We start from the raw sequence: 141,776 nt of genomic DNA on the forward strand, positions 1-141,776 counted from the left end.
ATGCTGTCGTGGCAGTCAAAGGGCCAGATCCCCCTCCTCAGCCACAGCCCCGATACCCGTCTGAGGCTGAGGACGGCTTGTGGGACACAGTCAAAACCTTGTTGGAGCAGGGGGTGCTGGTGGAGCAGCAGAGTACCAGCAACGCCCCGGTGTGGCCCCTGCGGAAAGCTGACGGAAAAACGTGGAGGCTGACGGTCGACTTCAGCGCCCTGAACTGTGTCACCCCACTGCGGACCTCCGCGGTGGCCAAGTACCCCAACATCATGGCAGCCATCTCCCGGGGGTCCGAGTGGTTCTCGGTGCTCAGCTTGACCAGCCCGTCCTTCGCCATCCCCTTGCACCCCGAGTCCTGGCACAAGTTTGCCTTCACCCTTCGAGGACGGCAATTTGCCTTTGCCAGGGTCCCCCCGGGCTTTCACAACGCCCCCGCCGTCTGCCACGTGCATGTGGCAAGGATGTGGGAGAAGCTCGGTCACCGGGACAGCGTGCTGTCCTGTGCCGGTGACGTCCTCATCCACACCCGGACGAAGGAGGAGAACCTGGAGGTGCTGGCGGAGGTGCTGGAGGCTGTCCAGAAGACAGGCTTCAGGATCAGCCCCATGAAGGCCCAGCTGTGCTGGAAGGAGGTAGCCTACATGGGGGTGACCCTGGGGGAGGAAGGGCTCTCTCTGGAGAAGCAGAGGGTCGAGCTAATACAGAAGGTGTCGGCGCCGGCCGATGCCACCACCCTGAGGTCCTTCCTGGCTCTCCTGAGGTTCTCCCGGGAGTTTGTTGAGGGCTATGCGGAGAAAGCTGCCCCCCTCTGCCACCTCCTGAAGAAGGACCTCCCCTGGCAATGGGGACCGGAGCAGGACGAGGCGGTGAAAGTCTTAAAGGAGAGCGTGGCACAAGCCCCCACGCTGGCGCATCCCCGGCGGGACAGACCCTACGTCCTGCAGCTGGTCAGCATGGGGAAGGGGCTGCGGGCCACCCTGAGCCAGCAGCACGGTGTCCACCTCCTTCCCATTGCCCACACCTCGCGCCTCCTGACACCGGCCGAGCAGCAGTTCACCGACTACGAGAGGGAGGTTTTAGCCTTGACCTGGGCCCTGCAGCACTGGGAGTACCTGGTGGGGTCGTCCCCGGTGCTGCTGAAGACCTCCCGTGCCCCGGCGAGGTACCTCTTGTCAGGCAAGGGGGACGAGGGTCCCCCGCGCTGCCCCAGGATGGCCAACTGGGTGTTGGCGTTGACCGACAAGGAGGTCCCCGGGGAGGTCGGGGAGCCCTCGTGTGGCGCCTTCAGGGTGGTAATTAGTGGAGAGAGGGACAGGGAGGAGCCGGGGGGTCCCCCAGCCGAGCCCAAGCCGCGGCGGGCACCCCTCTTTGAGAGCAGCCTCAGCCTGGAGGAGGCCAAGGAGAAAGGCTATGTTGTGTGGTTCGTAGATGGGTCCAACTACCACGAGGAAGGGGTGTCCTACACGGGCTACGCTGCCGTCAACCGGGGCACCGGGGAGGTGGTGAAGGGGAAGTGCCTGCCGCACTCCATCCAGGCTGCCGAGCTGGTGGCCGTGACGGCCGCCCTGGAAAACACGCCGGCAGACCGGCCGCTGGCCATATTTTCGGACTCGGGTTGGGTGGTGCGGGCGGTGCTGGAGTGGCTGCCGCTCTGGAGGGAGAGGGACATGCAGTCGGCCGACGGCAAGCCCATCACCTACGCCAAAAAGCTGCTGTACCTTGCGAGGCTGGCGGAGCAGAGGGTGCCCCCAGCTCAGATCATTAAGGTCAAGGCCCACAAGAAGGGAACGGAGGAAGCCAAGTGGAACAAGGAGGCGGACGCCAAAGCCAAGCAGGGCGCGAAGGAAGGGCTGATGTGGAAGGCCAGCAAGCTCGCGGAGAACGGCTCCGTGTCGGTGGCTCCCAGCAGACACTGGGAGAGCGTGGACCTGCTGGGCTTGCAGGCACAAGATCCCAGCATCCAGGAGTTAGCGCAGGGCAGGGAGTATAAAGGGTGCAAGGTGTGGAAGGATGTCTCGGGGTTAGTCCTGGCGCGGAGGGAGGGGACGGACTTCCCGGTCTGGGTGGTGCCTGAACTCGTCCGGACGGAGCTGGTGGCCCTGGCTCACGAGCAGGGGCATCTGGGGACAGACAAGACCATGGTGAGGCTGCAGGGTGCTGGGTGGTGGCCCAAAATGAGAGAGGACGTGGAGAGGTATGTCAGCAACTGCCTGACGTGCGCGGCCAACAATCCCGACGCCAAAACGCCAAAAGCCCTCCTGGGCCACCAGAGGATTTCTGGGCCGTGGAGCAAGTTGCAGATTGAGTTTATTGGCCCTTTGCCCCAGACAGCCCAAGGGAACAGGTATTGCCTAGTGATCAGCGATAACTTCACCAAGTGGGTGGAAGCGTTTTCGGCTCGAAACAACACGGCCGGCACAACCGCAAAGATCCTGGTAGAGCATGTCTTCTCACGGTGGGGCACCCCCAAGGAGATCTACTCGGACCTCGGCCAGCGCTTTGTTGGAGAAGTCACGAAAGGGGTGTGCCAAGCCCTGGGTATCAGGCAGAAACTTCACATCACGGGGCATTTCCAGAAGCCCAGCTCGGAGGAGGGGCCCAACCAACCACTGAAGACGGCGCTGAGGAAGCTCGTGAACCAGCAAAGGAAAGACTGGGATAGGAAGCTCCCACTGGTCCTGCTGGCGTTACGGGGGGCCATGGCATCTCAAGCGCCTTCTCCCCAAAAGCTGCCTCCTGCAAGAGACCTGAAGCTGCTGGGACACTGGTGGCAAAGAGGGGAGCCGCCGGATGAACTGCAGCCCCGCGTGCTGATGGACAGGTGGGTCCAGGACCTCCTGAGGACGGTGTCAGCCATGTACCACCAGCTCGCCTTGGTGCAGGAGACCAACATCCCCAAGATCGATAAGCAGCTGGGAGCACTGCTGCGCCCCGTGGAGTGGAACATGGGGGACCTGGTAACGTATCGGGGGGTTAGAGAGAAGAACCAGGTGCTGGAATCCCAATGGATGGGGCCCGTTAGGGTTGTGAACAAGGCCAGCCCCTCCATGTACCAGGTAGAAATCAGAAAGGGGGTGAAAAGGCAGGAAAAATGGCTCCATTCTTCGCAATTAAAAGCATGGAAGGGAAATTAACGGGGCTGGAAAGCCCGTCTTGCTTATGTTTTGCAGATAAAGGAAAATGGAAGGCAATTGTGACCGGCGGGAAGGGCGAACTTCGTGGCATCATCAGCCCTGTTTGCGCTGCGGGGAAAATGCTTTCAAATTTCTGGTTGCAGGATTTGCTTTGCTTTCTGGTATGTGCATAGCGCTGAGCACCCAACATGCCCAACCAATCCATCAGCATCTCAGACAAAGAGGAGTCAGTCGTTCCCACTTAGAAAGGCACCCCGAAACATGGGCCACAGCCCAGCGCAGGGTTAGGAGGTACACAAAAATTAAGACCGATTGGCCCTGGTCTCAAGCTCACATAAAATATACGGGAAGCATGGGTTTAAATTCTAACAAAGGCTTAAATTTGTCAACGGTGGTTATGCATGGGACAGAGGTGTACTTGGAAAATGAGTGGAACTGGGATAGCACAAACAGACTCCCGCAGCTGCTGGGGAAGGTGGGACAAGAAATAAAGGTAGGGTGCAGGGTAATTAATGGATCCACTCACCAACGGGTAACTCAAATCTCCGTAACTGAAGTAAAAACTAAAAAGAATCAGAGAAAAACCTGTGCCATAGAAAAATTGGACTGTTGGTGCAATTTTACCTTGGTCCAGCCAGTCTTTGTGGTCTGCCTCTGGGCCCACAACAGCATGGGGCTGTCCTTTAAATTCAAGATTAACACCGCGATGAGCTCCTTTGCTGCTGTTAAGATCGCGAAGTGCCATTTTTTGGCCTGGCATGCAGCCCAATATGCTGAAGTTGGCAACCAGGTAAAATTGGAAATTAAATACTCCCAGGAAAGTATAACTGATCCGACGCAAATCAATGGTACCACCGTGACTATTGCTGCCCCTAACGGCTGCAAGTGGGTCGTGCCAGTCAACTGCCTCCAGGAGAGCAAAACGTTTCATAGATCTGAATTAGGTGCAGAGGCTTCATGGTATAATCAGGGCTACGGAGACTGTCCACACCTGGTCATAAACCTCCAGGTATGGTGCCGAGGAAACCTGAGCGTCAAAATGTCCCCCGAGCTTGGAGGAAAGTGGTGGATAGGAGGGCCTGAAGGATTTAAAAAAGAGTTTACTATCACTTCTGTCTTGCACCCTTTTGTTTCCAAAATAGGCCCTTATGTAGTCAAGCAAAATCACATCCAAGAGCTGTTGACCGGGCCTGTCCGATCACTGAAGAAGGTGGTGTTGTCCCTGTCCACCGTTAACATCTCATCCGTCAGACCACACTGTACCCCCTTCCTATCCACCCTCAACACTGGCTGGCAGGCATGGCTCCACAGCCGCTCCATCCAGGGGACCCGGGCCAGAAGAGACCTGCTGGCCACGGCACTGGGAGGAGGAGGCGCCGGGCTGGGGGTCCTCAACAGCGTGAATGTTGAGGTCTTGGCCAACAAGTTGGAGGCTGTCACCTCAGGCGTGCAGGGCCTCCTCAACCCCCTAAATTCATCCCTGGCCAGCCTTGGGATGGGGCAGTGGCTCGTGTCAGAGGTGTTGCCCACCTGGGAACAAATAAGTGAGAAAGACCATCAGGTGCTGTTGCGAGCACTGGGCATCGAACAAAGTAACGTCTCTCTTGCTCTTAGTTGCATCCAGGCCCAGATGTGGGTGCAGAGTGTTGTTGCAGGTATCCTGAGAGATGGTGACAACGGCATCCTCCCCACTGAGATCCGAAAGATTGTGTGGGATGCGGCCACAGAGAAGGAGCGGCAGCTCCAAGCCTGGTGGAGGCTTGTCAACTTCACCCACGACCAGGTCCTCAACGCAGTCATCGCCCACGTCCTGACTGTGGCAGAGGCTCGCATCGAAAAGGTCTACCCCATCGTGGCCCTGGGCGTTAACACAAATGGGTCTGTGGTCTACCCCTTGGACCACCGCATGTGGGCGAGAGTGTCTCATGGGAAATGGCAATCGGTAGATTTGGAAGCCTGCATTTTGGAAAGGGGGCTGGGATTCATATGCGAAGATGATGCCCTTAAGGCAAGTGATGTTTGCTTTGACACCAAAGAAGGGGTGTGTCATTTTGAGATCAACCCCCAGAGCAGTGATAAAACCGTGTTAGTGTACGTAGGGAAAGGGTGCGTGTGTTTTAGAACGAGGTGTAAACACGTGCAAATTAATGAAGTTTATAATCAGACCGTGTTTAATGATTCAAATATGTGTGCTTGCAATGTAGCTATTATTAGAGGCTGTGATTTTGTGTATAAACCGCCCGTGTTTACTAGCCAGTTGCTAATCAGAAACTATACCTTGTATCGTAGCATAACCCCGACCCCCATTGGTATGGATTTGTCACTTGTAAAAGAAATGTTAGAGCATGCGAATTTACAGCAGCTGTTAGAAAATGCCAGGACAGAAGCTAAAAAGATCCTAATAACTGTACATCATGATGGCAATGTTATAAAACAGGTAATGGAACGAATTAAGAGGGTGGGAGAACACCACTGGTGGGAAATTTTCTTTGGCTGGTCCCCCACGGCCACCGGCATCTTCAACATGCTGCTGCACCCCATTGTAGTTATAGTGCTAATGCAAATCTGCGTGTGCTTTGCCATGGTAGTGACTTGTTACTGGATGAGGCAGGTAAAGCTCTACATTGACAAGCAGGTGAAAGGACTGCGGCTGGCCAAGAGACTCCTACCATAGTCAAGGGCAAGACTGGGTTGGCCTCTGTGTTTGCCACCAAGAAGAACTTTTAGCTCCGCTGTTGGCTGCAACCCAGTAGGCGTTGAGCGGTGGGGACACATGCCATACCAGACCTTGATGTGAGAGATGGCCTTCTCTGTTAGAAGAGGGCCATCCGGGAGGAGAGGGCAGGCCAAGCAGCCTGCGCTTGGCATGAATCACAGAATGGTTGAAGTTGGAAGGGACCTCTTGAGATCATCTAGTCCAACCCCACCTGCTTAAGCAGGGTCACCTAGAGCAGATTGCCCAGGACTGTCTCCAGTTGGGCTTTGACGATCTCCACAGATGGAGACTCCACAACCTCTCTGGGCAAACCTGTTCCAGTATTTGATCATCCTCATAGTAAAAAAGCAAGAGTTAGCATAAGTAAGTTTTCTTTGAACCTCCCATCCCCAAATGCTAATGTGAAGAAGTTGCTCCTGTGTGATTTAAGACTCCTTAAGCAGAGGTGAAGGGGCTAAGGAAAGCCAAGGACAATGTCTTTGGAAGGAAAGAGAAGGGAACGTTAACGCCTGAGCATGGAAAAGCACCCACTGAAGATGGCAGAGGTGTTACCAGTCTCAAAGACTTGGAAAGATGAGCAGAATGAAAAACGCTGTAATCACCTTGGACTTAAAGGAGCTGAATCCACATGGACCTTTGCACCAACTATCTCCGGGTTCCCAAGACTCCCAGGACGCCTGGCCAACGGACTGGTGAGATCTTGTTTTCAGAACTTGGACATCACCGCTTTGCTTTGCCTAGTTGTGCATGTACTCAATAAAATTTTTCTGTTAGAGGATGGACTGTCTATTCAATTGCCACCTGCTCAGCTGCTCACTACCCAGGCTTGTAACTTTGACTACACTGGTAAAGTGAAATTCTGGTAAAAAGAAAAGATGTGGGTTTTTTTCCCTTTTATAAGTCAAAAATCCCTCACTTGCTTTTTGTCTGCAGAATATTCACTGAAACACAAAGATTTCTGCCTTGGGATGAAGAGCGGGGGTCTGAGCTGGTGCACAAACCCGCTCTCCTCTTCCATTCTGCCTCTCCCCACCTGCCTCACCTCCCTGCCTCTGAATCCAGAAGGAATATACATAGGGGGTCTCAAACAATTTAAAAACATTGGCAATTGCAAAAACTAGATTACCGCCTCATTTGCAGCCCACGTGTCTGATCTCATCTCAGAGGTGCTGCTCTCTCTGAGAATGGGGGGGGGGGGGGGGGGGGGGGGATTATGCAGACAAAAGGCTCTTTGCAATCCAGGCTGAAATAAAAAGATTAAAGAACTGGCCTTTAACCCAGTAGGAACTGCTGGGCTAGCTCGAGAAATGAGTTTAAAACCCCACTTTTCACAATCACCAGGCTGAGAAGCACAAAGAAACGGCTTTGTGCCGGAATATTGCCACAGCATACTTTTTTTAAAGAAAAGTGAAACTTCAATATATGGGTTTGATAAAGACACTTCTCCTTAAGAAGCACACATTATAACTGAGCTCATGAAAATGTGAATAAATAAATCACTGTCTAAAACCACAGAAATCCTTTTTCCCCCTGCAAGCACCACGAAAACACCCCCTTCACCCTTGGGATGGAAGGTTGAACTCTCCCCCCAGCCCTCCCACCCACCTGGGAAAGGGCCGGTGCCTGGTGCCCTCTATGCTCTGCTGCTCCCTTCATATTACGCATAACAAAGCCTCACAGAAAAAACATGGTTATTTTGGTTAAAGCACCTTTCTTACTTGCTAACACCTTACATGTTTCATGAGAATTCATTTCCCTGTGAATAATTACCCTTTTATACAAAGCCTTTACCTCTCTAACCTGTTTTGGCAGCCTGGAGGGGGAAAAAGGAACCACAGAAAATTCACATTATCCACTCTGCAGTCCCAAACTTGCACTGGGACAGTATGGCACAGCAGGGGTTGGCCCCGGGATGGTGGTACAGCCATAGGGAAAGGAGTTCCTACATCTACATGCAGGTTTTAGCTGAATGCAGACCCCTGCATAGCTGCTGGATGCGGCAGCAGCATCCTCTGCAGCTGCAACGAGCTGCTGCCCTCTGCAGAGCCAGCACACGCATGCATGAAGGTTTGCAAAACTATGACATTTTTCCCCGCTTTTTTTGTGTCACTTGTTTATCACCACAAACCGAGGAGGGCTATTTTCACAGCAACAGCACTGTCGCTGTGGCTGCGAAGACTTTGGGTGCAGCTGGGGGCAGGACCTTGAGCCAGAGGTTTTGTCTGCTTTTCCAGTTGTTTCATAAAAGATTTTACCCAAACTTGCCTGCTTTTCTGAGCCAGCTGTGTAACACGATTGGATTTATTCCGTTTATATCCCTGTCCTCTGTGCTCTGGAGCGGCAGGGAGTCTGCCTGTGCAGAGCATGCAAGTTGTGGCCTGTGGAAACCCCCAACCCATCTGCAACGCACCAGCCTTCCTCGGTTCCAACTAGGTAGATCAAAGAGGTGGTTTTCAGAGCTAGCCCAGCCTGGCTGCCTCCGCTTTAGGCTGAGAAGATCAATGTGAGCAGGTCATTAGCCCCACTGGTCTAGTCCTGGTGGTAGTAATTCAGATTAACTTTTGAAAAACTAGGGGCTAACGTGTGGAATTTTGACTCAACTGGAAGAAGTGCTGTAAAAATAACCCTTGGTGGTGACAGTAGAAATGCTGGGGTCCTCTGGAGAGTCTGAGAAGAGCCCACAAGGGACAGGAAGGTACCAAACACATAATTTAACCCAAGGAGCCTGTCCTCCAGAGGATCTGCTTATCTCTGGATATGTCTCATGGAACTTCAGGGATACTCCATTATTTCTCTTTGGTACCTGCTGCAGAGAATCCTGCCAGTTTTGGGATGTGCTCTGCAGCCACGTGGAGGTGCCACAGCACGTCCTCACTCCATGTGAGCAGACACAGAGAGTCTCCAACTCCTCCGAAGCAAAGGTGAGGGGCTACATGGAGATATCTGGATTGTGGCTGCATGGGGCCACCTCCAGAGCCAGTCCTGGGGTAAAGACCTAACAGCTACCCTGAACCTATACATCCCACATTGGCTCAAATCAAATGCAGAAGGAATTTGAGCCTGGGTTTTCCCCTGGCTAGGCTTGTACTTGAGTGTGCTGCTCAGAAAAAGCTCAGACTTTGATTTCCCAGACCCAAACAGGTTAGCATCATTGTATTTTCATGAAAATGTTCAAAAAAGCTTGGAATTTTTTTCAGGGAGTTCTTCCTCTGAAGCCCTGAAGACTGTCAAGGTTAATTTCCTAACTCCTCAGGCAGGGCCAGGCTGGCAGATGCCTGTCTGTCTGTCTGAGCTCTCTGTCACAGCTGCCTCCCCAAGCCCATCATCAGCATTTGACCAATGTCACTCTCCAGCGTGAACTTTGCCTTTCAGACTCAAGGCTTGGCCACAGCTCTCCTTTTTCTACTCTTTCCCTCTCTATTCCCTCTTTCCCACCTCTAACTTTTATCCCCTTCCTCCACCAGGTGCTTTCCACCTTCCTTAACACCAGTATTCTTGCTTCTTGAGCACAACTGTCACTCAAAATCATCCTTCAGGACTCCTGGCTTTGAGCACAACATTGCAAAGCTCTCTTCCTTCACCCAGCACCTACAAGGTGCCTGCATATTCACAGAGAGGGGATCATCTGGCTTAAAACCTCTCGGTGCTGATGTCTTTCAAACCTCATGCATTTTGTAAGCCACTGCGCATCAAAGGAATTCTATAAAAGCAAACGTAGTAGCAGGCAGATTGATACCCTGGAGGGTTCGATCTCAATGCAGCACTGGACTGTCTGCTGCAGTGCTCAGGTTATGACCTCTCTGTAAGATATCTTTAATGGTTGAGAACAAACATTTTACTCCCATCAGCTCAGCACAGTGGTGAGGCAAGCTGTCCCCCAGTTCTTTTTGCTCCCAGGAGTGTCACTCCACCCCAGAGCACACCAGGCGATTCACAGAGAAGCTGGATACTAGCCCCAAGTATTTACACTCTGTAAATTTTCTGTAGACACGACCCAGTATAGCAGAGCAGTAAGAAGGGAAGAGCGAGAAAGCCCCAGAGACAGTGATACAATCAGACGGTGATGTACTGCAGCATAATATATCCTGGCTCATCACAATTTATTATGTATGGGCAGGATGGAAAAAATGAGTTTTAGGAGGCGGAATAAATAAGAGCATCAGGGCTCAGAGGCACAATGAGGAGAGTTGGTTTGAGAGCCAAAAAGCTGAGACGCTCATCTGGGATATGGGACAGATTCTGGCTTGTGTTGATTTTTCTTCGGCTTTGTAGAGTCCCAGAGAAATTCTGTGATGTGCCAGCACTCAAGCGTGAAGGGAGACGCTTGATTTATTCCTCACAGCAGGCTCAGGAAGCGATCAGATATACATCAGCCTAGCTGAGAAGGGGTCATGAATAACTCAGCAGGGAGTTAGTTTACTCTTAGGAGTGGTGAAATGACTGAAGTTACATCCCGCAGAGGGAAATGGAGGGAATTCTCATGGGTTCACTCATTTTCTTGAAAAATGAAACACAATAGAAACAATTTCCAATTTTGAGAGAGACCTAGCATTGGCACGACTCTTGAGTTTGGCAAAGCTTACACAAGACAGTGTAATTAAGAATTAGGCGGTCTACAGCATGGGGCAATCAAAATGTCCTTGTTCCTTCAGCTGTTCTCAGCATTTTCACCAGTGGATGAGAGTCACAGGTACCTGGAAAGAGAATGGAAAGACACAAGGTTACTTGGAATAGTGCAGGCTAGAAGGTATCGGGGAAAAAATAAACTTTCAACTACATTTCCCTTTCTTCCCAGCATCTCTAGAAGTAATGCAAGGCTTTATTCCATTGAGAGGAACAGGAAGTTGGTGATACCTGCACAAGTGAAGGTGGGAATGCCATTTGACCTGATCCGAGAGCAGGAAGCAGCTGTAGGGCACGGACCTACGAGGTGAGCGATGGTGTGAATCTACAGCACATCGGCTGCTCTGTGGAAACTGCTCTCTCCAGGCTTGTACCACAGGGTGTGCACAGAGTGACTTCTCCCTCAATCAAACTGAGGTATGTTACTCATATTGGTCCTCGGACAAGAGTACACAACTGGTCAGCAAACCCATGACCTATTTTGTCTCCTGATAACTTCTTTGTGCAGCTGGACACAGATTTACAGGCCCGGCTCTCCCACCTCATTTAGCCACATGGGCTCTGTCCCCTGCATGCCCATGGAGGCTGCACCGGTCCATGCACGGTCACCAACAGTGCAGGGATAAAAGTCATGGCTGGAGCCACCTGCATTGTACATATATCCCCCTTTCCACCCCTCAAACAGACGAAGGCTTGTCTGGTATGATAATGAAGGTCCTGGCTGATACCAGCACAGCAAGAAAGGAAAATGGGAGTAAAAATTCCCTATCTTTGGCAATATACAGTCAGTACTTTAATAGAAACCTTTATTTAGCTTATTCATGCAATTCCAGCAAATTATTCTAGTATCATCCTTCCAAATGCATTCAAAGGACACAGACAGGCTTGCATAGCAATATTCTCTGCACTTAGTGTATCTTCTATAAGACAAATGTGTTTTGGCTGTGTATACTGACACAAATATTTTCAGAAACCCATGTATCATCAGGCACTACTGGGGACAGAGGAAGGCAGCAAAGACAGACTCACCTCATTGTCAGAGCCAAGTGTCATTCAGTGGGGAGAGAGACAAATCCCCATGGCTTATGCAGCAAGCACTCCCAAGGGAGAGAGGGTAGACACTGAGCTTTACAGATTTCCTCAGGAAGTAAACAAACAGTAAGTACCATTAGATAGTTTAATGACTGCAGCATTTTCACAGCCACCCTTAAACTGATTAAAGACCAGAAGTTTCAAACCTGGAGGCCTAACACAATGCACCCAAATCTCTTCTTAGACAGTTCATTGGATCGTCTTTGATTTTTAGTGCTACTGAGCAGCAGGTAGTCAGCTATTCTCAAAACACCTTTTTGAGGTGCCTACAAGGGGATATAGATGCATATTTATTAAGTTTCAAGACTGCTTAGGCAACACTGGCTTAGGCTTCCATTTACTGATCTCCTCTGAAGTCTCTTGTATTCGTCAAATGCCACATGAGCATATTCTGAAGCATAAACACTACAAATCCATCTCACTGGGGGGCTCCCATTGCATTATCCTTGCTCTCCATTAGCAAACATTGCAGTAATGCTACAAAGATGCCTGCTTGCCTACGTTTGCCTAAACAAATAACATCAGAATATTCTATAAAACATTGCTAAAAAAAGAAAAAACCAAAGACTTATTTGCCTCAACAGCACCATCCACCAACAAACAAGTACTGCCACAACAGTGGTGGTATATCTGTCCTCGCTTCCTTCACGCTTGTTCATAAACCTGACTGATAATCTTAACCCAGTTAGTTGCCAGGAGTAACATGGAGCAGTAAGATCATAATGAAAGATGACGTAGCTATGAGATGAGCGTTGGAGAGCGGACAAGGCTACATGGTGGAGGTCGAGATGGACACCAGCTGGCAGATGTTGTCTCAATCTCCTTTTCTCCACCAACTTGTGCTTCTTGCTGTTTCGAGTGCAGAGCGGAAAGCTAAAGGCAAGCTGTGCACTGGTGTACGTACCCTGCACCCAGCGAGCCCCGTTTGCAGCTGCGCGGCAGGCAGCGCGCCGGCTCTGCTCAGGCTGGGCGGCACGCCACGTTCACCACAGGCACAGCGCTCGGGTCGGCACACCAGCACTCGTGAACTAGCGCAGCTGGTGTGTGCGGTCTGATTTCTTCGTTTGCCAAGCTAAAAAAAAGAAGGATAAAAAGAGATGTAAACAAACCAGAAGGCAGGCAGCAAAGCAGCTGGCATCACCTTCTCCCTCAGGTTTGAGAGAGGTTTTTCTTAAAACAAAGCCCCTTCCATACAACCCTCTAATTTTGAGGGCAATTGTAAGGAAACAAGTACGTAGCACCTGCTTGCTTAGCCTGTGAGTGCAGACAACCTCACGGAGTGACATAAAATAACTTAGCAGGGAACAGATGCTCATCCTGAGAGTTTTCAAAAACTATCACAGATCTGAAAGTGCTTAAACAGACACAAATGCCAGGAGCGCTAACGGCTGACCATTGCCAGAGGGTCCCAAACCCCAGACTTTATATAAACCTGAAGGGGTACGCTTTATGTCTGATGTTGCTTTGTAGGATGCAACCCCACTATCATGGTCTTGATTTCACATTGGCTTCCCAGGCATCCTCTTCCACCCTGAGCATGACAGCACGGAGCAGGGAAGGAGCTCACGTGTGAAAGAATTGCTGATGTACATTCAAATTTGACTGCTACATGCAATACATGTGCAACAGGTGCCTTCCCAAGGGGCCATGAGGCCTCTGCATCATGGGTACCACCAACATGAGCTATTTGGCCCAGGAACCTCAGTGCATGCACAGCTGTTGCTGCTGAAGGCACACCTAGTTGCTGTCTGAGAGAAACCCACGCGAGCCGAGTGCATCTTGCATGGTCCCTTGAGCTGGGCTTCCATGAAGCTACAGCACCAAAATTTCTATTGACCTCTAAGTGAGCAAAAGAGCCAAATCTTGCAAGCTGCTGGGAAGCCTCATTTCAGTGGTCACACACTACTTTGCCCTGGTGACTCATTTGACCAGACAGTGATGCAACTGGTCTCCTGGTGTTGCAGCAACATGGGGAGTGCAAAGGAAGAGAGGGAGCAAAACTGGGGTGAAGCTGAGCAAGGCAGAGTGATTTTTTCTTTTTTTAAAGCACAAGAGATGGATTTGAGGAAGGCTGAAGGCAGGGTAGGAAAGAACTGTGCTGATGCTGAAAGCCCTCACAGCTTCTCCCATGGTGCTCTTGAGGCACAGACTTCATTTGCGCATGAATGCGAGGATAGAGACTTCAGAGTTTTGATTAACACTCTGAGGAGAACCTGTATATATACCATGGTACTTCAATGTGTTGTTTACCATTGACTTATCACTGACATGGAAGAGTGAAGAGAAACAGAAATCATAATTTCTGCTGACTACAAAAGGGAAGGTTTTACCACTGTGGCTCAGAAATAGCATCAATAGACACTGATACAATGCAGTTCCAAAAGAAACATTTTGAAGGAAAAATCTTAGCTATGAGTAAGAGGTATCACAGTCAACATATTTCTCATACAGCATATTATCGATAACTGTGGCTGAGCCTGTGGAGCTTGAACTTATAATGAAGATGGTTTGTAAACAGCACTTAGCTCTGGGGAAGACAACTTTATTTCAACTGTTTCTTAGGTTAGTGCTCAGAACATTGCTGTGAACAGTTTCATTGTTAGTTCTAAGAAACCCTACTTCATTTTAAAAGTTTCTTTTAAAACTCCCCTCCCTCCCACACACAGAGATTTTCAGTTTTCTCCACAGCTCTCAGAGCAAAAAAAAAAAAAAAGTACCACTTCTTTCACATTCCCCCATTGAGATTGTGGTTTTATCTCAAACTTTCATGTCTCAAGTAGAGAAATAGCACGGACCTGAGCTTGTCAATGCAAGAAGAAAAGGTCTGTGACCTAAGGGTCTGTGTTTTTGCCTGGTGTTGTTGAGTATCAATCCTACAATGAAGCCCAACTGTGAGGCAAGTGGTATTCAGCACATTGTGCAAGGTAGGCTCCTGCAGGTGTTCAAGACTTGTGGGAATGTCAGTCACTTGTGGAAATTGAGATTTATGCCTGCACCCAGCCTTCCACCCTGGAGCAGGAGTGATTGCCAGTGCACACCTAGGAGCAAAGCTGGGCAGGCAGTTTGCTGTAGCTCTCTGAAATCAAAACAGAATTTTCTTAAAGTTCAACAGGAATCAATGCCTAAACTTTTGCTCTGCCAGAAATACCTGGTTGAAATAGCACTTCATTGCTTTCAACTGTAAATCAAGCTCTTTGAAATAAAGGACAGTAGCTTATTTAGAGATGAGGAACACTTGCTCTTTTTCCAAAGCTTTCCCACAGAAGGATTTATGGCACTGTACTTATTTATGGTTTCTTATTAATTTTTCGTGACCTGTTTTTGTGATACCTGCGTTCATCCCCAGTTCAAGGGTATAGTCAAGAACTGCTACAGCTGGTCAGGGTTAAAAAGATACTGTGCCTAGCTGCTCACCACGTCACTGAAAATATAAGCACGATAGGGAACAGGTACAGCTAGGAAGACATCAGCAGAGCTGACAGGGCTGTAACCTCCTCCCTCAGGTCATTTCTACCAGTGGATGTGAAGAAGAACCAGCAGCTATAACATGTTAGGGTTAAAAAAGCTGCAGCTGGAAGAGCTCATCTGGCACCACATTCCTGGCAAGCTGTAAATCACAGGAGAAGCTTGTGGAAAGGCTGGAAAGAGAATCCAAATCTTCCAGTCCTCAACCCTGGTGCTTTCATCTTGGTGTTCTGGCTGATAAATACAGCTGTTAAGCATACTGTCAGCTTCCATGTTGTTGGATGGCAGTGCTGGCCAAGAGCGATATGCTGAAAAAAATACCTTAATTTAATTAAGCTGTAATAGTCCTCTTAACTAGCTCAAACAACTGTTTTACACTGTAATCTGATTCCACAGATATGTGGTAAATTTGAGATGCAGCTCAAGGCGTTGCATTCAGGTGATTTACACTGATTTCAGTTGAATGCCTCTCAACCTTTATGGAAATATGCTTGGACAAGTTAGCAGGTTAGATATGACAAGGATATGTCTCATAGGCCAGCGGTGGGGTTAACTTCCCACGTGTTAGTGTTCCCAGTGTGCCCCACTGAAACCACAGCCTGAGTTCAGGGCATGCAAGGCGACTTTAGTGCTTCTCCCTTTTGTTGCAAGATTTCAAATGAGAACCTTCCACCATGAAAACAACTTTCTGCTCACTTCACAGGATGCAGAAAGAGATGTTCTGTTTCAGTTGTGGCCTTTTTCAGACAGACCTTGCACTAGGATCTCACTACAAATTTTTCACATACTGCAGCCAGTCATGAAACCAAAGTATAAAAAGTCACAAAAAGGAAAACAAACTATAAAAAAGTGACAGTATTTTGCATGCCCTTATGGAGAGTTTAAGCTGATCTGTTTGCCTGTGAATGACAATGGCAGATGCAGGGACACAATGGCGGATGTCCCAGGGACGGTATCCTTCAGGAGAAAGGAGGGGAAACTGGCAGCAGCAGTCTGCTTCAGGGGCAGAGCATGGGCAGGATGAATCTGCCACAGTACCCTTCTGCACCATTTACAGATGAAAAAAGAGGCCTTGGAAGAATTAAGTACTTGATCCAGGTGACCTGGTGAACCAGGGACAAAGCCAAAATTGAAATGCAGGAGTCTTCACTTAAGCTGAGTTTAAAACAGCATTTTTAACCTTGTTTTTCTGCTCTGCTACATGTACACAGTTTTAACTTGCCTTTTTGATATACAGCAGTTCTTTCATAAGGCCAAGCACCAATAAGTTTACTGAAAGAGGAGACAGGTCAAATTTAGTGCTGTTGGGCCTTCGCAGAGGAACCCTCATACGTGCATAAAACACCATTGACTCCAAGGGGTCTCCATGCAGATCTGCAAGTCTTTCTGCTCAGATGTGACAGAAAGATCTGTGACTTAATTTGTTTCTCAAATTAGAACTGTAATGCTTTAGTAGTTTTAATGAGGAACAGATGAGCAGAATTAGCTTCCACTACACACAGTGTGGATTCCTTTGCTACTAAGAAATGAAAAAAAGACATATTTACAGTAAAAGGTAAATAAAGTCATCGATCTCTGTGCCTAGCATTTCAAAGTGTCTAGCATGTAGATAACTATTGGCACAAATATTAAAGGCTAGGAACAAGGCAATCAGGAAACACATGAACAATAATCATGATTTATGACCTTAGAAAATTGGATATCACTTATCTGAATTAGAGCTGTAAGTCACTTCTGCCAGATGAGAACCTGCTGTCTCATTCACAGCATTTACATCACAGATTAATAATTTTTTCATCAACATGTGGCAAGAACACTCCTTTTGGGATCTTACCTTTCACGTTTGACATCAAGAAACTTTGTTTAGAGCTATTCTACGAAGTTTGTGCAACCACTTTCCAGTGGATGGGCGAGAAGAGCATGGAGTTCAAGTACAGATTTGGGAATGATCACTGAAAAAACCAAAAACATCTCCTTGTTCTGTCAACTCATGCTTTTACCATATTTTCAGAGCTATTAATCTCCTGACTTCCAAAAGTGCAACTCTTATTTCAAAAGCAAGTAAATTGGCACTTATTTCCCTTCAATTAGTCTGTTCCTTGTGTAGAAGTGGAGTACTACATTGTGGCCTTTCCATCTGCTGGAGGTCTAATTGTTTTCTTAGACTGACTCCCTAAGGAAAGGAGGCATACGTGACCATATGGAGCAAGGGTTCCCTACTAGTAACTGTGAAAGACACTGGCCATATTTGCACAGCCCCATTTGACAGTGGCACAAATATCAGAGATATCTTACAATGCCTAGTTTGCTGAACTAGGTGTCCTGAGAGAAGTCATTATTTGTCTTACATGGGAGAGAAGCTGCAGTGTTGCCCATGTTATTCTCACAGCAAAGAGTATATATAGGAAAGAGTGCTTGAAAACCTCCCTGGTTACACTGTAGGTCAATACAAGCAGTCTGCAGTTGGCAGCTTACAACAGCTCACAACTGTCATCAACAGTTAGCATAAGTAAATTATGATTGAACCCACTCTCTGCCCAAATAAATAATGAGAAAAGCAGTTATTAATGTGTGACTTTAGACTCCATCAGATGAGCAAGGGCTAAGGAAAGCCAGGAAAAGAGTCCTTGGAAACGTACAGAAAGGTATGTAACTCCTGAGTGACGAAAAAGAGCCACTGAAGAAAGCAGAGGCATTATCAGCCTCAGAGACCAGGAGAGATTAGGAAAGGGCACCAGAACGAGGACCCTATATACACTTTGAACTTAAAGCTGAATCCCCATGGACCTCTGAGTTCAGGTTCCTGAGACTCCTGACCAACAAATTGTTATTGGCATCTACATGCTCCTGCTCAACTTTTAGTTGTACATGCATCTAGTTAAGCTTGTCTGTTAGAAGATGGACTAAGTTATTTGACAGCTCAGATGCTAACTACTCAGATTTATAACTTTATCATCAGCAGGAAATTCTAAATCCAAGATTGCAGTCAACCACAAAACACCAATCCTTAAAAAAACAGAGCAGACTACATTATTTTCAGGGCTTTCTAACCTACTTCTTATACTCGCAAAACTAAAACTAAGACAAATCAGACACAATTCAAGGCTTGAAGGCCCTGGTCTCTACTCCATCCCACAACACAACAACCCACAACAGAAAGTTTCAGTTGGGCAGATTTACTGAGAGCAGCAGCTCAGCACAGGTGGCTCTACAAACAGACTAACCCAGTGAAAAGCACAGTCTGAGTGGTGTAAACCAACAGCGTGATGGCTTTCAGATCCCACATCAAGGCTCAGAAAAAGCTTTCTTGCAACCTGAAGGCAATAAGAGATACTAAATGGTGTCTTATGAAATTGCTTTTTAAATGATCACTTTTTAGAATTTAGCTGTATTTACTAAGTCCAGCAGCTTTCAGTAAAACATCACACAAGCTTCAAATCCTCCACACAACCCCAGCTCTGCACAGTGCAGGAGGCAGACAATGCAATTCCCCTCTTTCTCTTGGGCAGGCTGCCTGCCCCAGGCCCTGTAGAGACAGACACACTTCCAGTGTCCATGGCTTACTGAAGGTCTCATCTGAGGGTCCTGGGAGCAACACAAGAGCTTGAACCCCATCGTCTGAGTTTCTCAATTAATTGCACATATATAGGACATCAGTGCTCATGCCAAAATAATGTAAATCCATATTGTAAATGAATGTCTGGTGACACAACATTTAAAATGGAAATACAAAGCCGTCACTGATTTTTCAGGGTATTTTCTGGATCACAAATCTAGCTTCATTCTAACATTCCTTCTGTACCTTACTTTGAGTGAATGAAGCAGAACGTAGGCTCATGTTAGCAATTAATTTTGCATGTTGCACCTTTTCTGTGTTTCCTAAATTAAACTAAAAATCAGGATTACAATGAGAAAAATCTACTAGACAATGTGTATCTGACAACCAGTTACAATGTTTAATAGACTCATTTTCCACTCAGACCTGGGTGACAAAAAAACAAAACCAGAAAAAACCCCCAAAAAACTCCAATAGCAAATAAGATTTGGAATCAAAACCCTTTCACATTCTCCTTTTAAATCTCTCAGAGAAATGGTTACAGACGTGGCTGGGAACACTAAAGGGCCCTTATTTATCTTAAGAGTTTATGTCCTTTCCTAGAAGAATAATAGAAACCTCAATAGTAGGCACCATTAGTATTAGAAAGAAGCTATGCATTTTGGTGACATTCAAACAGTATTCTGTAAGCTACTGACCCTTATTTGTGTTATATTCCAAAAGAGATTACAAACTTTCGAAGTCGCATCACTGCAATGGCTGCTGTATGTGTAAGATGGTTAAGAACTGATGCCCACCTACTGCCCAAAAATTTAAGAAAACAGGCTTTTTCTTGATTCCAGATTGGAACAAAAACTTTGCTTAAAAAAAAGTCCTATTATAGTACAAAATGGTTAAGTGAGTCTACAAACAGAATCAACTTCTTAAAGCTAAGCAAAATCTTTATCAACATCCCAAGATAGATTCATCCCAAAGTAGCTCCTCTTCTTTTTTGTTATCTGTCTGTGGCTTCTTTTTACCCTTTTTGTGCTTTTTGCTCTCTTTCTCAGCAGGGTTTTCTTTAAGTCTTTCGTTTTTATAAGGTATTGATTTCTTCTCAATTACCAAGTCTACCTCAAATTTAATTCTCTTTTGCTTCTCATTTTCTTTTCCAAAACCTGGACCTTCACTATTTTTCTTTCTTTTCTGTTCTGTGGCTTCTTTCTCAAACTTCAGCTCTTCACTGATACATTTTTCCTCCTCAAAATGTTTTATCTGAAATTTCTGTTCTTTTCTGTAGGAGCTGGTAGAAGTTTCAGCAAGCATAAGTTTATCACAGTCTTTAGATTCTGCAACCAATAGGCTGAAGCTCCTCTGTCTAATGGTGGTTACCTCAGATGCTTGCTCTTCTTTACAGCATCCCTTGTTATAGTGACAATTAGGTGTCTTTTCTAGTGCATGCTCACAAGCTGATGGCCAGCTTGGTGATCTATTTTCCCCAGTATTTGTAGGTGACTGGCTGGAATGCTGGCCTTGTTCACACTGAAAGTTTGAAGATAGAACCTTACTAAGGTCACTTCCTCCTTCAATGTTTTTATCTTGAAACTCTTCCTCTTCTGCTTTTCCTAAATTCCTTCTTTGCTCTACGCCTCTAGCTTTCTGAACTTTACTGTAATCCATTAATTCATCTTGAAAGGAGTCATATGTTTTCTTTGATTTCTTCATGAGATTGACAAGCACTGTTTCTCTGCATAAATTGGAAAGAAAAAGTCTTAGTTATTAATACTGACAAATTTGCTTAGCATCTGTTGAGTTAAAAAAAAAAAAAAGGTTGTATTTCCACGGTTAGAAAAAGAACATATTCCAACTGTGTTGTTCTGTGTAACTACATGGACCTTGTTACACACGATCATATCTGTAAAGCTGAAGTTACAGGGAACATATCCTACTCTGTGAAAACTGAAAATCCAGAATAACTTCATGAAGATCAAATGAGTTTCTTGTGACTTAGGGTGCTGCAAGAATGAGATGCTTTTAAAATGACTGCATACATTTTTAAAACTACTTTTTAAAAAGAAAATTTAAGATTCTCTCTTTTGAGCTAGTCTCCAATTAGATGCAGATAAGATGTAATTACATTATATACTGACCATCAAGTAATAAAGTAACTAATTTCTTTATGAGATTCATTCTATTGAACAGATGCAGTACAGTAATTTCAGGCAAACCGTGTAACTCCACAGCAGAAACAAAACAGAACAAAACCAACCAACCTGGATTGCTAGAGCCCAAACAAGATAAAAGTGCTCCCAAGGCAAAACTACCTATCAGTTTATATTCTACTCTCCCTTTCCTCAGGCTGGAAGATAAAGTGGTTAGATGAAAAAGATATCCCCCTATGGGAAGAGCAGCTCTGAAGACCATTCCCTTAAATCTATCCTATTCTGCCTTAATTCACCAGCTTTTTATACATTCATTTTGTTAAACTATAGATAGACCCGTAGCAGCTCACTACACTCCTGTATTAGGGGACTAATTCTGTTGACTAAACAAACACTTAAAATCCAAGCAGCCAGGGATGAGGTTAGGAAAGCTAAAGCCCTGACAGAATTAAATCTGGCCAGGGGCGTCAAGGGCAACAAGAAAAGCTTCTATATACGTGCATCAGTGATAAAAGGAAGACTAGGGAAAATGTGGGCCCTCTCCAGAAGGAAACGGGAGACCTGGTTACCTGGGCCATGGAGAAGGCTGAGGTACTCAATGAGTTTTTTGCCTCAGTCCTCACCAGCAAGCGCTCCAGCCACACCACCCAAGTTGCAGAAGGCAAAGGCGGGGACTGGGAGAACGAAGAACCACCCGCTGCAGGAGAAGATCAGGTTTGAGACCATCTAAGGAACCTGAAGGTGCACAAGTCCATGGGACCTGATGAGGCGTGTCTGAGGGTCCTGAGGGAACTGCCCGATGAAGTGGCTAAGCCGCTATCCATCATACTTGAGAAGTCACGGCAGTCTGGTGACGCTCCCACTGACTGGAAAAGGGGAAACGTAACCCCCATTTTTAAAAAGGTAAAAAAGGAAGACCTGGGGAACTACAGGCCAGTCAGCCTGACCTCTGTGCCTGGCAAGATCATGGAGGGGATCCTCCTGGAAACTGTGCTAAGGCACATGGAAAATAAGGAGGTGACTGGTGACAGCCAACATGGCTTCACTACGGGCAAATCGTGCCTGACAAATTTGGTGGCTGCCTATGACGGGGTGACAGCGTTGGTGGATAAGGGAAGAGCAATGGACATCGGCTACCTGGACTTGTGCAAAGCTTTTGATACTGTCCCACACGACATCCTTGTCTCTAAATTAGAGAGACATGGATTTGATGGATGGACCACTCAGTGGGTAAGGAACTGGGCAGACGGTCGCGCTCAAAGAGTTGCAGTCAACGGCTCAATGTCCAAGTGGAGACTGGTGACGAGTGGTGTTCCTCAGGGGTTGGTATTGGGACTGGTGCTGTTTAACGTCTTTGTCGGTCACACGGACAGTGGGATTGAGTGCACCCTCAGCAAGTTTACTGATGACACCAAGCTGTGTGGTGCAGTCGACATGCTGGAGGGAAGGGATGCCATCCAGAAGGACCTGGGCAGGCTTGAGAGGTGGGCCCACAAAGATGATCAGGGGGCTGGAGCACTTCTCCTATGAAGACAGGCTGAGAGAGTTGTGGCTGTTCAGCCTGGAGAAGAGAATGCTCTGTGGAGACCTTATTGTGGCCTTCCAGTACCTGAAAGAGGCCTACAAGAAAGCCAGAGAGGGACTTTTTACAAGGGCATGTAGTGATAGGACAAGGGGTAATGGCTTTAAACTGGAAGAGGAGAGCTTTAGATTAGATGTAAGGAAGAAGATCTTCACTGTGAGGATGGTGAGACACTGGAACAGGTTGCCCAGAGAGGTTGTGGATGTCCCATCCCTCGAAGTGTTCAAGGCCAGGTTGGATGGGGCTTTGAGCAACCTGGTCTAGTGGAAGGTGTCCCTGCCCATGGCAAGGGGGGGTTGGAACTAGATGATCTTTAAGGTCCCTTCCAACCTAAACCATTCTGTGATTCTATGATTGTCTATCAGTTTTACATCAGTCTCTTGTGGTTATATTATTATTGCGCCTTCACTTACAATATGTCTTATAAAAATGCTTAACATGTAAGCAATTTTGATACTTAGCCTACTTGCACAGCAATCTCTGAAAAGTACATTTTAAATCACCACAATATCCATTCTGTAATTAATACAGTCTACAAGCCTCTTCTGGGTAAAAGGGTAAGTATAAGAGCCATCATCTATCCCATAAATCATCTTATGCCAAATGTAACATCCATGTTGATGAATTCTGAAAGCAACACAATTGATAGAGACTTGGCACTTTTTGGCATTAAGGTCTTTGCCCTGACAGTAGGAATCTTTAAGTTCAGACCACCTCCTTCTAGACTGAGCACTGAAGATGCAGTATCAAAACAGGTGCTGCTACCCCCAAACAGCAAAATAAGTGGGAAAACTGTACAGGTTTCAGAACCTTTACCCTGTGGGTTATCATTGAAGATGCAACTGTGGGAACAGTAAGACTGAATTTCAGTCACAAGCATGATGTTTAAATGGACAGTGCCCCTTTAAACCACTAAACCAAACAACAACAAAAAAACCCCAACCCAAACAACCCACAAACTAGTCAAAATCACTTAACAGTAGACAACAGCGCTAATGAAAAAGTTTGAAAGTACAAAATACAGAGGAATAGTAATGAAAGATTTATTGACTTACTTAATCCGGTGCTTATTCCCTTGCACATGGCATTGGTACGTCTCTATAGATGTAAGTGTGACGTTACATATGGGGCACATGTAATAACCAACCCCAACTGCTGAAAAGAAGGAACCTGTAGGTTAGAGAGACTACAAATGAAAGCAAAACTCAAAGCACATCATGATCCCATCCCATGCAAGAGTCCTAACATACTGTTCCCATAAACAATGTTTATAGACAGATATAAAGTCTCTGCTGCAATTTTACACTAGAATAATATTTATGAAGGGAGCTGGTGAGGTGTACAGTTGCAGTGTAACCATGGTTTAAACATTAACAAAGAGTATTTCTGATTACTGATGTGATCCAAGATAATTCCAGGAAACTGTTGTCAAGTGCTGATGAGAATGAACTGTACTGAAAAATTAAATACTATTTTAAATACCTGACCCAATGCAAGCACCAACAGATACCAATCCAGTCAGTCCAGATTTAATTAAAGTAAGATCAGTTTAAACATTACCCACTCAAATGTTCATGCAGTGTTGGTTCAACCCTGCAAAGATGCTGAGGGAATTGTCAATATCGTACATCATGAATACGGTACATGGAGCCTCAGGCAAATATAAGGTAAGGTCAGATGAGAAAAACGCTTTTGTTTTCTAGGTTGTCGTTTTTTCCTCTCCCACAAGGTGTGTCATCCATAGACCTAAGTATACTGAAACCGTGAGTACCCTTTTTCCCCATGCAAACCCAAGAGCTTAATCCATTAGCAAAATACAGCATTAATTCCAATAGGCTATTGCTTTGCATCAAAATGTATTATTTTGTTCAAATTATAGCATGACTTAATGAGAGCTGTTTTATACTAACAATGACTTTTGACTATCAGGTAGGGTTTTGAATTCCTTACTAAAGAAAGGATTGGCAGTTCTGTTGCACAGGACCAGATGATGTCCCCTCAAAATTAATGGAAGTTGCACAGCAAAAGGGCCTTGGCTTTGGACACAGTGCTTGAGCTGGAGACAGTCCCGATGGGAGGCTAGAGAACAATGACTGTTTAGGAAACAGATTTCCTTACGTGGAAAGATCGAAATAATTAAGACAACCAGTTTCCTGAATAAAGGATTAAGGGAAGACATGACACCAGTTTTCAATTATTTAAAGAAAGCAACAAAAAGGAAACAAATGATTCAATTCTTCTGTCTGCTTCTTGTTCTGTGCACAGTGAAGAAATACATTATGGTCCAAGAGAGCTGAGTTCAATGTCTGTAGAAGGTTTTAAGATTGAGAAGGTAAAGATCAAGAAGTCCTGGGAGATGTTCTTTATGGAGGTTGTAGAGTTTCCAGCACAGATGGTTTTTATGAACAAGGTGGATGAACATCTTAAGAATGACACAGATACAACTGATGCTGGCCTTGGATTTACGGGACTGGGCTATTTTCTATGATCCTTTGAATTTGACTGCAGAACTCGGTGAGGACTGGATTTGGGTCTCCAAGTCAATAAGAAATACTTTCCAATTTACAGCTGTCAGAGACAGAACTTTAGCAGTTCATAGACCAAACAGAAAGGAAGAAATGAACTTGTTCTGTAACACAGGACAAGACTATAACTTCCTTGCACACATCAGAGCAGTTCCTTGAACAAATCAGAACTGAGCACTAAAGCTACACTCAGAGATTGCAACACTTGCTCATGTTCTGCTTACCATTGGTGCTGGATTCTGCAGGGACAGCTTTGTCTCCTAGCTCCTCCAGTATCTTTTTCCGTGCTTCATTTCTTCTGTGTTTCTTACCATCATAATGCTGCTGGGCCACAAGTGGATTATTGAAGGGAGCACAGCAGAGCTTGCAGTACTTGTCTGGATCATTTAACTTCAACCTTGTGTTGGAGGATGATGAAGACTCTTCAGCTTTTGAAGGCAGCAAGGGCTTCTCAGCCGATGGCTTCTGTAAAGCTGGAGACATGGAAACAGAGGATAAATCTGCTGACAGCACAGCAAAGGAAAGGTTAAAACAATTCCATGGAGCAAAACAGGTGACTGCAGAACTACAGAGATGGAAAGGAGAACAGTCTGCTGGGTGCTGAACTACTTGCAAGTGCCTATAAAATATCTTAGCCCTTGCAAGGATATGAATGTACAGACTAGTAAGGAACACAACCCTGGAATATTCAGAAACCCCATCATTAGATACCTAAACATCAGCTGTGTTTGATGGCTGGTCACTCTAAGGTCCTTATACAGTCCAAGAAGAGAGATGTACCCTGCAGAAGGTGATTCAAAGTGCATACACTATGCTCCATCTTTAAATACAGTTCAGCAACTTGTACTGGACTAACACCAGTTAAGTGTTGCTCGTGCACTAATTCTTTTTTAATTTCTTAGTGTATTAATTTATCAGAGGAACATCTTGCTGGGACTGCAGTGAATTCTCAGAACAATAAACACCTTTCTTTAATAAAAAATCAGAAATATTTGCCTTTAGTTTTAGTCAATGAAAGACAGGGAATTTGAAAGCAAGGTTCCATGGCTTCAGAGTTGCACAGGGTAGTATCTTTGTTTATTCACCTAAGGAGTTACCACAAGACAGCTCCACAACTTTGGCAGAATGGAAAGGCATAGAGACATGGCAAGTGTAAGAAGATACTTCTCTATATTTGTTTCAGAGAGTGACAGGAAAACACACAAAGCAAACTATTTAGTTCTTACCAGAAACAGGCTGAATGCTCTGTGCTGGCATGTGGGCTTGGTCTACTGATAATTGCTTCAGCTTTTTAGCGTGTATCTTTCCCAAGTAGTGAGACAAAGCAACAACTGGGGAAGTAAAAAACATGTTGCAGAGATTGCAGTATTTGTTTTTGTCTACTACTCCACTCCCATCCATCTGAAACCAGACAAGGGCAAGCTCAGTTACAAGCACTCACTGAAGTATACAAGGCAACATTTATTTAGCAATGAAGAGGAATAGTCACCTGAAAATTGGTACAATCTGTTTTCTTCTGTTTGCCATCCTCCTGCCTTTCATCTTTCCTGCCACGCATTTGGATGTAAAAACGAACTTTCTGAGCATGTTTTTTGCCCTGGGAAGAGACCAGAATTATTTCTGTTTCAGTAACAAGGATCCAAGCAGTGAGACATCCAGTGACTGGGACTTCATCGAAAACTGCTTTCAACACTTGCCAAATTGTATTTGTATAAAGCAGTGCCATAAGCGGACTAACACCAGCTCATGTAACAATACTATACTTTAATCAATAATACAGTACTTCGCATTACTCATAACATTTTGCCTCAAGCAGCCCTCAGTCATCTACTCTCAACTCTTTGGAGAATCAAAAATCCTGACATGTCCCCTTACAAACAGGGACGCTAAAATAGGTAAGCAAAGGAAAGCAGCCATGCCACAGAGCAAGTCTGCTGTGCTCCTTTACCACTAAGCCTGGGGGCTTGACATCAAGGCTGTCCTGTGTCCCAGCACCGAAGAATGACAGGCAGCATTACTCAACTTACCTTCCTAAATAAGAAGTCTAGTCTCCCCATACAGTCAGTGGAGAGAAACACGTTTCCCTGGAAGCTGAGTTAAAGTATCTCCAGCTTGGAGTCAGTCTATGGAGATTTTTACACCTTTCTACTGAGGATACAGTAGTCCAGGTAACTAAAATAGGGTGTTAACATATACTTCCCTCAGACACAATTAATTTTTAACTCTTAGATGCTCTCTCAACCTATAACGTTCAAACTCTTGCACTTGTAACTCACTTACTCACACGCCACCCTATACAGTGGTAACATACAAAGCAAAAGTAGTAACTTGCTTTCTCTGATCTGATGCTTTTCAGATGTCTTTTAAGGATTCTGAGGAGCAGTGCAGGATATTATAACAATATTACTAAAGAGAAAGGGGTCCTATCATACCTGGCTAGATAATACAACTCAGGAAAAAAAAAAAAAAAAAAAGTCAGTTATTTCCATCAGTTTGATTTGTAATGGTGAAGTCAGGTAACTTTACAACTGCGTCTATTATCCTCAGCTGGATTTGCATGCAAGAAGCAGAACATCAAACTGAGGGTCTGAACTCTATGAAGTTTTGACAGCACAACTGCTGCTTAAGTTAAATTGAAGTAAGTAAATACAACACCTTGCAAGACCCGAGTCTTAATAGCATGAATAGCAAGAAAGACTTCTGACAGCAAATTACACTGTTAACTTTTTCAAGAAGAAAAAGACAGAAACGCCTGTACCTGCAAACTTGCACACCCTCGAGATCAAGTTGCAAAATAAAGCACACTTGCCCATGTCTACAGCAATATCCCAAGGCACACAGTTGTTCCAAGAAATGCCTTCAGCATGATTCATACAACCTGCCTCAAGCAGACACTGGTGCACAGAGCAGCACGTGTGTATCACCAAGTGAAGCGTCAGGAGGCATGACGTTGATCCTCTATAGCTAGCACTGCCCCATGCCATACATACGTTCCAGCTCACGTGGTACAGATCTGCTTCAATCCCATATACAGCATGGCCTGAACCTGCTCAGTTCCTTCTAAAATCATACTGCAATATGCAGGTGATTGCCCTTCACTATCACTGAACCCACAACTTTCACAACATTCAAGTCTGGTTAATGTCTAAGCCTAGCATAAGCCTTGAGAAACAAACTGTAAAAAGTCTTTTATAACACTATGTAGAAAGCCCAAACAAATAAGCTAAAGCCCCAGTGCTTGCTAGGAGAAATCCTCCTTTCCAGCCTACCTTATAGTGTGACGCCCTCTGAGATTCAGACTGCAGCACTGCCCTGCAAACCTTACAGAAAGTGTCAGTGAAAAGGTCTTTCCTTGTTGCCTCATCTAAAGTGTCGTCTAAACGGAAAGAGCAAAAGACAAAAATCAGCCAGTAGTTAAGACAAGATATATTTGCATGTCTTTGCTTACACAAAACATCAACCACTTGAACATTCACATGCAGCACAAGATGAAGTAACCAACATTTGCCCACTGAATCACACCATGCCCCACTATGGCATCAAAGCAATGCTGTAAAGCCACCTAAACCTTCCTCCTTCGAGAAGAACTGCTCTCATGGACTTATAAATTGTTACTGTAAGAGTACCTGGACTTTTAAAAACAGAGACACCTCACTGAGCTTTCAGTCCATATCAAATAGGCCACAATGTCAGAAATATTTGACTAATAGCCTAAAAAGAAGGATTTTAGATGTCCTAGATCACACAGTTAATTAAATCTGGTAATACAACTTAAAGAAGAGGTTTGAGGAAAGACTGGAAGTAGCTCAGTACATGAGAAAGGCCAGGAGGTCTCAGATGCTTAGGAAGGTTGTACCTGTGTCCCCTATAACACTTGAACTGATTTAGTTATATGGGGAAAAAATGCTCCATTGGCTTGTTTTCATTTTCTTTTCCCTTTTCCCAGTTAACTCATGGCCTGTATACACTTTATTTCAACCAAAATTGGCCCAGACTTGAAGCTAATAGTGAACAATTGTACGTGCAGGCCCATTTGATCTGGGGAGACATACTCTAATCATAGAATGGTTTAGGTTGGAAGGGACCTTAAAGATCATCTAGTTCCAACCCCCCCTTGCCATGGGCAGGGACACCTTCCACTAGACCAGGTTGCTCAAAGCCCCATCCAACCTGGCCTTGAACACTTCGAGGGATGGGACATCCACAACCTCTCTGGGCAACCTGTTCCAGTGTCTCACCATCCTCACAGTGAAGATCTTCTTCCTTACATCTAATCTAAAGCTCTCCTCTTCCAGTTTAAAGCCATTACCCCTTGTCCTATCACTACATGCCCTTGTAAAAAGTCCCTCTCTGGCTTTCTTGTAGGCCTCTTTCAGGTACTGGAAGGCCACAATAAGGTCTCCACAGAGCATTCTCTTCTCCAGGCTGAACAGCCACAACTCTCTCAGCCTGTCTTCATAGGAGAAGTGCTCCAGCCCCCTGATCATCTTTGTGGGCCCACCTCTCAAGCCTGCCCAGGTCCTTCTGGATGGCATCCCTTCCCTCCAGCATGTCGACTGCACCACACAGCTTGGTGTCATCAGTAAACTTGCTGAGGGTGCACTCAATCCCACTGTCCGTGTGACCGACAAAGACGTTAAACAGCACCAGTCCCAATACCAACCCCTGAGGAACACCACTCGTCACCAGTCTCCACTTGGACATTGAGCCGTTGACTGCAACTCTTTGAGCGCGACCGTCTGCCCAGTTCCTTACCCACTGAGTGGTCCATCCATCAAATCCATGTCTCTCTAATTTAGAGACAAGGATGTCGTGTGGGACAGTGTCAAAAGCTTTGCACAAGTCCAGGTAGCCGATGTCCATTGCTCTTCCCTTATCCACCAACGCTGTCACCCCGTCATAGGCGGCCACCAAATTTGTCAGGCACGATTTGCCCGTAGTGAAGCCATGTTGGCTGTCACCAGTCACCTCCTTATTTTCCATGTGCCTTAGCACAGTTTCCAGGAGGATCCCCTCCATGATCTTGCCAGGCACAGAGGTCAGGCTGACTGGCCTGTAGTTCCCCAGGTCTTCCTTTTTTACCTTTTTAAAAATGGGGGTTACGTTTCCCCTTTTCCAGTCAGTGGGAGCGTCACCAGACTGCCGTGACTTCTCAAGTATGATGGATAGCGGCTTAGCCACTTCATCGGGCAGTTCCCTCAGGACCCTCAGACACGCCTCATCAGGTCCCATGGACTTGTGCACCTTCAGGTTCCTTAGATGGTCTCAAACCTGATCTTCTCCTGCAGCGGGTGGTTCTTCGTTCTCCCAGTCCCCGCCTTTGCCTTCTGCAACTTGGGTGGTGTGGCTGGAGCGCTTGCTGGTGAGGACTGAGGCAAAAAACTCATTGAGTACCTCAGCCTTCTCCATGGCCCAGGTAACCAGGTCTCCCGTTTCCTTCTGGAGAGGGCCCACATTCTCCCTAGTCTTCCTTTTATCACTGATGCACGTATATAGAAGCTTTTCTTGTTGCCCTTGACGCCCCTGGCCAGATTTAATTCTGTCAGGGCTTTAGCTTTCCTAACCTTATCCCTGGCTGCTCAGACAATTTCTCTGTATTCTTCCCAGGCTACCTGTCCTTGCTTCCACTCTCTGTAGGCTTCCTTTTTGGTTTTGAGTTTGTCCAGGAGCTCCTTGTCCATCCATGCAGATCTCCTGGTGGTTTTGCCTGACTTCCTCTTTGTTGGGATGCATCGCTCCTCAGCTTGGAGGAGGTGATCCTTATTACCCAGCTTTCTTGGGCTGCTCTCACCTCCAGGGCTGTATCCCATGGTACTCTACCAAGCAGATCCCTGAAGAGGTTAAAGTCTGCTCTCCTGAAGTCCAGGGTAGCAAGCTTGCCATGTGCCCTCCTTTCTGCCCTAAGGATCTTGAACTCCACCATTTCATGGTCACTGCAGCCAAGGCTGCCATTGAGCTTCACATTCCCCACCAGCTTCTCCTTGTTGGTGAGAACAAGGTCCTGCATAGCACCTCTCCTTGTTGGCTCCTCTGTCACTTGGAGAAGGAATTTATCATCAATGCATTCCAGGAACCTCCTGGATTGCTTATGCCCTGCTGTGTTGTCCCTCCAACAGGTATCAGGGTGGTTGAAGTCCCCTGTGAGGAACCAGGGCTTGTGAACGTGAGGCTGCTCTTGTATATAAGTACTTAAAAGTAGTACCAACATCATGTCAATTAAGAGAAGTAAACACACCCTTCAGAAGAGCATAGCTGTGCTAGCAAAAGCCTAACAAAGGTAAAGCAACATCACCACCCCTGTTCTTTCTCCCCTTAATACACTTTAATTCATTAGGGAAACCAGTTTAACTCATATTGCCTGAAACAATTCTCTAGTACAGGACATGCTTTCAGGGAGCAAGTTTACCCATGGTGCTATACCACAAAAACTTTTTCTGTGCTGACAAACTCTAAGACTACCTGTTTCTTTTTCATACCCAGTGTGTCACACTAATTCCAATTAAGCTATAATTTCACTCTTTGGCATGCCCTACTCTTAAAAATAAGTCAAAGTTAAACAAGTTTAAAGCAAAAATAAAGGAAGCCACATAACGAGACAGTTCAACTAAACCATGCTCTTCAACTGAAGCTGAGGTTAAAGGGAAAATATTGGGGAAAGTATTGTAATGTCTTAACTGAGCTTAAACCCTCTAAGTTTACCCAGTGGTCCATCCTGGAAGCAGCAAGTGGAGCAGCTGGCTTTCCATGCTTTGCGCACAGCCTGGAGAGATTGTGGGCAAGGAAAGCATCACTCCCTGTGGTCTCAAGGCTCAGTGCCTTGAGGCATCTAGAAATCCATAAAGGCAGTCACCCTTTACCATTATTTCTAAAGATTGCTCTCTTCCCCCCTTGCCAAAGGAAAGCAAAGTCCAAGGGAACACGGACAAAACAGAATCACATACTGTGTATTGTGTCCTGTAACTCTAAATAATGGTGCTAAGCTGTGGGATGGTCAGTTCACAAATGATTAAGGAAGGATCTAAAGTCTACCCAGTCCCCTACGTGTGCCCTGGACAACACATGGCTGCCACCTTCACACAAGTGAAAAGCGCCTTAAAAAACACAGTATGAATTTCAGGACAAGCTGTATGACACATGCTTTAACTGAGCCAGGATCACCCCAGGAAACAGATGCTTGCTTGTGGCTCCAGTAGAAGCCTGAAACAAGGAATGCCAAACTGCAATATTAACACACACAACCAGCTGAAAAATTTATCAGGAGCTGTATGGGCACGACAAAACCTGAGGAATGGCAGATGCAGAGATCCTTCTCAAACTGTGTGCATGGCTAAGCCCACTTCGTTTTCCCAAAGCAGCACTCCTGGATTGTTTAACATACAGATCTTAATAAAACTGGCTCTGACAAGGCTTTTGGCTGAGATTGCAACAATTACTGGGTATCAAAATGCCGCTGTCTGGCATGGTTTACCATCAGTCCTCAATATAAGAATTCATTTTCTAATAAAAACTTTATTTTCATGAGGTACAATGGCCAGGTGACTAGTCTTTTAGAGCTTTTGTATTCTGTAGTATGAGTCATCCAGAAATGTTCAATATTCTACAGTCACTGATTCACGTAGCTTAGCCCCTTCAAGCAGAGGAGTGAAAGATGGACACAATAACTTGAGTTGATCCACACAAGAAAATCCAATGACTTAGTTCTGGACATTACATGAAAGCCCATCTTGCACCTGAAACGCATGAATTGCCAACGTTTGCAGCAGAAAAAGCCACTTACAGAGCAAAATTACACCGGTTTGCTCAAGTGTACTGAACTGTAAAAACAGCTACCTAGAGAAAGATAAATGGAACAATATTCTCTATTTAAAAAAACAACAAAAGGCAAATTGCAATGGCACAAGCCTATGAAATGCTACTATCATGGGCAGTATTTAGTCTATTTCAATTTGCATAACTTCTCACTGGAAAACATATCTTTATTTCAAAGACAGACTTCTTTATATTAGCTAAGGACAGTATTCTATGCATATTTTCCTTGACTTAGCAGCAAACTGCACAACTGTCTTGGCAGACAAAAACCAACCAAGTACATACTACAAAAAAGACCCTAAAAACACTGTAACGTGAAAAATTAAAAACATAATGTGAAATTAAAAATGGGGTTTTGTTCACCTTTTTCTTGGCTGGTCACTGCAATGAAAAGATTGGATTATAGGGAGCAGAAGTCTGGTTGTCCAAGCAACTCCTATTGTGCCTCTTGGAGCCATCCTGAACCCTGTTGTGTCCTTGTCCTCAACAGCATTTTGCAGTAACTGATAAATTGCACTAAAATATATTTTAGGGACAGTTTTAAATATTGCTTTTCATTGTTACAAGAGCTGTTTTCATTCTTCAATATTGTAAAAGGGCTGACAGGACTTAAGATTCTTCTTTGTAAATTTATCACATCTTAGTTCTCTTTTCATTGCATTGTCTTTCGTATTTCTCATTAAGTCTTTTCATTTTTCACCTCTTAACACTGTTGTCTCTCTATTTTGGCTCAATCTTTTCTCAAGATAAGGTTTTGCTACTACAGATGAGTCAGCAGTGATGAATGCAGAGCTACAATTATCTCAGTGAAGTCTCCTACCTCAGCCTAACACTTGTAGCGTTGTTAAGCCCAAGAATTGGTTACCCCCAAGAGAAATATCTACAAAAATAAAGGCACAGAGTTCACAACATTTGCCTTGATTTTGGAACCTTACAGATATGCTCTGCTTAGTTTTTCTCCATGGCCACAACATGACTATTAACACGTATCACATGAAACAGGCAGGGTTCCTAAACAATAACTTGGCTGGGGAATGCAGACCAGCACCATGAATGTGGTAATGTAACCTGCTTTAATGCAGCTCTCGGCATTCACCTGCTGTTACATTAACAAACAGCATGGGAGTTCAGCTCCAGCTTTGTCAGCATGATGTAGCCAAGCACGGCATAACCTTACCTGCTTTCCTTTTCCTGATCCACAAAAAGGATACAGCAGCTGCTACCTAAGTTGGTCAGAAGCACAGCTACCTAGCACTTCTGAAAATGCCAGGTAGCCACTTTTAAAAACCCTGATCTGATAATTTCAGCCTCAAATCACATGAAAACCCATACATACAAACATAGCCTTTTTCTTTTATTTTCTGTATAGTTAGTGGATTTTTAGGCAAATATATATGCCTTCGATAATGTATTTCTACATGGTCTTCTGACAAACTGCATAGAGACAAGTTCAGAAACAAACTGATCTGTCTCACTTAAATCCCAGCCAGGCAGTGAGTTGTAAATGGTCTTCAGTTCGGTCTGGGCAACTGCAGGCTCCTTCTCAATGGCAACCACGTACATCAACAGCCCTCTTTGCTAAATGACATATCTCTGCTCACTTCCAGAGAAGGGTCAGGAACAAGTCTGCCCTTTCTCCTTTTAACTATGCCTCAAGACCATTTGCAACACACAAAAATGACAGAGCATGGGGAGATCTATGCCACCACTGCCTGTGTGCAACCAGTTCTATAAATATTAAGTTGAACTTGAGGTCTTCAGCTTTCAGATTCACAAGATATCTTTCCTGGCAACTCAGGAAAACTTTTTAAAAAAGTAGCTTACCTTACAGTTTGCAACCACACCATCAGAAACTTTTCAGAGAATCAATCAAAAGCAGTAGCATTGCAGAACAGCCATAATGACCTTGTCATTTTTATGCCTCCAAAATGTTTACATAAAACTACTAGTATCATGAATCCAGAGCAACTGTTCGGATCAGCTTTTTGTCATTAAAAAATGGTCCACCACAACTACTGTTTGTCACAAGGGGACTGTTCCTTAATAAAAGGATATGGATTAAAACGTTTTAGAAATATAAGACATGAGATTAATTTTTTTAAATAAAAGATATAAATGTTCATGCTGCATGATGAAGTCAACCACTAATTTTCAGTGTAGCTTTTGCCTTATTTTTAGGCTATTCCTCCCCCCAAAATTTACATTTGTCAACAGTCCATACTTCAGAGGAAAAGACAAATCTCTGGACTATCTGGACTGGAGTCCTTAATCCAGCCCACACCTTCTATTTACTAATAACCCAATGGCAGTACTTTCTCACGTGATTCTTAGTAGGTCTTACGGGTTTTTTCTTGCCACAGTTTTCTCAGCTATATTATGAAACCTATGGTACTTAGTACTGCCACAGACATGCTGTGAGATCTCATGTTTTGTGAGGTCCACGGACATCCTCAGAAAAGACACACTATAGCAACAGTAAATATTAAAAGCAGTTTACGTATCTAAAAGGATGCATAAAGTGAAGTAGCACACATAAAGCAGTTTCCGGCAAATCAAAGGAAGAAACTGATCCCACTGAAATGCTAAGAGCAGCTTTGCAAGTGACTTTAGAACAGCCAATTAACCTCTGATACTCACAAGGTCATCCCATTAAAGGAAGTGCAAAGATCCCTCAGAGATTTAACTCAATGTTCATGGGAAGTGTGGAGCACTGTAACAATCCCCTCTGGCTTCTGGGCTCAGAAATCCCAATGACCAGACTGGTGCTTCTCTTCAGTAACGGCCCTGTTTTCAGTGTCATCTCACAATGAGATTCCAAGGACTGATCCTGGGCAGCATAGCTTCTGAAAGCACAGGTGATCCAAACTTTGTTGGTGCTTACAGATGTTAACATCAGGTGAGGCTGTCACTAAAAGACACAGGGTCTCATATGGTAGATTAAAATTATTAGCTTTGGGTCTTCAGTAGTCTTGAGGGTGCCCCGTTTACATGAAGATATGTGACCACACAGGGCTGAAAGCAAGAGTGCAGTTCTTGATTTACAAGTGTCTAGAAGCGCCAAGAAGTATTAGAGCCCATTTCCAGTGGGTATAGTACAAGCATAAAAGAAAAGGAGCTTTTGCTCCTACTTAAGGTGGCACTGACCACAGCAAAAGTATGCACACAAATGGAAAGGAGCCAGGATGACAATGGACAATTACAGAAACATGAGACTGCACATATTAACCATGTATATTATAGAATTCTTATTTCAAGCAAACATAATTATCAGCTCACCAACATGCTATCTGCCTCACCTGTACCATTTGCTTTGCCCAGTTAAACTTCCTAAGCTCTTAAGAAATACACCTCTGCAGAGGGAACTAGGCTGAGAAATGTACCTGTCAAAGCCGATTGATTAGGTAGAATAGGAAATGAGCATTGAAGTACCACCCACGCCTAATGGGAAAAATCCAGCCAATAAACCAGGTAACATCTTCCTGTTTCATCACAGTTCACTTGTGTGCCCAGAAAGAAAATGTGAAAGACAGTCTAGACTTCCATGAATGTACTACTTATAAGCTGTCCTTAAAAAAGCAGATATTCACGCACACACAGAGAAAATATTATTGTTGCTGGACTGTTAAGGACAAAGCAAGCAGACCTGGGAGACAACTGCTACCCTTAGTGATGATCCACATTAGAATAATTATAGTCTCAAAGGAAAAACTATAAAAACAGGTGAAGTTTTCAATTTTCTTTTCAAAGAAAAGAATAAAATATTTTTTATTCTTTTGACTACTAATTCTCAGCAGCCACTATTTATTGTGATTACTTCAGCTCTTATTACAATTCAAGAGCTTAAAGTCCAGGACAAAGAATAGGTGCCAAAAAAGGTGTTTTTTAATCAATCAAAATACCTATAAAATGCAAAAAAGCAAAATACACACTCAAAAGTCAATCTGTATTCCTTCTCAGTTTTGTAACACTAGTAATTTATAGCAGTCATCTGAGATACTTGGGCATTTTAATAAAGGGCTGCTTTACAATCAGATTCAAATTCCAGATACACCACAGAGGCTGTGAAGCCCTAACAGAGAAGGAAAAGGCGGGTGGGAGGAGGCAAGAAAGGACAAGGCTAGAAAGATAGTTTATGCCTCTGCACAGACAAATGGGACAAGGTGAGTTCATCTGAGATGCTACGATGGGTTATATTTTCACACTATGAAAAAGTTTGAGAAACCTACCTGAAACCAGACAGCAGCATCACCGTCTGTCTTCAAGCACTGTATGCTAATGAAATACATGTGCCTGCGTACACATACATTTATACCTGATTGGGAGACCCTGGGTCTACTCTCAGCTCTGCTGCCTACTTGTTAAGCTTGGTCAACACCCTTAAACCTACATTCTCAAATGTAGCTATGCTTGTATTTAGGCATTTGAGCTTGAAACCCTGGTTTTCATTTCTGTGCATCTCTGATTCCTGCAACAGTACCACGGAAGAAATTAGTTACCTACTGCAAAGGGATGAGTTAAAACTAATTCTTATGAACATAACTATTCCTCATTTTGATGGGTCCTTTCAATATTATCCTACACAACAGAATTAGCATAAACAGTGCCACTTTAAATTGCTATTTTCAGTTAGGGTATGAACAATCTTGGTTTAAATTAATTGGTTTTCTTAGAAAACAAGTGTTTCAAACCAAGTGCTTTTGTAAGTGACTCCACATGCCAACATCTTGCTATTTAAGTCTGAAATAAGTAGTAAGTATCAGAGAAGGACACAATTCTTCCTTCCCACCTAAGCTGCATTTTACAAGTTACCATTTGAAAGGCACTCAGTGAGCTACTGCCTATAAAACACACCTCTGCTATAACTTCTCACTGTGGTGGCTGCTCCACACTTGCATAAGAGATGGAATTGTTCCTCTTTCTAATGGTGCTGCGGCCTCAAGAGACTGCAAGTCCCATCAGGTCCTGGTCAAAGTAACACCAGCTCGACTGCACAGGGATCAGAGTACACCAAACTTCGAGCCTGGTGAGCTACAGCTGTAGACAGGTACAGCCATGAGCACACAGGGTCAAGACAGGTCAACCCAGCCTGGGATGAGTTATGATCTTCACATTCCAGATGGCAAACATACACCTAATACAGAACGGACAAAAAGTTGTGTAGTCTTAATTCATAGCCACTAATTAAAAAAAGTAATATAGTTCCACATGAAAAGAAAATTAGTACATTTTCAGATGTTTGCAAAGACTGTAGAAGCAAGCCACAGGGCAAAACGCTCACGTCTTCTACTCCTCTTCGAAGAAATACAGTCAGTGTATCTGCTGCATTACTGTTTCCTCTAAGTCAATGTTCTGTTTAAGTCGCGCTTGGAGTTCTGCCTCATAATTTTATTTTGTATGATGCCACCTTTGAAGCTTGAGATTGAGATGTAAGCTAGTAATTTGATTCATATCTAATGTTTTAATGAGTTGGTGTCACTCTTACAAGTCCTCTATCATTAAGACAAGCCACAAATCAATGAAGATTTATTAGTTACCAAAACCCACTCAAACTTTACAAAGACTGGTGCAAGAAAATTTCCTAAACACATCCACTTTCACTTTCATAAAATGACTTCTCATTCTTATCTCCAATGTGACTTATAAAAATGTCTGAGTAAACAGAAAAATCTGTTATTAAAGCAGAAGATCATAACAATAAATGTATGTTTAAAACCCAGCATACTTTTTATTGGTATAATTTTCTGACTTGCATCTTCTGAGAGCATTCAGAAGACACAGAAGCTAAATACTTCATATGAAGTAAAATTAAAAGCAGTCTGACATAATAGTGAATAACACTGGTGAGGACAGAGAACATCAAGTATCACCTACACATCCAGGTGATAGCCAATCTACTTACATTCTTGCTCATTCATTTAGCATTTATAAAAATACTTCTCCAGAGATGTGTTTTATACAATTTTTTTTTTAATGTAGAGAATAAACCCAGCCTAAATCACTAGACAGTGAGGAGCAATCAAGAGGCAATGAGGAACACATTCTTAAAACAAAATCAACTTGATTGTTTTAATATTCAAACACTGAAATATGGGCACTGAGAAGGCAATGGGAACTGCAAGCTCTCTTAACAAGAAAACTAAAGCAATTTAAATAGATTTTTTAAAAAATAAAAGTAACAGAGGTGGATTGTGGAAATCTGGAACCAAACGAATTGCCTAATAATAATAAATGAGACTCTTGCTGTCTGAATTTAAAGATAATGATTTGCTTACTGTTTCTCAATTCTCAGTTACTGTCTTAGAAGCACACCCAGCATTTCTTATTTTTTTTTAAATCTCCTTCAATGGCACAGCAATTCAATAAAGGCATTAAAACACTGATGTGAGAAGACTTAGGGACATTTTAACATTATTGTACTTGCATATTTTACTACCTGAGGGAAGTTCAAGGATGTCTTTTCAACTTTAAACCTTTGCTATCTGTTTTCTTACTTTTGCTAGGCTAATTGTAGAGGAATCCTTGTGGCATGCCATGTAGGAAAGGCAGGGAAAAAAGTCTTCCCTCAGGGCAGCATAAAGGTGGTAGGAAAAATACTAACATTAATTAAAATATCAGAAACCAGGTAATTTAAAAAAGCCTGTTCAGCCCAGGATTTTCTACCACTTGATTAAAAAGGAAATGCTCCCAGCTTTAGTCTATTATTAATTCTTCTTCCCAATTCTTGAGGGTAGAGAAGACAGAAAGCAGAATAATGTAGTAAAGAAAAACTCTAGGCTAGACAAATCCCTTAAGGCAAAGGCATAAAGTTTCAAGTTCAAGGTACTAAACCCACAAAATGACATAGCCAAATTCTTCCCTCAAATGCCAACAGCAAACATAGCATTTTAATGAGAAATAGATGGATATACATGAATTAAGTTCAACAACTGCAAATCCTCAAGAGCAAATATTGACCCACATACTTTCTCATTTTACGAGCCCTTTCACATGGCTGTCTCCAAAGGCACATTCATAAAAGCAATGGGGTTAGCACATCTTACCAGGCTACCACCTGTCAGCCTCACAGTAACTGAGTGTGCATGCTGAAGCCTGTCCCAGCTGCAAAGTAAAACAGATTAATTTACATCACATGCACTACATTAATTTGCTTTACTCTGCAAGCAAGAAAGGCAGGAGCCTGCACACAGTCAGTTATCTTGGCTGACTGGCTGTAACTTTACATGATGTGCAAACTCTACTGCTTGTAATCAGGCAATCATATTCCTACTCCGTAACAGGATGAAAGATGAACAAAAGCTTGAATACTTAGAGTACCAGCTGTCTGAAATTGCAGGCAAACAGCGTCACTGAAATCCAGTCACTTTTGGTTGTGGTACAGGAGGCAAGCACAGTCACTGTACAGTGGGAGTCAGAAAGCAATCTTAGAAATAAACCCAGACATCTACAAATATCCAACTTAGAAAGGGCAGGCAAAGATAACAAACTTTAAAACCCTTATCAAATACACTGAACTGCAGTATTACAGCACTGTATTTCTATACGAGGAAAGGAGGCTGAACCAGGCAGATTTTGATTTCCAGTTAGGTGAAAGATGTTCCTCCAAGGAAACAATACTGTAGTAGCACTAAACTTTCATTTTCTCAGCAAGTTTAGTCCCTAAATATACTTTTGAATTATTTTTTTGTGTTATTTTGTTTTCAAAGCTCAGGTGATTGTAAAAAAATGAAATGCCAAACTGGACTCTCTTGTTTGGAAAAGAATGCTGTTAATGCTGCCAGTGCATGTTTCCATAAACTAGCTTCATCACTCAAACTATAAGATTTGTTTCCCCACAGACTACTATAACAAGTTAACTTAGAACCATTTATATGCATCTTTGAATACTACATGTTATCACAGATTTGACTAAGACACATGGCTAAGCCTGTACACACAAGGCCTTTGAAGCGTACAACTACACTACCAAAACAGGGGTTAAGCCTAGCATTGCCCAAACCTTCTCAAATGCACAAACTAAACCAAAACAGTGCTAAAAGCCTTGATGGCCAGATGGATCTGTGATCTGCCCTGACACACAACAGAAGCAGCTTGCAATTGATGTGAAACACAATGCTTCCTCTTTTGTCCAGGGTGAGCAAGCAACAAGACGCTTTGCCTACTCTAAATGCTCTGAACTCAGCCAGGACACAAAAAATATTTTAAAGCATTAAGACTGAAGTACGACATATCAATCACTACTAATAAAATTAAGGTGTCCGCTTCTTGCAATGCAGTTCCTTGATTCTCTTCATTTTTCTCCCCGTTGGTCCAAATCCTTGTTTCCACTTATCGGTCTCTGCTGAACACCACACTGATCTCTACTCCCTGCATCCTATCACACCCAGCAGAGCTGGGCCAGCCTGCCACAGCTGAAGCAGACTGAAATCAGCTCTTCTGCTTTTACCAGTAAAAAAGTTGCAATTTTTTTTTTTAAATGTCAGATAATTTCTACTGCACTAAGTTGCACAGGATTTCAGAAAAGAAGTCTTTGATTTTTTTTTTTTTTCATTTCTGTGAGCATAGTTTGATCCAGCTGTACTTTCCTTCTTGAAGCACACTGTCAAAATACAAATAGGGTGCAACAAAAGGCTAATTAAGTCTATGCTGGGTGGTTGGTTCCGTCTGAAGAAGAATTTAATGCATTAGACTTCTTAAACACTGCAGGATAAGCTGTTATGTTTCCTTGCCAGGCATTAAGTTATTTCTTAGAATAACAAACCTTTTTCCCTTTCCACTCTGTTGTGGTTTAACCCTCCTTGGGTCTTAGAGCACACAAGAAATACACCTCACAATCCCCACTTTGTAAACTCTCCGAGGCAGGTTAAGACAAGTTACCTACCCTTCTGCCTGGCTCTCTTCTGACATGTAAATGCTCCCATACAATTGTATGATAGTAGTTTGTGCAATACTATTTCTCAGCCTACTCTCAGTTCTATTTAAGGTGGGCTTGTGGAACTCTGGGTGAGAAACATAACCAGTGAATTGCTACCCGACACTTTTTTTCCCCTCCAGTAAGTGAAGAAGATGTGTAGAATACAAAAGGAGGGAGACGGGAAGATTAGTCATTTGTAACACGTGCAAGCCCTATACTAAGTCTTGAAAAAGGATGCATGGTTGTAACTAGTGATTAACTACACTCTTACAGGTACCAAGGGTTTTTATCTTGTTGCCACCGAGTCAAAAGAAACCGCTTAGGCTAAACCAACCAAACAAAAAAACCCCAAGGGGGGTGTGTGTGTGAAGAAATGAGCAAGACCTGTTGCCGCAGAAAGTTTCCAAAGCCAGAAGTTACTGCTAATTTTGTATTTAAGAAAAGGATACCCTCCCTCCTCAACAGGTTATCAAACCAGAAATTGCCCATAATATCCCATGCCACAGCTCTGTTTGCCACAGGTATGAACTGACAAGCACAGCAATCCCTGGTGTGTCTGGCTCACAACAAAACCTGTACCAGCTGTGCACTAAAAATAAGTGTTTGAACTACCTCTAAACACTGCGAATTTAAGAACCACAACCTTTAGACCCTTAAAATCCCTTGAAATTCCCAGGAGGTCAAAGTACTTGTTAAAGGCTTTGTTGCTAATGCAGCAAAACACATTTCGGCATTCAGGAACATGACAATCCAGTTCAAGAAAAACATGTGAAAAATGGAATTTAAACCTAAACATAGCAAGACTGCATTCTTAACTTTCTCCAAGTATATTCTTTTGAAGAGCATACATACTTGTGTTGCTTTTTTCCTCCAGAAAGCCAACTGCTTAAAATAGCTGTCAGCTTTTTAAACAGAGTGATTAATTCCACCAGAGCTATTTCTGTTCAAGAGCGCTACTAAATTTAACTGACAATGGGGAAATCTGCTGTTTATGGATGTTTCACATCTTCAAAAAAACCTCCATGTTAATGCATTGCTAAGTGTGTGGCTTTTTTTTTTTTTAACTTGATTTTCATTATACAACTGAATAGCCAATGCTTATAAACCGTTGACCAAAGCCTTTCGACATGCAAGTTTTTTTATACCCACTTAGAATGGCTTGGTATTCCTGGAAGCTCAACGCTTTTTTTTGGGTGCTATTTGCTAGATTTCAGCAGGATGATGTCTCTCAGGAGAGACTACCTGGGAAGGAGAGGGCATGGAAAGTTCCCGTCCCTTCTCTGCCACAACCTTAAGATTCAGTTTCAGGGCTTTATGTCACAGGTCTGGTGTATAAAAGCAACCTGTTTGTCATCTCACCGTCCCGTAAGCATGAGATTAGTTTATGAAGCTAGAGCAAGACCCGTTTGCACTGAAGAATTAAATATAAGACTACCTTTTACAAGCTGCCTATCGAAGAGTTCGGACCTACTGCTGATACCCTACCCGCTCTTTCCACACGCAAAACACAGCCGAGACTCTCGTTGCCTTTCGCTCCTCATTAATTTCCGCCGTTGGCATCAAACGCCTGTTACTCCTCAATGCCGGCACGACGAGAACACGCTTTATTTCACAGAGGGAACGGCACCGCCGTGCCTCTCCCCACGCTCTGACAGGCCCCTGCCGCCACCTCCCCCCTCACGGCCCGGCCGGGCCCCACTCACCTCGGCGGCGGGCAGCAGCCAGCAGAGGCGGCAGGCCGGCCTCGCCGCCCCGCTCCGCCGCCATGGCCACGGCGCTGCCCACGGCGGGGAGCCGGAGCCGCCGCTGCCGCCGTCCTTAAGGCCACGGCGCCGGGGCGGGGCCGGGCCGGGCCGCCTCGGCGGGGCCGTGAGGGCCGGGGCACCGTAACAGGCTCCGGCTGCCGCCTAACGAGCTCGTCCCGCCGGCTTCACCCCTCCGCCCTGGCCGCCCCCTCGGGTCCACTTTAATCGCCCCGGGGGGGACCACCGTTAACCCCCTGCCCGCCCTCACTGGCTGCCCGGCCCGGCCTCCCCCTCGGGGCCTACAGCCCTCCGAACTGACTAGGGACTACTACTAACTGACTAGTAACTACTAGTGACTGCCTCATGGCCGCCCAATAGCTACTAGTAACCACCAGTGTCAGCCTAGTGTCTGCCTCGCAACTACTAGTAACTGCCTCAGAACTACTGGGGCCTAATAACTGCCCAGTAACTACTAGTAAGAGCTCAGTAACTGCCTAATAACTGCTCAATAGCTACTAGTAAGAGACTAGTAACATTGTAATAACTGCCTGGTAACTACAGCTTAATGTCTGCTAGTAACTGCCTAGTAATTACTAGTAACTTCCTAGTAACTGCCTACTACCTGCCTAGCAACTGCTAGTAACTGCAGGCCTCTCCCCTCACCTCGGGTGGCTCTTCTCTGCTCCCAGGACCCAAAACACCCCCAAAATCCCCCAAATTGCTGCTGATCCACCAGCCAGCCCTCTCCTCAATCACCCCATCAATCCATCCCTTTTCAGGGCCCAATTCCCCTCAGCCCTTGCTACACCCACCCCCAGGAGAATGGATGATCTAATTTCCCCCAGATTTTCCCTGCTGTCACCCCAAAAAGGGGTTTCATCAGGACACAGGGCCCACCCTCGCCCTGCAGGTGACTGCACTTAATGTTTAAAGCTGAATTACAATGACAGGACAAGTCTGAGGAGCACCCACCTGGGACGGTTAGTTTTCTTCCCCTCTTTTTTTTCTTTTTTCCTCTAATTCACAACTTGTCTGAGTACTGTTCACTGCTAATCCAAAGCTGTGGCAATTAAATTTGATAAAATTGTGCTTTGGATAAATTTTTAGAGGGCAGTAGAAGGTGCTGTTTGTTCTCCTGTTAGGAGGATGGGGCTACTTGTCTCTCCGCCCAATATCCAGGCAGATCCAAAATGCAGTATAACTCTCTACTGAAGGGTCGGCCTTGCTTGGTGCTCCAAAATCAGCGTGCCTCTCCGGCTGGCTTTGAAATTCAATATGTTTCCAAGGGGTTGAAAGCAGGGTCACTGCTCCAAATAGGTATTTAAGCAGGAATCCCTGTTATCCAGCTTCTCTTGGCCCTTCCCAGTTTTCCCAGTGTTTTCTCTTCAAATGAACGTTTTTACCACCATATTTTTGCACACAGCTGGGTCTGAAACCGTGGCCCAGTGGTACCGAGTGTGTGATGTACAGCTGGATGACCTGGCTGACCACACACCACCGTGGCATTCACCGGGCTGGAAGGGGAGAAATGAGACTCATTACACTCTGACTCAGCCAAAATGTGGGGGTTTTGTGATCTGAAGGGGTGAGGGGTGCATTGTATTGGGTACACCACAGATATCTGCCCGTGCAGAGACCTTGTAGCTTGTAACTCTGTACTAGAAGGACTTTGATCTGTTGGTTTTAGTTGGCTACTTTGAAAAGATATATTCTTTGTTACAATTATATTCTTTGTTTTTCTATCCTATTCTATTCTATTTTCTTTGTTATCTGGGATTCAGAAACAGTGTTTAGTGTGCTTAATGACTGGGTTCAATATAGCCACACTCCAAATTGTGGTTTTTGGGGGAAAAAAAAATCAGCACCTAATTTGGAGGTGCTAAAGTACTGCTGGCAAATATATGTATCTAAAATGTGCTTACACCCAGGGGAATTCAACATGGGTAACAGGTGAGGCCAGAGCATCCTGACATCATGTATCACACAAGTAGAGCATTGCAATTAAAATTGTAATTGCTTGTAGGGTCTCATTGCCTGTAGTGACCTTTCTACGCTGTGCAGGGTAAATGCTGGGAGGTTTGTGCTGATGGCTCTGGCCCTCCTCAGGATGACTGGAGGAGAGTCTGGTTGTTTGGGGAAGATTGCTCATAATCACATGAACACCTGGATCACCCTGAATTTATGGAGTTGTGGATTGATATCATTTGTGCTTGGGACACGTGGGCAAACTATAACACAGGATATTTGTGCTGAAGCGTGATACCTTACTTCATTCTCAGGCAAGGAAAATTGCCAGAAGCTTTTAGCAGATGCTGAGCAGTTCTGTGACTGTCTTGAAGAGCACAACGATACTTCCTACTGCCTTGGCAAGGTAAAGCATTTGTTTTACAGTCTAGGGATGCAGAGGAATTACCCTCTTTACTTCTCTACACCTCACTTTCCCTGTTAAATCAGACAGGTTTTTCTGTGGAGCAAGGAGGTGTGGGAATAGGTTTGCAAACATTGGTATCTGTGCAGTGCTTAAGGATCCAGGAGGAAATAGCATCAGATTTCCTGGGGTTGGGAGGGTGAGATAAGCAGGAACCAGGCCTGCAAAGTGCTATTAAATGATAAATGCTGAATGACAATCTGGGCTGGGTTCAATTTTCACAACGAGGTTCACTCTTATACATGGAGGCCTTCCCTTGCTTCACCCCAAACTTGCACTGGCTGCTGGGGACAGAGAGCAAAGCAAGGGCCTGGCTTCTCATGGGTTTGGTCTGTCTGGTGTACCCTCCTTTTCCACTCAGGTGGCTCAAATTCCCCCATCTCTTCCACAGCTGAGCATTGGAGGTTGGGAGACCTCTCAAATGCAGTGCCGTTTCAAAGAGGTTTAGTGCATGCAAAATTGTGTGGGTATCTAAGATGTCCTGCTTGCTTCTGCAGCCCGTGCCAAACCGCTGCTGTCCTTCCAGCTCCATCCACACGGCTCTGTGTGCCCGCCATCACTGGCATTTGGGAAGTGACTCCCCTTTTCCAGGCTCTGGTGGCGACAAAGGATGCCGAGAATTTCAGGGTGTGTGTTTCGCTCTTATCCCTGCCTCTAAATATGCCATCCATCTCCTAGAGGGTAAAAATAAAGCAGCATTGTTTGATTTCTGGAAAAATCCAGATGACAGTGGAAGGGTTCAGAAATATGCATACCAGCCCTCCCTGTCCCACTGTCTCAGCTGTTGCTTCCTGAGAGACAGAAGCATGTGGTTGCTAAAAATACCCTGCAAAGAGAATACATTCTCTCTCCAATGGGAGAGTATAAATTAATCCGAGTCGTAACATATACAATTGCTTGTGGCTGGAAGAAACAATTCCAAACGTAGTTTTCGGAGAGGGGTTTCCTAATGAAGCAGTAGTCCCAGCCCTGTGCCTTCCCTGCGTAGGTCGGTGATATTGCGTGGAGGATCTTCGCCTCCTGCCTCTCCTGCTCCCACCCCCTTGCCCTCCTATGGGAAACGGTGTGGCCGGGGGTGGGGGGAGGCCAGCCCTTTTATAAGCGTGGTCTTGCAGCAAGTCAAAGTTGACAGGAGTGACGGGAGATTTGGCTCGCTCCGAGATACCCACCTCCCAAGCCTTGGGGTCCCTGGGATGACCAAAGGGGGAATGGAGTCAGTCGAAGTGTTCACGTCTGAAGGCAAAGGCAGGGGCTTGAAAGCCCGGCAGGAATTTTTGCCTGGGGATGTCATCTTTGCGGAGCCAGCCTATGCAGCCGTGGTTTTTGATAGGTAAGAGAAAAGCACTTGTAAAACACAGACCAAAAGTAATCTCGATGCAAAATTTCATCTGGCCGGGTGGGTAAAAGTTTGAAAGTGTCTGGACAACATCAGAAAAGGGTGCAAAGGGAAGGCAGAAGCACTTCTGTAAAGACAGCTTACAGTGAATGTCCTTCCCAGGGCTCAGATCAGCTTTTTTACTTTTAATATGGCGCAATCTGTTTCCAGGATGTGATCTTGCAAGGTGCTCGGTGCCATCAGCTTTTACTAAATGCGGTGAAAGTTGCGTGTATTCAGTGCCTCACAAAACTGGACCCACGTTACACTCTGGTGAACTGCCAGGAGTTAGTGTAATTCAAGTACAGCCATATCAGTCTGACTTTGCTGAAGCCTCTGATGTATAATGCGTGATAAAAATGAGTTACATTGTGCTCTGCTTACGTGTACCACCTCCCAGCTCTACACGCAGCTTCATCGCCTGCTGCCTTCAAACTAGAAGCTAGTGGGGTCTGCAAGTGATATTGTTTCTGTTAAAGTGATTTTATATTTATAGCTAGCCAAGTTAACTGGAGACTAGTTTCTGCTTTCACTTTTGCACGAGAGTGGTTTTAAATTTTTGTTCACACTGATGTAGCCAGCAACTGTATTCTGGTGCAAATGCATTTTTCTTTTCTGCTACTTGTTTCAAGGACGAACAACATTCAATCAACCTGCACTGCCGGTGTGGCTGGTAGGCACCCACTTCTGCCCTTCAAATCAATGGAAGATTTACTTAAATACCCTGAAAGCTAAAAGACACAGAGAACCAATTTCTATGTTAATCTTCCATGGGATAAATCTAGAATAAAGCCTCAGACATGAATGGAATTTGTTCAGCCTTATAATATGCTGAGAACAGAATTTGGCCCAAACGTTTTAACCGAGGAGCTAGGTGTCAGCTGAAGGTTTCATTCTGAGCTTAGGAAACTTGTGGGCATTCTTCAAGGACATCATGGTGAGTCCCAAGACTGAATTTTTTGCCCCAAACTGCCAGTGACTTTAGTGAATAGTCTGCACACTAAATAGGGTAGTGAGTGATTCTGCCTAGCTGAGCTTTCCCCAATCGAATCAGCTCCACTAATGAAGTCTGGGGCCCAAGCAGAGCTCATGCTGCTGTTTTAATCCTGGTCATCTTGTAGCTGGAGCTGATTCGTGCTACTGTGTGATCTGGCAATAGCAGGGAATTGGGGATTAAATGGACAGAGCAGAAAGTAAGTTTTTTTTGTGTCTTTCATTCACTTTTTCTTTGCCGTTATACTGTCAGGGGGTGAACATGTTTATGAATCTTTACAATAGCAGCAATGACAATTTTAGTTTTTATTTTGTCATTGCAAGAGCTCACATTAAAAATGTCATTTTTTATTTTAAAATGTTAAATTCTTGAATTCTTAACCCTGAGTACAAATACAGTAGTTAGTGACAAAACCATCTCTCCTTCACGTGTCCTTTTAGCTCTTGTACTTCAGTTTCACTTGTGTCACTAGCTGGAATCTTGCTGTGATACTTTGGAAGTGGCTATGGACAATTATTTCTCCCATATGCCTTATTAAAAATAGTAGTTATCTTTTAAACCGTTGAAAATATTTTGCCTTTTGATTGCTGGTTGAGAATTTTTTTCCTTCTATGTGAAATGTTGCAAGCATTGTGCACAGAGTAGAGCTGTCCATGTGGAAGAGCTACAACTTCACTGCATTTTCAAATGTCACTTCTGTAATGTGAGATAAGGGTAGAAACTATCACCACATCAGCTCTTAGACCGCAGACTCTGTCTTAGGCTTAGGTTTCCAAGAGCAAACCTCGGATGGGGAGAGATGTGCTTCCCTCCCTCCCCAGGCTGGGTTTGTTTAGCTCCCAGAGGGCAGGTCCAGATATTGAGCAGCAAGGTGGCAAGGTAAACACATCCCTTCTCTGTGACTGGAGAGGATGGGGATAGCTTCAGTCATCTCTCTGCTTCTTCTTCGTGCTGCTGTGCAATAGTAATGGACTCTTACCCTCCTGTGGCACATTTCATCCCAAAGCACTTCATATACGTCAGTGGGGAAATACATTCCCAAAATGTCCGAAGCAGGAGGTGCCATCTAAATGCTTGTTGGTTAGTGCTTGGCAGGGGATAACCTCGGCCTGAGATATAATGGAAACATGCATTTTTCATGTGAAAACTGCCCTGATGCTTTTCCTACATGCACAGGACTTTGGTTTTGAAGGTACCTTCTACTGGTGTCCCAGGGTATTCAATTGCATAAAACCCCATTGAATTGATTGCTATCAAAGAAGGGTAGCTTGGATCCTTGTAGGACCTGCAAGAATAAATCCACACAAGGCCACAGTGGCTGGTTTTGCCCTGAAAAAACTGCTGTTGCCTCTGCATGGATGAAGACTCCAATGAAGAAGCATGTGTTTTTCCTTGGCCACAAACACACATGTATAGGTCCTAAAATTGGTGTTGAGTCTACACTATTAAAAAGGGTCTCACCCTGCATTGGGAAACCAAAATCCAGCGTCCCTCATCCTAATTCCATTCAGCATCTTTCTCTCTTGCTGAAAGCAGTGTGTATGTGTACTATGGAGAGGGGATTCAAATATGAGTGATTGGTGGGTTTAATTTTTCGGCTCAGATCCTACCAAATATGTGACCAGATTTTTGACAGATCTCAGCTTTCTTTGTGTATAAAGACCACCGTGGAAGCTCTAGAGTGCAGAGTTGGTCTGTACTTTCCAGCCCTTTGAAGAGCTCAGTCCTTTGGGAAGCCTGTCCCAGTGTGGATGCTGAGCCCCTGAAATCCTGCCCCTGATTTTGCTGTTGAAATCAAGTTCTGTATGTGATGTATATGGATGGCAATCAAACTGCAGTGGCCACACTGCAATCTTCTGTGTGACTGCATGTGATGTGGCAACACAGCAGGCAAAGCGATGTTCTCTTTTTCAGATTAGTAGGAGCAGCTCTTCAGAGATATAATTTTCTTGGTTCGGCTGTGCTACAGGATGGAAAGCACCTTGTGTCTGTGCCCAGGCACAAAGCTGTCAAAGGGATGGGAGGTATTACTGTTCAGAAATGGGGGAGCTCCATAAAAGCTGATCATCATTTGACCTGTTGAAGAACATAATTATGAAATGAAAAATTTGCATTATCTGCTATAGGTGTTTAACTTCAGGTGTGTAAGCGAGAAACCCCTCTGTAGGGCTGTTGCATAGCAGAAACCTACCTTTCATACTCTGAGAAACTATAGGAAGAACAAACCTCTTTGACCCGACTGTACAGGGATCTAGGAAGCCTGAACAACTAATCTTGGCACCTGGTGTTAGGTGCTCACAGCAGAAAGTGTGGATACACTACGCTTTGGGCTTAAATGATGCAAAGGCTCTTCTCTATATATTGATGTGAGGAACTGCTGAAGTAATTTGGACCTGAGGCTGTCACCCAACTGCACTGTATGAATGTCTTTCAGTAGGAGGCTGAGCTTGAGGAGGTGTTGAGAATTTTATTTTGCCAGGGAAAGGAGAAGCGTTTTCTTTGACAAAACTCTATAATAAGCCATCATACTCTGAGCAAGTAAGAACCATCAATTTAACTGGACCACCCTACAGGGTGATGTGGTGGCTTGTCCAGCAATATGCTTTGGGACTCAGCTTGCAAATTAAGATGCCCAAAATTAAGGTCTGTTATAAGTGTCTGCATACAGCTAATAGCAGGATTCAGTTGCCATAGGTGTTTAGTGTCATTTGAGATGCCCCAGGGTGTTTGAGACATCCTCTTAGAGCTGACAGGTACAGAACAGGATTTATGGGACTCAGGCCTCCTCTCAAGCCAGATGAGTGTCCCTGCAGAGACTAAAATAACACTAGGCTCCTATGTCCAGGCAAGTGAATCCAGCCCAAAGTGCCCATTACAGTCAATGGAACAGTATAATGTGCACCGAACACAGACAGCTACCTTTGAGCTGAATGACTTTCCAGCCCCCACTGAGTGTTTTGACGGAATCTCTACATAGACACTGAGGGTACAGATGAGCACATCCAGATGTCTAAATCTGCAGACTGCATCCCACCTTGGAAGTCCCTGAAGGTCTCAGGGACTCTAAAGGTCCCTGAAGTCATTAAGGCTAATGTGGGCTTGTACTCTTCAACTCAATGATGGTCGTCTGAGCAGCAGTTTCTTACCCAGTGCTGGAGACTTTTAGTCGAGAAGTACATAAAACTCAAACTGAAGCTAAAGAAGGTTCCTATAGACATCAGGCAGCTCATAGTTTCTTAGATTTTTAAGGCCAGGGTATGGTTCACAAGGTTAACCCTGCTCATTGCAAGGGGAGTTGGACTAGATGACCTTCAAAGGTCCCTTCCAAGCCAAACCATTCTACAATTCTATGATTCTATAACCTTTTGCTTAATACAGTGGTTATCTGGCATTGACTCCCGCATCAAGCCTGTTACTTCTACCTGAACTAGAGCAGGCTGTTTAGAGAGACGGTGAATAATGATTGAGAGGGGGTGCAGAACTCAGTGTGATCTCTAGTATTCTGCTGTTTGGATAAAGGGCAGACATACTCTCTGATCTGCATTTGAATCAGCCTTGCTGTTATCAGCTGAAATAGCACTCAGAAAATGCCAGTGTCAGGCCTGCTTTGCCCTAAAGTAGATGCAGAAGGTTGGAAATGTATCTTCTCAAGGGATTCTTTGCCTTTGTTGGGGTCATTTTTTGATTTGCAAAGCCCCTGTGCATTCCCCATTGACATTGCCTCTCACTGAAGCTTTCTCTAGTGCTCATGCTTATGTTATGTTGGGGTTTAATCCTTCCTTCCCTCTTCACTTTCTCTTTGAAGATCCCATGTCTCCTTTTCTCACTGCCACCTTCAGGTGGATGGCACTCCCATTGCCTGGGCTCAGTGTACAGTATGTGACCTTCTCCTCTGGCATGTCAGTTGGCTCTCACGCGTGTAAGAGTTTACATTTCCTACAGACATGGGGATGCCTAATATATCTCTGTCAACCTTCAAGAGAAGGTTTGCTCTTTAACCAGAGGTGTTTGAGAGACAGTCAAGGCAAACAGTGTCATGTGGTAGAAAGCCGAGATCACCTGAAGATCTGCTTGATGAGTGATCTGCAAATTGCTAAAAACCTGAGATCATGCAATCTTTGCACTCCTTTTTGATGTATGAAGCAGGCCCAAAACATTTTCCAAGGGAAATGTGGATAGCTCCATTATTGTAGCTGGGATGACCTAGGGATAAAGAAATGCAAGATTTTCCATAACAGTATGACTCAGAAAAGATTATAGAAACAAATTCTTTGAGCTGATCCCAATAAAAACTGAGAGCTAATGTGATCATATTCACATTGCTTAAATTTTCTGGGGTTTGTTTTTTTATTATTATCTCATTTATTCAAAAGCTTAAGTAAAACCTGGGAGAAAACCTAGCTTTTTTAAAGAAAACCACACCCACACCTCTAAAAAGAGGCTGAGAAATTTTGTAATGAAAGACTAAAAATAAAATAGTCTAAAATTAGTCTAAAATAAATCCTCCACTCAAATCAGACAGACCAGAATGTGTCATTGTCGTGGTTTAACCCCAGCCAGCAACTAAACACCACGCAGCCGCTCACTCACTCCCCCCCACTCAGTGGGATGGGGGAGAAAATCGGGAAAAGAAGCAAAACCCGTGGGTTGAGATAAGAACGGTTTAATAGAACAGAAAAGAAGAAACTAATAATGATAATGATAACACTAATAAAATGACAACAGCAATAATGAAAGGATTGGAATGTACAAATGATGCACAGTGCAATTGCTCACCACCCGCCGACCGACACCCAGCCAGTCCCCGAGCGGTGAATCCCTGCCCCCCCCCCACTTCCCCGTTCCTAAACTGGATGGGACGTCCCATGGTATGGAATACACCGTTGGCCAGTTTGGGTCAGCTGCCCTGGCTGTGTCCTGTGCCAACTTCTTGTGCCCCTCCAGCTTTCTCACTGGCTGGGCATGAGAAGCTGAAAAATCCTTGACATTAGTCTAAACACTACTGAGCAACAACTGAAAACATCAGTGTTATCAACATTCTTCACATACTGAACTCAAAACATAGCACTGTACCAGCTACTAGGAAGACAGTTAACTCTATCCCAGCTGAAACCAGGACAGTCATCCCTGACATTTTAAAGATAAAAGTACTAAGCTCCAACCCGCTTTTTAAAGGAGCAAAACTATTACTGTGCTAATAATTCACCATTATAGGTATCCTCAGTAGAAGCTAGGTATTGAATACCTCCCTTTTCCTTTCACTGCTGAAAGAGTAGGTGCATTTCCTTAGGCTTTTGTGTTTAATGAAGTGTTACAGCCTCTGCTTTGAAAGCCAAGTGGACTTTGCCTACATCTTAGGCTATTCTTATGCCATCCTCTGTAGGATGTTGAGGAGAGAGATGCCTAGTTAGCCAATAATAAATATGAAGCAGGTGGACTTAGGTGTAAGGTCGGTCATCTGTGTGTGTCATCTGTCATGTACAGAATAGAATAAACTCACGTTAAATAGTTTGTGAGCTTCTCACCATGTCCATTAGCTATTCAGTGAAATCCTCCTTGAATTCCTTTGCACTACAGCCATCTCACCTTGCTTTTCCAGATCAGTGAATGAGATGCTGTGGGTGCTGGATGGGAAACAGTTGGCAGATGTTTGGGTTATGCATGTCTCAGAGGTGAGGTTAATATATTTCCTATGGCAGTGCTCAGCCCTCTGTCCTGGCAGGTCCAACAGATCTTAATCCATCTGAATCCAATCCAAGCAGTCACAAGAACTACTTGCTGCTTCTGATTTCACTGAGAGACATGCTTGTGGGAGCCATGGTTTAGTTGACAGTGCTCTGTCACCTCTTGCATTTGTTGGTTGGCACATCGAACCATTGCTTTTCTGACTGTAGCTGTGTGTGTCTCATCTATGTAACACCAGAGCTCATGAGCCCCTGAGAGTTCAGCTCGGTTGATGCTTGGATGAGAGGCCAAAGAAGCCTGAGGCTCCCAAGAAAGTAATTTAGTGAGTTGGTCAGTGGCACCTGCCCTCCAAGCCAGTCCTAAATCCCTGACCTGGCAAGGCTTGGACGGGCTGGAGAAATCACTGTGCTAATGAAGATCCTGCTTTTGGGCAGGGTGAAAAAAAGAAGTTCTCACTGTGTGTGGAAGATGGCAGTGAATGAAGGGCCAGAGATCACCCCAGAGGCCATGGTGTACATAGACACAGCAGAAAGCAGTTCTATTGTCCCCATGTTAAAGCAAGGGAAGCTGATCACTGAGTCTGTAAGGGTTAAAACCTTCAGGGCTCCTGGGTAGGTGCCATACATCTCAGAAATGTTCAGTGCTGCCTGGCCATGCAGCATCCTCTACAAGGAGAGGAAGCTCCATCCGGGCCACCTGGAGCCATTTCGGGTTGTGACAAACACTTTCTAGGCCAGAGAAGGCTTTACAGGTCAGTGATTTCCACAGGCTGAGAGACTTGGGTTTAACCTGAGGCTGCTCCCCCTGTCCTTGGGGGACCTTAACCATTGCAGAGGGGTTGACAGGGGAGACTGTGGACCACTGCAAGCCTTTGGTGTCCTTGGTGTTTTCTACCTCCAGGACAGATGCCATCAGAGCCTGTCGTAAGGTCCAGCCCTGGGGCCAAGGGAGAGCCCCGGTTTGCCATCCCCATTTGGGGCATCTGGCTCTGAGTGCCTCTGGGACAGCAGAATTTTGCATGACTTCCTAGGGGCACCTGGGGGATTTAGGTGCTTGGAGGGTCAGGCGGTGTTCAAGCAATGTTTGTTGAAGATTTAGGCAATAGATCTCAAATACCTGTGTCCCCTGATATTTTTTTCTGACCAAGAGTTGAGCCCAAGCCTCTAGAGTCCTGGTAATGCACATTATCAATAAATCCAGTCTTCTTTTAAACAATTTCTGAGCAGGGAGGATCCCATGAGGGTTTTGTGAGAGATGTGGTATTTCTTATACCTGCCAGCCAGATTACCTATGAGTAATTGTGTCTGCAGTTTCAATACTACATGAACTGTTCCTTCACTTCCTTGGGAAGTCTGGTATAACTTTTTTTGTGCATTTCTGCATCTCCTTAGAAACGAGGGCTTTCCAGGACTGACAGTAAGTTCCACCCGTTGGGTTTGCTTTGGAAACTATGGACACCTTATGCAATAAACAGCAAATGCAAAGCCATCATTTCAGGATTTTTCTGTTCTTGGAGAGAGAGCTGGGGGAAGACAAGCCTCTGTTTGAGGACTTGGGTTTTGCTGCACCGTATTCCCCTCCAACCTGTCACTCCTCTTTACAGGGAAGCTTCTTTGACTGCCTTTTTGCTTTCCGACTGCCCTCAAAGCACACAGGCGGCAGGAGGGAGCCCCATTCCCTGTGTGAGATATCTCCCTGTGCTTCCCAGCACAATGTAACCATGCGGGTTTTATCAGCTCTCTGGCTCTCCTTTGCCTTACAAGGAATGTAATCTCTCTTGCACCTCTCTACCCCCCTGACTTGACAGCTGACAGAGCGCAGCCTCACATTTCTCACCAGCTCCCAGCTCTTTCATTTGACTTAATGGAGCTGGCTGCATCCTCCTTCCTGGACATGTGCCCCACACCCCATCCCAGGTGCTTGCCTTGCGTCAGGCTCCCTCCAGCACTGCTCGCTGTCATTTTCCAAACCTCATTTTCGCACGTGGTTTTGTCTGCTGCTTGTCATCCTGCTTTAAATCAATGGCCCTCTGCTTTAAATCAATGGCCCTCTTAATCCTGCAAGAGCCAAAGCGCAGGGTGGATTGTGTCAGCAGCTCACGCAGCAGTGCCAGAGGAATGAAAGTGCGTTTTAAGTCTACTGTGACAGATATAAATATGCATACATATGTTTATATATATATATCTGTATAGTGGAGAGGCAGGACAGTCTTGGGGCTGGGGACTCTGGGGCTGTGGGTCTGATTACTGCCTGTGGCACAGCCTCCTCGTGTGGTCATCAATAAATTTTTTATATCCTTGTGCCTCAGTTTCCCCACTGTGGGCTGTGGGTGATAATATTGTTCCCTTTATAATGAAGCCTCTGTGGTCAGTGACCTTTTTGCAATGAGGAGAATCTCCCTCCTGGGACCAACAGTGTCTAGGTGATGGGAATTTAAGTTCTGTCCTGTCCTGTCAAGCTTGGCTGGAGGCAGAGATAAAGTGGGCAGTTGCCTGGAGAAGCAGACAGCTGGGGTCACCAAATCAGTAAATAGCCTTCTCTAGCAGCAAAGGGAAAGTCCCAAAGTTGTTTGGGCAGGAGACCAAAGTGTCTCCCCCTCTTTCCCAATGAATTAAGTCCTAGGAGCAAGCAGCTGGACATGTGAAAGGGGCACATGGGGGAGGTTTCCCGTTGGTCTGGGTCCCTGGACACTCTCGGAGGGAGGATGTGAGGTTAGACTTCATCAGTATCCTCTGATGAATTCCTCCCCCAGCCTTGGTTATAGTTACACACGTACAATTGAAATCCTCTTTTGAACACTCTAAAGAAGCAACTTGCTCCTTTTGAAAGGTGTTTCCCAGTTATCCTGTGACCATCTAACTCACAGTAACCTGTCAACTAGTTAAATCACAGAGCCAGGAGCAGGAATAGCCAGTGAGGAGCACTTACCACTGCTGGCACCAGAGAAAGACACGTCAGACTTTTGGATTTGGAGGAGAAATCTGCATCACTAGCCCATCTGCAGGAAGGCTTTAAGTGGCCTGAAGAGCATAGCCCTGAAGCTGATGCCGGACTAAACAGGGAGGACTTCATGCCCCGAGAGCAGAGGACATCCTCACATCAGGCACTGTGCTCATTACCTGTAATGTTTAACAACACCTCCATTGGTGACATATTCTGGGCCACTGACCAGCAGTAAATCATTGATGTTTTCAGCTCAGCAACATACCAACCTTGTGAAGATGAAAGATCCCCTAGATTTATTAATAAAATCTGATGGTGATCATAAATGCAAGTATTGCTCCCTAAGCTTGGCATTACAGCCAGCCCACCCCATGTCCTACCCCAGCCAGTGCTCCTGCGAGCTGTTGAGAGTTCATCTTTCCTCTGTCTTCAGCTGTTTCATGTTCCTTGTCCATCCCTGGGCAGCTGAAAATCCATTCGTGCCTCAGCATTCGTGCCTGGGGTCCTGCTGAACAGCTGGGAGCCTGCCCTGGTCCCTCAGACCTTCACTAATCCACAGTAAGCATCTGTCTGGAATCACTGGGACCAGGAGAGCCCCAAACCCACCTGGTCTGGGGCTCTGTGCTGCTGTCTCCTGAGGGTGGACAGCCAGGAGACGTGTACTGAGACCGAAGGAAGGAGGAGAAGACATAAACCACTCTGTGATGAGAAGATCTACCTTGAAGGAGGCAGTTTTCTTGGTTTCCTCATGTGATTTCCAACACAATGCCACAGTTGCCAAGTGCAGTGTGTCCAGTACAGCTACACCTTTGGCCCAGTGGCAAAAAGAAGTGATAAGCAAAGCTGCTTTTTAATCCATGAAAACATATCTTGGTTTCAAGCAGTACAAACACAGGGTTTCCCTATGCAACCACTTTGATCTACCAGTCTTCTTCATCGTGATACACCTCACTAGCAGAATATTTCTGATGTGTTTTTTTATCCCCACAGCGTGCCTGTGCCTAAGGAAAGCTTAGGACAGCAGTTAGGACAGCTCAGAGTCATGCTCCCATTTGGTCCCTCTCGCCCAATGTTTTCCTAAGTCTCTTGGGCATGGTGGTGGCCCATGTGGGGCCCAGGAAAACCTTAGTGCTCAGCAGCGGTTTCACTTCAGCCAAATTCAGAGGCTTTGCAGGCAGGTGAAGCTCTCAGGCTGGCTCTTTGCCTTCACATTCTTCTTTGTGCTTGCCTGAGCTACAGACTCATTAGGCATCTGCTTTCTTCTCAGCAAATGGGTGGCTGGTGCTTCAGCACGGGCCAGACAGAAAATGTAAACAGCCTGAAAATCCCATTAACAGCGGCGGTGCTGAGGAGGAGCAGATGAGCTGCAGACAAGAGGGCTGAGAGCTGGGGAATGCTTTATTGCTGTCCTCCTTTAAACAAAATGTTTGTCTCTTTGGCGTAGCCAAACAGAAAAGGAACAGCACTGGGCAAGCACAGAAAGATTACGCTGGGTGGGATGTTTCTCCATCCTCCCCAAAAATCTCTGGCAGTCCATCCTTAGTGGGTGTGGGGAGCCCAGGGACAAAAAGCTGGCAGAATCCTTGCTGGGTGGAGCTGGCCCTTCCCCAAGGTATGAGCCAACGGGTCCTTCTGTCCTTCCAGCCTGACACACGTCATCTGTCACACCTGCTTCAAACGGCAGGAGAGGCTCCACCGCTGCGGCCAGTGCAAGTTCGCCTACTACTGCGACCGGACCTGCCAGCGAGCAGCTTGGCTGAACCACAAAAATGAGTGCTCCGCCATCAAGAAGCACGGCAAAGCACCCACTGAAAACATCAGGTGAGAGCTGACCCCCAGGGACTGAGCTGGCAGCCTGGGGACAGCGGGAGAGGACAGAGCATCCCTCCGGAGGGTGGTGAGGAAGAGCTGGGTGGCCTGATTTGGAGAGGGTAGAGGTGGGAGATGGTTTGGGAAAGGCCAGGAGTATCCTTGAGCTGAGGGGATGGGAACCTGCAGGAGCATCTGGGGTGTGAGGGGGTTGTGCTTCTGCTTTTTTTTTTGGTGCTGGGCCCCAAAAGGTCTACTGCAGCTGAACATGGTGAGGCAAACACACCCAGGGCGATTAAGGAGGTGTGGGAAAGTGGGGAGTAGGTGGAAAAGTAGAAGAGGAGATGGGCTCTTCCCCAATTTATCTATAGGATACATTGATTTGGCTTCACATCCCAGCTCCATCATGGAAAATGAGAGGAATCCTCAAGGAAATGAGGGCTGTTGTGGAGGGCTGGGAACCTGACGAGGGTCTGTAGCACTTCTCCAGACGAGAACATAGATGCCAGGGTAAAACCCTGCATCTTCCTTTCCTTCAAAAACCCGTGGATGGTGACCAGCCATCAGCCGTCTGATGCTGAGCCTGCCTCGGTCTGTCTGCACACAATTTCCCACCCAAGAAATGAATTTCAAAGGTCCTTCGGTCCCTCTCCTTGCAGTGGGTGGTGGTGGTGCTAACGCTTGGGGCTTTCTCCTGGCCAGACTGGCTGCCCGCATCATGTGGAAGATAGAGAGGGAAGGCAGCGGACTGGGAGAGGGCTGCCTGGTCTCCATCGATGACCTGCAGAACCACGTGGACAGCCTTGGTGAGGAGGAGAAGAAGGAGCTCCGTGCCGACGTGGAGAGCTTCCTCGAGTTTTGGCTGCCCCAGAGCCAGCAATTCGGCATGCAGTACATCTCCCACATATTCGGAGTGGTACGTTGAAGGGGTGGGAGAGCAAATGGGGGGCTGCTTTTAATGCCAGCTTCCCAGAGAAAGTCTCCAACTGGCCTGACTTGAGGATGGCAGAGTTCATCCCTCTCTTGCCCTTAAAAGGCCATAGCATTTGGGATAGCCGAGACCAGCATTTGCTGCAGGTGGTTTGAATACTGCCCATTCCCCATCTGCACCACTTCTGCACTGACACTGGGAAACTGAGGCACGACAAGGGCAAGGTCTGAAACATTTTATCTGTCTAAGCATGCAGGCAAGCGGCTCGTTCAACTGTAGGTGCTGCATTGACATCACAAGTCCTGCTGGGCATCTCTCTGCACCTGGGAGAGCTGAGAGAATCTATTTAAATATATTTTTTAGTAAATATACATAGAATATATGTGAATGTAACAGAACTGTTTTAGTATATGCATTAATGTCTATTACGTTGTGTGCATTAGATTTTTTACATGTATATTATAAATATATATTATATACATTATAAAAATAGGTAAAATATACTAAATATATTTAATAATATCCATTCCTGACTTGTTGACTACAATTTTTTGTTCTCAGTGTAGCAGAGAGGGAAATTCCCAGAAGCCAGTTCAGGCTGAGCTGCTCTGCCTCCAGCCCCGGTACAAGTCAGGGTGTATTCCGGGCTGCACTAACCTCTCAGCTGGCAACACTGCCCAAGGGGCCAGTGTCAGCTGAGATGAGATGCACACTCTGCTCACACCTTTGCCAGTTGCTGGTGTGGTGGAGAAGTTGTCTTTGCCAGCTGTAGCACGGAGAGGGGACACAGCATCCTTTCGTACACATCCCGCAAAGGAAATCCAGTCCACTGGGCTCAGGGAGACCTATGTACTAGTGACTGACATAACTTACCCATGCAGAAGTAAGGAAGTACAGATAAAATACAGAATCAGTTAAAAAAAGGAAATAAGACTATTAACAGAGTAAAATAATTAGCAACTGATGAAATTATTTCCTTTGGTATATACTATCACATTTTCTCTTTGCAAATATTTCCTTGGTTCATGTTTGCAGCTGAAAACTGTTCTGTTCTTATGTGATAAGAATGTGCCATATAGAAAAGTATAATAATTTATTCTTGGTATATATGTCACCCAAAAGTAGTCATTCTGAAAATTGTCTGAGACTCATAACAAACAGTAGTAACTGGTTTTTATAATCTCTGTGGGTCACCCAGTAAATATGGCTATGTTGAATGTAGCTCTCAAGGTAAATTTCTAACTGATACCTGTTTTAATAAGCGTGAACTTTGCTTTCTGCTGATGCTCTGCTTGAATTGCCTCAAATTCATTTTCCTGTGACCTTTTTCTGAATTATTTGCAGGAAGCAAATATAAGAAAACTGATGCACGGTCAAACCAAATTTATCTTAAACATCCCAAATGAATATTAACAGCAGATGTTCTGCAGAGCTCTGCTTTGGGTTGGTCCATCTGCATGAGTCCTGCATTGCTTCTCTTCTGATGTTTTATCCCAGCTAAAGATGTTTCTACAATTACCTTCTGCAATAATCTCGTAGGCACTCCTCCTTTCTCCTTAAAGTTTGGAGGTGTTATGCTAGAGACATACCTCTTCTAAAGCATCAGTGGGAATTGAGAAATCCTGAATGTAGCTGAGTTCAGCTTTTTCTCCTTTAATGCTTCTTCCTGCCTGTGTTTTGGGACTAGATCAGCTGCAACGGCTTTACCCTCAGTGACCAAAGAGGACTGCAGGCTGTTGGTGTGGGAATCTTCCCCAATCTCTGCCAGGCCAACCATGATTGCTGGCCCAACTGTACCGTCATCTTCAACAATGGCAAGTGAGTGGATTTCTTTCCTTGGGCACAGTGGGGATGCATCCTAATGGGCAACTCAGCAGACTCTGCTAACCACACAGTGTCAGACCCCTGCCCCAGAAAATCTATTCATTCTTGTTTCCTTCTCTAGCTCAGAAAAAAAAATCAGGATTTTCTTTCTAAAGAGGAACTGTTTTCTCTCTCATTATTGTTATTTTAAAAATTATTGTCTGATGCACTAGACAAATACACAAGGTTTGACCCCAAATCCAGTGAACCAGCAAAGAATTCTCCCCTGGTTTCTGTGAGTTTTGAAACCAGACTCAACATAGGTAGATAAAGTACTAAGTAGCTGCCTAGATCACCCCTTATATTGAGGCTTTATTTATAAATAGTTAAGAAACAATTATGGTTAATAAATTATTAAAGATTATACCGAGTCCACAGTCCAAGAGTTTCTCATAACCGAAGCTTGCAATCAGCTGTGTATCACTGTCATCTGCTGATGTGTTTATAACCATTCCTAACACAACCTTCATCTTTGTGAGAGTGTACCATCTCTATTAATCACTGATTAACTCTTTAGCAATGGGATCTTAATGCCAATTGTGATTGTTATTTGCAAACCAAGTCATGTGCAAGTGAAGGTTGCCCTAAGCCGCTGGGCATTCCCCATTCCCACTCAAGTCCTGTAAGAAAACTGCTGCAGGACATGTGAGATGGAAGGAGATAAAGTGGGAAATGCAAGGATGTTTCAACAGAGCAGGGAGCGGAGGCTGCTGCTCTCAGTGCTCGGGGCAGACGGCGGGAGGGATGTTCTGCCCTTCCCAGCCTCCAGGCCGTAACAGGTATAAACTGCTGCTGATTCAGCAAGTTGCATCGTGCGTGAGACATTAACTGTGGGAAACTGCTTGCCAAGAACTGCACAGCCACAGTTTTTCATCCAAATTTTCTGCTAAGATTTTACAAATTCCTGTGTTCACCAGACTTTAGTACTATAAGTTAACCCTCCATCCTCCCCTTCTTTAACACATTGTTTGTGCACTCCAGTTACCCCTGCTGGTTTTACCTGATAAAACTGTACCAGCGTTTATCAAGCAGCTGGTAAATGAGCAAAGAGAAAACAAAACTGCATTAGGATGATTACCTTGGTGGGAAATAGGGTCTGATCCAAAGTCAGATTGGAGTCTGTGCTCTGATATCCACTTGCCCTGGATCAGATCCATAGTGGGATAATGGAGAACCTCTCCAATCAGCCTGGGAAGTGGAGGAGGTAACTAGCAGTGATAGCAGGCCTGAAGTCTGAGTTTCTGGGCAGTAAGTAGAGGAATGGCATTTTGTTTGCCTAGCAGCTTGTCAAAGCTCCCACATGTATCCTGTTACTGACTTTAAACTTGACCATCTGGTTATTGGCCAGGTAAATTATGAAGGTTTCTTGTCTTTCTGTGGAAACCTGATGATAAGCCCCTGTTGTGGGAACTGAGCACTCTATCAGTGCTCAAGGCACAATACTGGACTTGAGGACACACTAAACTCGTCACACAGAGCACAGTCCTTGTTGCTAATATCCCAGTCTGATTTCTGTTTCAAGCTGTGTTTTAGAGAGCACGACTACTGATGTCAGTGGAGACATTCCTGTGCAGGGGAACTAGCCCCCTTGTGCCTGCCAAACATCAGAAGCAGGTTTTGCACACCCCCTGGCCAAGACCACTCCTAAAATCACAGTGCCAGGACAGTTCTCCACCAAATCCGCCGTGTACCCGTTTTTTTTTTTTGTTGTACTTGTACCTGTGTAAACTGCAGATGTTTGTTTTGTCTTTCAGTCATGAGGCTGTAAGATCAATGTTCCACACACAGATGAGGTGGGTCGGTCTTGAAAGCATCATCCTCCCCCCTTGCCCTGTACCCCTAATGCCCCATGTTTAATGGAAAAGCTGCAAACAGCCCGAGGGGCTCCCTCTGTTTGCAGAAAATTTCACTTTCCCCATTTTCTGAACTTCTAGTCTTCCCCCTGTGTAAAGCCCCACTAAACCCAAACCTCACTTACTTAACTCTGCATTTTGTAGTAAATTAAAATGATAGTGGTAATACCGTGACTGTCTCCCCCACTGCAAATTCCCTCTCTGCCTTCCCACCCTCTCCCTTGGCTTCCTCCCTGTCAGTATTTCCCCTCTCCACTTCTCATTTCTCCTCCCCTGACTACAGCAAGAGCATGAAAGTCAGAACAAGGTCTCGCTAATCTTGTACAGCCCAAAATAAAACCTGGCATATTAGGAGATGAGAAATGATTGCATTACTGACATACTAAACAGTCCACGTTTCTTCTGCAACAAACGGTGCCCGTTGAATGCGTTGCCTACAGTAGCAGTGCCATGAGATGTAGGTTTCATCCTTTTTTATCATAATACCTGATTAATGTTTTACCCTTTAATGATGCCACTGTTACCTGATCCAAACTAAAGAAATCACAAAAATATTTGAAAAAAAAACTTCTCTGCTTAGCTCACTGCACTTGGTATATTATAGTCAGTCCTGTTAAAGGGACACTGTTGTCTTTAAACTTTAATTTCAAGCAAATGTGCAATTTCCTCAAATAAGACGTGAAATACTTTTGAAGTGCTCTTCTTCACCATTGACACTTACTCGGTGCATTATAGATAGGACCATAAAAAGGGGCAAATGAGTTTCACTTCTGATTAGAGTTGCTATTTTGGGGCAATTTGAGTTTTGAGCTATGGGGCACTCGCTGTGCCTGTGCGTGTGTCTTTCAAGGTCCTTGGTGCTTGGGGCAGACACTGGGGAAAGAGCACAGGACAAGCTCGGTGCGGTGCTCTTGGCTGACAGTGTCTCTTTAACTATAGCATTTAAAATATGCCATGTGTTTCCAGGCTTATCCCAAACACTATCAATCCCCCCCCCCCCCCCAAGGGATGGCTGCTTAAAATATACCTACGGTGCTTAGGCTATCAGGGGCATCATAAAAGTCAGAGGCTTGATTTTGCTTCTCTGGTTGCATGACTCACTTTAATGAGGATCCTGTTAAGTGTGAACAAGAATGTTTATATGTGTAAACCTTTCTGATGGGAATTGCTCTTTTTTATGCACTTTCTCCTGGAGTAGCAGGTTGCACCTTTCTTTGGCTGGCATTTACCTGTGGTTGCGACATAACTAATAGCTGCCCTTCGTGACGACGGCATGTTTAGTGATAAATTTTGTATGAAATATGCTATTGATATGCTCTAACACCCAGAGAAGGTCAAGACCAGCTTCAGAGAGTAGTTTTCACAGCAGCTGTAGCACAGCTGAAAGGCTCAGAGCTACCCCCTTGGTGCTGAGAGCTTGGAACAGGAATTGCAAGAGAATTACAATCCCCTTGCAGAAATATGATCACACAGAAAAAGTCATGTCCTCCCCAAAGAACTTACTTTGAAGGCACCTGGTGACACCTTTGAGTCCTATGCCACCTATGCCTTTGGTGAAACCTTCATTGGGTCCCATCTAAAGCACTTCATGTTCAGGTGGGAGCCAGCAGGTCCCCCCCCAGGTCCACCTCATAGCAGGCGTGTACATCAAACACGCTGTTGAACTCAGCAGGAGGATGATCAAGGCACGCTGCCCACGGTGAGGGAGTCCCAGGACTGATGTACCACACTGTAGTGCAACGGTAGGGTGGGAGCTCAGACCATGGGACTCGCTTCATTTTGATAACCTGTAAGTATGCCTACCTGCAAAAATATGTCTAACCAACTAACTGGTCTGAGCAGAGAGCCCAAGGTCACTGGTCTCAAGTGCAGTGAATTACTTCTAACCATGGGTAGAGTCACTACTAGATGGGGGAGTAGATGGATACAGAAGCACCACTTCGCAACTGGTATTTGATGGAGCTTTTTCCCATTCTGGCCAAATTCTTCAGCCTGTCCAGTTCAGTTCAGTTGTGCCCGTCCGGCCCCTGCAACTGAGAGATGGCCCAGAGTAACCAGGAGATTTAGCACGTAGAGTGAAACAGCAAGGGAATACTTTTGAGTGTCCACACTGTTTAAGACCTTTTGCGGGGAACGACATGAGAGAAAGGCAGGTGCAAAGGTCTGGCTTTCCAAAAGCCTGTCATCAAGGGCTTGCTGTGGATGGCAATTGAGTTGTCATTTGTATTAGCAATAGGCATCAGATCACATTGGCTATTAAAAAATAGACTATTTCCAGAGAACTGTTTTTAAGTCTTTATGTAGAGATGCATGAACAGGGTGAGGGCATCTCTTACCCAGCACCCAGAGGGAATTTGCCTTAACTTTTCAGAGTGAAAATGATACTGAAAGCAGCACAGCTCAATCTGGGAGTCTAGCCAGGGATGTGTGGGTAACATGCAAAGCAGTACTTAAAAAAAGACCCAAAGTCCAAACTCAGCATTTTGCAAGGCTTGTTGGGTATTTCTGGTCTCAGGGTTTTCTTCTGGCAAGATCTCCTGCAACATAATAAAATTTTATGTCTAGGTTCAGCCCCCATCCAGATAAAGTAATGGAGCCATAATCTGTTTATAGCTCGGACCTTTACATATCCCTGCCAGGGACATGCAGAGGGGCAGGAGAAACTGGTATGACTGTGGTTTTACTCTGTATTCAGTTAACCAGACTTCTGCCCATCTCTGCATTGCCTCCCTGAAGAGCTAAAGCAGTACCTTAGGGCAAGGGCTCACCTCTGCAAGGCAGGCGCAGGTCACAGGATTTGTCCCTGATGGCTCTATGGCTGCGCCTTTGCTTCTGCTGCATCTCTAAGTCAATATCTCATCTCCTTTGCACCCAGGATCGAGCTGCGGGCACTGAGCAAGATTTCTCCAGGGGACGAGCTGACTGTTTCCTACGTGGATTTCCTCAACGTGAGTGAGGAGCGGCGGAAACAGCTGAAGAAGCAGTATTACTTTGACTGCACCTGTGAGCACTGCAAAAAACACATCAAGGATGACCTGATGCTGGCAGTGAAGGAGGGGGAAAGCAAGGTATGCTTTGTGCTGCTGTGTCCAAACCCAGGGACGGCTGCGTCTCCTCCACCAAGGCATCTGTGTGTCTCTGTGGCTGTGGTTCCTCAGCCCGGGGACACTCTCGATAGGAACAGAGTCAGGTTTTGGCAGAAGACTGGCTAGTGCCAATGGGAAAAATGAGAACAGAACTGAACCTTGATTGAGCACAACACCAATTCAAGCCCACCATGAAAGGCCAGTTTAATCCCTATTATGCAACATAAGTGCAGTTTTTAATTTAAAAAAGCCCACAAAATTTGCCTTTGAGTCTAACCTAAAAGTCCATCAACAGGCAGAATGCTAAAATATTGGAAAATTAGGTCTAAAGCTGAGAAAATGATGGCGTTTAGATTGTGGGGTTTTTTTGAGGAACTGAAAGGGAATCAAAGTTTTGAACAGCAGAAAGGAAAATGTGTTGCAGGTGATTCATGGTGACAGGACTAACCAGCTCTGCTGAAGCTGTATGGTTTGTAAAACGTGTACCATCACACTAGCTCCAGGAATGTGCGAAGCCTGAACATTGCTTGACATTTGTGCATAGTTGCTGTGGGCAGACTGACTGCAAAGAATTCACATGTTGACTGTTCATTTTTAAGTAATCTGCATTTTCCTTGGAGGTCTCACAAGTCATTGAGTGGGTGGGTGTAAGGCTGTGTCTTGCTGTTGGCAGTGGGATGTGTTGCTTGGCCAGCAGCTCCAGTTTATGAATATTCTGGTAGCTCTAAAAGTTTCTTTTTTGTTCCTCTGCCCAAGGATATAATTGGTCATATTTTTTGTCCTCTGTGGCAGTGTTAGCTTGGGAGGTTTCTACTCCTGCAAGGTTTACAAGGTGTGTAAGGGAAGGCAAAGCAAGGCAGGGCAATTTAATGTATTATCAAGTCATTGATCTGCACTATTGAGCAGTCATGTAATGAATCAGACAGTACAGCTCAGGGGCTGATGTGGGGCAGGACCAAACAGCAAAGGTGGGATGAGGAACCGTGACCTCAGACCAGCACTGCCACCAGGAGAGGTCCAGTGAGATGCACCTTCCTGGGAAGGAGCACAAACCCCTCAGCATCCAGCTGACTAGTTACCAGAAAGCCAAGCTCAGTCCTATGACTCTTTTTTCATATAGGTGGCAGTCAGGAAAGGCTGGATATTGCAGAGTATAAGTCTCTCCTTGAGAAAGGTTTGGAGAAATGGGATCGAACTGGTATCAGGGAGCTCTCATGGGAAATAGGACATGGGACTAGAGGAGACCCTTTGCTTGCTGGGTCAAGTTCTCCTCTAGTGCAAAAGACCCTGCTATATAATCCCTTTACTAAATTATCAAGCTTCATCTTAAAGCTAATCATGACTACTGAAACTCCTCACTTCTAATGTAAAGCTGTCCCAGAGCTCAGTCCTCTGATGCAGAAGCATTGTCATCTGACTTTCTGTAGAAATATTTTCGAACACCTCCTCCAGAGGACAGCATAAAAAAATTTCAGCTCTCATTCAACACCTGCTATCAAGCCTTGACTGAGCAGTGAGATGCACCATCCGCTTTTCATGAGCATTAGAGGTGCTCTGCAGCATGCAGTGGGAAGACATGCACTTTTGGGTAAATGTCCTCCACAATCTGAAGTGCTTGTATAGAAAAACGCCTGTAACTATGCAAGGTGCATGATTTCAGCTATTAAAAATACGCTCCCACAGACAATGAGTATCCAGACTGACCTCACCCGCAGAACACGTCTGCTTGCCACCGGCTGTATGACATTTTCTGAATTCAGGCTCACTTGCCTCAGAGCAGCAACGCTCACAGCTGTGTGGAAAAAGCACTATGAATATATGCAAGATTGACAGCTTACATCCTCAACAGCCGCTCCGACCTCCAGTCCTTCACCCCTTCCAAATAGTAGCAAAGTTCCCATTGTTTATAATGACAACAGACTTAGGCGTCTAGTAAATGCAAGAGAGGATTTTTATTAGACAAAGCCACTGTGCAAGTGCTGTTTAAAGTACCTATTCCGGGAGTCTTTACTCAGACAGCATAGCGATGTGATTTGCACTGACGTTAACATTGCCTTTGAATGTGCTCTGTGCCCTAGAACACCCTGTGTGCTGCTCAAACAGCTGCCAAAATCTGATTAGCTATGGTAGCTTTAGTCTAATAATCAGCTATATATATATATGGTTTTCCTTCCTTACTAAACTTTCAAGAGCTTTCCCCAACTAGCTGAATTTCACAGATTCCTCAAAAATCTGATTGACTAGATGTGGGAAAAAGACAATGGGACAGTCCTATGTCCTGACTCCAAATCTTTGCGTCCTTTGTTGCAATGTTGGGTCTCTGCTTTTGATCTGCACCCAGAGATCCTTCCTGGCTGCTGGGCACATGCCTCTGCTCTGGCTCTACCGCATGTCTCCAGACCAGGCTCTTCCTGAAAGCTTCTGGAGTCATATGATTGTGGGCTGATTTCAGATTTCCCATTTATGAAAAGGAGGGTCATGAGAGCTAGAATAGTTTGAAAATGCAAATTTGAAAGGCTCAGAAAAGTGGAAGATGAATGATGGTGCTGGATATCATAAAGTTATATTCAGCACTAAATTAAGGAAGAGGAGGCAGCTAATTATGAGCTGGTTAGCGTTTTGCCGGGCATGCCTAGATGTGCATCATGTTTTCAAATACACGGTGAAATCCAAACTTCTTTGAGGTGTGTGGGAAAACACATTTCACTCTCTGGATGCAGCTGAAATCTGAGATCAACCATCTTATGGTGTTTGGATCTAATGACAGCATTTCTCAGAGTGGGTAAAATTTAGTGATCTTTCTTATCCTTATTCCACCCATCTCTCATTCAAGAGCCTTATTTGTCTCAAGCAACTGCACTAAGGGCATCTGATACACACTAAATGGTGACTTTCAGAGCCTCTTTGGTGTCTCATGAGACCTCCTAGTTTCAGGGTCAATTCTGTCCCTTTTCTAGAGAAGAGAAACGGGGGGAAGAGTTGAGGAACCCAGTTATGCATGCCAGAGGTACATGGCAGCTACCCTGATGAGCAACACTTGCTGAAGTCAGCAAGAGCTTCACCTCTCAACTTGGCACTGGGACCATTTCAGCCCAGTCTCGGGCAGGTCTGAGAGGCACGCTGAGATATACAGCCAGCAGTAGAAAGGTAGTGGGTAATGTGGGAAGCATCCTGCTGAGCTGATTTGGGTTCCCAGACTGCAGAACAAGCATCCCTTCAACTAGGGTATTTTGGCATGTGTCAGGCAGTGTGTTTTCCTCACTGGTTTTCCTAATGTTGTCCCCAGCCCTCTGCAGAGACAGTGAAGGAGGTCATCCAGTTCTCCAAGGACACGCTGGAGAAGATCAACAAGGCCCGCATGGAGGGACTTTACCATGAAGTGAGTCCCACTACTTTTGCTCTCTTGCTGTGTACACCCTGCCAGGGAAAGCAGGTCTTTTCCCTCTCTACGTCAGTGATTTAAGGATGAAACAAACCCCCATTGCTGTAACCTGAATACCGCCATCTGCTTCCCGCCTTTTTGGCAGCTCAAATTGCAAAAGCTGACACTGGTTTCTGCCCTCTGTAAAGCACGACTGTGTCTGAGACTGATCTCTTTCATAGTGATGATACAAGGAGATTCAGGTGACTTCTAGCACCTCCAGTTGACACAGGTGTTGAACCAAGGGCCTCCTGGGCGAAAAACTTGAGTCACAGGGCAAGCGTAATGAGTCAACTCTGCCAGGTAGCCTCATAAAAAGGGGGACAGTGGTTTTGAGAGATGAATGGGACAGTCAAGAGACTTGACACACAGAGCTGTGGGCTGTTTGCCTCTTGATCTCCTCTTCACCTCCTGGCTCCTGCATGTTCCTCATTTGTTAGGTGCTGAGGATGGGTGTGTGGTGTGGGAGACCCACATCCTACCTGGACCACAGGCCACAAGGGCAAAGGGTGAGACAGCTCAAGTCACTTCTTCCTTTTCCCCTCTTTTGCTGACCCAGGAAATATTTAATTGTTCTGTTCAGAGCATAACAGCTTCAGGAAAACACTCCAGGTTGAGCAAGAGCCTCTGGTTTTGAACTTAGTTTGGGAAAAGGCTGAAGCCCCCCAGAGCAGAAATCTGGACATAGGGTCACGGCTAGGTGCAGATGTGACACAGCTGAGCAGACAGGCATGGGATAGTGCAGCCCCATGTCTCCAGCCCCATGGGGTCATTGAGAGCATTCATTGTATCAAGTGCTTGTAGGAGGTTGGGTGGATGGTGTTGGGGTATAAAAGTCCTGCAGGCACTTGCTATCTGACAAAACCCAACCTCTTGGGATCTTTCTTCTCCTGAGCAGCAGACATCACTTTTTCCTCACCAGTAACCCTGGGAGAGAAAGCTTTGAGCACCAATCATTTTGCTAGGCTGATATTTCTCGAAGAATCAAAACATATCCTATCTTACCCAAACTTCACAGAGGCTGACTTGGCCTCTGGGTCTGGTATGGACCACGCAACCCACAGGGCTTTGGTGTGGCAGCTTTGGGGCCAAAGGTGCTCTGACTTGCCTTTCCTCTCCCTGCTTCCTCCGGGCGCAGGTCGTGAAGCTGTGCCGTGAGTGCCTGAAGAAACAGGAGCCTGTGCTGGGAGACACGAACATCCACCTCCTAAGGATCCTCAGCATTGCCTCTGAGGTGCTCTCCTACCTCCAGATGTTTGAGGAAGCAGCTGACTATGCCAACAGGATGGTGGACGGCTACCTGTATGTCTGTGCCCTATTTTTGGCAGCTCTCTGTGGTTGTGCAATGTTAGGCAGTGTGTTATAGGAATAATTTTTTTAGTCTGCTCTTATCAAGGCAGCGGTGCTGGCATTCAGACTGGGACCTGATTATATCACCAGACAGAGAGGGACTCCTTCTTAAATGCACAAGAGCTCCCAAACACCTTGATTTACTAAACTGTAACTGGCAAATGGTCTGGGTACATCTTTCATTAGCCTTTTTGTTTTGTCTCAGAAGCACCCCAGGGCTGCCCTGGTAGCAAGACACAGAGCCTGGGTACAGGACAGAGAGGCTGTCACTGCAGGAGATGGTCTATTCTCCTGCACCCTGCAGGAAGGAGAAGTTGCAGAGAAAAGAGAAACAGTGTCAAATGGCTGTCACTCAAGATATCCCTTCATTCTTGAATAATACATGGATTTTTATCTTGGCTAATTAGCATACACAAGTCCTGTGGTAAAAGCTCAGTGAGAATTAAGAGATTCAGGCTTAGTTCACATAGATCCGGGGAAAACCTCACAGTAAAATGATGTACTTTATTATTACTGAGGTTTTACTACAGGACTGATGAGTATTAAATAGAAAAAAAAAAAAATTAAAAAGTAATGAAGACCATAGAGAAGAGAGAAAAGCCCATTTCATCATCTCATTCACCCTCCTGCTGGGAGCATCTCATACCCATTACTTCCTTTTTGGTCAGTTCTGCCCCAAAAAGCCTGTGATATTTTGTTTGTTTTCAGAGGGGTGACAGACTCACCTCCCTGTCTTGCAGGCCTGACAAGCCACTTCACATCCCAGCCCTGGCACTGAGCTAACTGAATGACACAGAGGAAATTGTTTCCCCCCGACCCCCCTCAGTTTTTCAGTCCAGAGTGAGGACTGCAGTAATTTCCTTCCTTTCTTTAAGATCTGCCAATTCAATATGCCAAATAAGCCCTTGAAGGCAGGGCTTCAGATAAGTCCAAGCAGCTTCTAACTCTGCCTCAGCTTCTAAAGTTGGCTGTAGAGGCCAGGTTTCATTTTTCCCACCTCGGGTACTGGCCATAGGGGAGTGATCTGATAGTCCCCAGAGGCAGGGATGCATCTCCAGGGGGTGAGATGAACAATTTTGGAGTTTCTGGAAACACCTGTTTCTCTCCTCACTTTGAATGAGAAGCTGGTGGTTGTTGCATTCTCAATTTAGGCACTGCATTAAGTGTCTGAAGTTAAGTTGGTGCCGTCTGGGCTGTAGGGTCAGATCTGGGTTTTGTTTGTGCCAAAATAATATGGAATGACAGAGCTTGGCATTCTCTAACCCAGGTGTCCAACTTTCCCCGTTCGCAAGTTGTTCATCCCCTTTCACAACAACTCACATCCTTGTACAACTCGTGTCCTCATGTAACTCATGCCTGCCCCTTTCTAAGCAGGGCTGCACATTTCAGTGGCACCAAAGGCAATAGGCTCTTCACTTGAGTAAACAGTCTGCTCTTTGGCAAACATATCACATCACTGACAAACATTTGGGAACCCAGATCTGTCCTGAACTAAAATTACTCAATGTTTTTCCAGGAAAATATACCATCCCAACAACGCGCAGCTGGGGATGGCCGTGATGCGGGCAGGAGTGACTCACTGGCATGCTGGTCTCATTGAAGCTGGGCATGGCTTGATCTGTAAAGCCTATGCCATTCTCCTGATAACCCACGGACCCTCCCACCCAATTACCAAAGACCTGGAGGTAGGTGTCATCTCCTGTGTTGTCTCTGTTTTCTTTCTGGGCAAAATAACATTCAAGCTGCAGAAACAACCCATCCATAAGAGCTGAGATATGTATCAAATACTGACTGCTTCTTACTAGTGCTGTGGTTTCCTCAAGATTATGTTACAGTCTGCTGGGAAGTCCATGTCCCTTCTTATGGGAATTTTTCATCCCTGAAAAATAGCTTTTATCCTGCACCGGGACATACATTAAAAATGGCTGCTTAGCCCCTGAATCTTCTTTGAAACTGCTGTGCCCAAGGACAGAGCCTCCCATTCTTCACCCTGATTTCACTACTCTTGGATGGATGGCATTACAATTTGACTATATCAAATTACATATGGTGGATGTTCCCAGTTTACCAACTGATATTCTTTGTCGGTGTCCATTCTTCTTTATTTAACACTCCCCAGTCCTTCTAAGCTGCAATGTATTTTTTCCTCAAATGACTGATAGGTGTATTTCCTAGCTTAGGCTCAGGAGCTGCAGATCCTGGGGAATTACCTCTGCTCAGCTATGATGAAATATTTACAACTGCAGCTGGGGGTCTATAATTTCTTTAGCCTTTAACTCACCTGATGTGACCTGTTGGCTTTACAGCATTCTCCTTTATTAGCCAAAAAACTTACACAATACCAAATGAAATACTTTATTGATGTCTTAGTCCCTGTTATAGCAGAGCTATAACCTTTAGTAGTGCAATTTTATATCATCAGAAAAATGAGTATCTAGTACCTAAAGCCAACCTGTCTGTTGACTGTTTCCCTATATATAGCAGAGGGCGAGACCCCAGCACCTCCATTTCTGTATTTCCCTTCCCACTTATTTTAGGAGGAAAATAGTGGATATATGGCACGTGGTTATCTCTGTGCTCCTAAAGCAAGGGTTGAATAAACTCACAGACAGGTGTAAAAAGATTTCCTGAAATCCCTTCTAAGCCTCTGCTATAATGCAGCACTATGAATGACTCTGCTCCTGGTGAACCCTGGGATGCAGGGGGTGCAACTGTGATGTGGTTGAAGAGGGGTTGAGCATCCCTCTCGTCCTCCTCTCCCTCCTCCCACAGGAGGTGACCCCCACCCCTGTGATGGTTCACACCAAGAGTCAAACCCGGGGTGTGGATGGGAAGCGCACTCGCTCTCTGGCTCTGCACAGCATCGCCTCGAGGTCCTGCATCAGGTTTGGGAGCGTGAGGCTTCCCAGCAGCCTGTAGAAGAGCTGGGTGCAGGAAGGGCTGATGCCTTCTTCACCTTCACAGTACACAGGCAACCAGGTTTGAGAAAGTAACTGGATATCTCTGTCCAGTCAGCTTTGGCCCTGCTGGTGGGACACCTAGAGTAAGGTGCATCAGTCATTACATGGCCTTGGACATCCCTGAAGGACGGTCCCCATTTTCAGGCAGCGCGTTATTCACTTGCTTCGAGATCCGCTGCATCACAGGTTTTGTAACCTGTTGTGTTCCTCAGGTCATGCGTGTCCAGACGGAGATGGAGCTGCGCATGTTCCAGCAGAATGAGTACATGTATTACAAGATGAGGGAAGCTGCCCTCAAAAACCAAAAGATTCAAGTCATGCCTGAACCCAGCAATGAGGCCTCACCAAGCCTCTTCCACAAGAAGGAATAAACCCTGAGCTTGACACGATGCCTGTCATTCATGCCTGTGTGATAACATCACCTGTGGCACCTCCAAACATTGGGAATGTGATATAGGAATGTGATATATCCATCAGGATTATTTCCAGTGGCACCAGTCTGACAGCATGGAAGTCCTGGGGGAGAGTCCTGAAGAATGTTCTGATGGCTCAAAGCAGAAGAGACCTTGGCAGAAACAACATCCTTTTTCTACCACTAGCATTAAAAATCAAGCAACCCCCCCCCCATTATAAAATTATTTACATTATTATTGGAAGCCTGTTTCTCTCTACACAAGTCCTGATCCTGAAGTCCTTGGTTAAATTTTAATTGATTCTTTCCTAAGTGTTCTTTTTCCCATCACTTCCTTGTGATGACATCATTTCTTTCCAGTGATGTCCACGGGTGGTTGACCAAGGGATGGTAGAAGTAGGAAGCTGGTTCCAAAAAGTGTCACATATGCCTGTGGGCATTGAGTGCAAACTGAGTAAGACCCACAGATGGTGTTTTGTGTAAAGTGGTGTTTTTCTGATGAAAAACCGATGAAAAATGATTCTGCAGCTGACACTGGTGCAACATCAAACTGTGGGTGCTTTGCAAGCGAGACTAAGTGGAATTCCTACATCAGGATAAATTAATTACGGTAAATTAGTCTCCTTAGTTAAAAATCAGAAAACGTCTGCAGTGATGGCAGCAGATGGACATCAGATGAGTCCGTGCCAGAAGCCAGTTGCACTGGTGTGGTACACTGGCTGTGTGGATTGCTCTAACTGAACAAGTGGTTTCCAGGGAGGGGGATCCATCTTTGATCACCTTCAAGGTGAGTTGGGGGCTCTGATGCCTTTCAGCACCTGTCTTTCAGCTTAGACAGGTGCTTAATCAATTTTACACTGAGCAAAAAAGGGATAGTCCATGGATTAGCTGCCAGTGGGCAGCCAGCGTTGCTAAGGAAAAGTCTAAAAGCAGTGGCTAAGGATTTCTAGATAAAAAACAGGCTTTGCTTTCTGCCCACCTAAAAATCCAACTGGTTTGCTCCAGACCTTCAGTGGCAGCCAAAAGATGAAAAGGAACGGTTTGTTCAAGACTGCCCTACCTGCTCCTCAGCAGAATAGCAAGAAAACAAACCCAGGGCTTTTCCTCTTTGACATTTCTCAGTGATTTTGCTGATGTTTCTCCAGGTCTAAGATGAGTTCACTGGAGGCCAACATCTGCTTTTTAGGCGCTGTTGAGCTAAGCCCTTGCATTTGTCCATGAGGTGCCCATCTGATGCCCAGTGTGACAATCCATATTGGTTCAATTCTCAGCATGAGGATCAATGTTGACCTGTAACATCGAAACCTTCCCTGAGGAGAGAGGAGTCATGGGAGAGATGCACGTGAGGACAAATTGGTCCTTTAGTGGCACATGCTGGGGTTGCAGGAGGAGGTGAGAAAGCACTTGTGGTGTTTTCCTAACATCCTGGTCAGCTTTGAGCAGTTGTAAGAACATCATCCCAGCTAGGTATATCGCACCAGCCATATACCAATTTCCCAGTGACGATTCCCAATTGTCATCAAAGCACAGGGCTTGGAAAAGGCAGCTAAGAAGGGTTTCCTCTCCTGTGTTCATCAGCAAACCACATCTCCATCCAGCCTGCAGTGCCAAGCAAGAGTGTGGGAGATGACTTTGGTGCTCCTTCTGTATCTGCACTGTGAACAACCAGCACCCATCTCCCGCCAGGAAAAAAACCTGTATTTCACCCTGGGAGAAGTGTTCAATTCCAGTTCAACCCAATTTATCAGGTGTGGTTTGGGGTGAAACACACACTGGACAAGTCTGAAGGCTGTCTGGGGCCCTCCTGCTGGTGGGAAGGAATGGGGAGGGGGTGAGGATGGTGTGGCCAAAGCCTGTAGGGCTGGATCCTGTTGCAGAGGTGTGAGGATGAAGATGGCAGTTGGGACACCCGAACTGCCCCCGTGCTGGTCGCTTCCCCAAGGCAGCTTTCCGGGCAGGATCGCTGACATTTCCTTGAGCCCACCTAAACCACCCCTTCCTTTGGCCCTGCCAGTCCCTTTGTGGTCACTTTGGCCATGTGTGTAAGGAAAGGGAACAGAGCCCTTTCCCTGCCCAGTGCTCCTCCACCCACCCAGCCAGGGCAGCCATGGGTGCACAACCCACCGGGACATTCCCAGCAGGGTCCTGACACCTCTCCCCAGGAAAGGGCTGGAAGAACACTCATCGGCATGGAGCACATCTCAGAGGGTCACTTAATGGCTCTGAGCCTGTGCCCTAGCCCGGCTCCATTCACTGACATGAGCACAGCTCGGGCTCAGCCTGTTGCCCAGTTTCTACGAGGGCTTGCATGAGTTTTGAAGGCTTGCGTCTCTTTATAGCAACAGGGAAGAGGTTGATGATAATGAAGAGGCCTTTAATATAAATTTTACTTTAATGGACACATTTTACACAGTAAAATGATTGGCGTGTGCAGGGTTTCTAGATTCTCTTGCTGATTCTCTTGTAGGTGAGGTCTCCCATGGTCAGTGTCTGAAAAACAAAATGGAGAGTGTTAGCTTTTCATGGTGCTTGGCTCCAAACTCTACTTGGAAAGGATCTGGTCTTGCAAATCAAAACAAGACTGGTCCCCAGTCTATCTCCTATAAACTGAATTATTAAAGCTTTGGATTTCTTCATGAATATCCCAAAGCAGGTAGGGATAATCTGGCATCCCTCAACTGGGATCAGTCTGCTGCACCTCTCTCTTTAAAAGTGCCAAGCCCAGACACATACATACCTATACTGCTGGGTGGGTGAGAACATGCCTTTATTACATGAAACTTTGATCAGCAATGCCTACTGGGGTCTAAAAGAGTACATTTTAGATCGGACTATAATGAAAAACTGCCTTCAGTGCCTGGCCAACTGATCAACTTTGGCTGCAGAGCCTGAGTGCCAGCATGTGCTCATCTCCAGCACCTCCCAAAGTTCCCCAGCATCTCTGTAGGCTTTCTAGGGCCAGGCCGCTGAAGGCAGCTGTATGCACCATTACTCTGGCCATTGCCCTTCTCTTCTACACTTACATTGGTGATGGTGTCTCCGTTGAGTTCAGTGACAGATTTCAGCCCCTTCAGGTTTGCGACCAGTCTGTTGTTACCCTCCATCTGAACAACAGCCTGGTAGGAGGAGAAAGAAGCATTCATGTTATTGCTGGAGACCATCTCAACCCTTGCATTCTGTCCTTCCCCTTCTGTACTGAGTTGCCACCATCCCCTCTGCAAGCTGTTTGGAGTAAGCTGCTCCCCTAGTGATTTTGGCTTTCCTGGGAGGAGGAGGAGAGAGGGTTGTGGTGGTGGTGACTACAACACAAGTGTATGGATGTTTACTTTGGCCTCTCCAGGGATGTGATTTTGCTGCCGTACCTAATTCTCTCCCCTTCAGATTGAGACTGACTCACGGCTCCCACACTGTTAGATGCCAGAGCAGGGATCCTTGGCATCCCTTGGCATCACACCAACACATGAGTTTCGAGGAAGAAGAAGGAAGGCTCTTCACCCTGCCAATGCTGGTGCCTCCATGCAGCCCTGATGCTCCTTGGGGCAGCTCCTCATGCAGCACCCAAACGAAGGGGAGCTGCACGCCTCCAAGGAGAGGACTGCAGAGCCACCTGAGCTGGGCCAGGACATTCCATGTCACCTCCTCTCCACCCCCCACCTATTGCATATTGCTGCAGCAACCTCCTTTGGGGTGGGGTGACGGGGAGCTGGGTGACAGTATGGGGCTGGGGGGAGTCTTAGTCAAGGTGGGAAACTATTTAAGGAGCTTTCAGAAACTCATTTGTGGCTGGAAAGCTCTCAGAGGGACAGGCACATCTGCTGAGTCTCTGCCCCCAGAGGCTACAGACAGCACCGGCATCCCCAGGGCAACTATCACTGATCATAGAAATTACTCAAATAAATAACGCAGCAAAAACCATTTCTGTTCATCTGTCTGTCCAGCTAGAAGACATGTTCATCTGCCCTTGAGTTGCTACTTTATGGAGGGTAAAACTCTTCTAACAGCCATTTCCCCCTAGTTTATGTGCAAGGGAATTCAGTGATGCTGGAAATCATGACATAGCTGGTGTGGCTCTAATAGCCCAATTCACTGGGTGATCATCCCTCCTGCTTTCAAAAGTCCCTGCAGTATTATCTTCTCCCAAGGTAGAGGTGAGAGGCAATATTTGCCCGTGGCGCTGTCTTGACATTTCATGAACCATTGGAAACTAATGTCCAGGAACGGGAGCTGACCCAATTTGAAGGGTGATGGATCCTCACCTTGCCAAATCATCTCACCCAGTGCAAACAGAAGCAGTGGAAAAGGCTAGCAGAGAAGCTAACAGCCGCTGGGACTTAAAAGGAGAGATTTATTGGTTTAGGATTCATTGGCTGACTTTCCTGCACTACCTTTAAGTCAACAAAACAAAGGTGGGAGTATGTTTCATGTTGCAACATGACAGAAAGTCAACCCTTTTCCATCTCAAATCTTTCAGACCTTTTGCTGTCAGAAAAACTTATCAAAGCATCTTTATCCCCCTTTTCCAAATGGGCTATTAAAACACTGGCTTCCAGTGTTTCCCAAACTGGTTATTAAAATAGCTTTAGAAATGCAAGGCTTCATCTGCAGAAGTGCTGGTTGGGGAGCTTGTTTTATAAAAGCGAAGAGGGGAGGTGGGAACTTCAGAGTCTCAGGCTCTGAGTTTCTCAGGAAGGTGGCTCAGAAATGGACTGTCATTTTCAGAAATGTGTCCCTAAGAGACTTGCTGAGGACCTGCAGGGCAGCGGGTGTCACATCTACAGACTTGGTTTCAGCAATTAGCCCCTTCCCATTATACTAAATCATGCATGCAAACTCTGATAGACAGAACCAGGCTGGGGAATTACCCAGGTCTTTTCCCTGTGTCAGATTAACACCCGTGGTCTCGTCATTCCCTTTGCTCAAGTACAGAGGGAATGGCTGGAAAGGAAATTTAATATCCCTGAGCCCCTGCAGCCCTGGCAGAGGAGGAGCTGATCACTCACCTTGACTTTCTCTCCTGTCAGCATCTCCATCTCACACTCCTCCCCGATGACAAACTCGTTGTGCAGCACTTTGGAGCCAGTGGTCACAGTAATCTTGAACTTTTTTCCATCCTGCACAATTTCTGAGATGCTCTTGATGTCCTTGCCCTTCTGGATCTGATCATCGGGAAGCCCTGCCCGGGAACAAGAGACATTAGGTGGACCTTGGAGCCATTGGTGGGCAGGTTGCTACTGCTGAATGAATGTAGCAGGATTTGGGGACCCACAGCTGGGAGGATTTCTATTCCAGTGTGGAAACATCTCCCTTGTCTCACTGACCTGGCTGGGAGCAGAACAGCTACCTCCCTGGCTAAGCATCAATTGGAAAGAAAAAATCCTGTTTTCTTTCCTTCACTGAGAGGCAAGCAGAGAAAACGGAATAAATCGAGGCAGAATGGGGGAACCAAGTGGGTTTTTTTATGAGATTCAGGCTCCCTCAGAACCAGCTCACTGAAGTCTTCTCTCGAAGCCTGAAGCTGATCTGACAGGTAGAGCCCCTCCAGCACATAACTGTGCAGAATTAGTGCAAAGCCTCCTGAATCTCTGCAGGAGCACCTTCCCTGGCATGGACATGGGCGGAAATCTAGCTAGCCACATTCATCATTAAGCATTTAAACAACCCCAACTATTTTTCCGACAAATGGTGGAATCTGGGGCTTTGTAGCATTGCTAAGCAGCAGCACGGTGGGCTGAGCGATGTCCTGCTCGCCATCGACTTTCACAGCCTGACGGAGCAGATCTATAGCTGCCCTAAGCCACCAAGGTCCTGCTGGCTTATCACGTGTGTGCAGCACTCTGTTGTGCTGGCCTGTGGCTGCAGAGCTTGCTGGGACCATTTTCCTGCAAGCCATAAAATTTCACCCAGCATCTCCTGACCTCCAGCCACCAGCCAGAGAGATGCTTTCTCTTCTATTTTGAGATCACATCTCCACGCACATACATTTAAAAAACCCCAACAATTGCACGATCACAGACAGAAATAGGAAATCTGAGAGATGTTTTCAATCTACATCATCAGCACAGGTAGATTCCCAAATATCAGTGGGATCTGCAGAGGCAAAGCAGCACATAGCTCATGCAGGCACTTACCAAGGGCTTTCATAAAAGGCTCAAAATTTTCCTGGGACTGGAGTTCATACTTTCCAGTGAAGCTCATGATGGAAAAGCTCTCTGTGCTCCCAACACAAGAGAAGGTGCCTTGCTGGTAAGCAGAGCTTGGTTTTATAAGGTCCTTTTGCCTTAAAAGTTGGTCAGAGGTAAGATGATGTAATTCTTTTATGGCCATGTTCAAACATTAACATAAAACTGGGCAATGGTCAGTGATAAATTGCTCTACATTTTACAGACCTCGATTTACAACGTGGGGGCAGGGAAAATTCCGTAAACCCATTTTATGGAGGTAGCAACGTGGCATCCATAAACAATTATTAAAAAAAATTGTGCAAAGAGATCAATTATCAGAGGAACGAGCCAAATCATCTAATCAGCTTGCAGTCTGGAAGTGCACACCTGGAAGAGGAGAAAGCAGTGAAAGATTATGGTGTCCCCTGGAGCTGACACCGGTGGGGTTTCTATTCACTGATATGTGCACGCTGGGTCTTTAGCATTGGCATGAAGAGTAGTGACTGTACGCTGGCAGACACTAACTTGCTCATTCCTTCAGATGCCTAGCGGTCCTCTGTAATGGTGGGTTTTGGTGTAACCCAGATGTAGCGGTAGTCACAAAATCATCATTGTCCCCTAAGGAGAAAACACGACTCAAAATGAAATCCTGGGCTTGAATTGGCCCATGCTGAAGACTGCAGTTTAATTCAGACTCCATCACTATGACCTTGCCTCCAAGAAAGGGGTTTCGTGTGGATAGATGGACCAGTGCCATTAGTCATCTAGCAAGGCTATTGCCAGGAGCCACCACTAAAACCCCCTTTCCTCTCCTTTCCCCAGAGGAGCCACAGTCACTCGTGTACTGAAGGAGCATCCCAGCCCTCAGAGCTGCATTTCTCCCAAATGCCACGTCAGAATTAGGGCCAGCGGCAGCCTCCAAGCTGAGCCCAATTCCTCCCTCCAAAGCAGGACTCGGGGCTGGGCTCCTCTCCCAGTGTGGTCCCCTTGGCTGAGCATCCCGAGTTGCTGCACGGCATCTGAGCATCCACCCTCTGGGTCTGGACTCCCAGTCTCACCTTCTTGCTCCCATCTCATCCTCTGCCCCAATGAATTCCTCCTGCCTCCCAAAGTCACCAGCTCAGGGATTTTCCCCTTTTTCACTCACATGCCTTCTCCTCTTTGCAATCCTTCCATTCTGCCTTCTCATAGCATCTTTGGCTTTTTTTAAGTGAAATCATGGATGAGCATGAAAAAACCCCTGTCTCCTTCCAATCTGGAGATGGTGTCAGAGCCCTCTGCAGCCGACTGTCCCGCTCCTGCAGGCTCAGCCCGGGGCTGCCGCCCTCCTCCACGCTCTGTGCTGCAGTGGTGCGCAGTGACGCTGCCCGGGCTAGATTTAGCCTCAGTTTCTGGTTAATTAGTACAGACAGTGTCTGCCTGACAAGGCAGGAGAGGGAAAAACTCTGCCGGTGGGGTGGGTGGTAGGTGAAGTTGACTGGGGGGGGGGATGTCCATAGGGGACATCGCCCCTCCGCACCATGGAGGGCGTCAGGCAGGTTCAGAGAGCACTCATGGGGGGTGGGCTGATTCAGCAATTTCTCCAAACAAACAGCTTTTCAGCTTTTTTCCCTTTTATCCCCCGCTTCCCAACAGGAATGACATGACCTTAGGAATTGCATTTCATTTTTCCCCCGTCCCAGGTGAATACCTCGGGGTCACACGAGGCCGTGCTGCCACATGTCCCTTTTCAGTGTCTTCTTCATGGGGACAGTGGTGACTGACCACTCCGGCCGGGTCCTGGCAGCAGCCGGAGCTGGCAGTTCCCTGCCTCCCACCAGGCAATGTCCTCCAGCCACGGGCCTCCTGGAAGCACACGTGTGCCTCCCACGCATTCATGCCCTGGACCTCCAGCAGCTCCTCCAGGCATTTCAGATCCCCTCTCTTTGCACAGTGGGGAGAGAGATTCAGACTTGAAAAAACACCTGAATATTTTTCTATCATCTGACTCATTTTGGAGCCCAGCACTCCCAATGCACTGTGGGGTGATCACCATGGGAAAGCTCCAGCTCTGCACGGCTCATTTTTGCCCCACCATCATCAACCGGAGCAGCCTGGAGTTGTGGTTTCCATTCGTTTTTCAGCGAGATGCACTCCCAGACTGGCCACATCTGACCACATCCCACTGCTGGGGGGGATGCCCTGTTGTCACCCATTTCCACATGCAGGCTAGGGAGAAGGGGTAACCACTAAGTCAGTAGGGAGAGACCTTTCTCAGGTAACCTCAGCCACGTCCAGTGTCATGAGTACCTCTGAGCTGATATTGAGGTAAGCCGAAGGAGAGAAGTAGGAGAAACACGTCATGAGTAGTGTCCCAGGGCTGCCTATCCCCCTCCAGCCTCTCCAAATGAAGCCTACATGCCTAGGGCATTTGTAAATGTTTCATATTATCCAAGATGAAACCAATCTTAGGTGCTTGAAGGAGCACCTTATTTTCCCCAGCCCCTGAGGAAGCCTGACATCTCAGCCACCACAGACTTCCCAGGTTCACAATCTCCCTGGGAGACCCATTCCAGCTTGAAAGGAGATACAACTACCAAGCTAATGAGACCTGACCCTAAGACAGGATTTGGAAAAGCCCACCAGGTTTTGTACCACAGACTTTTAAATGGTTATCATGCCTAATCTGGAGCTAAACCACTTAGAAAACCACCAGAAACTGGGTGAGAACTCCCTCTGGGCAGGCCAGGCTCCTAAGGTCTGGATGTCACCCATCAAATGTTAAAAGGGGGATATAATTATTCAGGACTCTCTTGGTAATTGGGCAGAAATTGTTTGAGTAGTTGGCAGAAATGGGCAACTCATGAGAGAATTCACCCCATTTGGGACCCAAGTTGTTTTCTGCAGGTATCCGCTCCTCTTCTACTTATTGTGGATAGATATAAAATATCCATGTACCCAGCTTCGGTGTGTTGGATAAATGTGGACTATGGATCACTGCTGGCAAGTTTGGAATGCAACCAACTGATTTTTGATTAATGATCAAAAATAAAACCTCTTTGTTTTGTCTGCAAGTGTTCTGTCAGACTTGTGTGCTTTTATTTCCCCTAGTAAAGAAATGCAGAAGTTCTTATAAAAAAAGAAGAAACCTTTACTGAATGAAATTTGGCCAGGGTAATTATTATCTAGCCAGGCCTGCTGAGCAAACAGCAGGGGAGATAAACTTAATCTCAATAGCAAAGTTCAGAATACTTGTGCATCTCCCCACCAGAATACAGGATCTTTTAAAACGTGACATCATTTTAGCTTTCCAGGGCCAAGAAAATGCACCTGATTTACATTAACACAAGGCCAAGTCAACTGACCATTTGATTAAGACTAAATCCATATCCTAAAACCTGGACCTGGTTTGTAGAAAGAGGAAAAGGCATGGATCATTTTCAAAAACTATTGAGGAAGCCCTGTCTTGTGGGAAGCCAGCGGGTACTTTTGTGTTTAAGTTGCTTTGAAAATAAAGCGTAGGATCTTAGAAGCTTTTCAGAAAAAAAAGGACCAAGTGTCTCATTTCTGCTTTTCGCACCTGGATCGAAGATATGGACACGGAAATCTTCTCAGGTCTCTCCTAGCCATGGAGGTATCCGAATGCTCTGTGTCCCAAGGTGATGAATCAGAGAAATGCCGCTTTGGGAGGGACCTCTGAAGGTCTCTGGTTCACCCTCCTGCTCCAAGCAAGACCATCACCAACACCAGATCAGCTCAGCCGTGGCTTTGGCAAAACCTCAAAAACCACCTCCTCTGCCTCTCTGGGTACCCATCCTGGGGCTGCACCACCCACCTCTTGAAGAAGAGGTGCTCAACCCAAACCTCCCAAAGTGCAATTTGTGGCCAGTGCCTCATGTTGTAACATCTGCCGTAATCAAAAAGAGTTTGGCCCTGTCATCTCTGTAGCTGCCTGTGGAGCAGTTGCAGGCTGTTATCACCTTCCCTCAACCCTTCCCTGGGATTCCCAGTTCCAGCTCCCACTTTTACTCAGTGTCTGCCAGGGCACTGGGAAACCACCCTCCTACGTGCACTTCTTCTTGACGATTTGGACATTATGGTGGGGAACAGGATTTTGAGTCTCAGGGCTCCTGCAGCAAAAATCCTTCCCTGCCTCCTCCAGTTTGAATTAGAGCTCTTATTTAAGCTCTGAACTATGAAAGGGACTTTACAGCTGGAGCGCTGTGTGGTGAGAGGCACTTCATTCTAGCCCAGGATGGGGTGCTTGGCAGCCTTGTGGAGGTCTGGGAATGTCTTCATGCACCTCTCCTCTATCTCTCTTGCTCTTCTTATCTATCCCACCAATGACTCCCCAGACTTTGTGAAGCCTTTGGTTTCACCTCAGTGCTTTGGGAATCTGGGACTGGGCTCTACGCTGAAATTTTCTTAGCCCAAATGTGAAAGGCTACAAGCCAGGGCTTTTGCTGATTCAGTCATGTATTTCTCTAATGCAGGTCCAGCTGGACACCCCAAAACCCCTAGCCATTTTTTGAAGAGCTTGGACACAAACTTGCCAATCACAGATCCCCAGGTGGGCTTCCCTCATTCTCAACCCATATTATTGCTTGGGTGATCCCTATTTCTGCTCTGCTTGTACCTGGGAGCTTGGTCTGCTGCCCAGTTTTCACATCTTTGGTCTGATTATCTTTAACCTTGAGGAACAAAGGTTTCTTCAGCAGGCCACATGACTGCATTGCTTCAAAAGGTTGGATGGGATGGGAAAAGATGCTGCTGCCACTGTCAACTCTCTGTCCCCCTTGGTTTCCACCAAGTTTTCATTGTGCTGCATTACCAAGACAGCACTGAGATGAAATACGGCACCTTTCCCACATTTTTCTCTTTTTAAAACAGCTGTGGCAGTCTCCTGGGTGCTGGCTGCCTCCAAGCTGTAACTTCCAAGCCGTAGACATGCAAGCACCGGTTCATATTGGTTTAGATTAGATATGCCATTATCAGAGCCTTGATAAGACTGCCGAAAGCGGCAGCTTGTACAGAGTGCTGCTGCTTGATAAAGCTTTTCATTAATGCCAAAATTCAGCAAAGGCCAGCCCTCAGCCCTTGTCATCTTTTTTACAAAGGTCCCAAAGGGAGCAAAGGCTCAATGTTGCTTCTGCAAGGGCAAGGCAGCAGTTTAACTGATAGCATGAGACCTATCGCTGCCTTAGCTTTGCTTGCCTATGATCACCTGAGGAGCACAGCTTACAGAAGAGCTGGCCTTTGCTTTCGGGGTCTTGCTTTACAGCAGGAATAAAGCTGCTGGCTCTGCCACTTGCCTCCCACCCTCTTGCCTCAAACATCTGCGGTGTAGTGCTGTTGCCTCTCTCCGGGCACGTGGACCCCAGCTCAGCCCCTCAGAGGGCATGTGTTGTCCCTGCAGCTTGGACTTTGGTGGGATGAAGGTGTCCTCCATCCCACCGCCCAGCTTATGGAGTCAGGGGACAAGGACTGAAGATGGTGCTTGTTGCTTATGGAGCTAGTTTGTGCCAGGGCACGGAAAGAAAATGTTGGGAAAGAAATGGAGCCGTTAGCAGTTAATGTTCTTGAGTAAGGAAGGTCTGGAAGAGTTCCCCAAAGCAGAGCCAATGAACATTTAACCAATGCAAATGTGTTTCATCTCACCCCACCACACGTCTGCAGTGCAGATGTCTCCATCTGATCCGGGCGCATGAAGAGCCCCTGAGACACAGTGGGGATAAATAAACCTTGGTCTGACCAAGTGGAGACTTGCATGTTGAGATGCAAAGAGCAGCAGCCTCCAAGAGCCTACAGATGGTCAGATGAGCTCCAGTCCTGGAGGGACACCTGGCTGTCACTGTGGGCCTGTGCTCACTTCTCCAGCTGGCCTGTGCTCTCCTCTATCCTGATTTATCAAGCACAGCCGCTCACTTAATGACTGCTCACAGTGGGTTGCAGCTAATTAGTCAAGCAGAGCTTCTCAGGCCCATATAGACATGAGGAGGAGCCTGTACATCTACGTGCCCTACTGTTTGCACGTGAGTCCTGATGTGCAACCCATCTCACCACACACATGCACTATACGAATGTCCCGTTCCCTGAAATGGCTTTTCATAAATGTAGTGTCACTGTCAAAGCAATTGACTTGGTGTCCCACACCCATGATATCTAGTGGAGGGAGCCTCATGCTCCGGGGTGATCATCACCCTGGTATCTTCACCACTCCAGAGTGAATGTGCAGATGCGCTGTGCCAAAGACCACCGTTCCTGTCTCTCTCTGAGCCAAATATATAACCACAGTTTCTGTTTAAAAGAAAGGAAAGTCCAAACAAAAGACCCCAAGACTTTCCCTAGCAGATGGTGCTTCTTGGCTGGGGAAAGCAATGACACAAGAGCTATGCACCAACCAGAGGCTTAGTGCTGAGGCAGGACACTGCTGCAAGAAGGGCAGAGAGGTTGCATGGGGTCTGAGAGCACCTGAGTTTTCACCAGGTTCACCATGGAGCACCAGGGAGATGCTCTATGGGAAATCACCGTGGTGCCAGCAAGGCCAGAGCTGTGGACAAAGCCCAGGACTGCCACCGTGCATGTCCCACTTGGCGCTGCTGCCGTGTTTGCTATAGTTAAAGCACCTCCCTGAGCACAGGTATCCCCATTTTGCACATAATGGAGCACACAGAAACTGACTGACTTTCCCGAAGTCACCTGGAGAAGCTGATGAAGCAAACATGCTGTAACTGCTCAGCCTCCACAGCATCTTCCTTGTCGTGTCCCTAGCGGGTGGTCCCAGAGCCCATATCCTATGGGTCTGCAGATTTTGAGATAAAATTCGGCCCTGGGGTTTAATGTAAACTTTGGCATATTAGGACCAGATTGCACAACGCTCTCCAGGTAATAGCATCTTCAACGTCCCACCGCGGGAGCCAGCATTGCACAATCCCATCCTCGCACTTCCTTTCTGCTCTGCCTTTACGAGTGGGTCCTGCACTTTGGTCTACAAGTCCCAAACCACAACATGGATGTCCTTGAGCTTGTTGTGAAACACGTCGCAGTGAGGAAAGAGCATCGCACCCAGCCGTGGGGAAAGAGCCAATGCCCTGGCAGCTCCTTGCCCTGCAAAATCACCAGAGGTGGAGGTGGAAAAGTGTGTGTGTGCACATTTGTAGGTGAGAAGATGTGTCCCACGTGGAAGTCCTACCTCATGTCAGCTGAGATACTGGCAACTTATATCAGATTTAGAAAGAGGAGAAAAGAGCTACATTTGCCGTAACAGAGGGGCAGCTTCTTGCACTTTAATTCGTTTATAGTTGTACATTTTTGCCTTGTATCTCCATGACATGAGGCTCAAACAAATGATTCTGGGTGCACGTTTGCCTGTGCAACTGCAGACATTCTCTGCAAACTTTCCTAGCCCCGTTCCTGCTATGGATCTCCAAACCTCAGCAACGTGTGGGTCTGCCTCTAAGAAAGGCAGAACTGAAATAGTTTGATTTCTGGCCAAAACCTTACAGTTTTTACCAGGAATCTCCCCGTTTTCTCTGCCAAAGTTCATACTTCTGTGCATGAGAGGGCAGGGGACACAGAACATCCTCAACAACCCCCAGCAACAAGCTTATATATTTTTTCTCAGGCAACATAACACGCTTCCCACCGGGACGTACTCTGTATGGGGTAGTAAATGACATTGCAAAACCCCAAACGTCCTTATCACTTGCTTACTGGACCTGCCTGGCGTTGCTTGGGTCACTTACAGCTCTGAAAGCTTTTGTTTGTACATGGTTTTCAGATGCCAGAGAGCTTGCAGACAGAGACAGGACTGGGACATATGGGGAGATTTTTGTGCTGCTTAGGCTTCTGTGATGCTGTTTTATTAAACTTGGCGTGCTCTGGGCCTGGTTGCGAGTTGGGGTCTTTCCACGTACCCCTTTCTGAGTCTGTCCCTGGGGGTAGGCTCCAGAGACCCCCAGGGGAGGAGAGACCCTGCTGGAAGGAGGGTGATAAAGCCCCAGGACGGATCTCAGGGAGAAGATGGGGTGAACCCCCTTCCCACCTCGACGAGCTCTTGCGTCGGCTCAGGCCACCCAGCTTCACAGCCCGACCTCCCAGCGCAGGACATCGCCCGTGCCTCCTCTTCCTAGCCTCCAAAATGGAACTCTTTGGAGAAATATTTCCCGGCTCTTCCTTGAAATCCCAGTGGGATGGCTGGGTTTCCGTGGCCCGAAAGGTGGAGGGACCAGTGGGAAAGTGGGAAAGGCTGGGTGCGAGCAGAGCAAGGCATCCCCCAGGCTGCAGCCTTCGTGCATCTCCTCCGTGGGCGCAAGGCACTGCCGCCATCTAGTGACACGGGGACTCGCGGGGGTCCCCAGCTCCTGGGCCCGGGGATGCTCTGCTGGGGTGGGGGGAGACGGAAAGGGGACCCAAACCCAACGCCTTGCTTGTGCTTGGGACATATAGAGGGGCTCGTTATAGGAGAGGATAGAAAGCTGCTCAGCAAAGATGAAGCTGAGAGCGTTGCGGTGCTTTCCTTCGGGTGCTGCAACGCTCTGGGGTGAGACCTGAAATTTTGGGGGGGGCTTGTGCAGGGAAAAAATTGGCTTCTCGCTGCTGTATGTGCCCTTCTGCTTCCTCAGGCCTCGCCACACTTTGGGATGCCTTTGGTGGGTGGGGAGGCTGAGGAAATTCTGTCTGGAGGGATGAAAACTGACGCAGTACAAAAAAAAGCTGGTAAAGTCCGACAGCAGCCTTAGCTGGGGTTTGCAATTGCAGCTCGTTTCTGACATGTGACTCCAAAGTGCATGAACTGCTCAGGAACAGACAAGGTCCAAAGTGGAAGTGCAAATCCCGGCAGGAATATAAAGGTACTGAGTAAGACCAGGTTAATTAAAGGCTATTACATTTTTCAGCTCTTGATCTGTTGCTGCAGTGGATGAGCCCTGATGGGCTGGCATGCAGGAGCATGGGCGCTCTCTTCCCCTCCTTTCTTTTAAAATTCAAAATAATATTAACGAAATGGCACTCTAAACTGGAATGCATGGAAATTGCAGGGCCGAGCATGGGAAAAGCCCTCCCAATAAATGGCACTGTCCTCCTGGTGCGTGACCCAGGTGCTTGCCCTGTGTTCTGTGCTCACCTGTGGCTGCCACATAAGCTGTCCCTGCCATCGCAGCATTAAACGATGACCTCATTAGCAAGGGCTATCACTGCTGATAGGCCGAGGGCATAGATAAAGCTGGCAACAGCCCTGCTGCTATTTCTGTCTGCAAATGCAGCCCAGCAAGTATCCTGGCATAACCCATTTTTTTGCAGAGTTCCTGCATGCACCCCAGAGGGATGTAATGCTTAAAGGGATCATCAATCTCATTGTAAGCTCTTCACCTGAAAAAAAAATAATTAGATGAATCAGTGAAGTCATCTCACACAGCTAAGGCACACATTAAAAGAATCAGACATATGGTAAGTAAATGCCCAGAGGCATGAAGTCTAATGGTGGTGGGAGTAGGTGAGGTCCCATTGGGGTGTGCTGGGTGACCCTCGTGGAGATGATCAGCTGCACATTGGTGAAATTAAATTATTACATTGGTAATAAAAACTACCAGCTTGTGCAGCTTTTCCTGGGGATTTGATCCTGTCCTCGTTCTAGCCTAAATTTGAGCTGGGCTCAAAGTGAGCTCTGCCTCTGCGTGGGCAGAGACTGCTGCAAGGAAGGAAAATCCTGAATTCACCTTGGCACACCGTTGTGGGAGAGGTTAGAGTAGAGGAGGCAAATCGTGTATCCTGCAGCTTTTAGTATTTTCTTTATTTCTAGTATGTCACTGTTTTGTCCAGAGATGCTACTTGAATTTTTTTGTGTCAGCTACCACTGGAGCATGATGGGGAGCTAAGGCTCTGTTTCAGGGACATCGGCCACTCACCTCAGCTGGCCAGGTGACCCTGGAGGCTTTCTGTGACTCTAGGGATGGCCCTGGGGAGGTTTCACCATTGATTTAAACCTGAGGCATCCCTGAAGAACAAGGTCCAACCCTGCTGTGTGTTTTTTCCAGCACCTTGTGAAAGGACCTGGATGCACATCTGGGATGGGGAGAGATGCCCGTTACAGGGTCAGCACCCCACTACATGCCAATGTGCCTTGAGGACCCGGGGGCTGTGGGTATGGGGAGGACCCTGGGGCCACAGCAGGTTTGGGTGGCTCAGGCTTCATCTTTGCAATGTAATGAGAAACATTGAACACGGAGATCTCCCTATGGTGGGGAGATGCAGGCTGGTTGGGTGATAAGATTTTTATAATTATAGATAAGTAGCTCCCTTTCTAGCTGATTTCCTAGAGGTCGTCAGAAAATGGAGACTATTAACAGTGCTCTGGCCCACTGGGTGAGCTCAGATCTATTATTAAAAAGCTGCTGTTTGCTTCCTGCTCTGCTACAGCTGCCCTGTTTGACCTTGAGCAACACAATCACGGGCAACTTTGCCCAGAGCCTGAAATTCAGCTTCTGCTTCCCACTGAGGAGCTTGCAGAAACGATCCTTTTTGGATGCTGGGTGTAGAAAAGCCCATTTCCACATCAGTGCTCAGGGCAAGAACTGGACCAGAGACTTTTCTCACGGCTCCAGTTACTCCCCAGAGTTAGAGAGGCAAAGCGTGTTGGGTCGGACTCTGATGCTTTGGCAGGCTGTGTGTCCCTTACTGCAGACACGGGCTTCCTGACTCACGGCTGGCTGTTATCAGCCATTCTTTGTACCCCTGCACCTTGCCTTCCTGGGCTGAAGTCCCTGCACGCGGTCCAGCAGCCCACGCTGCGCTGCACCCCGGGTCCATGCAGCTCCTGTGCTGACCTTGCCCTTCAAAAACCACTTATTATTTATTAAACTAAAAAGGAAGAAAAGGGATGCACGGCCCTTCCCTGCAAAGGAGAACTGAGGGTTTTTTGCACAGCCTCGTGCATGTCCCCTCTCCCTCCTGTGCCTCAGTTTCCCCATCGGTGGGACGGGGCTGTTATGACATCCCAGCCTCGCAGGTTGAACGCTTGGCTTTGCACAGCTGATTTACAGACTGATTTTAGTTGGAAGGGACCTCTGGAGGTTTCTGACCCAAACCCTGCTTTAAGCAGGTTCAATCTCAAATTTAAGCCCAACCTCACAGTTAAATCAGGTGGCTCGGTGCTTCCCCAGTTGAATTTTGAGTTTCTCTGCGGTAATACCGGAGACAAGAAGCTCTCTACGCCCCGTCCTTGATCACCCTCACGGTTAAAATCTGTCTCCTAATATTTAACTAGATTTCTCCCCAGCTGCAGCTCATGCCTGCTGCCCCTTGCCCCGATGCCCGGCACAACCAGGAGCAGCTCGGCTCTATCTTTCCCGCATATTCCTATTCCCAGGCTCGGTGCAGGGTGGCCGCCTCCTCCGGCTGCTCCGCAGCGAGGGCAAACGGGGAGAATTTTTCCGTGAGCACAAGTGCAAAGGGTGGCCAGGTTGCAAGTGGCGGTGGTGGCAGGGAGTTGCTTGGCCGCTTTCCTGCCTCTGCGTGGGGTCGGGAGGCCTGTGGCCGTGCCGAGGGGCTGCACCGTTGGCCGGAGTGCCCGAGGTGGGAACGGCTGGGGGGGTTCATGGGATCGGGGTGAGAGGGGGCTCTCCCGGCAATGCCGGCGGCTGCTCTGTGGGATTTGCATGAATCTGGTGGATTTAGCTCAGCCTTTCCTACACTGAGTTAAATCCTGTCCTTAGTTTAACCCCTTTGAACAAAATCAGCCTGCTCTAAAAACATATTTATTTATTTGCGTTTTTTTTTTTTTTTTTAATTTTTAAACTCCAGCTTTTGCAAATAGCCTGCAGGGGACATGACGTACTTGCGCAGTGACTTCTGCGCTGTCGGGGCTTTTGCTCAGGCTGAGAAGTGTCTCCGGGGCAGGGTGGGAAGGGCGCAGGGAAAGCGGGACGAGGAGGCTCCAGCCACCTCGGTGCAAACCTCGGGCAGCGTTTCCACTGCCTGCAAAATGCTGCGTGTCCTCCGCCGGCTCTGTCTGCTCTAGCTCCCCACGCTGTGAGATTTTTTTTCAGGGGAAGAGGCATTTTCTTCCCTGAGGAGTGCTGTCGGTCCACATGGGAAGTTTTGGGGGGAGTCAGCTTGGGATGCGGGGCTCTTCCCACTGGAGGGGGGATGCTCTGGGGCCTTGGCAGTGACTGCGGTGCCTTCCCCCAGCACCCATGGAGTACGTCAGCACGCGGGGAGGTGCAGGGGCCGTCGACTTCGAGGGAGCCCTCTTCTCCGGCTACGCACCCGACGGGGGCCTCTTCATGCCCCAGCGCATCCCCTCGCTGGACTGGGACACCCTTCGGAGGTGGAGCCGCCTTCCCTACCGGGAGCTGGTGAAGGAGCTGTGCTCCCTCTTCATCGCGGCTGAGCTGGTCCCGCGGAGCATGCTCAACGGTGAGCCTCAACCGTGCAGAAAGCTGCTCGCAGGGGCATGCACGAGGATTTTGGGGCGTTCAGATGCATTTGCCTGCCTTTGCCCCATCCTCTTCACACCCCTGCCAGAGGATGGAGCCTGCTGCACCATTGCCTGCTCCTTTCTCTACCATATTCTCCTCTGTCACCCCACTGGTATTTGTTACCTCCTGGAAAAGGTGTCCCCTGTGTGCAAATAGGGATTCTGGTGACTGCAATAGCAATGGCTGATGCCATGGCCCTGCTTTTTGCTGGGGGACCCTGCTGCTCTGCTGACCTTCCCTCCCACCAGAGCTTTCTGCTGCTCCCCGCTCTCTCCAAGATCTGATTTTTAATGTTTTTAACATTTACGAGCTATCACTTCCACCAGAGGGCAGCTACAACCTCTGTCTCAACGGCATGTTATGATAAAATTTGGTTTTCCTGTATTTTGTGTTTTAACACAGTTTGCTCTGATTGTGTCGGATGTCCTCTGGGGTTACTTGCCCTAGAGCTATCGAACACAATGAAGCTGGGCTGGTTTACTCCTCATAACTAAGAATAACTTGTTGGATATCTGTCACATCTCCAGCAACTGAGAGTCTTTGGGTGTGCAGAAAGCTTCCCAGGAGCACGAAGAACACAGATGCAGGAAACCATGGGTCAGAAAAATACTCCTCTACCCAATCTAACAGCCCCTCTAACCACTTTCCCTCTAGACCTGATTGACAGGGCCTTCAGCAGGTTCAGACACAAGGACGTCGTCCATCTGTCCAGGCTGAAAGACGGGCTGAATGTTTTGGAGCTCTGGCACGGGGTTACTTACGCATTTAAGGATCTGTCCTTGTCCTGCACAGGACAGTTTTTACAGTACTTCTTGGAGAAAAAAAAGCAGCACGTCACTATTCTGGTGGGTGAGTATGCCTCTTTGTGTGGGGCAAAATTTCTGGGCAGGTCTTTACCTTGACGGCCATTATCCCATGGCCCTTCCCATTGACACCCCAGGGTAGTATTGCCTTGTGGGTGGCTAGTGAGTGATCTCCGGGCAATGCTGGGGCTACAAAAACATCTCATGGAGCATCTCTGCATCTTTTTCTTAAATTGCAGAGATGCATGTTTGACTGACGCATCAATTTTTTGCTTTTTTTGGTTCTCCCTCACTTTGGAACAGGGACTTCTGGGGACACGGGGAGCTCGGCCATCGAAAGTGTGAGAGGGCAGAAGAACATGGACATCTTTGTTGTGCTGCCCAAGGGGTTCTGCACCCAGATACAGGAACTTCAGATGACCACTGTCATTGAAGACAACGTCCACGTCTTTGCTGGTTGGCACTGCTGTTGGTCTGTCCAGTTTATGGCCTTGCTGTGTCAAAACCATGACCCTAAAAGTCTCAGGGGCCTGCTGCTTTAGCAGCTGCAGCCAGCCGGGTCATTGCCGTCATGGTCACCATGCCCAGACATCTGGCTCACAGGAGCCTGTAGCAGACATCCCCAATTTGATGACCAAGTGGTTCAAGGCTTCCTTTTCTCCTGGCCACAGATCAAAGCTGCCTCCATGCAGGCGGTTGGTGTTTAGCTGCACTGAATTCAGCACCGTTTCTCGGCACTAAAAGGATCAAGAGTCACCCCTTCCCTCTGTCCCCTCACCTTCACAGGTGGTCCATCCCCTACCGCTGTGCCGTCCCCACGGTTCGGAATCACCACTGGATGCTTGAGCTGTCCCATGGACTCCTCTGCTCAGCCAGGTCTCACCTCGGCATCTCAGAGGGGATGCAGGCATTTGCCTTCCTGGCAAATATATACTTGGTATAAGCAAGAGCCCAGAGCGCAGTGTCTGCAGAAACCTCCCGGCATCCACGCGGTGCTACTCAACCTCATACAGCCCCTGAGGCAGATGGGCAGCTCAGGACGGCCCTGGCCACAGAAAACCCCAGGGCTTGAGACTGGCCCTATTTCTGAGCAGAAATACCTTGTGCCTGATGCGCTGATGTTGGCAGATCTAATCTTTCCATTCTCCTTTTGACAGCTCATGGGAACAGCGATGAAATCGATGAGCCCATCAAGGAACTGTTCGCTGATGTCGATTTTGCCAGAAAATACAATCTGATGAGCTTGAATTCGGTCAATTGGTCTAGGATTATGGTGCAGATTGCTCACCACTTCTATGCTTACTTTCAGTGCGCCCCATCCCTGGATACCACCCCACTGCCAATGGTAGAAATTGTTGTGCCAACAGGAGGAGGAGGAAATATCACAGGTGAAGGGAAAAAAGATAGGTTAGATAAGGAAGAGAGAGTGCTGTGAGCTATGGACTAAAAGCACTTTACAGATACTGGGTATTTCTATTTATTAAAACACCCACTCTCTGGTAGGATTTCTTCAGAACCACTTATATTTTATTACTCATGTATGGCTATTACTCATTCGGGTGTCACTGATGATTTGCAAGATGCAGAAAATCCTAAACCACCCTTTGATGATGACTGTAGCTATCTTCAGGATGAGCACATTAGAAGAGGGCAGAATGTGTTTGATCCAGAAAAGAGGGAAAATACTGTGGCTCTGGTTTCCTAAGTGAGACATTAACAGAGGTGTGGAGTCCTGCCTGGTCCTACTCTGGTTTGCATGGTAGCGCGCAGTCAAGAGAACCACTCTTAATTGCATAATCTGGCCTTCTAAATGTGAGTCCTTGATTGCCTCAATCCCAAAATAGGCATACAACTGTCTTATGAAAGCAATAAAGGATTCAATGTACTCAATTGCATTCACTGCACTTCCAGGCTGCCCATCTGAGGCAGCAGAAATAAGCTGCAAGAGCCCAAAAGTTTCATTTCTCTTGCTTGAACAGCAGCTGTCTGACCTCTTGGTCCCCTTCCCATCCATCTTTAAATGTGGAGATACCCAAGGGTCAGTGTTCGATGGCAGGTGGAGCATTGCATCCCTGGATTTTATAATCTGGTGCTCTATCAAAACATTAAAGACAGGTATCTCAGAGTCCATTAGGGAATGTCGCTTGTGTCTGCTTCTGAACTGTATGCTCAATCAATTTGTACAATGACTTCTTCGCTAAATCTCCTTTGAATGTTTCTTCATCAAGCATGCATGTATTTTTTCACTTTTTTTCTAGCTGGCTGTATTGCCCAGAAAATGGGTCTCCCGATTCAACTTGTTGCTGTGGTTAACAGCAATGACATCATTCATAGGACTGTTCAACATGGAGATTTCTCACTGTCAGAGAGTATGAAGGCTACATTAGCATCAGCCATGGATATTCAGGTATGTAATGAATTGGCCAAAATGGGAAAATACCAAATAGATATTTTTATAATTTTTTTCCTTGTACTCTGTTCTACCTGGTTTATGAAAGCATAATTCTGCCACTGGCAGTGCCTCTCAGTGATGCATTAAGAGGTGTGACTCATATTGAGCATTTATGCTGCAGACTGCTGAGCTGAGATAGATCAAACACCTTCCTCCTCGCTTTTCAGGGCTTGACTTTGTAATCTTCATTGTTAAATGCTGGGTTTCTGGGGTTTCGTTATGTGCAAGGTTGGCAAGAGGGACGTTTTCTCAAAATGTGACACTTACTTAGAAAATTATAAATCCCATCATGTCTCAGGCGTTTTGTTGATGCTTCTGAAAGGCTCCACCAAAAGCAAGAGAAGAGACCAGGAAGAAGGTAGGGAAGTCCAGAAGAAATGCCTCATCTATGGCCATCTGCAGCTTGCTCAGAGCAAAACAAGTCTCAGCAGGCAGGCAAAGGCCTCAGAAATTAAAAGTCATGAAGGTACAGAAACCAAACACCTGGAAGCAAATACCTCCCATTTCATACCTACCCTGTGATCCACAGGGATTGGATCTGCTTCCAAACAAGTGACCAAAGTGTGAAATACTTGGTGTTGGATCACTGTGGCCTTAAGCTACCTGGATTTTCCAAAAGCTGTTCAAACACATTAGGAGGACCTGGGAGCCTAGAGGAACTGCCATGCTTTGCAGTCAGTAAGTCATTATGCCCCCATCACCAGGCTGCTGTGGTCTGCAGCTTGACTTTCCTTCCGAGGCATGAATTTTTTGGGCTCCTCAGAGCTCAAAGGGTAGCTGGGCTCCTCTTTTGTCCTGTGTCCCTTCAGTAGCAGTGGTCCACTGAGGCACCTAAGCATGTGCCAGACTTGGGGATCATGAATGAAGGCAGCCAGGCAAGGTGATGTCCAGAGATTCCCGAGGAGCTGGATGGCTGTATCCCTCTGCACATCCCTCTCCATGGCTGCACGGGACATCATTGTTCAGCTCATATCTGAAGCATCCATGCAAATATTTCCATAGCTCAACAGATCAATCATGCTGGAGGGGAATTTAGGAGGTCTGTAGTTGGGACCTGCTCAAAGCAAGGTCAGCCCTGAGGTCAGACCGGGTTGCTCAGGGCTTTGTCCAGTCAGGGGTTGGAAACCTTCAAGGATGGAGAGTTCACAGCCTCTTTAGGTTGCCTCTTCTGCAGACTAAGCTAAAGCAGAGAAAACTTTCCAGTTAAACACTAACTGAAGAGTTGAAGGTGAAGCAGAAATTCTAGTGTGGATGAGCCTTGTAAGGAGCAATCCCAGGAGAATCACAGCAGATGCTGCATCTTTGCAGCACCTAAAGCCAAACAGGGGCTGTTCTCTGGCCCTGAGGTCAGGAAGCACCGTGCAGCTCATGTCCACACGCCACAGCTTTCCTTGGGAACAGTGCCCAGCATGACCTGTCCTCCAAACTGGCCCCCAACGTTCTCCTGGACAACTCTAGCGGCATAGGACAAAACCAGACCAGAGAGCTGGCTAATAACTTAAATGGCAAGGCCAGTGCTTGCACCAGTGTCCTGGCCCAGTTTGACTTACTGGTGCCAATGCAGTGACCTGTAGTGGAAACCATAAGGCTGGTACAAATGGAGGGTGAGGGGGAAGGTCTGGATGTGGGAGCAGCAGAAGGAAGGGCAGGAGAAGGGGTGTCAGGAGGACGGTGCTGGAGGCACCTCCAGTAGCAGGTCATCGAAGTCCAGGCAGGCTGACACGTAGTTTCTCAGGACAGCCAGGTTTGGAAGCAGAGGACAGCCTAAAACAGGGGACAGCCTAAAGCAAAGGGCAGGCTACACCCAGACTAGACTGAAGATTACAGGCTGGAGGCTCTGGGAGATGATGGTGGGAAGATGAAGAACAGGACTTGGGCCATAAACCAGCCAGATTAGGACATGAAAGGCTGAATAAGTCCTGATGACTCACCAAGGTAGGACAGGATGGAGAGACAAAAGGTCACGGGCACTGTCAGCTCCTAAAAGATATAAAGAGCTCATCTAAGACCAGGACTTGAACCCAGGAGATGTGATGAGGACTCTGTAGTCAGTGCCCCTTGTCCTGTCCATTCCTACAAAGTATCTTGGCCAAACCACCTGGATGAACATTTCCTGGTGCTTGTGAGCATGCAGGAATGAGACAGTGAGCAGTGAAATTCGTTTGGGACCCTCCTGTATGGTCTTGCACCAAGTTTTGCTGCAGTGTTGCAACGCCGATTGCTACATAGCCATACAGGCCAGTCAGGCCCTATATGTGCCTTATACGTTCATAAAGATTATCAGTCAGCCCTGCAGGGAGCTGGGTGTCTCATTAAGTCACGCGGGAGCTGGGTGACTCACAGCAGCATCTACAACACCGAGTAAACAGCTGGATATTTCTGGTTCTCAAATACATAGTGTGTTATTAGCCTGGGTTCCTCAAGGTGATTGTACAGATGTGGTCACACGATTTATCAGTGATCCCTTCATTAGGGTTTTTTTAATTCGATGGTCACTGCCAGACTGCTCTGACAGGTCAGAGGTCTGAAGGACATCGTGTTCCCAAAGACTTGTCTTGGGATGTAGGTATGTGGGGGGAAGACACAAAGCCCACCCCAGCTTCCACCAAGACAAATGTGGCAGTAGGACCTCAACCCTAATTTGACATCAGAGAATCCACACAGGTGCTCTCCCCCTGAGACAGATGCTCAAATTTTCGCTGCTCACCTATTGCCTTGTTATCCCAGGAGCCTTACAACATGGAGAGGATCCTCTGGCTGCTCTTGGGCTCCGACAGCCGCCTGACGAAAATGCTGATGGAGCGATTCAGAGTGTCGAAAAGCCTTAAGCTGCCGGAGGATTTGCACAGAAAGGTCAGTTCCTCACGCATGCAGTGCTGTGTGTATACGTGTGTAAGGAGATTTACTGCTACCAGTTGTTTTCAACTCATTTTCAGAACAAAAAAATCATAGTGGAGAGTTTCCAACCAAAAACTTAAGTGTGAGGCCAGAGGAGTTTTATATCAGTGTGTGCGCATGGAGATGTTAAAACCCCCTTTTTAACTATTTTTTTTTTAATAGAAACCTCTTTCTTCTTTGCAAAACTGATTAAAAACTGCCTACAATTATTTAAGTAGAACATGCAACCACCCCTTCCTTGGCCACTCCAGTGCCGGCATCGGCTGTGCACCGAGGCTTTATGCAGCGGGTGCCAGCACAAACCGAGTGTGCCCTTTGGGAGTGTGTCTGCTGGGATCGGTGCTGCAATTCATCGTTGTCCCAAATGGGAGCACAAACAGAAAGCTGAGAGAAGTACAAGAGAAAAATAAACATATGAGTTGTGAGGCTCTTTGGACCAGATGCAAAGTCCTGCCTCTTCCCATCCAACACGCGTTGTCCCCCACTGAGCATCCTTTGCCCGGCACCTGCTCCTGCTTGCGCAGCAGCAAAATAAATACTAAAAAATTGCATTATTAAAAGAAAGAAGAGCTATTACACTGGGGTGGGTTTTACAAGCTCTCAGAAACTCCCTTGGAGCCTGCAAATAGCAGTGCAGAGCTGAGGGGCTGAATCTCAGCTCCTCTCCGCCCACGCTCCCAGCACCTGGGGATGGAAACCCCTTGCTCGCACCCCGGACCTGCGGCCTTTTCCAGCAGTGCCTCATCTCCTGGCTGCAGCAGCAACCCCTTTTCCTTCAGTCCCTAAGGAACCCCATCCTCCAGCATCCCTATTTCCAACTGCTTTGCCGACTGCCCGTGGCACAAGCCCGGCTGGATACCCATGGGGTGCTGATACCCTGTGCAAACCAACACGTTTCCCCTGGGGCCGCAGCTCTCTGAGACCCTACGCTCATGCTCAGCCTCCGACGAGGACATCGTGCGAGCCATGCAGCGCTGCTGGGAGGAAAACCACTACCTGCTGTGTCCCCACTCCGCTGTGGCTGCTCACTACCACTACTCGCAGCCGAATAGGTAAGGAAAGCTGTGGTCTGGAGCATCGGGGACCAGAGCATCAATTCTCCCTTTGCTCCTGCAGCACCTCCAGCTCAGGGCTCGCTTACATCAAAAGTTTTCTTGCTTTTCTTTCCTTTTCAGCATGCCCCGGTGTTGCTTAGCTCCAGCCTCCGCAGCCAAATTTCAGGATGCCCTGCTCCGAGCTGGCCTGGTTCCCCAGCTCCCACCTGAAATCACTGCCTTAAGGGCGATGGAGACCAGGTCCACTCCCCTGGAGCGGGGACAGGACTGGGCACAGGCACTCCGGGAGCAGATCAAAGCCATGGCACGGCGGCGGGGGATTGCTGGGCAGGGAGTCACGCAGACCTGAGCTACTGGGGCACAGCTGGCCGATGCTTCCCAGGGCTCATTCTGCATTCCCAGGAGAGCCCAGTGTTATGTTGGGAGAGGAGCCTATGCTCTCCATGCAATGAGTTATTAGCAAGAACACGCTTCGCTGTTGAATTATATAGGCTATTTCATAACATTTTCAGTAAAGAGCTCTGCAATTGTATCCTCTTTTTCCTAGTAATTCATAAAAACTGATTGAAACCCTGAATAAACCCACCTGTTCTATCATTACTAGCTATTACAGAAAGCTCCCTTAGCACTACCCACAGGCACCAGCTTCCTGAGCATTATCCAGCGATTCTGGCCCCGTGCTGGGATGTTCAGCCCAGCGGTGCCAGTAGCACCCAAGATGCTCAGTGAGAAACATATGCACGGCTGGAGTGGATCTGCTTTACCCATCCCTGTAATTTAAGCAGTGCCAGGGATCATTCCCAGGCATCAAAACTTGCTCAGTCATAGTGTTAAATAGCAGATGTTTTCCCTGGACATGTTTATCTTAAGGAGCTACTTTCCAGTGCTGTATCTTGCAGCTTTTGGTCCTAGTCCTGCTGCAGACTCTTCCCGGGCAACTTCCACTGAAACAAATAGGAAATGGGAAATTCCCCTTATCTTCTGCCTGAAACTTCAGGTCTTTCAATGCCACGTTCCCATCATATACATATAAATATATAAATACCTTGTGTGGGAGCTGCCTCCACAAGTCATGCATCTGGCAGGAATCTCTTGTGCCTAAAAAGGGGGAAAAAAAAAAAATAGGAATTACACCAGGGGGGAAAAATCCCCCTTTGCCATCAAAAAAAATTCCCCCTTTGACATCAAAGGAAGTCCTGTAATGGGAGGATTAATTTGAAGGTTTAGTGGCATTTAGCAGGGTAAAAGTAAATTCTGTGAAGTGAATCAGCATGGGATGTTGCAGAATGTGCGGGAAGGGTGGGAAGCTTTGCCTGGGCTGCAAGCCACCTTGCTGGCACCTGGGCAGGCTTTTCCTCGCTCCCCCCGGCACAGACGGCCCCGCGCTGCCTCCTTCCATCCCACCGAAACCCTGCAGGAGAGGAGGGACCCGTGCCTCCTCCAAGGTGGGGGCCGAGGCTGCCCCATCCTAATTAACGGGGTTGAGGGAAACAGCTTAGTTGAAAATGATGCAAAACCCCACAGCGCTTGGATGCTGGATGTTTTTAATGCTAACAGCTCTACTAGTTGCATGGATCGAGCAGCTGGGAGGAAAATGGTGGTGGGGTCCAGGAAAGGTCTGATGCTTCACAAGGCCATCATTTACCCCTCTTTAAGAGCCAAAGCGGCCAGCAAAATACCTCTTATTTAAGCAGCAATGCAGCCTTGTCTTCAGGAATAACTTTGCCCCAAAGGATGGCTTTGCACTGGGGGCCGGTGCAGCAAGACACCGGTGGTGCCAATGAGAAACCCCCCTGATCCTGTTTGACCCCCGCAATCAGCTGCCCCTTTCATCGATGCCCACGTTATTCTCGTTGGACTCCACCTTTAATAGCTGCCTCCCCAAATCTTGTGGTTCTCGGCCAGGGATGGCTGCCCAGTTGTAATTTAGCTCTTAATCATAGCTTAAGACACCCCACGAGGGGGGAGAGGCCTGAAATTGCACCCAGCTCCGCATCCAAGTGAGAGGTTGCAAATCCGGCTTGCTGGCCGGGACTGGAGCAGGAGCGGGGAGGCGGGAGGGTGAGGGGCCGGACCTGGATCCCCGGCCAGGGATCACTGGGAAGCACGGGGCTAGGGGCACTGGGCTTGAAGCCCACCAAAGCCTTGGTGTGTTTTGCAAGCAGAAAGTGTGGCAAATACATCCCACGCTCCCATCCCAGTGCCCCGAAGCAGTAGGCTGGGTAAAGGGTCCAGCCGCGCTGCAGACGATGCCCATGCGGGGTGAAAAAGGGTTTAATTCTCAACCATCCCTGAGGATACCCCTATGGGGTGAGAGTGCTGCTTCTCCCCCAGTCCAAACCAGACGGTTTTTGCGCAGCACACTCCAAAAACTCTCTCTGCGATTTCTGGGGCAGAAGCGCAGCAGGAAAAGCCTGTTTCATGCCTGGAGTGGAGGCAGAGGGAGAACAGACAGCCTCGGCTTGCAGGGTGGCCACGCTCCCACAGAGAGCAATGCGTGGCCGCACGTGGTGGCCCGGGTGCCCGGGATGCGGGGATGAACCTGGCCTCGTGGGCATGCCGTGTCCCACCGCCTGCTCGGGGACCGTGGCATCCCTGGCTGCTCCCACACCGGGAGCTCCCACTTCGGCCCCAAAACAAGTGCTCGGGGGTCTGCTCACTCCTTCTCAGGTCTCCAGCTGAGAAAAGGTCAGCTTTGTTTCATGGAAAGATGGAAGATGGAGGGAGGAAAGTTGTGCAGAAAGGCGGTACCTCCTCACTCGACACTTTGATGGGTGGCTGCGGGCTCTGGCAGCTTGACATGCTCCCAGGGTTAATGATATATTAGTTCTGCATGTTCCAGAGCTGATCACAAATCCAGGCCAGACTTGTGAAATAATTCATCTCATACGTCAACTGCTCACGCTTTTCTCCAGCAAAAATTCCCATTTCAGGTCCCTCACCCCGAGCAGATCCAATCCACGTGATCCAGGAGACAGTGATGCCCACAAGCCCGTGGCCATCCTCCGCGGGGACCCCATATTCCCCCAGAGGTCAGGACACCCTTCACACTGAGGGACATGGCTGGGACGTGTTCCTAATGCCTACGTACCTCAAGGACAAAGTAATCTGTTGGGATGGAGATGCAATGTACTGGGATAGAGGAATAGGGCCCCCATGGCTCAGCTCCCCATAGCTCACACATACCAAAGCATCTTTCTGTCCTGTAGCCATCTGTTGGCATGTCCAACAAGGGATTGGGGTGCCTGTCCCAGTGTGAGTTGGGATCTGTCTGGCTACACGTGGGGTCTACCCTTTAAGCCATCTGCCTCCGAGCTAGCAGTCGTCGCCTGGCGTTGCACCCCGTGGAGACATCAGCAGCAGAGTCATGCTGTGGTTCATCACTCCAGCCATTAATAGTGCCATCAAGAGTACTATTAATTAAAGGGGGACATGGGATGACTGGCTGTCTGCAGTGCTGGCTGAGCTAAAATTCGGGGGGGATATAAAATTCCCCAATGGGCTGTGGATGAGGATGTTGTGTATTTTCCACGAGCTGAGCGGTCGTGCCTTCCCCCATGCTTTGCCACAATGTCCATCCCCATCTTCCAACTCACGGCCACCCACCCCATCTCTCCCACCCGAGGAACTGATTTTGGGGTGTTTCCTCTGCTGACCAGGACGTCACGTCCTTCTGCTCCAACGTTACCTTTATGGGCTGGGAGGAGGAGTCCACACCGTGGTGAATTATAAGCCAATGCTTTAAAACAGTGTTCTGAAGGTTTGGGAGTTGAATTATTATTTATAATGCCCTGGGGGCACCGTGTAATTTATGGACAGGTATGAAGACAAGTAGGCGCTCAGACGTGGGGATGAGCCCTGTGTAAATGCCGAGATAGAAAGATAGATAGATGGATAGATGAAGATAAGCTTCTTTGCCAGGAGAGCTGGAGATTGAAAAGCCTGCTCTTATAGATCTCTGCTGTCCTAGGGTAATACCTACTATTCCAGTACTTTCACTCCATAAAAAGTCATCTCAAATCTGGTGCAAATCGTTTGTTTACTCTTTTTTTAAATTAATTTATCCCAAGTGCAGGGAAAAAAAAAAAGGAGTTGCTTTGTTGTTGCAATTTGCTGCTAGGCATTCCTATGTGTGCTAATGATAAGTATTAATTAAATAGCTTGCTGTTGTCTTTTAAATGCAGTTCTTTCAGGCTGTAATTAAACACAGACACCCAGCCCTTTCTGTCTGCATAGAAAGAGGCAGGCAGGCCTCCGGAGCTCTGCACTTCTTTCCTTGTAGCAGGAGAGAAGTGGAAAATGAGGCAAAACCAGTTTCCATTGAAAACTCACCACCCTGTGCATGTCCTTCACGGGGAAACCAACCAGCTCAAGGAAATTAAAGGAATGCAACTTCCAAGATCCCAGCCCTGCAATCAAAGTAAGTTTATATGCCCTTAAGATCTTGCAGCTTCATACATTTTAAAGGCAGAGGAGATCACTTTGTTTGATCTCCGGCGCAACACAGGCTGTTGAACATCACTCTGCCACGTTCATCAAGCCCAACAACTTGTTGGCTTATGAACATCTCGATCTGAAGCTCTGGAGATAGGATTCCATCCCTCTCACTTGCTTCTTGGTTTCCCCTGTTTTTTTCACCCTTGTTGTGAAAAACCAGGCACTGCTGTAAATCCTCATCCCCGTGCTGCTCCCGTGGTCAATATTAATCTCCCAGAGCAGGGTGTGCTTCCCGGGGAAACCTGAGCTCCCACCAACCCTGCTGCCCTCTCGCCTCCCTGGCTTCAAATAGAAACTCAGAACTAAAGCCCTCTAGAAATGCAAATAAAAAAGTCAGATGCTCACGTGATGGAAAGCAACCCCCAAATAAAATTTGCCATATGACCGCAACGCTGAATGACACCTACACCCAACATTATTCCTGCCCTCAAAGGCAGCAGGGCTTCGCTTATCTAAAATGCTGCTATTAATCAATAAATACATGAAGAAACACTGGCCGTCTGCTGTATCACTTGTAAGAGTGGTGGGGGAAGATGCAGCTCGCTTGGAGGACGCCCTGGTCAGAGCTGGGCCATAAGAAACAGATTTCCATCCCACAGCCACTGCGAGGAGCGTGGGAGGGAGGAGAGGAGGTGTAGGGGGAATGGAGCCAGCTCCTGCCGGTCACCCCAAATCCACACATCAGCCTGTAGCTGGACCCAGTTCTCAACAGACAGCGACAGCGAAGAGCTTCACCATGGCAAAGACAGTGGGGAGCGTGTTCAAGAGCTGCACGTGTATTTTTTTGAAAGGAAACATTTAAGGATGCATTTGTGTAATTTATAACCTGAGATCTGTAGAGTATGTATAATAAATGTACAGAGAATATGACAGATGCATTGCCTGCCTGTGAGGGGCTCCTCGATCTGGCGTAGCGCAGCCCTTTGGGCACCCCGAGTGATGCTCCTCTGCCTTGATGGCTCCTCACACTTCTCAGAAAACAGCCACGGCCCTTTTGGGGTCCTATCAACCCAAGGCTGGATTTGCCATGGGCTTTTCTGTCCCCTCCCCAGTCCCGTGGCTGGGTCTGTCCTGTGGTTTCGATGCAGCCAGACGGGTACACACAGGGAGTGGGGAACACGGGAGAGGGTCTGGGACCCTTTGCAGGCTCCTTCCCTGGTGAGGCGAATGCAGGGCTGGAGCATCCTTGGGGCTGTCGATGTTAGCAGCAGCAGAAGTGGCTCAGAAGAGGATTTTCCCCAATTATTTGCATCTTAGAAGTGAGGAAAGGAGAGAAATGAGAAGGGAAAAGGAAAAAAAAAAAAAGGAGAAAGTAAAGCTAACTTGCATTCCGAAATTAAATATTTAATTGGAAAGGAATTTGAATTTGTTTGGATTGTAACAGATGACTTTGTTCCACCAAAAATGAACTGACTTTGAGCAGAAACTTTAAAAAATATATATTTTGAGCTAGAAAAAAAAGATATTTTGAAGCCAAAATGACTCACTTTTAGTCCAAATGGTTAAAATTGTGTTTGAGTTTTGGGAAAGGAAGTAAATTTAGAAATTTTGGAAATTTTAGAAATCTTTAAAAAACCATATGAAAAAAAAAAAGGTGATATGGGGGAGAGGAAAAGTGTTGCCTTGCTGGAGCAAGAGGGCCGGAAAAGAGAGGAGCCAGCAGCTGCCCTGTGTGGCTCTGTCCTTGCCCTGACACCCCTGAGATCACCCTGAGCGCTTTAAGATCACGAGATACTGAGAACAAAGAGTTTGTGTTCTCTTTTTTGCTCTCTAGTTCCCTGCCTTTTAGGGCTCTCAAAGCTGTTCAGTATTTTTATGGCAGGGTAGAAACTGCTTCTTAAAGAAAGCAGAGTGGAAAATCACATATAACGTGGCTCCAGGAGGGTGATGTTTTCAGAAAAATAGAAAGATTATGATTCCTGGAAAGAAAAATAATTAAGAAGTGATGAGCACAGGAGGACAGTGATATTTCATGCAATTCTTCACTATCCATCTCCTTGCTTTCGCTTTGGGACTCCTTGAGCAGAGAGCATCGTGGATGTTTGCACAGGCTTTTGCACGTGAATACGAAACAGCAGTGGGATGCTGCTGTAAAGGATGGGGAAGGCAGAAGGGTCCATGTAGGAACACAGCATTATTTTGGTATCTGACATATGGAACGGACCAGGACTCGCTGTGTTAGATCCCCGACCGACGTGGAAAAAGAAAGATGACATATTTGCTGTTGAAGTTTACAATCAGAGCTTTAAGCAAAAGAGTAGCTTTTGAGGATGGGGTCTTTTCTGTCGCTGATTTTCTGCGTGACCCTGGGGAGCGTCGAGATGGGGTGAGGAGCGGGGGGGACCCTCCCGCAGCCCACCCGGCCCTTGGCACCGGCCTGGGCGCTGCGCCGTGGGTGACTCCCGGGGTGCCACGCTGGCTGGGGACCGGGGTGCTGCCACCTCCTCACCCCGAGCTCGGTCCTCTGCGGCTCCCCTTGGTCCCTACCTGCCCGGCAAAGCACCAGCATCCAGCCCCCGGGAGCTCCTCGCTTCCGCTCCTTCGGGATGCTTGTGGGGATTAGCCAAGTTATGCTCCCTAAACCCATCACATGCGTTTCAATAGTTTTAATTGTTGCCTTTAAGATAATTACAGGCTGGAGAGAGCGGACAGGAAGAGCCCTGTGGATTTGCACCGGGGCTTGGGCGCACTGTTTTGAACGGTACGGGAGGTTTGCCGCTTAGCAGTGTTTTACCTGCTTGGGAGAGCGTTTTGCGTGCCGCAAGGAGGGACGGACCGCAGGTCCCCGCTCCCCACGGCTGGAACAAATGGAGCGAGGGGTTCCCCTGGCACCCCACTCTGCCTGCCCCGGTGGAGAACATCCCTCAGCACCGGGCTTGGCAGATGCTGACTCTTGCTCATTTAAGCCACAGCTTTTTCCTTCTTGCCGAGCCCTTTCAGGAGGGAACGCACACCTGAAGTGAGCAGGATGCCGAAAATCAGACTCACAGTGGGGCAGGGAGCACCCAGGGCCCCCCTTGCCCAGAGATAAGACATCACCTTCACCCGGCCTCAGCATTCTGCTTGACTCTTAGTGAGGTGGCCCATACCTGGTTTTTTTTAAGCTATTACAGTGTATCCTGGTCCCTTGCTGGCTATCCATCCTTCATGGTCAGAGAAAATATCTCCCTGATGTTAAAGGGAATATATCTCAGTCCCTCCCATAGCCTGGAGTAATTCAATATTGAGTGAGAGGCGACTGCTTTTTCCCTGTTTGCACCTTTCTTGCAATTAATTTGTTGGAGCTCCCTGCCAGGGAGCAGGACAGGCCAGTTCTCAGGGATAACATGACTTCCCAGGTGCTGCCTTGCCACGGAGGAGCTGGGGCAGCACTGAAGACCCCTCTCGGGACACAGACCTTCCCCAGGGCTAACCGTGCACACCAGGTTTCTCTTCTAAAAATGCTGCAGCTTCTTTCAGTCCCCTAATGAAGCACCCAACATTAGAGCATCCAAATTAATCTATATAGACTCGCATGCCCAAGGGCACCAGCGTGTTTTGCTAGCCAGGCTGTGGCTTTGCCATCGTTTAAGGTGCTGCTGCTCACGAGTGGTTCATTCACATCCCTCTCATGGATGGGACCAGCCCGGCGGCTGAGCAGCAACGGTGGTGCATGATGCTGAGCCTGGAAGCCTTCGCTCTCATCCATCTGACTTTGCGCTGAAGAGGATGAGGAGCTCTCCCTGCCTTGTCCTGGCACCTTCCCCAGCAGGAGATGGGAAACCCCCCACCTCTCAAATATTTCCTGCCCGAATGAGAAAAACAACACAAACCCCAGTTTTTCTTGAGATATTCTCCAGCCCCGTGTGTCAGCATGGAACCCAGCAAGGGGTTCTTGCCCTTGCATTTGTAGTAGCCTCTTTATCACTGATGCATTTTTAAATGAAGACAAGATTTCATCCAAGTACAAGAAATTGCTCTAGCTCAACCTGCTGATTGCAGGCTGTCTCATGGCCGGTGCATTTTGGAGGATCAGGCTGGTCACGCGCAGACATCGAAACCAGCATTTAATGAAGGGGTAATGTGGGGCTCAGCACACTGAAGATGTGATTTGTTTTAGTATTTAATCCATAGCAATCCATTTAATAGCACTGTCCCTAAATTGCTGTCCCTCTTGCACCCTAACTCCTAACCTGGAAATAATCCCAACAGGAAAAAAAGGGAAATAGCTCAAATATTAAAGTGCTGTGAAGGTGAGCTGGCTCCTGGCTGCAGGTGGAGGGAACGGGGATGGGTCCCATCGCTGCTGCCAAGTCGAGTTTTGGGGACCCGCTCTGCCCTCCTTGTGGGGTTCAGACCTATATCTGCAGGCTGTGGGTTAGATGTCAAACCCACCCCAAATCCAGAGCTGAGCAGCCCGAAGGGCTCCTCGAGGATGGGATATTCTGCACCATGAGCTGCCAACTTTGCACCAGCAGTCCTTTGCATCCCAGCCCTCTTCTCCCTCTCCCTTTGCCCCTTCCCTCCCCTTGTGATATGACGCATTGGCAGAGAAATAAAATAATCAGCTATTGCTTTATTACTTTCCATCCGTACTTCCCCCACGGGCATCTGTATTTCTGCAAATGTTTTTAATATTTGCTAATAAAAGCAGCTCCAGTAATGACATGCTCACTCCCCAAGACAAAATTGCCGGGACTGGCGTTATCTAACAAACTCGTTTTGGCACAAGCGCGTCTGCGTAAGAGCCATTTCTGCCCATTCACGGGATTATCAGCCATCTCTGCAGCCAGCCCCAGCCCTCCTCTCTCATTCCTAGTTAATTGGTGTGAAATTGGAGCAAGTTCTCAGGTGATAATGTGTTTGCATTTACTGCTTCACTGAACCACCCTAGCCACTCAATCCCAGCTTCATTAAAGCCTCAATCTCAGCTTTTGCTCCTGGCTGTGAGCTTCAAACCCTATTTCCTGCGTGGCAGACATACAGCCTAACACATGTCAGGAAGACAGCTCGAGCGGAGCTGCTGGGAACAAGCAAGGCTACTGCCCGGGCGCCGCTCCGGGAAAATCACGTTCGCGGCAGGAGAGATGCTCGGAGTCCCCGCGATGGCTTCACGCTGCATTGGTTGGCTCCCCACACTTGAAAAAGGCATATTTTGTGCCCTTTAATTATCTTTGATTAATGAATTAATTTTTTTTTCTCCAGCACTTTGAAGATAAAAAGCCTTCGTCTGAATTCTGTGATTAGTATTTAAAGACTCAAGTGAAATATTTGTAGGCAGAAAAACCTAACCGAGGAATGCCTGTGTTCAAACATTCAATAGGGCCTATTCACAGGATCGGATTCCAGGGTTATTATTAGCAATAAGGTTATCTTTGGCATAATCTTTTTACGCACAACATGCTATTGGATTCCACCCTCCCATTTCGCTCAGGCCCTGGGGCAGAAGGTATACAAATTAGAGCTGGTTCAAGCCTTGCAAGTGTTTTTCATGCAAGCGGAGCTGAAGTCTGGCGAGGTCTGCCGTGGTTATATTTAGGACCATCCATAAGGTTTTTTGGTGCAAGATGCACGCCCCGGGATGCTCCCATGTGGGGGGAGAAGTGTGTTGCCACTGGGGTAGCTCCAGCCCTGCCAGCACACGCTGCCAAAGACCTGCCATGCATTGGGGACATCTGTGACACCCCGTGGGGTGACCCTTCAAACTGGGGATGGAAAGGGATGGCTTGGGCTGGTCCTACGCCCGCAGGTCACGGAGGCGGCTCCGAGCATCTCCCTGGCGCGTGAGATTTCACAGGTCCAGACACAGGTCTGGGTTTGGACAAGTCTGGACACAGCCAGGGAGGGCGAAGCCCTGCCAGCCTCACCATCGGGCAAATATCTCTTTTGGGGAGCCGAAAGCATCTCTCTGCCAGGGTGGATGTGCCCAGGGGGTCCCGCCTGACCCCAGCCCCAGCCAGGAGGGCTGAGACATGAGCAGGGCTGGCTGGGCTGCGGGCTCGTGGGAATGGGTTGATCTGGGCACAAAAGCAGAGAGCAGCTGCCTCCTGCCTCTTAATTTGGTTGTATTTCTAGCTCTCGTAAAGCTAAAAGTAGGAGTTGGGGTTTTTTGTTGTTGTTGTTGGGGTTTTTTGTTGTTGTTGTTGGGTTTTTTTTGGTGGTGTTTTCTTTTTTTTTAATGGATGATGGGTGTGATTTTTCAAACGCGCTCCCCTTTGGCACGTCTCTGCTGGCGACATCAGTGAGAGCCCTGGGATGCCTCTGCCGGAGCCCAGGAACACCTTCCTTTGAAACCCTCCCCGTGTGTCTCCCCAAATCCAACCGCCGAGCATCGCGGGTGGGAGGAGGTGAGGCCACATTCTGCTGCGGTCCTTCACCCCAGATGGCTCAGCCGCTGCATGGGGTCCCTGGGTCACCCCAAAACCAGCTCCAAAAATCCATCGGGGCTGCTCATCCGTGGCCAGGGTCCCCAGCCCGGATGCGGGCAGAACTGAAATACATAGAGGCACATTAAAGGATGGCCAGTGTGGCTTTGAAACGGTATGGCAATCCCCTGTAGCCTAGTTTTTAGAGAAAGTATTTTGTAGCTGGTTTTTCTCTTTGTGACTAAACGCGGTTATTAGGCCCGGAGTGCATCATTAAACCTGTTATTAAAAGTAAACATGTTAAGGAGAATATACTGGTGTGCAGCAAGCTCATTCAGGGCGCTGGACCCTCTGGAAAAGTCATTAACATTTGTATTTAAAGTGAACATAGTTAAGAACATATTGGACTAATTCAGGGCCTTAGAGCTATTAAAATGACTACCATTAAAAATAAATATGTTAGGCAGAATATGTTGCATAATTAGAATTATTACAGTGTTTATTCTGATTGGTTTTTATGCTGGCCTCTCGTTTAAGAAGTTATTTGTATGTATATATAATATATATGTGTTTTATAAATATATACATACACAGTAATGTTTCTAACTATATATATTTGGTTATCTACTGTGCTAAAATGACTCTGTAGGATAAATTTGACTTCCTTGTTGCAGGATGAGACAGAGCCCTGGCGGGATGAAGTCTTGGATAAAACCATGGGGAAAAATAATAAATAAATCTTGGTTATATGTAAGTGCTGTGGCCGCAGCCCAGTGTCCGTTGAGTTCAGTGGGAACCTTTCCTTGACTTTGCCGCGCTGGGTCAGACCTCAGGAATGCGCCTCCCGCTTTGATGGTTTTGCTATTGGTAGGTCTCGGAAAATCAGAAAATCAGCAGCTTCGCTTTCCACGGGCCGTTCCCAGGCCGAGCTCCACCAGGCTTCAGCGACTCGCCACAGCTCATGCGGTCTCATTTCAACCCAGTCTCCTGCAACTCACGTGTCCCTGGGGAGGTGGTGGGGTGGAAACATCTCCTTGTCACGGGGCTCTCCCTACCTGGGGTCCCAGTCCCTCCCTGTGTGGAAAAGATGCTCCCAGGGTTTTGGGAGTTTCTCCCAGCAGTTTTGGATGTGAGAAGTGACTTTTGCCTTCCCGATGTCTGAGACCGGTGGCATCTCCTGCCATGGTCCCTGCATAACACATATACAATCTATGTAGTGTGTGTGTATATATATATATATGTATATCATAGAGTCATAGAATAGTTTGCGTTGGAAGGGACCTTTAAAGTTCATCTAGTCCAACCCCCCTGCCAAGGGCAGGGACACCCACTAGATCAGGTTGCTCAAAGCCCCGTCCAACCTGACCTTGGATGTTTCCAGGGATGGGGCATCGACCACCTCTCTGGGCAACCTGTGCCAGTGCCTCACCACCCTCATTGTAAAACATTTCTTCCTTATATCTAGTCTGAAGCTCATGTAGGGATCATTGTGCTGAATGCAGTTACCTCCCAGGGACTTGTATGGGAGGTGAGGCTTTCATGAGACTGGGAAGGACCGCTAAAAAAAATCTTAGCCCTTACCATACCAGCTAAGGGACTTTCTCCAGTAACTCCTCCAGGAGCCCCAGTAACTCCAGCACCCCACAGGATCAGAGGAGGTAGGACCACAGATCAAGAAGGAAAAAACTATACTAAAGAATTGTATGGGATGGGGGATGACCCTTGAAGAGCAGCCTGTTGGAGGGGTTTAGCTTTGTTCATTAATTACAGTGAAGGGGATAAGAGGTTAATTAAACCCTGTTGGGTGGCAGTGACCAGCACCTTCCCCTACAGCTCTTCTCCCAGGGGTTCTCTGGGTCAGCATCCCCGGTACCGAGGCTGTCCCAACCACGGGCCCACCCTGGATGTCTGGGGGGGTCTCAGGCTGCCTGCATGCCCCAGCCCTGTGCGTGGGTCACTTATGGGGTTGCCCCACCGGCATGGCCCTATGTAGGTGTTTCTTGAGCTGGCATGACCCCCAAATGCCCATCAGCATAAGGGAGAAAAGCATCTGCGCCTCACTTTCCAGGAACAGAGTTATTAATGTCAGTAGATGGCACTATTTCTTCTGCCATAAATGCAGGTGGTTCCCATCACTGCTCTGAACCATGAGCTGGACCTGGCAGGAGAAGCACCAGGCTGAGGGCAAGCTGCTTCCCAGGAGCCCCACCAGCCCCAGGAGCCAGCGGTGGGCTCCATGGGGGGCTGTGGCTGGCCGATGCTGGGAGCTGGGCAGTCTCCAAGGTCCCTGCGGAGACCTGTCCTCCTGGAGGTTGCCTTCCCATTGGGTTCAGTGCCCAACGGCAAGTCAATGATCATCAGCCCAAACCTCAGGCAGCACTGCCAAACCACGGCGTTGCTTGTTTTGTATCGGCTCTTTTTTTAGGGTTGAAATTGGGTGTTTGCTGCTGATTCTCCAGGTGGAAAGGGAGGAGAAGACAGATTCTGCACCCCTCCCTGCTCCCCTTTGCCTGCACCCAGCTCCAGGTGACACTGCTGTGACCACTGTCCCCAGGTGCTCTCAGCTGGAGAGGTGCCTACAGCTGGGGCTCTCATTTGGACAAGTCCCAATGGGGGGCTCACCACCTTTATAGGACCTATAAGCTTCTAATATCAGCTGAAAACCCCCTTTCCCAGCCCTGCCCCAGCCCTCGGGGAAATGCAGGGCCCTGGGGCCACTGCCTCCTACCCCATCCTTGCTTTCACCAGCACCAGGGCTGCTCCCATGGGTGCCGGCATGCACCGACGGGCTCCCAGCCGTACCCGTGCTGCAACGGTGGCTGCCAGTGGCCAACCAGGGGGTCATTCCCCACCTCGCTGAAGTGAACTGCATCTCCGAGAGGTGCTACTGAGCGTAACTGAATATTTAAATAATAAAACGAAACCCTGCTGGTGGGAGTACAGCTGCTATTACACTTATTATTTAATTGTGGCGGTGTTTCAGAGCCCTAGGCATGCACCTGGACCCCTCGTGCTAGGTGCTGTACAAACAGGACGGAGGAGAAGACTTTGGCGTTTAAAGGCACTGAGTCATTCCTTCGCCCTCTCATCTGAAACCTCAGCTTTGTCTAAAACCTTTAGGATTTTGTTTAATGGGTGCAGCTAATGGTGAGGTAATCAGGGAGCCTTTCGACACAAAACCGAGCGATCAGTGGGTTGGATGCCTTTTGATCTCACTGCGGAGCAAAGGCGTTGCGAGGAGAAGCCACGTGGTGGGGTTCCTGGAGATGCTGTACGAGCGGGCAGCTGAGACTGGCCCGGGGCCACGTGTCCCGTATCGAGCCCCTTGTGTCAGGATCCGGCTGGGGACCATCGCCCTCGTGCCGTGTCCTGGTGCACACTGGAGCCTCGTTGGCACATCCCTGACACTGCTTAGATGCCACACAAGAGGAGATGGGGACCACCAGGGATGACCGTCCCTCTCTATTTCCTGCAGAAAGGGGATGTCTGTGCAAGACTTGCTGCTGGCAGGACACTGATTTCGACCTATCCTCCCTGAAGGCATCCAAACCGAGCAGTGGGTGCAAGCCATGCCCTTCCCAGGCTCCTGGATGTCCTGGTTCTGTCTGGCCAGTTCTATAGCTTTGCTTCCCAGAGGAAAACCATGGAAAGAGGAAAAAGTCCCCGGGAGGTTCCTGCAGCAGAATGGTGGCCGATGGATGCCCTGGTGAGGGGTGGATGGTCTCTGCTGGGCGGTTAGCTGGGGAGCCCGGGCTGTCCCTCCTGTGGCTGTGTGCATGGTGCAGAGCCAGACCAGAGCAGAAGTCCTCTTGGCTTCTCCTTTCCCGAGGGTGACTTCACCCGAAACCTTTGCTGTATGGCAATATCTGGTTGGGGCATGAGCCGGGGCGATAGTTCTGCAATGACAGAGGCCCCAAGGTAAATCCGTGAAGTTATACTTGGAGGTACATTCTTTCGCACTGATCTTTTGCCTGGCAAGCTGGTACAAGCTACACCTGCAGGACTCCTTCCCCTTCCTGCTGGTGTGAGCTAGGTGTACCTCAGGAGATCAGTGCTGGCACAAGGCAGGTGATGGAGGGACACCAGGGTGGTACTGCTCCTCTCCCATCATCTGGCACAGGTGGCATGTTGCATAGGCTCAGGGGTCACGTTTGCAGCCCCCAAGATCCCAACCTTCTAGAAACAACCATTTTCAACTCAGCGGGGACCAAGCCCTGCCAGGTTAGTGTTCAGATGGATGAACCACTGCACAGTCACAAGGAGGGGGACGAGGGATATTTGGATAGGGCAGAGGACAGATGGACTTGGGTTGAGCACACAACCTCCTTCTCAAGGCTCATGCTAAGGTGATATCTGTTAAAAGGGCCTTAAAGGAGTGTGTTCAGAAGTGCTACAGTAGAAGCTGTAGCACTGAGGGTCTCCTTTTCAGTGGCAGCCAGCTCATGAGATGGGGAAATAGAGACGGATGGAGGTAGATCTACTGCTGGTGTCAGATTAGGAGGCCCTAGTCTGTTTAGGAGGTGTAATATAAAGAATAACCTCCTCTACAGTTATCACATCTGACTGACAACCAAGCATAAATGATAAAATGGATAAATTATAATTTTATCAGAAGGAAATTGAATGAACAGGGTAATGGAGGGGCTAATAGAACTGGCAATCACAGCTAAAGCTGTAGCTGAGTGCAAGAGCATCCTGTTCAGCACCAGAAGGGAAGGTATGTTGCCCCGCTTTGCATTAAACATCATGTATCTGCAACACAGACATGTCAGGCTGGGAGACCAAGCCACTCACAGAGATGCTTCTCCAGCATATGTGGCAGTAGACCTGAAAAATGACAACTCCCTTGGGTCGGTTCCAGCATGGTGGGTTGAGTTGGTGCAATGGTAGGTTAGCTAGGTCAAGCTAAAGCCAAGAGCTGATGTGTCTCACTGTGTCACTGCACGGCAGTGTTGAGAGGCCAGGGACATGCCACTCACCCTGCAGGCTGGATTTAGGTGGAGTGAGGAGCTGGGACTAAATACCCACTCTGTCCTGGCAGCTGGCATCCACTGCTGAGGTCCTTTCTGCCCCGAGCAGTCATCAGCGCAGATCCCATCCAAGCAGGGACATCCCTGTGGGGCAGGTCAATTTTTTCACCCCCAAGCCCATTTTGCTGATCTTTCTCCTTGTTCCAGTTACGGGGGCCTCACCTACCCTGGTTTCTCCTCTATTAATGCAAATCCTTATCTCACCCAGCTTCAGTCACCAAGGGTGGGAATTATATGACTAAATGCAGACCGGTAAAAGGCCTAGAGGTCTTGCTATGCTCCCTTTATAGTTGATGGAGATCTAATCTGTACAGCCAGGGGAATTTAGGGTGCAGTTCATCTTGTCTTAAAGCAGTTGCTAGCAGGCTGGGTGAATCGCACCTCCAGAGGGCCTTTGGTGACTACAAAGGGAGCTGAGGTACCCGCTCGGCTCCAGAAGTCAATGCTGCAGAGACTGACTGGTGAGTGATGTGAACACCGCCCCGGTCCCACTTGGCTGCCTGGGGTCCTTCAGTAGCGAGTAGAGCAAAATACCCATGTCCATAGGGAAACTCAGCCTACCTGCCCTAGACATATCTCAGAAGATGGAGCAGGATGGTCCTCTGGGGCATCCTGTCTCTTGCTGTGGACTGTAGATGTGCCACAGGTAGCTTCTAAGAGGTAAGTTGGGAGATGAGCATCCTCTCTTCCTTTAGTCTAATCTCGCTGCCTCCCACCAGGCTGCTGGAGAGCTCGTGAGTGTGGGCTCACCATTACGGCTGCAAGAGGATGACTGCAGGGCAGAGCAGCCCAGACCTGTGTGCTGGCTTCCCCGCTGTAGGGCATTCCTGTGCCCCACCAGCACACCTGGTGTGTCCCAAACGGGGCTACGTCTCTGGCCTGAAAGGCTGGGGGCCATGGGAGAGCCTACCTGAAGACATGAAGCTTGTGGCTTGGAGAAGGGTATGAATGTGGATGGAAACCCTAACTTGTTGGGAGGGGGCCGTATCAGGGTCCAACATCTCCAACAAAGAAACCTTGGGGACCAGCACACACTTCTAGAAGAAGGCATCTCGTACCTGGTTCTCCCTCATGTTTCTTCTCCTTGGATCCAACCAGGTGACACTTGGGGAGTTTATGGGAGCTACCATCACCCTCTACTTCCATGCCCATGTGGCCAGGGTGGTGGTGTCCAGGCCTGGGACCTGCCAGACCACTGAACTCATCCTTGGCTTTCGTTGACATCCGCAGGCTTTGGGCCAGCCCTCAATAACAGGACAGAAAAGAGACCTGCAGAACATCCCAGCAAGGGAGAAGGGCAAGCGGCACAACACGACCAGAACCGGGTGGTGGGATGCTTCTCCCAACACCCCGCCACCTCTCCTGGTCTCAGCACCTCCCGCCAGGCGCTGAGGTTGAGGTGTCATGCGAGTGTCCCAGCGCCGATGGGCCGCTCTCCCTCCCTTTATCTGCAGATCGCGCTATGCTAACGAGGCACACGTACAATGTTTGTGTGTGCATGTGAGAGACAGAGTGCTGACTCCCGGCCAAGTGAGAAAAATCATTAGTTACAGGCTCTGCAGGACTGAACTTGACAAGGAACTTGGGGCTTTGCCCCGACAGCGCTAGGCGCTGGTGCATTATTCAGTTTGTGGCTATGTTGATTTGCAGATCTAATCGCTCCAACAACACATACAGAAAATTAATTTGGACACGGGCCTGGTTTCTAGAGAAAGTTGGACCTAAAGGCGGGAGGTTGGTCGTGTGGCTGAGGCAAAGGCCCAGGCTGGGGAATATCTCGTTCCCAGCTCTTGAGCCTCACGGAGGAGATGGGATGGGGATGGAGCGGCAAGGAGCCGCGGAGGTTAGTGGCACTGGAGCATGCGATAAATGGCACTCATTCCCACTGTGTCTTCCTAAACCGAAGCCCTAATCGCTCAGGCCTGGCTGTGTTCATACCTCTTGTGCTGGTGGGAAAGGAGTGGGTGAAAGGGGCAATGGTATCCTTTCCCCAACCAAGGGATGACCCCCAAGGGGTATTGATTCAACAAATTGATTCAACAGACATCTAAAAAACCATCTGGCTAGAAAAACATTGCTATTTAAGAGTCAAACCAGACGCACTATTCCTGGACCGCTGGAGCCTTCATCCCCTTTCCTCCTCCTTGCCTCGCTGGTGGCTCCTGCCCCCATCAGAAATCAGCGTCTCCTCTCAGTGGAGAAACGAGCGGTCCCCAACACCAGAGATTCCTCTGTGGAGAAGAAGCCATGGGTTTGGGGTGCCCCCGGCTGCAGGGGGATGCTGCCTGCCCTCCTGCCCAGCCTGCGTGAGCCTATGTCGTGAGAGCCGGTACCTGCCCAGCACCCCAGCCGTCTTGAATTACCTGGCGAGCACTCTCCCTCCTTTTGATCGTGGACCCCTTAACGTTGCCTTCAGCCAGGGCTGTCTCAGCCCTGGATGTGCTGAATGGCTCCCTTTTAAAATGGGATTTAAGAGGGCATTAGGGACTAATTAGGTCTAATCAACAGCAGTGGCTGTTTTAGACCTGGTGCCTCCAGTTGACATCAAAGGGCGGAGGGGATGGGGTGAAGCCGGAGGAAGTGTTATCAGCAGCAGGAAAGATTTAGACCCTGCAAAATCCCCCCCTAGCAGGGGGGTTTGTGTCCCTAATCCCTCTGTGCCCGGCAGGCAGGGAGGCGGCGTGGTCCTCTCCCACTGGAGACAGGCAGGCTGGAGAAATCCTGGTGGGAGCCCAGCAGCACCGTCCCCGTCTCCTGGGGTCCACCTCCTCTGCTATCCCCCACCATGAGTGGCTGCTGATGGATTTGGGGGATCTGGGGCCACCCCAAGACCTGGGACACCAGGATGGGACTCCCAAGGAGGGAGGCAAGGAACAGGGGGGGAACAAGAGCGATAGCAGAGGGAGGAGGTGGAAGGGGACACAGGGACATGTTCAGAGCTGGGGGAAGAAGGGAGGCAGCTATTTGCCTCCCCTGGAGGCTTCCTGAGATGCAGGCAGGGGTGAGTCAGGGCTGCTCAAGCACGAAGCTACTCATTAGCAGTGTGAAGTGTGTTGGATGCAGGACCCTGAGCCAGGCAGGGTTTATTTGCCCAGGGTGCAGCGATAGCAGCTGATTCACACACAGCGTACCCAAAACGTAAAAATTTCTCACCATTTTCTTCGTGTCAGAAGGACATCTATTGTAAGGAACTGTATTGCCTAAATCATACGGCGTGGTCTGAGGGCACAGGCACTGTACAAACCTGGCAGTACCTGCCTCCCATTTAAAGCACCACCAGTTATCTTTTTTACAAGCGCTGGGATGGCTTGGGTGGTTTCGCCGCTGCTGGGAAGTCAGGGGTCAGGCTCAGCACCATGGGAGCCGTTTTCTGCCATCCGCTGAAGGCGATGGTCCAGGCTGAGAAAGATGGAGTTTGCTGACAGCGATTTTCCCCTTGATTCAGTTTACATGGCAGTATCGAACAGCGGTTTGGTCGTGGGGGGGTGTGTGTTACGGACATCACATCCTTTTAATGGAAAGTCAGATCTCGGCAGACGGCATTTTGGAGAGCACACGGAAAACAACAACTATTTACAGGGTTATGGACGCAAATGCCCTTGAACGATACAAACCATCTTAAGGGGAATTTTTGCGGCTGATTAAGTGTAACCACAAAGCTTCAAGAAAACATGTGTTTATTTTAAGTAAGTAATGTTGATTACTAATGAGAATACTTAGTAGATATGATCAAAGGTAGCTGAAGTGCCGTCATGATATCAAAGACTGGGATGGAACGCTTAATTTAGATGTTGAAAAGCCAATCTAAGGTGAGCGTCTTGAAAGTAAATATCATTAACAGTATCTAGATTAGACCAAGGTATAAAAAGAGTTGGAGGTAACAGCTTTCAAATCTCCCGTATAAACAGGCAGGTGATGCTGTAGCTGGGGGAGGCGAGTCGGACACGGAGCCTGGGGTAGGGGATGGAGCGTGCATCTGGCGCACGCAGCCCCTGGCCGGGCTCCCGGCTCTGCCCGTCGGCATCTCGAGGGATCTGGCTCTTGGAAGCCAGGGAGGTTCCTTTCTGCTCCAGCTTACCCAGGGGGAAGGGGTGGAAATGGCTCCCCACTGCCCCAAGCATCTCCAGCTTGAGCTCTGGTGCAGGGCTCCAGTTGAGGAGCGAGGGCTCGTGCTGGGACTCCAGGCTGGGAAGGAGGTGTCCCCCTGCCAGCTCTCCCCAGGATGGTAACCGCTGTCAGGAGGTCAGGCAGACGGATGGATGGATGGGGCCGACAGTGTGGCTCCGTGCTCAGCGTCAGGTGTCTCTGCCTCCTGTTTCTGAAGCCTGTTTTCCTCTCCCATCCCTGTCTTGCCTTATTAGCCAGGAGGTTCTTGGGGAAAGGGCTCCACATGTCCCCACTGTCATGAGCCCCGCTCCTGGCCGTAATGTCCATGCAGTGAAGCAGTGATGGGATTTGGGGCAGGCAGGAGCTTATATCCTCTCATCTCACCAGCTGTGCAATGCAAGAGGGGATATGTTACTCATTTACCCCATATTCATCCGAAGCACCCGGGCTAGAAAAACAGCCAACGTTAATTGGAAAAAAAATTAGGACGTGGCTGAGCCATGGTCCATGCTGTCTTCTGCTAAAACCATGTGCCAGGACCCTGGTCTGGCCACCTTCCTGGTGGCTTCAGGAGACCTGTCCCCACTGCTGGCTTCCCAGGACAATTGCAATCAATCCCCTCTGCATCCCTGCTCCTGCTGCCAAGGAAGACGGAGCTTGCCTCTGCCCAACATTAGCAGGGACCCGCTCAGCCCAGACGCCCCGCTGATGGCCGGCACCCCTCGTTTCACTCCCACGCTCCCCAAGAGCCACCTTGGGACTACGCTCCGCTCCGCACGTTTCCCTGGACCGAGCCCCTTTGATCGAGCGCTGCGGGGCAGTAAGCGGGTGCCAGATTTTTGCCCTGCCTTGCGTAGGTTGGGAGAGCTTCGCCTTCCCGTTCGGGGCCCAGGGAGGGCAGAGGGAGCCTGGAGACACCACCTGCATCTCCGGGTCTGCTGGGCACCCTGGCCGGCCGGCTGTGGGTCTAACAGACCCTCGGCACGTGAATCATCACCCCATCCCCGGCTACACTGGTGGTCCCATGTTGTGCTGGGAACGCTGGAGCCAGGGAGAGGTGTTTCCCAGGGATGTGTCTCAGGAGGGTTAAAGGAGGGTGGCTTTGGAGGCAGGAGTGCCTGCTGATGAGGGCAGATACTGGTCAAGGAGCTGGGAGGGCTGGGTGCTGGTCCCACACGGGCTGATGATTTCCTGCATCATTAAAAAAGAGTTAAAAAAGGCTTTCCAGACCAATAAACTTGAAGCCATTGTGTGCTACTTTCAAACACAGACTCGAACCCCAGCCTCGCAGAGGTGCCGAAGGTAAAGGGCACTGAAAGCTTTTCAAAGCCTGGTGTCCCCATGCCCTGGCTGGATACCCTGCACAACCCATGTGTGCCAGGCACCGCTGGGCACAGCAGCTCCAACATCTCAGCTGGGGTCAGAGCATCTCAGCTCTGCCGAGCGGTGCCGGTGCTGTGCTGAGGACTTACCAGGAGTCTCTTTGCTCCCAAGTGTTTTGCAGGCTCTTGAGTTGTAACAACAATAACAACAGAAAGGTACAAAAGGTGGTGATTTAAGTAGCTTGAGAACAAATCACTTCCCTGTTTGCTCGAGTGTCACCTGCTCAGTATCTGCTCCATGATATGGATGTGCTGTTTTCTCTTGAGTCATGAAGATCTGCATTTCTAATACCTTAGGAAAAATATCTAACATGAACAAAGTGATTTCTGGCCCTCTTTGCATATTACAAAGGAGCAAGATGGGCACAGACCCAATTCCTTTGTTCTTTTCAGATCTCTGCTACTGCGAGCGATATTTGTCAAGAGATTTGAGGCTGCAGATGAAAAGTGCTACCTATGGACTGAGTATTATTACTGCTTTAAACTCACACCCTTCGAGCCAGCTGGCTGTCCCTGTTTAAAGGGAGGCATGTGGCCAAACAGGTAGGACAGACACGGGCTGCCAGGATGCCCTGGGTCCTTGGCTCGTCCTCACCGCTGACTGCTCGATGGCCGTGGGCGCATCCTGCGTGCCATCCAGCATGGACCCTCGCCATTGCTAGCACTGGGGTGGCAGCAAGGAATGCAAACCTGGGGCAGGGAGATGCTGAAGAGCATCTTTTTAAGAGCTAGATCGTGAGCCGGAGCTGAACAAGCTACTTCAACACTGGCCCTGGTGGGTTTAACACCAGAAGGTCATCGCATGGTGCGCAAGTGGGGTTTGGTGGCATGGGGGTTGGTGTTGAGCAGCACAACCTTGGGTGGATGTGCAGGGAGGCAGGATCTCTCCTGTCACACCATCATTTTTTCAGAAAAGCCAGGCTGAGCTTATCACAGCTCTCCATGGCCAAAGTACAAGTGCATGGGGAGGAGGGATTTGATTTTATTTTTCAGATGATACGTTTACACTGACAAAACTTTACTGCACAAAAGCAACTGGGAGATGCCCCGCTATGTCCTGCCATCACACGGGGCTGCAGCCCGCGAGTGGGGAGCCATCCTGGCGTCCCCAGCACCAACAAAGAGAAACCCATCCATGACATTACCTTCTGCACAACAGCAGCTCAGATTAAGAAGGGTTTTCTTGTGCTGGAAACTCCATGAATAAGAATGTTAGGAATTGGCTCAAGCCACCAGTGACATAATTAGAAGGCTTTTGATATGCCAATTTGGCTGATCTCAGTTACTTCCCCCTGGTGCTGGGGAGTGTCAGCGGAGGGATTAGCCTCCAGTCACTTCCTGACACTCTGCTAAATCTTCTCCCTCTTTGTTCTTCATCCAAGACAGGGGAAAAAAGGAAAAACAGGGAAGCAGCTCAGGAGATACTGAAGCGAAGCAGCGTGCACCGAATCCCTGACCTGCCTTCAGTTTACACTACAGGCTCTCCTTAGGGGTGTAATGCAATTACAGCTATAACTGGGTGCTATACATTTTAATCCCATTAGAAACAGCCCTTTAACAGCTCCTTACTGACTATAATATGTAATCTCATTAGAGACACTACCTTTATACTTTGTACAAGAACATCCAAGCAGAAATCAAAGGCTGGGATAAGGCTAACATGGTTTTCTTCTTTTAAAACACCGTCTGCCTTCTTGCTTGTGTTTGAGGTGCTGGTGCTCAAGGGGGGCACGAAGGCTTTGGTGGGGCCAGGCTGGACGGGGTTTTGGGGTCACCCCTGGTTTCTCTCTCGTGCCTCCTCCAGCACCCATCCTGCCTTGCTGGGGACAGGGTTCCGCTGCGTTTGGAGGAGATGCACAGCCCTTGTGCCTGCCCGGGTCTCCTGGCCTGGTACGCATGGGGACATGAAATCGTCCTCGCCAACCTCAGAGCTGTCTTTGTGCAAACTCAGGTCAAATATTGACCTAGGCTGGGCCAATGCTGCAAGGATTTCTCCTGCCGGAGCGTGTTTCGCTGCACCACCTCCCACGATAACACATGCTACGCTGACCAAAGCCCTTGCGTGCGGGTACAGCTGTGTCTACACCACGTCTGCTTGTGTTGCTCTGCCAAAGGGGGGAAGGAGAAAGGGAGGGGTGATTTTTTTTTTAGCTGTTTTCCTCAAGGATCTATCAGCTCTCAACCGTCTCCTTCCACAGCAATCTTTGAAGCTTTGGGCCAACTTCAGGCAAATTTTCAGGGGTGAAGGCAGACTTGAGGACATTCGGTTCATACATCTTATATGAAAATAGGCTCCTGGGCAGTTTCCAAGTAGATTTGGCATCGGTAGAGATCAGCACCCACATAGGAGAGAGACAGCGTGAGTGTCCCAACCACAGGCCAAGCTTGATGGGGTTGTGCTGCCTATCTGAGAATCCAAACTCTCAGCTGAGCATCTGACCACAGCTGGATGGGGGTCCACATGTCACTCTGGTCCTAATTCAGCTCAGATGATGTTGAAATAGTAGCTCAGCCTAAAAAGCCGGGAGGGAGAGCGCAAGGCTCGGACAGAGCAGAAAAGGTCAGGGAGGGAGGACGGAAGGACAGGACAGACCTGTTGCGTGGGGACTGCAGGGCAGTCCTCTCTCCACTGCCAAAGAGCCGAGATACTGCAGCCAAGGAAAGGCAGGACCCAGCCCTGGTCTCTTGCTGAAGGGAGAACAGTTGTCCCTGGCTTAGTCTGAACTGTGGTATGAGTCGACATGGACCAGGGTGGCAACCAATTACTTGGGCATAAATCTATTAAAAAAAGAGGGAAAAGGGTGCTGTTGAGCTAAGCCACACATCAGTCTGGTGTTTGGGGGTCACTGTGCTTGTCTTTCTGACAGGAGTTAAGAGATCTTGATCTTTGGGATCTTTAAAGACTGCAAAGACACTTATTTTTGCAAGGGGGAGATGTTAATCCCAGCAGATTTAGAGGGGCGATAAAGCACTTCTTGTTTCTTGCTCTACAGTAATTGCAACTTCTGACAACCCTGATAAACTAAAATGAGGTTCTCAAAAGCATCCACCCAAGCCTTTGTGGGGCTGCAGTCAGGGTTGTATTTAAATGCCCCTAATGAGTACCTACAGCAAATGGGAAAGACATGCAAATCAGATGTCTAATTGAATGGGCCTTTGAAGGAATATCCCAAGCCGCTGGGTAATTGATGGGTTATCTTTCCACCAGCTTGCCTTGATTGCATCTTCTTCCGCATTAGTCTTTCCTAGGAGTCTGGTTTAACAGGAAAACTGGTGCACCAGGATTAAATGCAGATCCTCTTCACAGACTGAATGAGGACATTTGCTGTCCAACAGTACGACCCTTTTGCAAGGCAGTCATTATTAAAATCTCTCTAGACAGGTGTTTCTTCCAGGCATGGAAGTGCCTTATCATATTGCATCTGAACATTGCACTCAATAAACTGCCTTACGACCTACTTTGCAAAATGAAGTCATGACAGATGAAGTAGCTTTCCTATCAAGTTTGTCGGGTCCACTTCTCCAGCAGGTGTAAATTGGTGTGACTGCCTTCATCTGAATGTAGCGAAGCTGATTTACGCCATATGGAAATGTGACCTGTCTGACCCATCGACTCCATTGTTGTCTTGTGAGGATTTATCGGTGTTGCATATATGAATTTTGCTTTGCTTAAGAGCCTTGTGTCTTGCTTGTGCAAGAGACAGTTGCTAGCAGCCACCGTTATGGCTGAGAAAGCTTGCAGCTCAGTAATGAGCAGGAAAAAGATTCCCCAGTTGGAGCGTGGAGTTACTCTGAACCTATTTGGACTCAGAATTGAGGCATAAATCCCTAAATTTGGGGATGTTTCTATAATAGAGTCTACAATGTAACGTGAGCTCTCTCCAGCATCTCTACTGACTCTGAGGGCCAAATTTTGTCAACCACATGTGGCACCTGAGGCCATTTGAGAGGCACTGGGCTGTCTGAGACATCCTCAAGGGCTGGCTTATGTGTCCACAGGAGACTGATGCTCTTCTGGAGCAGCAGCTGGGGGCTGGAGGGGATACTTGAGTGCATCTCAACACCTCTCTTAAGGCAACAGATTTTTAGCCAAAGAGTCTGCTTCTTAGCTGAGGTTAAAAATAATTTTCTGTAGTCCCTGATGATGACAGGAGGGGCAGATTTTAGCTGTAGCTTCAATTTGCCTTGTGTGTGTTTCTACCACTTTCAGAGCAGAGTCTTAGGGATGCTGAGCCAGGACTGTCCCTGACACTGAGCCCATCGCTCGGTTTATCTTCAATCCTTACGGGTGCAGTTCAAGCCCCCACACCTCAACACCACTCTCAAGCTCCCCATAGAAAACCAGCACCAGGATCCTGGCTGCAGCTTGTTGCCTTTGAAGGGCACAAACAGGTTTGCCAGCATGCACGCTCAGCCCTGGCTTTACTTTACATCCCTCCTTCTGCTGCTCAGACCCAGACCCATGGCTCTCTCCTGCCTTCAGCTGCCTTTGTCATTTGTCATAGTAAATCATCCAGTTCCTGGCTACATTCTTGCCCATTATTTACTGTTCCTTTCTAACCCACACCTAAATATCACGCTTTGCACTTTGTCTTTAATTTTCCAGCCCAAACCAAAATATTAATTCCAAAAACCTTGCAGGTTTCCCAGATCCAGACTGTGCATTAGCAGCTCTGCCTTTCTGCCTTCCCCCTTCCAGCACTTTCGTAAAGACTTTGCTCCCAGGTAGCCCTGGGATGGGGCAGTGTGTGCAGCGTGAGGCTGGTTTGCAAAGCCCCCCCGGGGGCAGCGAGCAGAGCACGGCCCAGCTCTTGCTGGTGTCTGGATGCTGCGACTGTCTTGCTCACCTTTGGGTTTGTCCCAGTGTCATCATGGGTTGGCGCTGGCAAAGCACCACATCTGGGGGGTGCAACACAGGGGCTTGGCTGGAGCGAGTGTCCTCCCAGCCATCCCCGTGCAGGAGCTCAGTCCCTGTTCCTGCCCGCTGGCCCCACTCACCAGTGCTAGACCGCTTTTTGGCTCGTCAGTTTGCTCGCCAGTGTTTGCCACCTGGCTACACCGCAGCCTTTGCACCGCTGGCCCCTTTCCTGAGGAGCACGCTTCCCACGCAGCTTTGACTCTTCCACCAAAGCTTTCACCCAGACTGTCCACACACAAGCCCTGAGAGCCAGGGTTAATGCACGGTGTGAACCTGGCCGTGTGCCTGCCCAGGCATATAGGTTACAGCCTGGGTTTCGCTTCAAAGCAGGCTTTGACCTGTCTACTGTGCTGCAAGGATGGAGTTAAAACCTGGAGAGAGAAACTCTGATTTGGGTAGCTCGCCAATGGTGGCCACAGTTCACTGGGACTGTATTTCTGACCTCTGCATCTATTCCCTTGCCTCCCAGACATGAGAAATGGCTTGCTGTTTTCTGCTGTTAGCCCAAGACTCTCCTTGGAGATAGGTCTTAGCATGGACAGACACATGTGGTGGACACCAAGCTGCAGAGGTCTCTCCCAACGTCTCTGCTCTCACGAGGGGGCATCTCCAGCCCGGCAGCAGCAGGTCCCCCAGGTCAGAACCAAGGTGACCCTGTCACAGATGCCTTGAGATGGCCTTCACTTCACTTTCCTTTGATGTCTTTGTACCCCACAGGATAAACATCGGCACACAGGGGGAAGGAAGGGAAATGTCATCCTTCAGCTATTGATGGAGCTGAAATCCTTCCTGGCTGGGACAGATGAAGTAGGGGCTACAGTATTACATGAGGTGCATAGGCCTTGGAAGAGTCATTCCCTCTTCCAGATTTGCCAGGGAATAAATGTTCCTCAGACATTACAGCAGCACTGGTAGGAGGCCTAAGGATGGATTATCACCACTCTGTTCCAACTAGACTCGATGATGAAACTCAAAGTCTCTACTGCCATGAGCTGGGGATGTGCCAGCACCCAACTCCAAGCTGATTAGCCATCTCCTGCCACCACCTGGGTTAGCCAGCTCCTTGCTATATTGCTGTGGTCTCCCGTACTTCCATGTCCCGGTGCTGGCAAGCACTGTTGTGTGACCACCTCTTCCTAAAGCAGATGTTGCAGAGATGCTGGCGATGTCCTCAGGGCTCCACATCTTTGTGATTGCACCCTGCCATGTGGCCTGTCCTGCATCGCCTGTGCCTCTCCGTAGGGAAAACCACATATTAGAGCAAGCATCAGGTTTTTTGTTCTATACTGGCTTGCATGATGCTCTCATACATAGTGTATGTACAGCAACAGCTATTATTGCTGCTTCCTACTGGAGAGCTTAATTTCTGCCATGAATTTCAGCCAGAGAAAAACCATACACACATCTTAGGTGGAGAAAACTACCCTCTGGACCTGCCTTTCTCTCTGCACTGGCTATAGAGTACATTTGGACTACTTCCAAATGGCCGATGCAAGGTCAGATGAATGCCACCCTAAATGTGTCAGCTTGCCTTCTGTGCTATTCAGTGCCACCACACTCCTGGTGTCCCTGTGGTTGGAGTTAGTTAGACAGTTTTTCTGGACTGCTATTCATGTCTTTTTCCAGACTGGTTATGCCTTTCCTTCTTCCCCCATTTTTTGAGATCAGCTGATTTATCAACAAGCTGTTGCTTTTTGTGCTGAAGTCACCAGGGAGGATGTGAGATGATTTCCAACTCTGATCCTTAGGGAGCCCCGTTAATGGTCTCCCTTCCCTGCAGTGGATCTTTTCCTGCACAGGTCACTGCTCGCTTGCTCTCAGCTGGGTCCCCCCTTCCCTCCAGCTCATGGCAGCACCCAGCTCCTCCAGAGGAACTTGCCATGCTCTGTGTCCACTCCAAAGCCTTACAGCATTTTTCAAGTCTCCAGAACATTGACGCTGTAAAAATGTACTGTCCCTCCTGGTGTTTGGGAGATGTTCTGGCACTCACCATGTTGTTGATCCCAGGCCAGAGGGCTTAGCTGGACAGACCACTTTCCCCCCTTCTCAAATGTAGGGAGCCTGGGCTGTTCTTCAGTTGGGGGTGGTCTTCACTTGTGCCTTCCCCAACATGACAGCTTTTGCAGGATAAGACAATCTGGTTCCCTGGACTTGAGCACCTCAACCCACTTCCTCAGCTGTGGCCACTTTCTCCTCCAGACTCCCTTTTCCCCCATGCCTGACGTCTGCTCCTTGTGGAGACGGAGCAGAGAGTCACTGGATGCCTCGGGATGACTTGAACTAACTGCCCTTTACCTGTCCCTCACTTCAGCCCTTCTTTACCTTTTTATTTTTATTTAAATGGGTGAAAAATCCCCCAAACTGTTACTGGTTGTTACCTTTCAGCACCAGTCTTTTTTTTTTGGTTGTTTTTTTCTTTTTGTTCCTTTAGGTTGTACCTTTCTTTGTTGACCTCTCTCCTTTTCTTCTTCCCCTTCCTTCCTGTCTCTACTTAGTATCCCATTTCTCCTAATGTACCCGACACCTGCCCATGGGTTCCTGCAGTAACTGGGGAAGTGCAGCATCGAGCCTGCTTTTGTTTGAAGGCAAAATGAAGCACGGTTTCACCAATAAAAAGTTCTGACTGTCAAGCAGTGTGTTATTCAGGGCTGATGAATAACTTAGAGGAGATCAAAAGATATTAAGCTAAAAGAATTATTATACAGGAGCCTACGGGACCACACAGATCTCCTGTTCCAGCTAAAAAAGTCCCAAATTAACCCCCCACACCTCTCCCCCTGAAAAAAAAAAAGCGTGTGTGGTCTTGAACAGCCAAAGAAGCAAGCCATTATTTGTAAGTCTGCTATATAAAGCATAATTATTATCCTTTTTATCATCCAAGTTATGGGGCAGGCTTTTCCATCTTTACTCACGCCAAGTAGCACCTCGTGTCAGAAATAGCCTCACTGGTTTGAAGGGGATGAGTCATCCCACAATCAGGTAGGAGGAGAACAAAGATAGACACGACTTCCCGGACTGGATCACCCCACCACTCTCTCTCCGATGCACGATCTCGCTCCACAGCACCTATCAAAGAGCAACCACCGGGAGCGTTGGTGCAGGCGTGCCTTCCCGATGGCCTGCAGGCTGGAGACGGCCCACCAGAGCAATGCATCTGGTCCACAGCTCCCTCCTTCTCGCTCGCCTTCCCGACAGCTCCTCAGATGTGGGCAGGAGCACGCTGTGGGCTGTATGAACTGTTCTGGCAGCCGGCGGTCCCACTCCCACTCGCCTCCTTTCCCATAGCCCCACAACCATCATGTGACCATCACGTACTGGGAGGACTCCAATTGGGTTACTTGACAAAGAGACTTCTCTCCAGCCATCGGGGGGCCCTGATGCCATCCCACCATGGCCAAGAGGTCAGGCACCGCTGTCTTGGAGGACTCCAAAAACAGGGATGCCATGGCTCAAAAAATGTATATAATGAAAAAAAAATCCTTCCTGACCACCACCAGTGGCCAGGAGGTGCCCAGGACCAAGAGCCTGCTTTTGTCAAGAGCCCAATTTTGCTCCAGCTGAGAGCTTGCACACACCTTGTGGAACTGCAATTTAGATTTTCACCACTTTTTTGCCATTTTTTTTAATGAACAAAGGAATTCCAAGGGGAAAAAGGGCTGGTTGCTTCCTCTCGCTCACCCTCACTGTTACAATTTGAAACCTGCATCTGGCATTCAAAGTGTTGAGAACAACTCAGGGTGAATGGATTGGGCTGATGAACCGCCCTGGGTTTCGGGGGAATTAGCTGTTTGCCCAGATGCTCTGGGGTAGTTCTTTAATATCCCAGTGGGAATAACACTACTAAAAAAGGAAAACCCATTAGTACACGTCTGCTCTTGCAGAGGCTCCTCTGCTCCCGTAAGGGTGAGACCTTACGGAAGGCTCCTGAGTTGTTAGAGGTATTGCCTCGGATGACTCTGACAATGAGCAATTTTAGGGCACTTTTATTCCCAGCTACCCCAAAACGTCTCCCCAGCCCTTGCAGTCACTACCATTGACAATTAGAAGTCACTCTAATTTAATCAACCGGTCTGTTCACTGTGGTGAGCGCTGTGCTTTGAAGATGCATTAGAGCACACGTAGGGAAACACTGAGTAATGCAGGAAGATAAGCAGCTGTGTTTGAAGCTGAGGATCCAAGGAGCCATGGAGGAGTGCAGAAGGTACATGAAAAAGGTGGCGTCATCCCAGCTCCCTGCAGGAGTCCTGGGGGCCCAAATCTTCGCCCTTGGGGAGGTTGGTTGCTTCATGTTCAGCATCCAGCCCTGCCTCTTGATGTTACATGCAACGGCTTTTGTCCCTCTCTCCAGCCCTCCTCTCTTTTGATGCTCCTCTGCTCCATGGTGGTGGCCACCATTTTGTCTTGCGGCCAGTTTAGGTGGAAGAATGGTTGAAGGAATGGGTGAGAGCAAACAGATCTGGTTACCTCTCTCACGTAGTCCCTGCCTTGCCTTGCTTGCTTCCTCAGGTTAATTTCTTAGCAGTAATAACTTTACTAATGCAAAGCTAACAGCAGAACGAGGCTGCCCCAGGCTGGTTCTGTGTGGAGGAGAAGAGCTGAACACCAAACCCTCGGATCCTTCAGGTGGAAGCTCAGACACTCATCAGAGACACTTGGACCCTATAGGGATGTACATCAGTGCAGGAAACCAGACAGACTACTCAAAGCCATACCTTAACCCAATGACTAGGGTATGGGGACAACAATGGGAAGAGCTCTATAGACCTCCCTAGAAAAGGTGTGACCAGCATGTGATCTTTAGAAATTATGTGATCTTTGGGCTCCCTCCATGGTCACTGGTGGCCACGGGTAGCTGCTGCCACTGGGAACTGGACTGGCAAGGAAGCCAGAGCTTAATTTTGAGCACATCTTGTTGCTCAGTCGCTATTTTAGGGCAAGAGGAATAGCAAAGCTTGGGAATTCTGGATCTAAGGAGGGGCAGGGCTCTCAGCTTCTTTCCATAAGCCCCTTTTACCAGCTGTGAACCAGCACTAGACCACCCCGAAACGCAAATTACGAAGATAGTCTTCATCTGGAGACATTCACGTACCAGTTTGTCTTGCAGCAATGTCCCAGAGCTCACACAGGACCAACTGGCGGTTGTCCCAAAGCAGGCAACCGGGACATCTCTGAGAAGCTCCCTGATGGAATAAACATCCCAAAACTCATGAAAGGCAGATTGCCTCCTCTAATACCTGGGTGCTTTTTCCATGTGAGCAGGTGCAGATGTTTTCTGGCTTGTGCCTGCCACCGGGCGTAGGTTCTGCAGAGCTGTTATCTCTCTCATCAGATGATACAAGTTCGCAGGCTCATCTCCTTCCAAGAATGCAACTGACTTAAAAAGAGTTCAAAAGAAGATTAGGTTTCAAGGTAACTGGAAGCTATTCAGTCAAAGCCAAGCTGCATAAAGCGAGGGGAATCCTCCTTCTACCTCCATGGCTGTGCAAGGCAAGTGGGAACATGAGAAGGGAGCTGAGAAAGTGTGCGTCTTCTTCACAGACACAAACAGGACTGCAAATTGGAGACAACCGCTACAAATTTAGCTAAAGATGCTTTAGAAATTGCAGCTTGCCAATGTTTTGCTTATCAAGCTACAGTGTTTGCTGGCAATTATCTCGGCAAAGCTAGCAAAAATAAATACACATGGGATCTCGTCGCTAGCGCTCCCTTGTTGGCGGGGAAGGCAGCGTGGAGGATGGCACTGGGTGGCAGAGAGGCCTCAGCAATGTGAGCAGTTGGGTACTCAGGTGAAAAGCCCCTGACTCGCAGCTGTGGGGTCCATGGTGCTGTGCTGACGCGGGTGGGAGCCGCGGGCGGGGATCCCCCTCCATCGGTAGCTCTCTCTGCCCATCCCTATGCCTCTCATCCATCCAGAAGCAGCAGGAGCAGCCACCTCCACTGTACTGCTGTCGTCCTGCCCTGTCTCCCCTCTTCCCATAGCAGGAACACACAGCCTCAACCCACCTCATCCTCTGACCGGTTTTGGTTGCCCAGCTGAGATGCTGTGAACCAGCCCCATGGTAGAAATGGTTTGGGGCAAGAGCGAGAGAATTAGATGACACCAGACAAGGTGGAAATAAACACCCAAATTTGGGGATGGCCATGGCTGGAGCCTGGTTTGGAGGATGGGTACTGCATGGGCAGGCTGCAGGGAGACCTGTGTGGTGTCCTGGCTTGGCCATGCACCCTCAGGATGTAGCGGGACCAGGTTCTTATGCCTGGAGACACAATGGTGCCTGACTTCTGGTGAAAGCCTGTCCATGGACCTGGGCATTAACTGTCCCATACTTCTATCTTGTAACATTTGTTTTACGACAGGATCCTGTTGCACTGGTTGGGATGGTAGTGTCATTATATCAAGAGACAGTATGACCCAAGCCCTGTCTGGAGGAGTTTTGGATACAGCTTCATTACAGAGCAGCACGTGATGTGCATCTAGCTTCTCCTGCAGTCTTAGGGAAATTCCTCAGATCATGGGATAATTCAGGTGGAAAGGGACCTCTGGAGGTCATCTAGTCCAACCTCAGCTCTCCAAGGCTTGGCAGAAAGCCCTGGGGCAGCCTGACCCAAAGCCTTGCTGTCTGGAGACATGGAAAGGATGGCTTGGCCAGGCACCGTGGGAGAGTGTTGGTCCTTCACGAGCGTCCGAGGCTTGGCCACCATGAGGGCACCTCCAGCTGACTCCACCACCGCAAAGGTACCCACCACTGAGGGCAGAGGACACATGGCACATACCTGTTTGGGCAAGCCAGGCCCTTTTATAACATGACTGCCGGAGAGGTGTCCACACCCTGGGTTATTTTAAAGCTCTCGCCCACCACCACCCAGCCTCTCCAAGCCCTGCCACAACCACAGAGCACCTGGCAGAGGACAGTTTAACCCCACGGGGCTGGACAGGAGGAGAAAGTGCATTTGGTGGCCAAAAGCCAAGCAATGCTGCAAAGCCGCCCGTCCAGCCAGTGCCACCCAACCCACAGGGTGCTGCCGGACCCCTCAGAGCTGCTCCGCACCTTGCTCCGATGGCTGCTGTGCATCCCTGATCATATGAAGGTCTCATGCTGCTTTCATGGTCAGGCATGCTCTGTTTCCCTCCACCAACGCCTGACACCAGGGTGCTGGGTGGCCAAGCCAAAGGGACTGGTAGGTCTGAAAGCTCTGAGAAATGTAGCAGAGCTTTCCCGTGGCTGAAAGGGTCACCCACGGGAGATCTTCTACACACCTTTGCTGAGCAGCTGCTCAGACAGCAGCCTGCAGTGCTCCTGTCCTTGCTTTCTCACCTGCTGGGTGCTCAGGGCACTGGGTGGGCACCCATTTGCCCTCTCCAGGGACAGATGCTGCTCTGCCCTGCTCCACGTTCCCCATCACAAAGACATGGCCTTTTTCTCCCCTTCCTTCCTCCTCTCCCCACCCAATCTGGGGAAAAACTTTTCTCCCTCCCCACAACAGCTTGCTCAGGGCTGCTTTTTGGGGTCCTGCATGCAGGACCCCCAGCAGCCTGGTTAAACGCTGTACCCGTGTGAGGGAGCTGCAGCCTGGTACCTGCAGCAATAACTCTCATACTCACTAAACCTGTCATCCCAGTCCGGATTTTCTTTTAGCAATCAGACAGGAGTAAATGATTCACTTGTTGCTCATCTGAAGTTTGCTTTTCCCCTCCTGGAAACCAGTGCTTCGGGAAGGATGGACGGTGCCAGCCAGCCCTGAATTGCCCCCGTTTTCCCAGCACTCCTCAGCGCTGGCCGTGCCGGCAGAGGAGCTGGACGTGCCCGGGCACAGGATGGCCAGAGCGAATCCACCATCACCTTGTCTGAAAACCTGCTGTTTAAAATGAGGTCCTGCTATTTCACTGTTTCCAGTCTCCTCAGCCCATTTTTGCTCAGTTTATTTCAGAGGACCCCTTCCACCACCCCCCCAAAAACAAAAAAAGGAGGATTTTGCTGGCGTTGAGCTTGGGCATGGCACCTCTGGAGCTGCCATTCTTTCCCAGAAGAGTGGAGCGTGAGGAAAAGGATTGCACCCGCTACTTGTGTCTGTTTATTTACAGTGTAAACAGCTTCTGTGCTGGAGCTTTGAAGAGGCGCCGCACATTTGTACACCGAGATACCTCCACTCTCTGTGCGGTTTTCCCACGTGATCTGAACCCTTCGGAGAGGGAGCTTTGCTCTTTTGCCTCCATCCCAGAGAGGATGGGGAGGCCCAGAGTGATGCAGAGCCCCAATGAGGGGTAAAGCCTTCAGCGAGGGAGGTTTGGGCTGAACTACCCTGTTTATGGTAACCCAATGCAGCTCTGCTAACGAGTGGTTAATTTGGTAAATCCTCATTAGGCTGTTGACCACGAGCCTTAAAGTGACTCTCGGGAAGTCGTGGCTCCCATCAAACTCAGCTGAACTACAGCAGCAGAAATAGCTACCTGCCTGGACCGAGTGCTGGTTTTGGATAAAATAGATAAAAATAGATAGATAAAAAGATAAACGGTTAGATAATAGATGAAAATACTTAAATAACTCCCAGAATTGTCTCCCAAAATAGTCGTGCAAGAGTTAATTAAGATGCTATAGGGCATGCTACCCATTTGCAGGGAATTATCACCACTGCAAAATCAATCTTTGCTAGAATCTCCTTGCTAAACTCAAGAAAGCCTTTTAACAAAGTGAAACCGCGACAACTTCTTATCATGCTCACAACCTCTCGGGTTTGACAGAAGCAATGATGGATGTCAGAAATCTTATCTTAGCAAAACAGCTCTTAACAATACACTAACCCTTGAACGTGATTGTTATCCGCTAAGTTGCCTGACTTACCTATTTACTATAAGCTATGAGTATGACCCTGTGCCCCATAATAAACTTAGGCTACTTCATTCCATTGGTTAAATACTAGATTTACATCACTTCAAAATTAGGAATGGGATTTAGGTCATACAGCAATTACCAAAATTTGGTCTTGTGTCTTGAAATATTTGGCATCAACACAACTGTGCTCCAGGGAGACTTGGTCCTGAAATGGTTTTTACCTTGCTAGGTGCTCAGCACACCAGTGGCACTGCTTCATTTTCGCCCTTAAAATGGCCTAGGGGTCATGGTCCAGGGTCCTACACTGCTTCATACAGGCTCAAACATCTCCTCTCTAGCCACCTTCTCAAGAGTTGAGTTGCTTTTTCTGCCGTGCTAAAGGCTTTAAGATAGACAGCGGCTGTTTACCAGCTGATCAAGAAGAAAAATGGGTATATTCCCAAATCCCAGGTCCATTGTGCACATGGATCCTTCTCTCCCCCATGCCTCCACTGTCACCTGTGAGGCTTTTGCTGTGTCTAGGACAGCTGCAGCCTCCCAGCACAGCTGAGCCCCACTAGCTGGGACCTCATCCCAGCTGAGCCCACCCACCCCACAGGGTGCTGAGCATGGAGGGACAGGAGCACCAGTGGGAATCATTGGCTGTTTTGCATCGGAGAGGCACATCTGGGGCAAGCCATCCCTCTCCTGTAGCCTTGCCTGTCCCGAGACCTCATCTTTGCCTGCCAAGCTCCCAGTTACACCCCAACTCAAGCCCTTTATGGTGCCTTATGGAACATCCCTGCTGATGGACCTCCAAGGACCTCTCCTGCAGCCCCATGCATGACCTCCGCTGGGGGTGCGAGGGCTCCCAAGTGTCTCTCCTCTCCTTGGTGGCCATGCCTGGCTTTAGGGACAGTTACAAGAGACCTGTCTGGAGGCACACAATGATGCAGGTGGCACTGGTGGAGGCTTGTGCCTCCCAGGTTGCCGTTAAGCTGATGCATGGCGTGGGCAGGAGGATACAAGGCACCAAGCACCCATTGGTCTCCCTTAAACCTTAGTGCTGCTTTGCAACCAGACACGAGGTGTGAGTATTACAGAAAGAGTTACGCTGATGTACCCCAGCATCGCTTACGCTCCCTTCCAGCGAAAAAGACCCGATGAAAGTTTCTGTGCTCACAGGAGAAACCCTGCAGGAGAAAGAGACCGAAGTAGAGCCATGTTCGCACACCAGCCTTGCAGATCCCCGACCCTTGATGCCAAGCCCTGGGTTGAACCCTGGCTGCCCCAGCAAAGCAGACCCCTCCTGACCTTGGGCTCTGCCACGGGGCGAGCGGGGCTCCACGCAGCTGCAAAACCCCCGCTGTCCCCATCGGCTCCGCTGCTGCTGCGCCCGTGGGATGGTGCAGGGGATGTAGTGCTTTTGGGATCAAGGGCGACGGCTGCTGCGCGTGGGTGAGGCTGCCTCAGCCCGGAGACCAAGCGGTTAATTTGTTTGTTTCCTTTCTGTATAGGATATTGTTACCAAAAAAAGAAAAGGGGGGTGGGCGGGAAGAACGAAAAAAAAAAGAGGAAAAAAAGCTGAGGCTGAATGATGAAAAGCCCTCTCTCCCGCAGCTATGAAATCTCACCCGGAAGGCGGCGAGGGGAAGTGTCTTCCAGCGGGGTACAAAGTCAGCAGCAGAGCTTTGAACTCGGGGGAACTCCGCGGCGGCGCAGAGCCCTGCCAGCGAGCCCCAGCTGTGCATACCTCAGCCGCAGCTGAAGGCGCACGGGGCCGCATCCTGCACCCCTGCACCAAGCCGGGATGAGCCCAGCACCCGGCTTCAGACCTGCTGCTGGAAAAGGGATTTTCGCTGGACAGGCAAGAGAAAGGCACGTTCCCCAGGCCAATAACCTACCCGCCTTGAAGTCCTGTCTTGTTTTGGGGTGGGTTACCCTGAGCTGCTGCTGATGGGAAGGCTGGCCCTGGAGCGTGGTGCATGGCCAACACCTTCCTCTGGCCAGGACGGGGCTCTGCTGTCCCCTCCCCTGTCCCCTGGCAGCTCACGCGTCCCCGCTCCGTGCCTCCATCGTTGCCATCGGACTCCGAAAGCACCTGGTTCCCTTTCACGCAGGTGCTCCGAATACACCAAACGGGAAGGTTTTACTCAAATATGGTAACCAGAAAGCTGGGGTTTGGGAGAGATCCCAAGCTACTTGGGGGAATTTGGGCAATTATCCCACCATGCCTTTTTAAAAATTTTAATTTCACTCTAATGATTTCAGGGGTACCCTTTTCCCACCTCATTTCCAAGTGAAAATGCTCAGTTACTGAACCGAGGAAGGAATTTAAAAATGGGTTTAGGTGCCTCAAAATGAAAGTAAACTTTGGGATGAGCAACAGGCTCTGGGTGGAGCTGGAAGCCAGGTGGAGGTGCTGCTGCTAGGCTTTGCTTTTGGCTGAAGTGTCCCTCACCCTGACATCAGGCCTGGTTGGATCTCTGGGGAAAGCACATGAATCTGTGGCCCCATTTTTTGGGGGGGATCACAAGTGGGTCAAGCGGGAGGAAAGCAACACTGTGAGCATCCAGGCAAGGTACGAAGCAGCACAGCATCAGGCTTGGAGCTTCTTCTCCAGATTACCCCCAATATCCTCAGCAGCAGCCTTTGCTGCAAGGGCCTGCCAGCTGCAACACTTCTCCTCCCTTATCTGCAGCTAATCCCATAAACAGGCATTTGAAGATTTTTGTGGTATTTGCCCATGAAACAACTCTCAAATTTGCTGTTTTCTCAATGACTTACAGCTGCCGGATCATGCCGCTGCTCCCAGGGATCCGGTGACAGGCGCACTTCCTCCCCTGGGAAAACACTGCCCAGCCCAGAATGGATGAGACGCCACAAAATAAATCTCCATGTCATAGGTATTTCTTAGGGTTGTAATCCCCGAATAAACATCCTGCCACTTGAACCTGTTGTGCGCTGCATGATGGTCAGCATCCCCAGCAAAGATGCCGTGACAAGCTGCCACCGGTCCAGGGATGGAGCAGGAGGGTGGAGGTGACGAGCATGGCTTTTTGGCTGTTTTGAGGCTGATGGTTTGGCTGGGGTTTGACCTGTCCTGGTGCCGAGGAGCGGTGCCACCAGGTTAGGGAGGTTAGGGAAGCGGTGCCATGATTTCTGGGGTACTCACACTTAGACCCACCCCGCAAACAGTTTTGTTCTTTGAGTTGAGGGATGAAGTCTGGAGAGCCTGCGAAGGATGGGCAAAGGAAATTCCCCGTCCTTGTACCACCGAGGTGGTGCAAACCGTTGTGCCTCAATTGCTCGTCCCAAGGCTGACTGGTGCAAATCCCAATCCCATGCACAGCCACTGGAAAGCATCTGCCTTACAGCATCGGTGCAGGGACACCCTCGGACCACTCTTGAGCCATCCGGAGATGGAGGGGATGTCCCGGGAGCACACATCCCACCGCGTGGCCAAGGCTTCCAGCTTCAACCTTGCATTGATAGTGAAACAATGCCATCATTTGAGCAGGGTGGTGTTTAACTAGCTTTTACTTGAAGGAAAAGGGGGTGGTGGTGGATGGAAGGAGGTGTGGGGGGGACGGGGAGCGAAGCAAAAGACCAAGAGAAAATCCCCTTTTCTCGATGCAGAGAGGACGTTGCCTGGGTGCTGCAGACCGAAACACCTGCTGCCCGGAGGGAAAGCGAGTTCCCAGGAAATGCAAGAAAGGCACTTTCCAACATGGAATATGTTGAAAAGCAAAGAGGAGGTGAAGGGGAGGGGGGGTGGAATGGCTGCGGAGATGCATGAATATTAAAACGATTATAGCGCTTAATAAAGCGCCGCACAGGGGAGGAACAATAACAGGTATTGTTGGCAAGCCTGACGCTCAGCTTCCCCTTGATTTGATGGGGGCGATAACCATCGCAGTATCTCTTTCATGATCCCTGGCTCCGTATCTCTTGCAGCCCGGCAGAGCCACACACATTCCAAGGCGAGACTTTGATGTCTCTCGCAAGGCGCAGACCTGCCAGCCCTGGGCAGGCTGCGCCGCGCCGCGGCTCCCCCGGCGAAGGGCCGTGGGTGGGGGCCGTGGGGAGGGGGCTGCAGAGGGCAGGGGGGTGGTGGGGGGAAGCAGCCAGCAGCCGTTGCCCTGAGCCCATGGGTTTGCCGCCCCTGACCCCCAGGGTGGCCCAAAATACCCGGTCGCCTCTTTAGGGTCACCCCCAAGAGCTGAAACCCCAAAAGACTGAGTTGCTGGACACCGTGGTCCTATGAGTGTCCAGTGAGAGATGCCCAAGGGGGTTGGCCAGGAGGGAAAAGGGCACGTTCCACTCCTCCATCTCTCCAGACAGGCCAGGATTTGGGATGGACAGAGAGACCCAGTTAAAAGAAAAAAAAAAGAACAATTTAGGGATTTTTTTTAAACGGTTGAGCAGCACAGCTTACACGCTATCAGGTGACAGTTGTGGTGGGTGAGCAAGGCTGGCCTCAGGGACAGGCTGGGGGGGTTTTATCCCCTGGGGGAAGGTCTGGAGCCCAGCAATGCATTTTGAGGGTTGGCAGAGCAAGCCCCTCTGTCCACCCCTTCAGAGGGACACAGATGTGCCTACTCTGACATGGGAGTTCACCCATGCCAAAAAGGGATGAGCTGGTGGCTGTAGCACAGAAAGACACGGCTGTATGTTGGCAGGACCTTTGGTTTGGGCTGACTTGGTGGCTGGGACCAAAAAGGCACCAAACTTTCGGCAACAGATGTGGAGGGCAGATGGGCAGGAACAGGAAGGGACAGTGGGATTTTATCCCTGGAGAAGAGGATGCCCCAAAAATGTGTTTAGCGGGGACGGGTGATGCAATTGCACCCATGAACACAGCACCTCCCAAGCATTTCTCCCTGCTCCTCTAGGTCTGAGAGCTCTCTGATTTGGGGGCAAAGTTGCCTTATTTCGGGCAAGGTTCTGAGCAACCTTGTGGATGCTGGTGATGGTGGAGTGGAGCCAGTGCTGCTCAGCCACAGCCACCCAAATGCTCCTTTGGTGCAAACCGAGAGGGGGAAAGTGCTGCCGTAACCCACATGCCAAGTCCAGAGGGTCCCATGCCATCTGCAGGTCATACCCCACGTTAGCTGTGGTTTCTCACCCGCTTTCCCTCCCTCCCTCGCTCTTTCTGACCATCTGTACGAGACAAACTATCAGGGCTCCCAACCAGAAGTGCTTGCTTTGCTGTTTTCAAATCAAACTTCTGCCGGTAGCTTAGACCTCACACTTAATTTGCTTTAATTGTTGTTGGGTTATTTTTTAAATTTAATTATTGGTTTCAGAACGCAACAGAAAAAAAAAAAATTCCAGCCCCTTTTTTTTTGTGTGTGCGTGTTTTCTTTCTCGTGGGAGGCAGCCGCAGTGGGTTCACTCCTCCATGGGTCCGGCTGGAGAATTGGGGTGCCGAGAGCCGGGAGGGAGCCGGGGCGAAGCCGCCCCGTGCTTCCATCCTCCCCAGCACTGCGTCCCAGGGCTGCGGCGCAGCCGGATTCGGGAGAAGAGGCCGCGATGCCTTTGATGCCTGCTCTTCCCCCGCGAGACCGTGCCGATAGGTGTGCGTGTCTCGCGTGTTGGCTTTGCCTTTGAGATTTGCCCCTGGTCATTTCTGCTGGGAGGGAGCTGAGGTTGGTGCTCTGATGTGGGTGGCCCGGAGTTTGTTACCCGAGGACAGCTGGCTTACCTCTGAACTCCTGCCTTCCCAACGGTTGTTTCTCTGCTTGTGCCTGCTTGCATTTTTGCCGTGTGTCTTGCTGGTACGCCTTGACCAAGCTAAAGCGAGCTGTTCCCCGGGGAAGGGGCTGGGGTCTGGACGCCGGGGTGGTGGTGGGAGCATCTCCCACCCCAAGGCTTCCACCCTTCAGGCACACGTAAAGGTTTAATCTGGGTGAATCCAGCACCCATAGGGATTTGGAGTTGAAAAGGAAGGACCTAAAGGCAGAAAACTCCCACCATGCCATGGAGGGAGAACGGGAGATCAGCTGGAGGCAGCCAAAAACCCTGAGAGAAAAGGCAGCCTGATGCTGGTGCAGGACTTTGTCCCGAGGTCCAGCAGAGCCATGAGCAGCTCCCCCAGCCTCGCTCGCTGCAGGTGCTAATGGGGATGTTCCTCAGGGACCCCATAAGCACCTATCATTCCCTCTGTAATTTTTCATAGGTATGCAAAGTGGCAAAAAAAAAAGAAGAGTTGTAAGAACAAGAGAGTTTTTTGGGGTGAGGCTCAAACTGTGCTGATGCTGAGCAGCTTCCGAGCCCAGGAGGGGAGGGAGGGCAAAATTCCTCCCTGACCCTGCAGGCAACCAGCTTATGCCTTGGAGCAGAAGATTTGATTGCCTTTTACCATTAGCTCTGCTTGCGTTGGTACAAAGACTTATAAAAATGATCCCCCCCCCCCGCCACCTCCCAAAGCACAAAGGCAGAAGAGCGGCAGCACGCAG

The 141,776-nt window shown here is 48.0% G+C and overlaps 4 protein-coding genes across 8 annotated transcripts; 2 read left to right on the forward strand and 2 right to left on the reverse strand.

The window, feature by feature from the left end:
- Positions 1-9,806: 9,806 nt before the first annotated feature.
- KRCC1 (lysine rich coiled-coil 1) lies at positions 9,807-43,339 on the reverse strand. Its single transcript, XM_052780781.1, has 9 exons — positions 43,252-43,339; positions 28,098-28,204; positions 26,318-26,425; positions 26,055-26,229; positions 25,053-25,301; positions 23,359-23,458; positions 15,232-20,306; positions 11,497-12,631; positions 9,807-10,538 (listed from the first exon to the last, which is right to left on the reverse strand). Exons 1-7 carry the CDS (start codon positions 43,313-43,315, stop codon positions 19,526-19,528), a joined length of 1,584 nt encoding a protein of 527 aa, XP_052636741.1. The 5' UTR covers positions 43,316-43,339; the 3' UTR covers positions 9,807-10,538; positions 11,497-12,631; positions 15,232-19,525.
- A 3,296-nt stretch (positions 43,340-46,635) lies between these two features.
- SMYD1 (SET and MYND domain containing 1) lies at positions 46,636-74,607 on the forward strand. 2 transcript variants are annotated; one of them, XM_052780782.1, is made up of 10 exons: positions 46,636-47,051; positions 58,363-58,539; positions 59,230-59,443; positions 61,146-61,276; positions 63,076-63,114; positions 66,050-66,242; positions 69,547-69,639; positions 70,820-70,983; positions 72,548-72,716; positions 74,204-74,607. In XM_052780782.1, exons 1-10 carry the CDS (start codon positions 46,915-46,917, stop codon positions 74,360-74,362), a joined length of 1,476 nt encoding a protein of 491 aa, XP_052636742.1. In that variant the 5' UTR covers positions 46,636-46,914; the 3' UTR covers positions 74,363-74,607. The 2 variants fall into 2 exon arrangements, with proteins under 2 accessions (XP_052636742.1, XP_052636743.1); XM_052780783.1 differs by lacking the exon at positions 63,076-63,114.
- Positions 74,608-76,760: 2,153 nt separating this feature from the next.
- On the reverse strand, positions 76,761-80,685 carry FABP1 (fatty acid binding protein 1). The gene is made up of 4 exons (XM_052780784.1): positions 80,532-80,685; positions 79,404-79,576; positions 77,427-77,519; positions 76,761-76,893 (listed from the first exon to the last, which is right to left on the reverse strand). The coding sequence occupies exons 1-4, from the start codon at positions 80,596-80,598 to the stop codon at positions 76,843-76,845; spliced, it is 384 nt and encodes a 127-aa protein (XP_052636744.1). The 5' UTR covers positions 80,599-80,685; the 3' UTR covers positions 76,761-76,842.
- A 9,175-nt stretch (positions 80,686-89,860) lies between these two features.
- On the forward strand, positions 89,861-100,931 carry THNSL2 (threonine synthase like 2). Of its 4 annotated transcripts, none has more exons than XM_052780788.1 (9): positions 89,861-89,990; positions 92,730-92,957; positions 93,674-93,868; positions 94,126-94,278; positions 94,980-95,210; positions 96,081-96,229; positions 99,002-99,127; positions 100,085-100,224; positions 100,348-100,931. In XM_052780788.1, exons 2-9 carry the CDS (start codon positions 92,735-92,737, stop codon positions 100,574-100,576), a joined length of 1,446 nt encoding a protein of 481 aa, XP_052636748.1. In that variant the 5' UTR covers positions 89,861-89,990; positions 92,730-92,734; the 3' UTR covers positions 100,577-100,931. The 4 variants fall into 4 exon arrangements, with proteins under 4 accessions (XP_052636748.1, XP_052636746.1, XP_052636749.1 ...); XM_052780786.1 differs by lacking the exon at positions 89,861-89,990 and adding an exon at positions 91,993-92,114 and having other exon boundaries at positions 100,348-100,930; XM_052780787.1 differs by lacking the exon at positions 89,861-89,990 and adding an exon at positions 92,427-92,570.
- Positions 100,932-141,776: the final 40,845 nt, after the last annotated feature.

Source organism: Harpia harpyja, chromosome 2, assembly GCF_026419915.1.
Source record: "Harpia harpyja isolate bHarHar1 chromosome 2, bHarHar1 primary haplotype, whole genome shotgun sequence".
Lineage (NCBI taxonomy): Eukaryota > Metazoa > Chordata > Aves > Accipitriformes > Accipitridae > Harpia > Harpia harpyja.

Bases quoted from the DNA above. Each gene is read 5' to 3' on its own strand.
- KRCC1 (XM_052780781.1), bottom strand. From the start codon at position 43,315: ATGGCGGCGGAGCGGGGCGGCGAGGCCGGCCTGCCGCCTCTGCTGGCT. The intron at 26,426-28,097 runs GTAGGCTGGAAA...GTCTCTTCCCAG, and splicing joins AGAGGGCGTCACACTATAAG to GGCAAAAAACATGCTCAGAA. The intron at 20,307-23,358 runs GTAAGTCAATAA...CAATTTATGCAG, and splicing joins GGGAATAAGCACCGGATTAA to AGAAACAGTGCTTGTCAATC.
- SMYD1 (XM_052780782.1), top strand. From the start codon at position 46,915: ATGACCAAAGGGGGAATGGAGTCAGTCGAAGTGTTCACGTCTGAAGGC. The intron at 58,540-59,229 runs GTGAGAGCTGAC...TCTCCTGGCCAG, and splicing joins GCACCCACTGAAAACATCAG to ACTGGCTGCCCGCATCATGT. The intron at 63,115-66,049 runs GTGGGTCGGTCT...CTTTGCACCCAG, and splicing joins ATGTTCCACACACAGATGAG to GATCGAGCTGCGGGCACTGA.
- FABP1 (XM_052780784.1), bottom strand. From the start codon at position 80,598: ATGAGCTTCACTGGAAAGTATGAACTCCAGTCCCAGGAAAATTTTGAG. The intron at 77,520-79,403 runs GTGAGTGATCAG...TCCTCCTACCAG, and splicing joins TGACAGGAGAGAAAGTCAAG to GCTGTTGTTCAGATGGAGGG. The intron at 76,894-77,426 runs GTAAGTGTAGAA...TTTGTTTTTCAG, and splicing joins ACGGAGACACCATCACCAAT to ACACTGACCATGGGAGACCT.
- THNSL2 (XM_052780788.1), top strand. From the start codon at position 92,735: ATGGAGTACGTCAGCACGCGGGGAGGTGCAGGGGCCGTCGACTTCGAG. The intron at 94,279-94,979 runs GTTGGCACTGCT...TCCTTTTGACAG, and splicing joins CAACGTCCACGTCTTTGCTG to CTCATGGGAACAGCGATGAA. The intron at 95,211-96,080 runs GTGAAGGGAAAA...CTTTTTTTCTAG, and splicing joins AGGAGGAGGAAATATCACAG to CTGGCTGTATTGCCCAGAAA.